Source organism: Hemibagrus wyckioides, linkage group LG21, assembly GCF_019097595.1.
Source record: "Hemibagrus wyckioides isolate EC202008001 linkage group LG21, SWU_Hwy_1.0, whole genome shotgun sequence".
Lineage (NCBI taxonomy): Eukaryota > Metazoa > Chordata > Actinopteri > Siluriformes > Bagridae > Hemibagrus > Hemibagrus wyckioides.
Window position 1 is genome coordinate 11971981 of NC_080730.1, and position 116860 is coordinate 12088840.

Genomic DNA, 116860 nt, shown 5'->3' on the forward strand with positions numbered 1-116860 from the left:
ATCAGCCAGCATGCCTGATGTATCTGATATACCTATGTCTGATCCCATGAATGGTGCACACTCTCCTACATTTACATTTACATTTCTGGCATTTGGCAGACACTCTTATCGACATACAAAAGTGCTTTAAGTCTCTATCATTGAATACATTAACACTGGTTCAATAGGTTACAGACTTAGGATACCATTAGCCTAAAATTGGATGTTTGTTTGTTTTGTTTTTTTTGAAAAAAAAAAAAACATATAACGATACATAAGCTAGTTTAAGTGCTTCAGGAAAAGGTAGGTATTAAGACATCGTTTGAAGACAGTCAGAGACTCTGCTGTCCGGACATCTAGGGGAAGTTCATTCCACCACCTCGGTGCCAGAACAGAGAAGAGTCTAGATCAGGGGTAGGCAAGTTCGGTCCTAGAGAGCTGCAGTCCTGCAGATTTTCAGCTCCAACCCTAATCAAACACACCTGAACAAGCTAATCACAGTCTTCCGGATTACTAAGGCTACAGGCAGGTGAGTTTTTTTCAGGGCTGGAGCTGAAATCTGCAGGACTGCGGCTCTCTAGGACTGAACTTGCCTACCCTTGGTCTAGATGAATACCTACCTTTTGCCCTGAGAGATGGTGGGACCAGTCGGGCAGTGCTAGTGGATTGGAGAGAGCGAGGTGCAGTGTGAGGAGTAATAAGATCTTTGAGGTAAGATGGTGCTGGTCCATTCTTGGCTTTGTAGGCAAGCATCAGTGCTTTGAATCTGATGCGTGCAGCTACCAGAAGCCAGTGGAGGGAACGCAGCAGTGGGGTGGTGTGGGAGAACTTAGGCAGGTTGAAAACAAGCTGTGCAGCTGCATTTTGGATCATTTGCAGTGGGTGAATTGCATTCAGAGAAAGACCTTTCAGTAAAGAGTTGCAGTAGTCCAGTCTCGAAATAACCAGAGACTGAACAAGGACTTGAGTAGCCTGTGTGGATAGGAATGGTCAAATCCTTCTAATGTTGTACAGAAGAAACTGACATGAGCATGTCACATTAGCAACACGGGAGGAAAAGGACAGTTGATTGTCCATGGTTACCCCAAGGTTGCAAGCAGTGGCTGAAGGGGAGATCATTGAGTTGTTCAGAGATAATGCAAGATCCTGGGCTGGGGATGAATCACCTGGGATGACCAGCAGTTCAGTTTTGCTGGGATTAAGTTTCAGCTGATGAGCTGTCATCCAAGATGAAATGTCCGCCAGACATGCTGAGATCAGAGCAGAAGCTGTGGTATCTGAGGGAGGGAAGGAGAAGATAAGTTGGGTGTCATCAGCATAGCAGTGGTATGAAAAACCGTGTGACGATATAACTTTGCCAAGTGTGGGTGTAGAGGGAGAAAAGGAGAGGACCAAGTACTGAGCCTTGTGGGACACCAGTAGAGAGTCTGCGTGGGGCAGATATCAATCCTTTCCATGTTACCTGATATGAGCGACCATCCAGGTAGGAAGCAAACCATTCCCATGCTGTTCCACAAATACCAAGACTCCTGAGGGTGGACAAGAGAGTCTTGTGGTTAACTGTGTCAAGTGCTGCAGAAAGGTCGAGGAGGATGAGGACCAATGACAGCTTGGCTGATCTAGCAGCGTATAGTTTCTGAGTGACTGCCAAAAGGGCAGTCTCTGTGGAATGTGCTGCTTTGAAGCCAGACTGGTTGGGATCATGGAGGTTATTCTGCAAGAGATAGTCAGACAGCTGATTATAAACAATTTGTTCGAGAATTTTTGAAAGAAAGGAGAGAAGTGATACTGGTCTGTAATTATTGATGTCAGAGGGATCCAAAGCAGGTTTCTTCAGTATAGGGATAACTCTTGCTTGTTTAAAGGCAGTTGGTACCTGTCCTGATGTTATGGATCCATTGATGACTGTGGTGATGAAGGGCAGGAGGTCAGGTGAGATGGTCTGGAAGGGATTGGATCCAGTGGGCAGGTGGTAGGATTGCAGGAGTGGATGATTTGCAAAACCTCTTCTGCTGCTATGGTTAAGAGATGCTTCAGTGAAGGAGTAGCTGAGTCCTGGCTGTGTAATGTAGATGAAGTTGGGGCAGACATGAAGGTCCGGCAGATCTTCTCAATCTTCTCTGTGTAAAAAGTGGCAAAATCTTCAGCGGTCAGGGAGGATGGAGCAGTTGGAGTCGGGGGGTTGAGTAGTGCAAAGAAGGGGATCTTGTGCAGAAGCTTCAAGCTTTTCCTTGTAGAAGGAAGTCTTGGCAGAAGTCACGTCTGAAGAGAATCTGGACAGGAGCGTACTATAAGAGGTGAGATCAGCGTCCAGTCGAGATTTCTTCAACTTCCTCTCTGCTGTTCGTAGTTGTCTCTGATTGTTGCGAAGCACATCTGACAGCCAAGGAGCAGGACAAGAAGTCTTTCTGCGTTTAGTGGATAAAGGGCAGAGAAGGTCCATGGCTGATGAGAGAGAGGAGAGAATAGTGTCTGTAGCTGAGTCTACGGGTAGGGAGGAAAAGGAGTCATAGTCAGGAAGAGATGAAAGAGTGAGATGAAAATGAAAGGCAGCTGTTGAATGACAAGAGAATGAATTCAGAAGAGTCAGAAGACTGAAGCTTGTCGGATGGAAGGTTGAAATCTCCAAAGACCATCAGAGGGGTGCTGTCAGAAGGGAAGACACTGAGGAGTGTGTCCATTTCTTCCATGAAGTCTCCAAGGGGACCAGGAGGGCGGTAGATGACAATGATGGAGAGTTTGATTGGAGATGTAACTGAAACTGCATGGAATTCAAAAGAAGAGATGGTTAGCTGAGACAAGGGGAGAGGTGTGAAACACCATCTCCGGGACAACAGCACATGTAACAACAGTTCATTGTAAAAGGTGCTATACATAATAAATTGAATTCTATTGGACAAGAAAAGAATGATAGTAGACACTTACTATAAACCGGTCTTGACCGGGCTAGATGCAAACCGCTACAGACACTCGAGAGCCTTCAATATAAACTAGTAAGCCCTGCCCACAATTCACATCTTAAGGGAGACTGAAACTACTCTTGATTAATCACCTGAGACAACTAAGAAGCATAGACCAACACTAAAGGATCAACAAGCTATACAATATAACACAGTTCAAATAACTCTAGAACCAATCAAGTTAAACAAATAGTACACAAAAGTCAGAATCCTACCTTACCAGATGGAATAGATACAAATGAAGAGCTAAAGAACACCTAGGCTCCTAGGCTCTCAACAGAGGTCAACTTCAATAACTCATGGACTGGGATGGATATGGCCCTACAAAAGAATGGCAAACCAGCATCTGGCTATCCACTGCAGCCAAAGATGTTATCAGTTGTAACACTTGCCATGCCTCTGGACTCCAACTTCAGAGGTCAAGAAGGTGGTGATGATTCAGCTTCTACCCTCTTTAACACTCTTTTGGTTAGATTAAGACAAAAGAAAAAGCTCATCTTTGGAACATGGAATTTGTGCACTCTGATGGATAGAAAGAACATATCCAGGCCACAGAGAAGGACAGCAATTATAGCCAGAGAACTTATAGCTCAGTACAATATTGACCAAAAAAAATGGATTATTGCTGCTGACACCATGTGCAGAGAATGACCTAACAATCACCAACACCCTCTTCAGAATGGCCAACAAATACAAGATATCATGGAAGCACCCCACATCCAAGCAGTGGCACCTTATTGACTATATCTTTGCATGCAGGAGGGATGTGCATGATGTCTGGATCAACAGAGCCATGCAAGGAGCTGAATGCTAGACAGACTACAATTAGATCATGTTCTCATTCCACCTTCACATTACACCATTGCATCAAAAGCAGTCTCCAACCTGACCTGTCTCCAAATCTGGATAAAATGAACAAGTCTAATCAACCAGCTTAGCAGTGGTAAAGCAGCTGGCATGAATGGCATCCCTGCTGAGCTTCTCATTGAGACAAGCCCTAAAGCACTCTATCACATCTATTGACACCTGTGGGAATTAAAATTGAACAAAAAAACAACACTCAAAACAGTATTTGGTTATAAAACAAATAGTTTAATAAATTAATAGGAATTTAGCCCCTATTTGGGGTGACTAGATTGAATCTCAGGCTTAAGGTCAGAGTAAGAAGATGTGACAGGACTGATAGGACATCCATGACACTTGGCACAGGGCTGTAGTCAGATTCAGATGGGGACTCCTTACCTGAACTCAGAACAATAGGATTATCGGGTGAGCCAGAAGGAGTGAGAAGGGTGTAGTCCATCTCAGACTGATTAGAAGTGTGAGCTACGAGAACAAACAACTCGCAAGGAATGAGCAAAACATAACATGTAATGCATGTACATTCATGAGAAAGACACAACACTCACTAACACAGTCTAACTAAAAAAAAGTGGACAACAGCAGACATTAAGTACACAAACATGAATACACAGATATATTATGAACTATGTAGATTATATTATGAATTAAAAGGGTAAAATAGAAGGGGGAAAGAGGAAAAGACTTACATGATAAAAGTTGTCCAAAAAAGGAGATTGTCCAGGGAAAGCCCGATCAGTTCTTTGGGTGGATAGAAAATGTTCAGTGGAGCCCTTGGGGGGTTTTAATATGCTAGAAAAGGCATGGACAATAATAAGGGAAATCCGACAAGCTAAGAATTGAAATTAATGGATATTCAAAAATAATGGGTAATTTTTCACGCTCAAACTTGGGAAATATGGGAAGGACACCGGAGGCTCAACTGCTCTAATGGCAGTGTCTTTTCCATGCTCTTATTGTCCCAGTGTGTGCATCTAAAATGGGACTTGTTAGTCACACTAGTTCCCACTTAAGGAAGACTGCACAAAAAGTGGCATCATCCTAATCGATAAAATCGATCAGTGAATAAAATTGTCAATGCTCAATATTAATTTAATTTTAAACTTTGGCATTTTTATTCTATATTTTATATGTCTGTAGAGCTGCTTTGAGACAATGTCCATTGTTAAAAGTGCAAATAAAAAGGAATTGAAATGAATTTCAACCAATTCAATTCCATTCAAATTTTTTGTCACATACACAACCTTACACATTACGATATGCAGTGAAATGCTTACGTGACTGTCTGTGACCTTGAAAAGGAAAAAGGAAATAAGGAGGCAAAATGCCAATTGGAAGAATAAATATAAAATATAAAATCTACAATTTTGTTAAAGTAAAATAAAATGAAATAAAGTATAAAGTAGAGGTATGTAAAAATATATAAAAAATGTAAAAAAAAAAAAAAAAAAGGAAGAAGAAGAAAAGAAAAAAAGTAAGAACTGTATAAATAAACTGTATAAAGTATGTGAAATGTGCAATGTGCAGACAGCAGCAGTACAGGGTGGTCATGGAGTGTGAAATGAAACGATGAGCAGCAGTGTTATTGTCCATGTTACACCATTACAATAAAACAAATACACAGAATTAAGGACTAAGTATATTAACACAGATCCACATAAAGTACATGTGTGCAAACTTGTGCAAACAGTATAAGACAGAAAACAGTGCAAAACAGACAGTACAATACACTTCTAGTCAGTACAATACAATACAATACAATACACTAAACTAGAATAAAATATTGTACACAGAGGAGCACTGAACTGTTTAAAATTCTATAGATTGCACAAAAAGATGCTTCAGTTTTAAAAAAAATGTGGTTCATCATTAAAAATGCGGTGTGCAAATATTACAGGCTACCTTAATTAAGGTAGAGAGACTCCGATAACCTTCTTAGCTGTCTTCCCTATCCACTGCAGAGACAGTGCAATTCCAAAACCAAGCAGTGATGCAGATACTTGTGATGTCTGCCAGAGAGAGTCTTACCCGGTCGAGGAAAAGACCTTTGGAAAAGAAAAAGGAAAAAAACACTTTATGTTTTTGTCAGTACCACATACATGCAGAGAAGGCACATGCAGAAGAACACATACACCCCTCCGGCAATGCCACAAATACAAAACAAAATGTGACATCCTCTCTATGACTGGAGATTGGGTCTTTGAAACAAGCTGACTTTATCATGCAGGGTGGCTGATGCATGATTTCTGGCTGTATTAATGTCTGGTGGTTGTGTTCACGAACATTCAGAGTTTTCTCTGGTGTCCAGGTACTAGGAGAAAATAGGCTAAAAGGAGAATAGCATCATTTTGGATACAGAGTGGCTGCTGTGTGCTACTGTATTTGCATGGTTTTGAAATGGATTAGAAGCATTATTTGATGTGGTATACTGATGGTTCCTATTTTGAACATGGTCTGCAACATTGCTTAGGTAGGTGGTACGTGTTAAAGTAACATCCACATGGATGGCAGGACCCAAGGTTTCCCAGCAGAACATTGCCCAGAGCATGACACTTCCTCTGCCGGCTTGTCTTCTTCCCCTGGTGCTATGTGTTCCCCAGATAAGCGATGCACATGCACCTGGCCATCCACATGTTTCATCAGACCAGGCCACCTTCTTCCATTGCTCTGTGGTCCAGTTCTGATGCTCACATGCCCATTGTTGCCGCTTTCAGTGGTGCACAGGGGTCAGCATGGGCACCCTGACTGGTCTGCGGCTATGCAGCCCAATACGCAACAAACTGCAATGCACTGTGACACCGTTCTATCAGAACCAGCATTAACTTCTTCAGCAATTTGAGCAACAGTATCTCATCTGTTGGATCGGACGACACTGGCCAGCCTTCCCTCCCCACATGCATCAATGAGCCATGGCCTCTGGTTCAATTTGACCCTTTTCAAACTCGCTCAAATCCTTAAGCTTGCCCATTTTTCCTGCTTCTAACATATCAACTTTGAGGACAAAATGTTCACTTGCTGCCTAATATATCCCACCCACTAACAGGTGCCATGATGAGGAGATAATCAGTCTTCACCTGCCAGTGCGCATAATGTTATGCCTGATCGGAGTATTATATTTATGTCATGCACTGCCACTAATGTACAGTAATGTACAGTAAATAATTCTGCTTAGAGGGGTAGCAGTAATATTAGAAACCAGTATATGAAATCACTTTAGTTTAAAACATTGTTAATTTATGTTTAATTCATTAACAGCAATGTGAAGGACCCTCAGTCTTCCTAGTATGTACATAATAATATATAATAGGTAAGTGTGTCTATATACTGATTATTATATGTACAATTTAAAGTAGACTATTTTATCAACAATATAGACTGTTAGAAATGTTCTGTTCTGTAATTTATTATGCTGGCTTGACAACACAAACATTCTGTTCTGTTTAAGTTTTATTATTATTGTTGTTGTCATTATATCACATTATTATTACTGGCCAAGCTCCGAAGATGCTAGGCACCTATTGTAATAGTTAGAATTTTTCAGTATTTCTAGAGGCCAAGCACTATAGGTGCAAGGCATCTATTGTAATTGTTAGATGTGAGCAACAGAAAGTTGTGAATTTGAATCCCAGGTCCACCAAGCTGCCACTGCTGGCCCTTAACCCTCAGTTGTATAAAATAAAATAAAATGCTCTGGAAAAGGTGTCTGCCATAAGTATACAATTTTTTCTTACTATTTCTCACTATTATAATACTTTTTCCTCTGGAGTCTATGGCAGCCTATATTTGGATTTTTATGAAATTTGGCCAATTAATACAGGGCAGTCAAAAGTATCCAGGTCAATCCATCCATCTCTGTAGCACCAACAGGCCAAAATTCAAGGTACATTTTTGGTTATAACTTTTGAACCATTTGTCCTAGAGTTGTGATCTTCTGCATGGTGAATTGAATAGACTAGACTGCTGTACTGAATTCTTTCATTCTAAAAACTACCGTTGATCATATTTCATCTACATGGGTTCTGACCACAATTTATTCAAATAATTCTGCTAGGCCACATGATACTGCTGCTGTCATCCAATGAAATTCCATGGTAAAGACACCAAAATAAGAAGTCATATCTGAGGACTGAGGAGTGCTTTGTTGGAGTGAACTTGTGAAACCATGTCAAAATTGCTTGACATATACATATGACATAAAAACTCTTGGCCCAGTGAAGAGAATTGCATTATGGGTGTTCTGGTGACATCATGTGGACATTAACCCCCATAACAGGTGGAATCACAAAACGACCACAACATGGACATATAAATTATTAAAACGATTGGCTCAGTGAGGAGAATTTTGTTATCAGTATTCTCATGATGTCACATGCATATATCAAGCAACTTTCATTAATGAAATGATAACCCAGTATTTATCACTATTTCTTTACTGTACTCAGGAGTGAGTATTTTTGAGCTTTGTATTTTGTTAGTGAATATATTTTTTCTGATTGAAATATTTTATACGTGCATCTTACAAGCTATTCAATCCAATTGTGAGTTTCCCTAGACATACAGTAGATATGCCAGGTCTTCGGTGAGAGGGCTATGTTCATGGGAGCATAGAAGTAAGAAGTGAGATGTAAGAAGTGAGCTGTCTTATTTATTAGCTGCTTTATTAGTGAACCATGAGAAACTTCCCCGGAGCTCATTAGAAGAGAAGGCTGGCTAAGATAAATGTTGGAAAAGAAAATGTTTTCTTCTGGTATGAGTTTGATTTGGGTTCTTCAAAAAGTACCCAACACTACATTCTCTACACATATACTGTATACACATGGAACTGTTTACAAACACCTGTTCAAACGTTACATGTTCAGCGTTACAAGCACAACCTATTTAAATCCGACACTGTTTGCACTTTACACTTTACAGTCTTTTTTGCACTACTGTCATACTGCTGCTATCGTACATGCTGTCTTGCATCTAACGTTTACATTTATCTTCATGTTTATGTTCATGTTCATGTTTACATATACCTTCAGCTTATTTGCACCTTAGAATATATTTGTATATTTAATAGAATTCACTGTTTACACTTACTCAGATATATATTCATTCAGATGTTGAGACTGACCAAGGATAATCATTTTTGTGATCTCAATAGTTTGCACCAGCTGACCAAAGATGATCAAAAATGTCAGACAGCAACTGGAGAAGCTGAAGGATGCTGGCATAATTTTTAAGTTGTGGAGTCATTATGCCTCAGCATTAGTTGTAGTGAAAAAAAAGAAGGTACTTACAAGACTATTGCAACATAGAATGCATGTTAGGGTTAGGGTAGTGGCATCATGTACATGCAAACAGAATGCCATCAAACCTATCATATTAAAAACTTTATAATGGGATTATCATCATCATTATCATTATCATTATCATTATCATTATCATTATCATTATCATTATGGCTACTGATATAGCTTAAATCATTTATGTTTCAACAGACACGAACACACATGTTGCTCTCCATAATGACCGGCATGTCCAGGTGCAAATAGGGGTCAAATTCTTGAATCAGTGAGGAGTGGCATCACATGCATGCACACAGAATGTCACTAAACCAATTATATTCAAATCTTGAGTTTAATCTAATTATTTCTGCTACTGATAGGTTAAAAAAATTATGCTTTAAGAGACACATGCACACATGTTAGCTCTACATACTGACCTGCAGGTGCAGGTTCAGAAAGGGGTCAAAATTTGTAGCAGCAAGCACCAATTACATTTTCTTCAGAAAATTTAAATTATAGTTATTACTATTCTTGTTGCAGACACAACATTGGCACGTAACCCTTTTCACACCGTTGTGTCGTGGTCATGCATTAGGGCATCAATTTAACCAGTTTAAGGAGTGCTATAACTTTTATTAGCAATTATTAACAATCAGACTAACAGTGTTGGAACAGTGGACAAAAAAAATCTGGCAAAAAAAACGAAAAGGTTCACAGCCTGGCACAGAATATTTCAGACCTGTAGAAAACAGTGAAATATAATGGTCAGCATTGAAAATTTAAAATACTTGGCATAACTAAAGAAAATACAAAAATTGTGAATTAAATTTGTGAATATTCTTGATATTTTGTACAAATACCTAGTAATAAACAAGTAAAACAAGTTATATATATACTGTATATAAATAACATGGTTTGCATACAAAACAACCACATTCACAAAAATCCTTTAAAGGAAGATTTCACTTGTGAGGTTCTGAGCCTTTCAGAACATCTGCCTACTTTCTATGTCCATGAAAGTCCTCAAAGGTATATTTATGTATTTCAGGATACCCTCAGAAAATAGGTGATGTCAAACATCATGGCACCAGCTGTGTAGATAATGATGCTGATGTCCAAAGGAGTGGTTACACCATTACCCTCATGCACAACAAAAATGGCCATGGTGGTCTGTTTTTTCCCAAGTCTTCTGTTTCATTTTTCTGGACAATCTATAAAAGACATACAGGCACACAGAGGTGGACAGTAAAGAAGTACATTTACTTGAGTACTGTACTTAAGTACACTTTTTGAGTATCTGTACTTTACTTGAGTATTATTTTTTCTGGATACTTTTTACTTTAACTTCACTAAATTTGAAAGACAAATACTCTACTTTTACTCCACTACATTTCTGTCAAGGTCATTGAGTAGAAAGTAGTCACATTTATCAGAGGATGATTTTTATTTCACTCTTGTAGCGTCACGTGTTGTAAAGTTCAGTGGTTTTCCATAATTTTTTGAACTCAGTTGCTGACAAAATGGACGAATATATGCTTTGTATGTTATACACCACCAATGCATTGGTAATGATGTTAGTTAACACACAAAAACGTATGCTGTGTCCAAATTCTCATACGATGTGTCCTAAATGGTATTCAAAAATAGAATTAGTATGCCCAAAATCGTGGTATACTGAAAAGAGTATTCCAAAAATTCCTGGATGGTCTACTACTTCTGGTAGAAATTCAAAGTGCAGAACAATGCACACTCTAATGGATAATATTGCCCACAACACATTGCACACAGGAGGAAGGATCCTGGACATTGGTGTAAATGCATATGAAAACGGTGTAAATGAATTGTGGAAATATATATAACTCTTTGTTAAAGCAGTGTTGCTGTTGGGTGGTTGTACAGCTACAGTTGTGTAGCTGGGTTTTAAAGCAGGTTAGATTTTTTTCTGACCAGTCTTCATTTACAGACCATTTGATTGAAATGTGCATGAGTGGATACACATAGATGTGTACAGGTACATCTCAAAATTTAGAATATAATGAAAAAGGTCAATATTTTTTGTCACTCAGTTCAGAAAGTGAAACCCATATATTATATAGATTCATTACACATAGAGTGAAATATTTCAAGCATTTATTTCTTGAAATTGTGATGATTATGGCTTACAGATAAGGAAAACCCAAAATTCTGTGTCTCAGAGAATTAGAAGTTCAATATTGGAAAGTCATTGTGTCGCACCCTAATCAGCTAATTACCTCAAAACACCTGCAAAGGTTTCCTGAGCTTTTAAATGGTCTCTCAGTCTGGGTCAGTAGGCTACACAATCATGGGGAAGACTGCTGACTTGACAGTTATCCAGAAGACAGTCAATGACACCCTCCACAAGGACGGTAAGCCACAAAAGGTAATTGCTAAAGAAGCTGGTTGTTCACAGAGTGCTGCATCCAAGCATATTCATAGAAAGTTGAGTGGAAGGAAAAAGTGTGGTAGGAGAAGGTGCACCAGCAAAAGGGATAACCGCAGCCTTGAGAGGATTGTCAGGCAAAATCCATTCAAGAATTTGGGGGAGATTAAGACGAATCCTAGACATGGCCTACAAATGTCGCATTCCTCGTGTCAAGCCACTCCTGAACCAGAGACAACGTCAGAAGCATCTTACCTGGGCTGTGGAGAAAAAGAACTGGACTGTTGGTCAGTGGTCCAAAGTCCTCTTTTCAGATGAAAGTAAGTTTTGCATTTCATTTGGAAATCAAGGTCCCAGAGTCTGGAGTAAGAGGGGAGAGGCACAGAATCTATGTTGCTTGAAGTCCAGTGTGAAGTTTCCACAGTCAGTGATGATTTGGGCTGCCATGTTATCTGCTGGTGTTGGTCCACTGTGTTTTCTGAAGTCCACAGTCAACGCAGCCATCTACCAGGAAATCTTAGAGCACTTCATGCTTCCTTCTGCTGACAAGCTTTATGGAGATGCTGAGTTCATTTTCCAGCAGGACTTGGCACCTGCCCACACTGCTAAAGGTACCATAAGCTGGTTCAATGACCATGGTGTTACTGTGCTTGATTGGCCAGCAAATTCGCCTGACCTGAACCCCATAGAGAGTCTATTGGGTATTGTCAAGAGGAAGATGAGAGACACCAGACCCAACAATGCAGATGACCTGAAGGCTGCTATCAAAGCAACCTGGGCTTCCATTACACCTGAGCAGTGCCACAGGCTGATTGCCTCCATGCCATGCTGCATTGATGCAAAAGGAGGCCCAACCAAGTATTGAGTGCATAGAAACAAACATACTTTTCAGAAGTCTGACATTTCTCTTTGAAATATCCTTTTTTATTGATCTTATGTAATATTCTAATTTTCTGAGACACAGAATTTTGGGTTTTCCTTATCTGTAAGCCATAATCATCACAATTTCAAGAAATAAATGCTTGAAATATTTCACTCTATGTGTAATGAATCTATATAATATATGGGTTTCACTTTCTGAACTGAGTGACAAAAAATATTGACCTTTTTCATTATATTCTAAATTTTGAGATGTACCGGTACTTTTTTGTTGGGGGTGGTAGGAGTGTTAAATTAAAAATAAATGATTATACCTGTCTTTTTTTGTCAATTCAGTTGTTTAATTTCTATAGGTTTTGTAACATTGTAAAAGCTCTTAATTCCACAGAAAGTATTGCATAAAACAATGCGTTGACATTTACTTTTGATACTTAAGTACTTTTAAAAACAAGTACTTCTGTACTTTTACTTAAGTAAAAATCTGTCTTTACAACTTTTACTTGTAATGGAGTAATGTTTGACCAGTAGTATTTGTACTTTCACTTAAGTAAGGAAGTTGTGTACTTCGTCCACCTCTGCAGGCACAAGACTGATCCACCTTTGCTCCCAGTAACTTGAATAAACAATATTGCAGTTGTAATATTACAGTTGTTATATTGTGCATTTATGTGTGTGTGAGGTATACAAACAATGGAACATAGAAAATAAACAGGACTCTAAGAAAATAGGTTTCACAAAATAAACAGCACTTCTATAAATAAGGATTTATTTAATTATTTATTACAAAGAATTTCACAAAACAGTGCTGGTCATCACTCTTGCAATTCCTGGAACAACACCCAGTTTATGTTTTTTTTTTTCACAATTTCATGTCTTCACAAAGCAAATGTCTTGATAATTGTTTCTCTTATAGTTAAAAGGGTATCCAATACATACTCTACTATTCAAGGTCTTTCAAGTGTGCACCAAGGTTTTTCATCTTAGGTGCTTAATCTCGATGTAACTATCAAGAAATGAATGCTGAAATTCAGATCTATCATCTCATATTCAACTTTTGATCTCAAATCCAAATGTCTGTAGTCAATGTCAAAAACAAAAGAATTGAGAGAAGACTATATATCACCTACAAAACTTATTTAAAAATTAAAAAAACATTAAAAAACAATGTGATTTTACTTAGTTAGGATTAATTAATGTCATCATATGTCATCAGTCAATGAATGCACACTTTTCACCACAATTTTATATCCTAATTATAGGAGCAAGTAGTCCACAGTGCACTATATAGTATAGCAAATAATATTGCATACTGTTTGAGACATACTAGATCAGTCACATAGTTCTGGCATTAATAAAGTGTTACACAGCAATTAAAACATAATGCTGTTGCTAACAGCACAACATATACAGTGCCTGAGACGACAAAATGCTCTTCTTTTATACAGACTCATTCTTAAGTTAATGACTGTCCTGACTGACAAAACTTATTTGTTTATGGGACCCTTGTGCAAATGTTATCATAAACAATGTATGAATAAATCTGTTGAATCAAACTTGATAAATGACACCCTGTGGATCTGGGCCTTCTACAGACTGTTGCTACAAACTACACACTTACTTAATCGTCTTTGCTAGCATAAAGGGTTGACAAATCTTCTCCAGACATTTCGATTCTGGGTGAGTGTTGCCCTGGATTTGATTGCTTTCTGAAGATGTAGTCAGCGTTTCTGTTGCAAGAGTATTTTATGCAGTGGGTTGCTAGCCCAAACCTCCTCCTTTCACATCCTAGGCTTGAGACAAGGCAATGGTGGAGTTACAAACTATGCACAACAGACTACAACCTCACTGAACATCTCTGGAATGAAATGAAACACTAGCTGTGCCCCAGACCTTCTCACCTGATATTAGTGTCTGACCTCACTAATGTTTTTGTGGCTGAATGGACAAAAATTCGAACAGCCTTCACAGAAGTTTGGAGGGAAAAAAACCTTTGGCATGATGCTTTGATAATTATATATTAATTTAAAAGAGCATCATCACTGTCATGTAGCATCTCACTTTTCTTTAAAACCATGGTTATACATATTTTAAGGTGCTATATATAGAATTCCTGTCTGTTCAGGCAATTCTAGTTTGTCGCCTATGATCTCTCTCATCAACAGGGTGTCTCAGCGTGTAGAACCTCTGCACACAGGATCGTTTTGTGGTTTTGCACCATTCTGATGTTGCTAATTAGTATGCCAGAAAAACCCTTAAAATATATGTTAACAAGACTGGCATAATAACAGGACAGAACACAGGAGATGGGTGGACATAAAATTATAAAAGCAGAAAGAAAAGCAACTTAAGTGAACAATTTAGCTTAACTGCATTTGTTTTTGTTTAAAAGTCATTTTTAATTTATTTTTCAATAGATATTGAACTGTGGACAATCCCTTTAATTAAAAAATACCTGCATAGAAGTGAACTAATTAGGTTAGATTAATTAAAGGTTAGTTAATCCTTCTGCAACCAGTACTTCCACAATAAAATAAAATGGACCAAGCTGTTATACAAAAATAACCATGGGAGGATGGTGTGATTGTGGGCTAATATATGTTAAATCATTTATATCTCAGTGATTGGTCAAAAATCACATTTTTTATTTAATAATGAATGAAATATTTGGGCTTTTTAATCATTTAAAGTTACATTTAATGTTAGTGAACATTGGTGTAACAAGTTCATTCCTGTTTTCCTTTACATCATAGCTGTTATACAGGTGTTTCCACGCCAGCCTTGCTTCTTTTTAAGGTAATGAAGGAAAAAATCACAGCTTGTCACTAAAAAGCCATAAAGCATAAACCCTGTTCTGTGAATATTTTGAAGTTCCTCTGACTGTTAACCTACACACTGCTGACATAAAATCAGATCCATACAGAAAATGTATATAGTTTTATATATACTATATAAAATATATATATACTTTATATATAAGCTAGAACTACCAAAAGCCGTAATATTTTAAAAATGAGCAAAAAACCCAGGTATGCGCCTTTTTTTTTTTTTTTGCACGCGCTCGGACGTTGTTGGCTACTGGAAGATGTGACGTCATGCAGCGTCTTGGTACACCCAATCACGAGGCGAGTCTCAACCGGAGCGCTGTTTTTTTATTATTATCATTACGGGGCGAGTCTATTTTAATTACAAACCAACGTTTGCTGTAGTCCGGGCGCTGAGCTGTAATAACACGTGTATGTTTGGAACATACACAGAAACTTTTACGATGATAATACTGCACAAATGTTCCAAAAGTGACGTTTAGGAACATTTTGCAGGAAGTCATCTCAGTGAATGGCTTGAGGAAGCTCCAGACGACGACGCTGTGTACCTGAATATGACCAGCCTTCCCTGTCGTGCACATTGATCAATAAACAGTAAGTCTACAGTTTACACGGTTAGGGTCAGTAACGGTCGGTAAACGGTTGGGTTATTTCAGTGACAGATGCTCGGGTAGCGCCGCAGATCTGCATTTAACAAACGGCCGCAGCACCGCTGCCTTTTCTCATTAGTTCACGAGACAGATACAGGCAAGGCGGTTTGTTCTTTATAGTTTCACTCAGTGATATTATACAGACACGAATAACAAAGAGCAGTCGAGAATTGCATGATTGTTTTTTCTATTTCTCTTCCGGATTAATAAATGCTGCAGTGACAAAAACTGAGGCATTTTGTTATCAATGTAAACTATCGGAGGCCAGATTGTGCCTCTGTGCCGATAAAATGGCTAACTCATCACGGGCTTGCTTTAGTATTAGTATTTAGCCGCTCTGCAACCAAACTACGTCACCTGGTAGGAAGGAATCACACAGCTCTGCTTTACAATTGGCCAAAAACAGGCACGTGCTTCCTGTGTGTCATTCTGATAGGTTTGTCTGCAGTGAAGCCTATTTCCATTATTACAGTCCGTTCAGACTAATGCCCCAAACAAATACAGTCTGTAGGGCTGGCAATCACGATTCATCCCTTTGACTCTAATCTTTAGATTTCGTTTACCAAAAAGATCCTTTTAGGTTTGTTCAAAGATGAATTCAGTGACCCTTTCCCCAAGTGACAAGTACGCCAATAGGTGGCGCAAGCGAGAGTAGTTTTAGATATTATATGTATTGTTTCAGCGCAATACATTCATTAAAAAATCACACGTTTTCAAGAAACACGATTTAAGAAAAAAAGATTTATGACAATTTCCAGATCCGATCCACAAAGATATCTGAATTTATTTTCAAGAAGAATATTTCAGTCAGTGCAGGCACGTTTTCTTCTGACCCAGATAAATATTACAAATTTACTGAATTTTGTTTCATTTGAACACATTTATAAACACATTAATGAGAATCATGTAAGCAAATGCATTGTAGAAATCAAAGCAACTACTTTATAATTCCTTTACACTATATATATATATATATATATATATATTTTTTTTTTTTACCAAGCCTGCTAACCTTTGTATATCTTGCGTGGGATCTCTCGATTTTAACATAGGAGTATGTTGTCACTAACTAGTAGTTACAATGATGAGATCTGTTTTATAAATATTCTGTTATATGAATATGAGTATTTCTGTATGCCTGTGTAGACAGTGAAAGCAGCGTAGAAGTATAAGCAGCAGTAGAGGCAATGTTATAATTGTAAAGCAGTGATCAGGTATATGTAGTGTGAGAGTCTGTATATTGCAGGCAGGTAGTTATGGATGGATATTAGAGGACTGGTTTATGACCCTGACGATATGACTCTGAGAAAGACGCTGTTCCTCAGCTCTATAGGCATGGATAACTTGACATATCATATAACGTTTGCCAGATGGAACAAGCTTAAAAGGGGCAGATGTTGGTTGCTTTCCAGAGACAGCAGGAGTACATTTCTTCCAGGGCTGGTAGTTGTGTGTGATTTTCTGGGCACTGGAGACAACCTGCTGCAGAGCTTTCCTGTCAGCAGCTGTGCAGCTGGGGAACCACACTGGGATGCAGTATGTAAGTAAGCAGCTGTTTGGGTAGTCCAGCCTTCTTAAATGCCCTCAGGAAATACCAATACCTACTACCTTCTATGCTATTGGACTCAAGAACCTGAAGCTGGGCATGTTTTCCACTTTGTCTTCTTTGATAAGGACTGGGGCATATTCATTCTAATTATGTGACCTCCAAAATTTTATGTTAACCTACTTGGCCTTTGCTTTGTTAAGGGACAGGTTGTTGTCAGAGCACCAGCTAACTAGGTGTGGGATCACTGCTTTATGTTTTTTTGCTGTACGTGATCAGCCCAATGTCAGTCTAGTCATCTGTAAACTACTGATGTTACTTCATGTATACACATGCACACATCTCTGTGTATTAGTGTTCAAGGTTAGCATGGAGGAAAGGTGGGTGCCGACTCTACCTGTCTACAGGTGATCTGACAAAAGTTCAGGATTTACTTGCAGAGACATTCTAATTTATGTGCTCAGTTTTTCAACATGGGACAGGATGTAAAGGGTGATAGCGAGGCGAGGGCCTTGTTTTGCCTTATATGCAAAATAATCTGGGTCTAGGGATATGTTCCTACATTGTGAGTGCTGAACCTGAAGACTTGGTCATCCTATGTTCTTAGGATTTTGTTGCCATGAACACAGCAGCTAGCTGAGTTTTTGTGATTGCCATTGGCTGTGCCTGCTGCACAGCTGTATTATTACACCTTCTTATAATATACTTAAACATGAAATGCTCAATTTCCTCTTATATCATTCTATTGATTCTGGGTGAGTAAATGTTTTTATTGCAGTTTTTTTTTTTTTTTTTTAAAAAAAAAAGGTAAATACTGAATAGGGGAAAATCTATATTGCGCTTCTGTTAAGTTTACAGTCCATGCCAACACTCACTTATTTATGCATTTTAAAGGTAAAAACTATCTAAAAATGAAGAAGCTAAGAAGACGAAGTTGTCAGATTGCATTCAGCAGAGGCAGAGGACGGAGAAGTTCCTCCAACCACACAGACCAGCATATTCTTCTCCGCTCTCCCTCCCCATGTAGACTCAATTTCTCCATGTCTAGAGACACACTCACATATGCTCAGTCTCAAAAACTGGTGGAGGTAGAGCTCCAGGGCAGAGTTCATCGGATCAACATTTCTGACCCACTCAGAGTCATCACAGAGGATGAGATGCTGGCACAGGACATAGCAGAGTGCAACAGCAACAAAGAGAACAGTGAGCAGATTGCAAGCTATACTCAGCAGGACCACACAGTCTCCTCACCAAAGGACAGGAGAAAAGACAGTAAGCATAGCAGCAGGGGCAGACGCTCTGGTGGCCAACACTACACCCACAACCATTTTAGCTCAGCTCATCACACTCAGTTAGTGAGCCCTCTACCTAAGCCCAACTTCCACAGGGTGGACACCTACTCGCCATCTGAGGCTTGTCCTCTTCCTGTGGCCTACTACCGCTACATTGAGAAGTCCAGTGAAGAGCTGGAGATGAAGGCAGAGTATGACATGGATGAGGAAGACATGGCTTGGCTGGAGATCGTCAATAAAAAACGTGTGTCTGATGGGCATGCCTCAGTCCCTCCTGACACATTTGAGTTATTGATTGACAGGTTGGAGAGAGAATCCATTCTGGAGTCCCGGAGCCAAGCCTTGTCCCAGAGCCCCATTGACGAGGATGCATTCTGCTGTGTGTGTCTGGATGACGAGTGCCTTAACAGTAATGTCATCCTGTTTTGCGACATTTGCAACTTGGCTGTGCACCAGGAATGTTACGGAGTGCCCTATATACCTGAAGGCCAGTGGTTATGTCGCCGCTGCTTACAGTCCCCCTCCCAGCCTGTGGACTGTGTTCTTTGCCCAAACAGGGGAGGTGCCTTTAAGCAGGCCAGCGATGGCCGCTGGGCCCATGTAGTTTGCGCTATCTGGATACCCGAAGTTTGCTTTGCTAACACAGTATTCCTAGAACCTGTAGAAGGTGTTAATAACATTCCCCCTGCAAGATGGAAACTCACTTGCTACCTGTGCAAGCAGAGAGGGAGGGGGGCATCTATTCAGTGCCACAAGGCCAACTGCTACCGAGCATTTCATGTTACCTGTGCTCAACAGGCTGGGCTCTTCATGAAGATTGACCCAGTGCGTGAGACTGGCACCAACAACACCACATTCACTGTGAAGAAGACTGCCTTCTGTGGAAACCATTCTCCTCTTGGAGCACAAGTGGGGTACAGTGAAGAGGGTGGAGGATTTGTAGGAGGTAGGGGTCAAAGGTCATATACTTTAGTTAAGCAAAATCAGCATGGGAGCAAAAAGGGTTTGGTTACAAAGCAAGAAAAGAAGACAAGAAAAAGCTCAGATGGGGTGTCACGGAAGTCGACAGTGCCTCTACTCCTTGTGCCCCAAATCCCATCCTACAGGTAAGACTACCTGCATTTGCTCTCATAGACTACCAACCTATTTAAATGTTTATGCCATTCTGTATACCAATACAGAAAACAATCTTAACTAGATGTATAGGGAATGAAGGCTTGATTTACACTTTATCTTACAGGCTTAATAAGATTTGCACAGGTGTGCCAGTACAGAGGAAGAACCAGTTCATGCAGAGGCTTCATAATTATTGGTTGCTAAAACGTCATTCTCGTAATGGAGTTCCACTCATCCGTCAGCTGCACTCACACCTCCAGGTTCAGCTGAATACAGAGGTCTGGGAGCCTTTAAGATTTTAAATCTTCAGTTTTTGAATATGCCCAAAATTTCTCTTGTAATATTTATAGCAATTAAAATATCTTAAGAAATTAAGTTACCAATATGGAGCCTATTATGAATATATTTGAATATTCATGTTATGATGATTATTAAACATCAGCATATAGTTTTTATTACCCAATTAACATGTAATACACTGGGTGATGATTTGTTTGCAGAGTGAGCCAGATGCCAAGGTCCAGGCTTTGCGGGTGGAGCTGAAATACTGGCAGAAGCAGCGGCAGGACCTAGAGAAAGCTCGACTTTTAATCGAACTCATCCGTAAGAGAGAGAGGCTCAAACGTGAACAGGTGTACATGCATGCTTTTTACTGCAAGTTAATTAACAGGGAAAAGAAACTGTAGTCCCACAGCGCACACACTGTTTACACAACCTGGACACAATCAACTATATCCTTATCAGATATAATAGGGACATCCACTGGGCCAACTGTTGTTAACATATTGTTTTGGATTATTCTGCTCTAAAAAAGAAATAATCATAGCCTTCTTGATTTTTAATTATGAGAAGTACTTGATGTATGGAGTACATTTTGTATGGAGTATACTGTATGTACTGAATAGGAAACCACTGGTGATTGTGCATCATTGTTTATGGTAAAATAATGGTTCTTGTCCTGATTTTTCTTGTTTAAGAAAATGTATCCTAATATTTCTGTGCATGTGGAAGCTAAAACTGCAGCAGGTGACACTGGAGCTCCAGCTCACTCCAGCCTTAGTACTACTGCGCTCCACTCTAGAGCAACTGCAAGAGAAAGACAGTGCTTGCATCTTCATTTCTCCTGTCAATTTGTCTGAGGTAAATACATGGTGAAAGAAGGCCATTTAACCAATATATCTCTGGAGTACAACAGCATGTAGTTGCATCAATTGAACTTCAGCCCTACATACATTAATGTAACTGAAGATGGTCCTATATTAATGCCTTAAAGATTCCATGTCACAAAAGCAGTTTGTGCCCATGTCCTTTGACCCAAAGGTCCAACTTTTGTTCAAATGGTGCAACTGGCTGCTAGGAAACAGGCTTTTAAAAAAATAAAGTCAACAATTATGCTGCCTTCTTCTTTCTGATACACAGGTTCCAGATTATCTGGAGTTTGTTTCTGAGCCCATGGACTTCTCCACCATGCGTAAGAAGCTGGAGGCACACAAGTACTGCTCTGTGGCAGATCTGGAAGCTGACTTCAACTTAATGGTGTCAAACTGCCTACGGTACAATTCCAGTGATACAGTGTTCCACAAAGCTGCTATGCAACTCAAGGAGGTGGGTGGAGCCATCTTGCGGCATGCCCAGCGCAAGGCTGTCAGCATAGGCTTCGACCTTTCCACAGGGATGCATCTTCCCGATGACAACAAAGTGAACTCCAGCTGGAGCAAGGGTATATACATACAATATATGTATAGACATATATATGTCTAGTTGTGCTCAAAAGTTTGCATACCTTGTGAGAATTTGCAAGATGTGTACCATTTTTAAAGAAAACATGAGTGGGAAGGCAAAACAAATTTATTTTATTTCTTATAGGACTTAAGTTCATATGTAAGGCATAACAGAAAGGCACAATTATCAAACAAAACATGACAAAAGAAAATGAGGAAATAATCCCTGTTCAAAAGTTCACATACTTTTAGATCTTAATATGCATGTAGTCTTTTGTAATAATTGTGCAAGTGGCCCTTAATTCCCTCAGGTGGTATAGCTGCCCATTCCTCTTGCCAAAATGCCCACAGTTCCTGTACATTTTTTGGTTGTCTTGCACAAACTGCACATTTGAGATCTCCCCAAAATGGCTCAATGATATTGAGGTCAGGAGACTGTGATGGACACTCTAGGGCTTTCACCTTTTTTTGCTGTAGCCATTAGAGGGTCTTGGCCTTGTGTTTTGGATCACTGTCATGTTGGAACATCCCATGCAGAGTCCCGAGCAGCTTTCTTGCAGTAGAATGAAAATTGTCTGCCAGTTGTAGCGCACTGAGCGGGGACAGAGAACAACACACAGAGCCCGGGAGCACGTCAACACCAGCTTTTAATTACTCCGAACTGAAAGTAGGGAAGACAGGAACTCAGGTTAGCAGGAGAGCAGAGGGAAAAAAAAGACAAAAAAAAAGGATAGCCAACTAAGGAGATTCTTCCCTGAAAGGGCGCCTAGGCCAGGAAGGGCTAACGGCAGCAGCAGCGTCCTGGAGAAGGCTGAAAATGGCTGGGGACAGCAGGTGCAGATCCAGGAGGGGCTGAGCTTCAGTGGTTCCACGAAGGCCTTGCTTTAGTCCGAGCTGCCTGCGAAACAAAACACACCATCCCTATTAGTCCAGCAGGGGGCTTCCCCCTACCTTCTGGGGCTGGCGAGGCCAGCCTCTCTGTTGTGTTGCTCAGCTGGAGGGTGAATAGTTTAGCGGCGCTTCTGATTGGCCCAGAGCGTTTTGGCGTTTTTTTGTTTTTTTGTTTTTCTTTCTCCTGCTCCGCCCTGCACTCCAATTTAGTGGCGCTAGCCATGGTGCTGATCCGCTTCCGTCTATGCGGGCGCCACTGTCCAGGGTGCTGCACCACTGCAGCTTGTGTTTTCCAGGGAGAGGGAGGGGGCGAGGAGTGACTCTTTTCTGCATGCGTGCGGCGGTGTGCGCAGCGCTGTCACAGGGCCCCCCCCTTAGCCCCCGAGCCCCCACCTGGTGGTCTTTGGGCCCAGAGTGGGCGCGAGAGAGACCATCTGCATTCCCATGTTGGCTCCCAGCTCTGTGCTGGACCTGGAACAAGAAGTCCTGCAAAGGGAGGAACCACCTAGTTACCCATGCGTTAGTGTCCTTGGCTTTGGCCATCCATTGCAGAGGCGCGTGGTCCGTGACCAACGTGAAGTGCCGCCCTGCCAGGTAGTAGCGTAGTTCCTCCACGGCCCATTTGATTGCCAGGGCTTCTCGCTCCACTGCAGCGTAGTTTCTCTCAGCGGGGGTTAGCTTCCTTGAAGTGTAGAGGACCGGATGCTCTTCCCCTTCAAATACCTGGGACAGAACCGCCCCGAGACCTGTCTCGGAGGCGTCAGTATAAAGGGTGAAGGGGACGCTGAAGTCAGGATTTCGGAGCACTGGGTGGCTGGTGAGCGCTGTTTTCAGCTGTTGGAAGGCTCGCTCGGTTTCCTCCGTCCAGCGCACTCGGTCCGGTTGGCCCTTTTTTGTGAGATCTGAGAGAGGGGAGGCTACAGAGGAGATGTTAGGGACGAATCGTCTATAATACCCCGCCAACCCCAGAAAGGCTCGTGCCTGTTTTACTTCCTGATGGCCTCGACCTTCTTTTCTTGGGGTCGTAGCAGCCCCCGTCCAATGCAGTAGCCGAGGTACTGTGCCTCGGTCAGCCCCAGGTGGCACTTACGGGGGTTGGCTGTCAGTCCTGCCTTCCGGAGGCCGCTCAATACCTCCTTCAGGTGGAAGAGGTGGTCTGACCAGGTGGAGGAGTGGATAAGGACATCGTCTAGGTAGGCGGCAGCGAAGGCTTTATAGGGCCGGAGAACGACATCCATAAGACGTTGGACGGTAGCTGGGGCCCCGTGAAGACCGAAGGGCAGGACTCTATACTGCCAATGGCCTCCAGAGGTGGTGAAGGCGGTTTTGGGTTTAGCGTCTGGGGTTAGGGCCACCTGCCAGTAGCCTTTGGTGACGTCCAGGGTGGAATCGAATTCTGAGATTTGGTTGAGCCTCCGGAAATCATTACAAAGGCGGAGGGACCCATCCGGCTTGGGCACCACTACAATGGGGCTGGACCATGGGCTGGTGGACTCTTCAATGACCCCATCTCTTAGCATTTGCTCCACTTCGGGCTTCAGGGACCCTGTATGGCCGTTGATGGACCACCGCTCCGGGAGGGGTTTTTATCTCATGTTGCACCAACTGCGTGAGCCCTGGAGTGGCCGAGAACACATCTGAGAACTGGTCGATGAGCTCGGTGAGATCTTGCTGTTGGGCTGGCGAGAGCTCCTCTCCCCTCTTGACTAAGGTGCGCTCTTGGGGATCTGTGGTGGCAGAAGCAAATGCAGACACAGCCGGCTGGGCCAGCAACCATCTTTTTAGGATATTGATGTGGTATAACTGTGTGTCTGCGCACTTACCTGGCTGTTGGAGGTGGTAGTTTACAGGTCCCACCCGTTCGAGGACTGTGTAGGGCCCCTGCCACTTGGCTAGGAACTTGCAGGCGGTATTAGGGACTAGGAGCATTACTTGGTCCCCGGGCTGAAACTCCCGGGGTTGGGCTGGCCAGTTATAGGCTCGCTGCTGGTCTCTTTGGGCTGCCTCCATATGCTCTCGTCTATTCTCGCCTGCATGTCTTGGTCATAGTCGATCATAGAGCGGAACGGTGAGTGCTGTCCTTCCCAGGCTTCCCGGGCCACATCTAACAGTCCTCGCGGTCGCCGACCAAACAGGAGTTCGAAGGGGGTGAAGCCTGTTGAGGCCTGGGGCGTTTCTCGAACAGCAAAGAGGATGTAGGGGAGGAGGAGGTCCCAGTTCCTCCCCTCCTCATCTACCACCCGGCGCAGCATCCTCTTGAGGGTCTGATTGAACCGTTCCACCAGCCCATCAGTCTGTGGGTGGTACACGGACGTCCTCAGGTGTTTGACCTGTAAGAGCCGACACAGATCTGCCATTAGTCATGAGGTGAAAGGCGTACCTTTATCAGTGAGGATGTCCTTGGGGATTCCCACCCGACTAAAGAGCGCGAGGAGCTCTCTGGCGATGTTGCGGGAGGTGGCTTTTCGAAGTGGCACTGCCTCTGGGTATCTCGTGGCATAATCCATCATCACGAGGATGTATTCGTGACCTCGGGCGGACTTCGGCAAAGGCCCGACGAGGTCCATGCCAAGCCGCTCAAAGGGGACGCTGATAATGGGGAGCGGAATGAGAGGGGCCGGTGCTGGCTTCTGGGGGGCTGTCTGTTGGCACTTGGGACAGGCCCGGCAGAAGGCTTGGACTTCTGCCTGCATTCCAGGCCAGGTAAACCGGTCCTTGAGTTTCTCTAGGGTGTTACGCGGGCCCAGATGGCCCCCCAGCAGATGCGTGTGGGCCAAATGCAGGAGGAGGGCGGTCCGTGAGTGAGGGACTACTAATAAGTCACATGGCTCCCCACGGCGTTCGGTGTGGTAGTACAGCAATCCCCCCTTGACGAGGAAATACGCCGCGGGAAGCTGGTCCACTGAGTGGGTGTTTACACCCTCTAACTGCAGAACTTGGACCCAGCAGTGCTTCAGCCGGTCATCCTCTTTCTGCTCCCGTCCGAAACTCCCTTCCCTGGTGACCTGCTGAGATAGGGAAGACAGGGGATTAGCTTCTTTCTCAGACTCACCTGGGGAGGAAGGCTCTGGGTCCGGGGCTCCGCGGGCCATGCACTCCGGCTTTGTCCGGGCTCTGGGTCTCTGCGGCCGCCTCACCTGGTTGGGGCCCTTCATGGTGGCGGAGAACCCTGGCCAGTCACACCCGAGTAGCACAGGGACTGGGAGATTTTGGATTACTCCCACGACGACAGGCCACTCCCCGGCTGGGCCCCAGATGAGGACCTGAGCGGATGGGACGGACCGGACATCCCCGTGGATACAGGAGACGGGTATGATCCCCGCCGGTTTTGCTGTCTTGGGGAGAACGCCGGGTCGGACCAGGGTGATGGTACTCCCCGAGTCCAGCAGGGCAGGCACGGAGCGGCCATTGAGCTCCACGGTGACCCTTGGGGATTCCGGGATGGTGGTCGCATGCAGGACACATCCAGCGAGCCAAGGTTTGGGAGCCCAACCTGGCACAGTATTTACACAGTATTTTCTGATAACATGCTGCATTATTCTTACCATGAACTTTGACTAACTTCCCTGTGCCACTGGAGCTCACACAGCCCCAAAACATAAGAGATCCACCACCATGCTTTACAGTGGGGATGGTGTACTTTTCACTATCAGCCTTGTTGACTCCTCTCCAAAGTTTATGATTGTGACTATAAAGTTCAATTTTGGTCTCATCACTCCAAATGAGGCATGTCTCTGTGCTGTCTGGCATACTGAAAGCGGGCCTTTTTGTGGCATGGTCACAGTAATGGCTTTCTCCTGGCAACTCGACCATGCAGGTCATTTGTGTTCAAGTATCTCCTCATTGTGCTCCTTGAAACAACACCACCACTTTTTTCCAGAGCAGCCTGTATTTCTCTCAAAGTTGGTTGTGGGTTTTTCTTTGCATCCCGAACAATTCTTCTGGCAGTAGTGGGTGAAATCTTTCTTGGTCTACCTGACTGTGGCTTAGTACAGAACCTCTTATTTTCCACCTCTTTATCAGAGTTTGAACAGTACTGACTGGCATTTTCAAGAGATATCGTTTTATAATTTTTCTGCTTTATAGAGTTGAATTTCATTATTATGCAGGTTTTTTACTATTTGATTTGAAGTGATCAACAATCACAATCATGATTGATCACGATTTTTTTCCCAACCACATTTCTTCCTCAAAGATGATGGTTCACCATGTCCTTACAATGTTTTGGACAGTTTTTATTAGTAGAGCTGCACGTTGCTGGATAAAATGAGAATCACAATTTTTTATTCAGAATAGAGACCAGGATTCTGGAATCAGGATTTTTATTGATTTACAGAGTGAATGTCTGTTGAATATCCAACCTAAAACTAACTGGGTTAGGGGTTGCACTGGATGACGTCTTTTCTGTTGACATTTGTGTTGTCTGGCCGCTGGGACTTTGTGAACAAACAATTTTGTTTTTAGCGACTGTTGCATATTGTATTATTTGATTTTGTTACAGGTGATTAAACAGATTGGTGATGTTACTCTTTGGTGCAGAAATGATGGCAAAACATTGCTTGCAGTGTATAGTTTGCTGAGCAGCATCATCTAGTTTAAAACACTTCAGAAACAGCTCCTTTTTTGGTACTAAAACAACATCAGGATTGTGATACAAATAGCATACATGGTTTTTGCAATCCTGATGTGACTGGAAGCATTGGGTCATGATGAGTTACACCTCAGAGGAATGTTACACCAAAGAAAGCCAATGAGGCCCAACATTGGTGCCTAATCTCAGTAATATTCTGTGACTAAATAGGAAATTCCCATAGCCATATTCCAAAATCTAGTGGAAAGCCTTTTTAGTAGAGTGATGGCTGTTATAGCAGCAAAGGGACAACCAACTTTGGAATGTGATGTGCAATGTAGTGTGTCTAAGCAAGGAACTGTCATTAAAATGTCTTTCAGTGAATTGTTGTTGATAGTTAGATTTACTTCAGTTTGTTTGTTACATTCCAGAAAGATCAGAAAAGTTTGCTGGACAAGCTACAAAGATCTTCTATTAAAATAGAAACAGTGCTGCTGCTAGTCACAATGAGGTCCTTTATATTGCAATTCCTGTATAATTATCTTCTCGATTTTCTTTTGGTAATGATAAAAACAATACAATAGAATATTTACAATTATATATTTTAAAATGAATTATTTTTGGAAACACAGCAGAGACTTGCTTACCTGTGCACAGCTAAGGGTCTGCTTGGGCTATATGGCGTAGTGGCTCTTCAGATAAAAGCAGATTTCTTTTATTAATTTCCATTTTGGACTATTTGTATAGAAATACGGTTTTCAAGCTCAGTAAGTCCACTGATGATGGACAAAAAAACCCCTTTCTGCCAGGGTTTCTAACTGAAACTGAAGAAAACCAGCACTTCACCCAGCACTGTTGTGAAAAACAAATAGAAAAATATGAAAAATACCTCTCATAATTTATCTTTCATTTATTACTTCACAAAAAACTGCTGTATTAACAGGGATGTGCAGACATTTTATCTGCACTCTATTTGTCTTTAAATTTGGGAGAGCCTGTAAAAAGCATTGTTGGTAAGAGTAATGAGTAAAACTATAAGCTATTAAAATGTTTCTCTTTAACAATAAAAACCCACTCAGCACTAGCAAACATTTGTGACCAATAGTTGTTTTTGTTTTTTTTCTTTAATTTCACTTTATAGTTGATGTTCTTCTGGATCCTGGAAATAGATTCCACATGTCTCCAAAGGACCAGCTGAAACAGCTGCTTGAAAAGCTGGACATGGTGACATCCATGTGTGCCAGCGGAGGACGCACGAAACGGCTGCGAATGCTGCGCAGGGAAATCAACAGTATTCGGCACAAGCTCAACCACCAGAGGCGCACTTCACGACTGCTCAGTGGCAACATTAAAAAGGAAGACAAGCATGAGGAGGAAGATCAGAATGAAAAAATTAATTATGGAACAGCCATTCCAGGTGCTTCATACCAGTAAAACCTTCCAGTTTTCCATCCATTTTCTATTTATATTAAGCTCCCAAAATAAGCATGAACCAATAAATGGTTACTTGATTTACATATGGGGATAAAAATCTCCTCTCTTGTTTATAATCTCCTCTTTTGTTTTATTCTTGTATTTTACAAAAAATATTGCTTTAACTATGAAGAAAGATTTTGAAGTCAATTAAGTCACACTTAAAAGAAAGAGTGTAACATGCTATTTTTCACTATACTGACACTGCACTTGCACAGAATTTCCTTGCCAGACTTTTAAAATCAGCTCTTTCAAATGAACTAATAGCAGCAATGCATTTGTCCCTAAACCAGAGTTTTTTTGTTTGTTTGGTACAGAATCCAAAAAATCTACAAATCAAAAAACTCAGGAGTCCACGTGTCTCGACTCCTCTCCTTTACCAGGGGATGCCCCACCAAATGCTTCAGTCTTCCGCCTGGAAACAGGAGGGATGACCACCCATGGCCAGTTTTATAAACAGCAAGGAAGCAGAGGCAAGGGGAGAGGTAGAGGTAAGGCAAAAACTCCCACTAAGGCTCCTGCCCATACAGAAACAGATAATAAACTCCATCTAAAGGAACGACACACACTATCCGTGTCCTCTCTGGATGGTTCGCCTTTTTTGCCCAAGTTGGGTGTAGGCCGTCGTACATCCGTACTATTCAAGAAAGCTAAAAATGGAGCCAAACTGACCAAAAGCAAGCTGTTTTCACTCCAGAACAGAGTCAGCGCTGACCAACCAAATGAAAAACTGCAAGATCAAAGATCTCAGACGAGCCAGCTTTGCACACCACCAACCTCAAAATCTCCATCCAAAAAGAATGGTATGGAAATACTTTTCATTTTATTTAACAAATGGTATTTTTCATCACCAGTTTATATCACCAGTAATGTTATTTTTATTTTTATTTTTATATTTTTTTTCCGCACCTCTTTTTATTTCAGGATTGACCAAGGCTCTTTGTCAGAACAATAGTGTCCCAGAGTCAGAGAGCTGCTCTACTTCTTATCAAAACAACATCAGGTAAGGGTCACATACGCTTAATAATATGCAGGAAAGATATAGTGAATTTATTTACCCTTTTTTATTACCTTTTCTAGAAATAGTTCTTCACCTTCCAGACTTAGTCAGTGCAAACCATCTTTAAACAAGGTCCCAGCAGGTGTGGGTGGGAACACAAAGGCTGATTCAGGTAGGTACAGATATGAAATAAATCTGTTTCCACAAATAATTTAATAATAATAATTTCATATAGTGTCTAATGATTCCCAAAAAGTGACAAACCTGGAGCCTCTCAGCTTGGTTTGGGCTAAATGCAGGGGCTATCCGTCATATCCTGCAATGGTAAGTTTTTCTGTAACAGTAATTTTTTTTATTGAGTTAGTTGAATCACCCAATTATTTTAATCATGCTGCTTTTCTGCAGATGATAGATCCTGGCATGCCCAAAGAAGGAATCCTTCCTAATGGCATTGTAATCCCAGTACCACCTCAAGATGTGCTGAAACTGGGTGAGCGCATACAGATGGAGACTGAAGACAAGCTATTCCTTGTGCTGTTTTTCGACACAAAAAGAACTTGGTAAGCAAACAAAGCAAGGCCTAAGCTATAACATTTTGTATGATCAGATTAAAAGTGACATACATGCATCAAGATTTATAAAACCTGAAGTGGATGTGAAAATGTTCCCGTATGCATACTTATAAGTGTGTGCTCATGTTTTGTTAAATTAGTTCATGGTAACTTTTCCTGTTATATGTGCAAGAGTGACTGAAGCAATTATTGAAATTCTAAAGAAACATAATTAAATAAGTGTTGTTGAGGTCTTCTAACAAACACCTGTCACATTTCCAGATTTCCGGCCTTTATTTTATTTCTTTTCACTCTGGTGTAACTTTTACGTACTTTGTGATTAATAAACAAGCCTCTAATCCTCTAATAAGGAATTAAGAACATTTTTTCATTCATGTATAGATTTTATAAGTCATTACAGTATAATAGGATTTTATAGCATTTTAGGTCAGTAGTCATTATATTGTAGGATTTGAAACATTTTATAAGTCTTTAGTCATTATATTGTAGCCTTCAATTTTTACGTTTCACACAGACAGACAAATAAACACATACTCGCACAGAGTTTAGCTCCACTCAGCTTGCTTAGATCAGCTTTCATGCCACTCCCAAGTTTCCACACTAAAGATGACAGAATAAATGCAACAGACGACCGCTGTTAGTGTAACCGGACTGTGTGAAGTCTCTTCATACTGATCCATGTGGTTAGTCAGTTATTTTATTTAACATTTTAAACTGCTAACCTGTAAATTTTTGGTTTTATTTAATTTGCATAGAAGTGGCTTCAGGTCCTCAGAATAGGTATTTTGTATTGAACCTAAATGGTTTTCCCTTTATTTCCCAATAGGCAGTGGCTACCAATAGGCAAACTCCATCCAATGGGAATTGATGACACTGTGGATAAACTTCATCTGATGGAAGGCAAAAAGCCAAATGTGCGGAAGTCTGTACTCATGGCATATGAACGAGCAATGAGGCACCTCAGCCATGTGCATGAAAACGTGAACTTCAGGCCCTCCTCTTTCATTCAAAGCACTTCACTGTGACATACAACTCAAAAAGACTGTTGTGTAGTGGTACTGGAAAATGAATCTTTAGAAATGTCAATAGATATCTTATATTATGTGTCAGCATGATAATATACATGCTGTGAAAAGAAGTCAGGTATCTTTTTCTCATGCAGTGGTCCAGGGTCTTTCTGATCCTTACATAGGCCCTTTTTGTTTGACTGATATCAAGCAATTTAAAATGTGCTGACCAACTATAAAAAGGTAAAACTAAAATATAGATATCTGCACTGACTGTTACTGGTTACAATTAGGCCTAAATGCAGCCTTTTTGTTGAGATGGAATTAATAAAAAAAAAAACAGACAAACATTAAAAACAAATAGTGTGATTAAAAAGTTTAACTGACTAGCATGCTGTATTGTACAAATGCAAACAAATTGGATTGATTTATGTGGATAGAGGCAATGTGCAGATAAATGAAGACTGCCTACATAGATTACTAGTTTGATTGTGTGTGTGTGTGTGTGTGTGTGAGAGAGAGCTATAAGCCATAACATTAAAACCATTAATCTTATATAGTGTAGGTCCACCTTGTGCTTTAAAAAAAGTTCTGACACACTGAGGCACTGAGTCTCCATAACACATCTGAAGGTGTTCTGTGCTATCTTGTGGTATTAGCAGTAGATCCTTAAGTCCTGTAAGTTGTGAGGTGGGACCTTCATGAAGCAGACTTGTTTGTCCAGCACATCCCACATACGCTTGAATTGATTGAGATCTGGGGAATCTGGAAGCCAAGTCAACACCCTGAACCCTTTGTCATGTTCCTTAAACCATATCTGAACAATATTTGCAGTGTGGCAGCACATTATCCTGCTGAAAAAAAGCCCACTACCATTAGGGAATAGCCTTGCCATGAAGGGGTGTACTTTGTATGCAACCATGTTTGGGTAGATGGTACATGCATTTTTCATTTAGCACATCCCAGCTGTCCACATGATGAAAATGTGATTCATCAGATATTTGTGTGGGATTAGACCAAACCCATGTGCACCAGTGAGCCTTGGACCTCATGAATCTCTCACTGATTTATTAGTTGTCTTTCCATGACCACTTTTTGTAGGTATCTGGGAGATGCTTTGATGCAGTTTGGACACAGTTTGGCCCTTTTGTCAAAAATATATATAAATATATATATTCCACTCCTTTACAGGTGCCCTTGTAATGAGATCAGCAGAATTATTCATGTAACCTGTCAGTGTTTTAATGTTATGGCTGATTGGCTTGTGTGTGTGTGTGTGTGTGTGTGTGTGTGTGTGTGTGTATACACTACCAGTCAAAAGTTTGGACACACCTTTTAATTCAGTGTTTTTTTGTTTAGGGATTTATTTTCTACATTCTAGAACAATACTGGAGATTTCAAAACTATGAAATAACACACATGGACTTAAGTAATCCGTATGTAATACCAACAAAAAACAGTCAGTTGTTATTTTAAGACAGGAAGGTCAGGTGTTCTGGAATAGTTCTTGCAAGAACAGTATTGTCAAGTGCATTTGCAAAACCCATCAAGCACCATAATGAAACTGGCTCACATGAAGACCATCCCAGGAAAGCAAGACCAAAATTTACCTCTGCTGCAGAGGGGAAGTTTATTTAGAGTTACCAGCCTCAGAAATCACCAGTTAACAGCACCTCAGATTAGAGCCGTTATAAAGGCTTTACAGAGCATAAGTAGCAGACATCTCAATATCAACTGTTCAAAGGAATTTCAGTATTTGTGTATTTCGGCCTACCTTCAGCATTGTTTTACAGTGTAGAAAGAAATAAACATCAGGAAAGACCATGGAATTAGAAGATGTGTCCAAACTTCTAGTAGTGTGTATAATTATATATATATATATATATATATATATATATATATATATATATATATATATATATATATATATATATATATATATATATATATATATATATATATATATATATATATATATATGAGAGAGAGAAAGCTCTGGGAAAACAAATGAGACCACTGCCAAATCTCCAGATTGGAATGTCATCAAGAGGAAGATGGATGGTCACAAACCATCAAGCAAAGCTGAGCTGTTTGCTTTTTTGCAAAAAGAGTGGTATAAAAGTTTCCCAACAGCAATGTGAGAAACTGATGGAGTGCATGGAGCCAAAACACATGCAAATCAGGGTTATTCCACCAAATACTGATTTCTTAATGTTATTTAGCCAAAGCATTAACACAATTTGTTTACAAATTATTTGCATTTTGTTTTATTTGAGTTATTAAAGCTCTGCAAATACTGCATGATCTTGGGTTATTTTGATGTGTTGTCATTTCTTTTAAATATACACTCTAAATAACAATAGTTATAGATAGTTATTTTGAATTTAGGAGAAATATTGTCAGCAGTTCACAAAAAATTAAACAAAACTGTTCATCTCACCAATACATGAACCTGGAAGAAAAAAACATAAATGGATTATTTTGCAGTGGTCTCTTATTTTTTTCCAGAGCTGTCATATATATATATATATATATATATATATATATATATATATATATATATATATATATATATATATATATATATATATATATATATATATATATATATATATATATATATATATATATATATAAATAAATAAAATATATACACACACACACACACACACACACACACACACACACTATATTGCCAAAAGTATTTGCTCACCTGCCTTGACTCGCATATGAACTTAAGTGACATCCCATTCCTAATCCATAGGGTTCAATATGACGTCAGTCCACCCTTTGCAGCTATAACAGCTTCAACTCTTCTGGGAAGGCTGTCCACAAGGTTTAGGAGTGTGTTTATGGGAATTTCTGACCATTCTTCCAGAAGCGCATTTGTGAGGTCACGCCCTGATGTTGGACGAGAAGGCCTGGCTCTCAGTCTCCGCTCTAATTCATCCCAAAGGTGTTCTATCAGGTTGAGGTCAGGACTCTGTGCAGGCCAGTCAAGTTCATCCACACCAGACTCAGTCATCCATGTCTTTATGGACCTTGCTTTGTGCACTGGTGCACAGTCATGTTGGAAGAGGAAGGGGCCAGCTCCAAACTGTTCCCACAAAGTTGGGAGCATGGAATTGTCCAAAATGTCTTGGTATGCTGAAGCATTCAGAGATCCTTTCACTGGAACTAAGGGGCCAAGCCCAGCTCCTGAAAAACAACCCCACACCATAATCCCCCCTCCACCAAACTTTACATTTGGCACAATGCAGTCAGACAAGTACCGTTCTCCTGGCAACCGCCAAACCCAGACTCGTCCATCAGATTGCCAGATGGAGAAGCGCGATTCGTCACTCCAGAGAACGCGTCTCCACTGCTCTAGAGTCCAGTGGCGGTGTGCTTTACACCACTGCATCCGACGCTTTGCATTGCACTTGGTGATGTATGGCTTGGATGCAGCTGCTCGGCCATGGAAACCCATTCCATGAAGCTCTCTGCACACTGTTCTTGAGCTAATCTGAAGGCCACATGAAGTTTGGAGGTCCATAGCGATTGACTCTGCAGAAAGTTGGCGACCTCTTCGCACTATGTGCCTCAGCATCCGCTGACCCCGCTCCGTCAGTTTACGTGGCCTACCACTTCGTGGCTGAGTTGCTGTTGTTCCCAAACACTTCCACGTTCTTATAATACAGCTGACAGTTGACTGTGGAATATTTAGGAGCGAGGAAATTTCACGACTGGATTTGTTGCACAGGTGGCATCCTATCACAGTTCCACGCTGGAATTCACTGAGCTCCTGAGAGCGACCCATTCTTTCACAAATGTTTGTAAAAACAGTCTGCATGCCTAGGTGCTTGATTTTATACACCTGTGGCCATGGAAGTGATTGGAACACCTGATTCTGATTATTTGGATGGGTGAGCGAATACTTTTGGCAATATAGTGTATATATATATATATAGAGAGAGAGAGAGAGAGAGAGAGAGAGAGGAAGGAGGTGAATCAAATCTTAGTGAATTAATTTGGATTGCTGAAAAATAGACACTGGTGTTAAAATCAGGCAGCTAGGACATTGGTGTCTAACAGCCTTAACATGCTTTAAATGTGTCACTTTTCACCTCCTATACTTGATATTGACAAATGAATTTACATTCATGGATTTGTTGTTTTTATGGCTTTATTATTTAAGAGAAATTTTTAATCTTAAAATGTAAATTTACAAAGCATGGATAAGACAGATTTTGGGACAGACTGTGCTTTAGTATATATTAAAGCATGTATGTAGAAGATGTTCATGTGTTTTTAAAATCTAAAATGTAAATTAAGTACCGTGAAATATTGTACATTTCATTTTAATTTATATTGTGTGGTTACAATGGTTTAATAGTAATTAAGGATATTTAATTTGTAACAAATCTCTGCAAGGCATATTAATATTTAGATAACATCTGCATATACAATTCAGAAAAGTAAGTCCATAGATCATGTATATAAAGTAAAATTGAAAGTGTTTTTAAACTTGTAAAATCAACTCGACATGCCAGACCTGCCTGAAAGTGAGAAGGGAAATAAATACATTGTTGTTTGATATTTTGCTCTTAAGTATTTTTAAGGAGAATGCCACAACTCATTTGACCAATGTTATGTTACACAATGTCTTCAGTACATGGTTTTGAGCAAATATATTAAGTTGCAAATTTGAAATTGAAATGTTTTATTCATTTATCTATTTTTAACAGTCAAGTCACTTTGTTTGGTGGCAAACCCTGTGAAGAAACAATGGAAAAAAGCATGTCAGTTTCATTGAATCTGAACGTTTACTTTTGAGTGCCACTGTCGTCTGATTTTCTCCGGCACAGACATTGTAGTTAAAAAAAAAGACATGAACACAAACATCACTGTTTTTAAATGCCAATAAAATGAGATCACACTGGAAAATGATACAATGACTTTTTACCAGTAATACACACCTGTAAATTCAAAGACTAGATATTGTAATAAAAAATGAAATCACTGAAAACCCAGATACCTTTATTTTACAGTACAAAATAATTTAGGAAGGAAATTAAATTTGTTTGCAAGGAAATCTTCAATGAGTGCACTTACAAAAGTGCAGGTACAAAATAATCTAAAATACATTTAAGTACTTTGATAATGATAAAACAACAGATGTGCAGTCATTTAACAGTCAGGTATGACATGCATGCATTGGTACTTTTGAAATCAGGTAGCTTGGAAGTATTTTAACTATTTTATTAGCTTATCAGTGTTTGTAAACACTACATTTTTTTTTATAAAAGACAATGTATATTTAATCTAGCATGTTTCTTGTTTGATTGGAAGAACAAAGTTACTGCTCATAAATTACTCAAGTCACTTTATTAATAGTTTTATTCTGTGCACCTTCATATTATTTTTGTATAATATGCAGTGTTCATGCACTGATCAAACTCAAATTTCTTGAAATCTGGTATTGGTTATAATCTGATTTTCATATTTTACTGACCAATCTAATATCAGTTTCTTGCATGTCCAAAATAAATATAATGATCACATTATTTTGTATGTAAACTCACTCCTTCAAATTATGCCCATTTTAATTGCAGTTAGACAAAAATACATGAAAAGCTTACACTGAGGAAATAATGCCTTTTACTTGTATGCAAAAGGTACAACATGTACAGAAGTTAAATTTGGTTTTAAGAGGTTGGGTTTTAAGTGATTCTGCAGTCATGCACAGTAATCAGTTTAAAAAAACAAAAAAACACCATTCTAATGCAATGTAATCCAATCCGATTGTCTAATGTTCAGATGACCTACATTTTCTGTTAATACAAGCAAAGGTTGTTCATACAATGCAAAAGAGCAGCAGTCAAAAAGAAAAAAAAAGAAACATGCATTTAATCACTTTGTAATTATCATTTGTAAATTGTTTGATGAGACACTTGGTTAAGGCCTATTTCATTTCTTTTTATTCCTACACAAATCAGTTGACAGGTGTATATAACTAATATAATCTGTGATAAACATCATTGGATATTGTCTCACTGTAACACAGGGACAATAATACAGCAGGGACAATAATATTGTTATTTGTTGATGTTGATATTGCACAAGCCTAGTGGCCCCTCTCAATTAAATTTATTTCATTATTCTTGACCTGGCCAAGTGTCAAACAGCTCGATTTTATAGAACATTCTGACATTGGAAAAAAGAAAGAAAGGTTTGAGAATATAAACATAGTTTGGGCAATCTTTGAATCACATGCTACCACTATTTAATTCTTCAAATTAAGTTTATGTTAATCTGGAGACAGAACACTATTTCCAGCCGCTGTTCTAACAAAGGTAACATGGTGACTAATGCCTCAATTGTTTGATGCATGATCATTTATGTACGAAAAAAAAAATTTCATTATCCAAAGACATTAAGTTAGGACTGTAAATATTCTAAACATTACTATTAATGAGAAAAATAATAAAGTAAAACTTCTTCAGTGCTGCTGAGGTATTGAGCAGAATTTAGTGCTCAGCGTAATCCATATCCATCTGAAAAGTTCTGAGTGTCAGTTCCAACACAGGATGTTGTTATTGACAGAGTTCATCTGAGCACCACTCTTAGCTTTTGCTTGCATTGGGTGTGGTTGAGTACTTCGGGGGATATCGTATAAAGAGACGGTCCTCCTCCTTCTTCACCCACCGCAGAAGTTTTGTTATAGCATTGATGGCACAGGACTTTGTTACAAGAGGGCTGAAGCAAGTATACAGCTCAAACTTGGTTGTGACCTGCAGTGAAAAAATTAAACCACTCGCTTAATCGCTTTACATTTACCAACAAAATCTAGGTATTATGCTGATACCATGAATGACTGACAGCAATTAACAGAATCATAAGTAAAGAATAACTCAAAATAGACTGTGAAGTATAGTTACTTACCACTCTGTGGATTATTTTTCTATAACGGCTCATTCCAATGCATATTATTACTTTTATATGACAAGGATTTGCCAACATTTTTTATTTTTGTTTATTGATCAATTTTGTCCATTTATAGGTACATTTAATGTTTTGGAACAGTCCCAAAAAGTTTCTGTTAGTTCCCCACAATCATGTTATAGCAGTTGTTCCCTTAGCAGCAAGTCTTTTTCCTCTCTCTTAAGACATGTTACTAAGAAACCACCAGGTAGGAAGGTCCTGAAGAGCTTCCTATGTCACTGACTCTAAAGATTCTTTGCATAAATGTTAAACAGCTAACAGCTCTATGTCAATGATTAAGATATATATATTTTTTGACATAATATATATTTTTATGTTAAAGTAAAATGCTGTTAATGTCTCGTTTGAATGCTGTCTAAACTCGTTTAAGAACATTATACAGATGCTTAATCATATTGAAATCTGAGGAAATTGGAGGCCAATTCAACACTTATGTTCCTCAAACCATTCCTGAACAATTTCTGCAGTGTCCAATAGAAAGCATGATTCAACAGACCAGGCTTTCTTCAATTGCCCATATGCTGCAAGCTGAGTGTTCTGACACCTTTCTCATAGCCAACATTAATGTTTATAGCAGTTTTTGCTAAAGTAGCACTTCTGTGGGATCAGACAAGATGGGCTAGCCTTCCTCACCTGCATCAAATAGCCTTGGGCACCCATGACCCTGTCAGTGATTTGTCATTACTTCTGTGGACCACTTTTAGTAGGCACTAACCACTGCATATTGCGAACACTCCATAAGACCTGCCATTTTGGATATGCTCTGACCCAGTCATCACTTGCCTGTTTTCTAGCTGGTAACATAACTTCAAGAACTGTCTGTTCACTTGCTGCCTAGCATATCCTACACTTTTACAGGTCCCCTTGTTATGAGATGGTCAATGTTGTTCATGGCAGCTGTTAGTTGTTTTAATGTTATGGCTGGCTGGTGTATAATATTCTTTTGTTTTTGCTATACGCTGAAGACAGATCAGAATTATAGCACGTTTTGTTGAACCCAACCATTTTTTAATTGATAAAAAACACAAACATGTTTTGAAATGGTTTTGCCCAGGTTTGCACTGATAGATTGATTAAATTAATAGATCTAAATGGCTATTCTTGGTTTGAGTCCTGGGTTTTACTAGTGAAGACAAAGGCTTTGCCTTACTGTTTTAAAGGATAAACCAGCATAAACACCAGAGTCTGTGGGAGAAAAGTGTTTTGAAGCAGAGACAATAGGGAAAATCGATCACAGCCATTGCATGAGGGCTGTAAATAGCCAAAACAATAATCTGGAATGTTCTTAAAAAGAAATAAATTACTGCTGTACTAAAAAACAGACATTGAACAGCTTGATCAATGAAAAGGGGAGCAGTTGATGACAAACATTGTGAGAAAATAAAAGTCCAAAAAATCAAAAAACAACCTCCACAGAACTGTTATTACAATCCACCAATCAAAGAAGACTTAACAGAGCAAGATGCAAACCACTCATCAAGCAGTAAGAAAACGAAGGCTAGACTGGAATTTGTGAAGAAATATAAAAATGAGTCAAATTTTAATTGACAATGTAACTCATGATGGTAGCATTCAGAAGTCTATAGAAACATCCTTTTTGCCAATTTACAGAGAAATGTAATTGGGATGAACAGCATCATGCAGAGAAACAATGATCCAAAACACACTGCCCACACAAGGATTTCAAGAGAAAAAGTGAAAGGTTTTACACTATCCAAGTCCATCAGCAAACTCAACTGACAAAATTGAGCATGCATTACACCTCCTGAAGAGGAGACTGAACTCCCCAAAACTGATAGAAGCTGAAGTACAAGCCGAGAAAATCATCACAAATGAATAATGCAGTAAAATAGTTTGGTGATGTCAGTGGGTCGCTTGCTTGATGCAGTTATTGCAAGCAATTTAGTTTACTTTGGTTCGCCTAGAAATCAGGTGGGCTGACAACAAATGTGCCATGTTTTAAGTAACGATATAATTGGCCTTGCAGTTTTACTACTTTTGAAGGCAAATCTATATAATGGCAGGGATGACATCCCACCACCCCACCCCTGGTTGTTTATAATTCATCTATCAAAGCTGCTGTTATAGAAAAGTAATCCAGTTTCTGATTCATGAATTTACCAGAGATGTGGACTAAAAGCCAAAAAAGCAAAACAACTGGACTATGAACATGAGACTTGATAAAAGTAACTAGACCAATATATTCATCATACCCAGGCCAGCAGGGTTTCTCGCAACCCCACATGGTAGATGAGTTTAAGAGGGCGTGAAGTGTTGTGTATCCGGCCATGCATATCTCTGTAAAGGTCAAGCAGCCTCATCTTCTCTTCCTCACTGTCGTAAGGAGCTTCCATCTCTGGGCTAAGAGCCAAAAGCAAACAGAAATGTAACCAAGTGCACAGGACATGCTTGGCAAACCATGGTTCACCCATTTCCATTTTATATACAACTACTGATGTTAGCATTACAAAATAGATGCAATTTTCAGGTCAACCACCAAAAGGTATAGTACAGCCAGGTCAAATGTAATCTTGTGTCAAGGAGACATCTTTCAATAAAGTCAATAATGGCAGAAATGTACAAATTAAGATGTACCTTTAAGAAGTACCTGTGCCTTTGAACAGTTTTTTTGCACAGTTTAACTGTAAAATGTACTTGATTATGGCTAGAAACAATCAAAGACTGCTTAAATGTCAGATACACGTTTTTTTTTTCTTTTTAACGAATTTTTAGAAAATATAATCACAAGAACAAGAAAGCAGTACAGGAGGACATAAGCTATAATTTTTAGCTAATTGTATGTAGTAATAATAATAATAATAATAATAATAATAATAAAAAATACACTTGACCAACACACCTAGTTTGTGGGCCATCCCAAAACTGTTGCCACAATTGTAATCTTTGTATGATGTAGCATTACAATTTCCCTGCACTGTAACTAAGAGATCTAAAAAAGTTACAGCATGAAAATGCTTTGTGCAAAAATAGTGGATTTTGAAGACAGGATTTGCCAAGGTTGGTGTGTAAGAATTGGTGTGACTCACACTGAGCCCTGACCTCAACTCATATGGGTGGGTTGAGTAACTTTTTTTTTATGCTATATAATTGCTATATACTGAATTTTTACATGGCTGCATCAGTAAGTATACACTTCTAATGCCAATAATAACACTAGAAATAGTTTACAAAGATGAGAGAAGGCTGGTCAGCACAAATTACTGAAAATAGGTTCTAATCAATTCTGATACAATTCAAATAAGTTATTCATTCACAAGAACAAATCAGACTGTGATGATTTAAGTATATCTACAAAAGTAACTGCAAAAGAATAATTAGCGGTCTTTATATAATTTTTCTTGAGTTTACCTGGTGAACTGCGTCAGCTGATGGTGGTTGTCTGGAACATCAAAAGGCTTGTACATAAAGTGCCGGAGATCAGACACTCCCACCTGACTAACGCTGTACGACTGAGCTTTGGCAATGGAGGTCAGAGCATTTTGGGCCTGCATGGCTTCCTCAATCTTCCTCTTGCACTCTGCCACTGCGTAAAACGCCTCATTGTCTGTGGAGAGCAGCAGCAGGCACACAGTGCACTCAGGTGGGTCCAGGTAGGATATGTAGGCATAGAAATAACAGTCAGGATTAAAGCTGGGGAGGCAGATCGGGGTCCAGATCTCACCGGCCTGGAATGCAGACGAGGCACCAATAAGGTTGAGCAGCAGGTGAAGGTCAGAAGGATCCAGCTTAGCATCCTCAATCACCATCTTCTCCTGCGCAATGGTCAGCAGCTGGTTCTTGGCAATGAGGATAGAGAATACTAGGTTGGGAGTGATGGCTTTCTGAAGTATCTGGCTAAGGGAGTCCCTGAATGAAGAGGCAATAGGTAGACAGTGCACAGCTGAGAGCAAGAAACTAGGGTCAAAGTCAACCAGGTTTAGTAAACCATCTAGGATCTTCTCTGAGCCAGCTAGCAAGCGTCGCAAGTCATAGTTCTTCTTGTGCTCAAAGATGCGGGTGATGCTGGCTTGGGTGAGCATGCTCACAATCTGGTTATAGACATAAAGCAGTTCATTGCGTAGCTGCTGCTCAGACTGACGGGTGCTAGAGACAGAGACAAGCACCAGAGGCCCCTGCTGCATGAAGACCACTGTATGCTCATCTATAGCACAAGAGCATCACATAGAAGGGTTAAATCAAAAATGAAGAGTCATTTAAAATCAATTCACCTGCTGTCCCACATGATATGAATGGAAGGTAAACATTTGATATCTGAAACCATTAAATCTGCTATGATAAAATATGACATGATTTGATTATAAGCCTGACCAACTTTGTTCAGAATCTAGGGAAGGCTGTCATTAATTTGGACTACCGTAAGTGTTATATGCAAATCACCTTGCAAGCCTATAAAATGTCTTACACAATAAGGTGTAAATATTGAATACTTATCAGTTTTCTTTAAAATAAACAACTTATGATTGTTGCATTTATTAATTTCACTCAATGTAGAAGGTCAATACCTGAGTAAACAGAACGAATGACATTGTCCCCACTCTGAATGAAAGACACTAGAGCCATCATAACACCCATGGTGGAGGAGAGGGCTTCTTCACTGCCATAGCGGGAGTAGATGGGCTTCCCAGCCTCACTCAGTACAAACACATGCTTCCGGTGCTGTCTCCAGGTCTCTGCAGTCACATCCTCGTCCCAGTGAGTAGAAGCCTCTAGGGAAGTTTCTAAGATTGGGGGCGAAATTCTCTTGCACACATCCTGCTCTTCCAGTTTTCCTCGAGCTAACATGGCCACAACAAATTCACCTGAGTCTTCATGGCCGCCGTCCTCCGGAGCTTTAACAGTTTCTGATACATCAAACACAACAGCCTCTTCTTTTTGAATGTCCACAGGAAGATATCTGGGGTTTGAATTGTTTTCTGTGAGAGTGTCTAGCAGCTTTGTCTCTTTACTTCTTTCTATTCTTGGGAGAGTCATGTGATCTTCCACCTCTGTGATACTGTCTATATTATTTTCAGATTGCATTTCATTTTTATCACTCTGATGTAAAGATGTGACAACAGGTGAGTCCGTGGTTTCCATCTCATTAATGTTCACTCAGATTCCCCTTAATTATGTCAACATAATATAAACTGAGAAAACGAAGGAGAAATATTACTTAAATATGACTAGAAATATTACTTAAACAAACGCTTCTGAATTAAGAATATAGTGAAACTGAATCAGAAACAGAATCAGTACTGACAGGTAGAGGAAACTGAAAAACGAGCTCTTCAGCAGATGTAGAATACTGAAATACAGAAATCATCTCTTCCAGTGTACACACCGCGGATCAGCTCTGTATTCATGACAACTGAACTGAAGCATAGACTTTCCTTACAGGCTAACTAGTTAGCTATCTCGCTAGCGTACCTGATAATTAAACATAAGGTAAACATAGGTCAATTATTTTAGTCAACGTATTGTGTAAGGAAGGCAGTTTTAGGGCAGAATGTATCACGATAGTATTCCAAACAAAATAATCTTTCATTAATTAGCCGTACCGGTGATGTTTGATGTTTTCGTTAAGGCGTAGCTCCTGTCCTCTTCCGCTGCGATTTCCGCCGCGCATGCGCACGCGCACAACATTATCTTTCTTCATCTGCAGCGCATGATGGTTGTTTCATTTCTTAACATAATAGATAATAGACATTTTTGTTTTTTTTATCTCATTTTAATGTTACATTTTCATAATTAAACTTTGTCCCAGTGTCAAAAGTTGTGAAAACCAAAAAGTTCTTAATGTTATTTAGCCAAAACATTAACACAATTTATTTACAAATGATTTGTATTTTGTTTTATTTGAGTTATTAAAGCTCTGCAAATACTGCATGATCTTCGGTTATTTTGATGTGTTGTCATTTCCGTTAAATATACACTCTAAATAACAATAGTTATATTTTGAATTTAAAAGATTTAGGGGATTAATATTTTTCCATTAAAACTTGGATTATTTCAGGAACGTGTGACGGGATTTGAGTTAATAATCTGATTGTTCTGTAGGTGGCAGTAATACTCCATGAGGTTACAATATTTTTCAGTTCAAACAAGAAGAAGAAGAAGGAGGAGGAGGATTGTTGAACTGCTGGGTATGTGGTTTTATTGTTTTGTTTTGTTTTGTTTTGTTTTTTATTAACTCATACTCTTACTCTTTGCTATATAGAATAGCTGAACAGGTTTTAAGTGTACAACCAAATAGAGGTTGCTAGAAGACGACCGGTCACTGAAGAGTATTTTAATTGAATACTCCGCCTTGTGTAAATTTTTAGCTAATTAGCGCCGTTGGTGAGTGTACGACCCCCAGCTAGCAGAAATAAAAATAAATAAATAGCATTAGTTAATAGTTTTGAGTCGTTGTCTTGTTGTATAGTAAGAAGTAACTTTGTCCTGTGTTTATAACTGACTAGAAGAATCCATGTCGTGACAGGGATTGTTGGCTAGCTTACCTAGTCTTGCTCGAACATTTTAGCTAATCTAACCAGTACTGATAATGATCAGGGATGTAAATAAAACAGATGAATTATTATGCAGCTGTAATTATTAGACAGAAACATTAAAGCTCAGCTTCAGTTGCAATTCGCTCGTTATGCGTTTTTCTCACGTGGAGCTCTCCATGACTGATTCCACTGTTATGGTGTCCACTATTGCGTCTCACTCATTATACATTGAAAAAAATCTGTGTATAAAGAAATAATTTTTAAAAAGTGTAAACACAACGTCCTTAACAAAAATCTACTGGGCTGTTTTATTGGCCAGTGAGTGAAAAAGCTGACCTTGTTTCTGTTTTTCGGGTTGCTTTGTGTTTAAATGCCTTTGAACGAGAGAGAGTTTAATTACCAAATTTTGTGCATTTTATAATGGAATAGTTCACTAATAACCCTTTAGACGTTTGTGTTAGGTTTATCTTTCCTAAGGATTGTCAAGTGTCAGATATGGACCAACTGCCAGCAATGGACAACGAGAAACCACCTCTATACTGCATCTGTCGGAAACCAGACATCAACTGTTTCATGATGTAAGATCAGTGTGCTGTTACCTTAGTGCAGTTTGCAGCCTGTGTACAAGTGTATTTTGTCTCTTCCGCTAGTTTACTCAGTCTTGTGTCCACAGTGGCTGTGATAAGTGTAACGAGTGGTTCCATGGACATTGCATAAACGTGACTGAGAAAATGGCCAAGGGTATCAGAGAGTGGTATTGCCAGCAGTGTCAGGGTAAGTAGCCCATCCTCTTTTGTTTAGTCAAAAGGATCACAACATAGTCACTTGTTTGCCAGATGATTGCTGCCATTTAGAAAGGCTGGAAACACTCTTAGAGTGTTTTGAGCTCTATTCTATCTCTTCTAATTATCAGAGGCACTAACAATAATTTTGCTGTGGATGCATGACCGAGACATTGCAAAAATGATTCGGATGTGTTTAATGCAAATATTTTGTTCTGTCATACAGCCATATCTCCCTCGAACCTTCTCACCTTGTGTGCATGTGTGCAGCTGCTATTTTTGCTCTGAAGTATCAGCTGGCAGGCTTTTGACTAGTATTGCTATCATGGTCTGATTGGGTGGGTCCCCTATTACATGTCCCTAGGGCTTCACAGTCCTTCTACTAAAGACTGGGAAAGGTTAATTGTACCCCTCCCACTGCAATGAATGTGGCAGAAATATACCCACTAGGGTCCCTTGTCAAACACAACCAGCTATGTAAGGTGGTCCTAGGGAATGATGGATATATGATGGTTTATCACAAATTTTTATATTTATCACAAATCCTGTCTCATGTGAAACTGCACATAGGCTCCAGGGTTAATGGAACTACATTCAAAGTTAGTATTTCTGTATCTGACAGAAATGGATCCCTCTCTTGAATTAAAATACCGGTCAAAAAAATCACGTGAAAAAGAGATGGAACCAGAGAGAGTTGAGAAACGGTCCAGTGCTCCAGATTTCAAACTGGATAAGCGCCGTGGATCTAAAGTGAGTGTTCACAGTTTTTACCTGAGTTTTTTTTCCCAATCTTTGTTTTTTTGATCTGTCTGTTAGTAAAGTTGCATACGTCTTTGAAATGCCTGTTAAATATCCATGTTAGATACCATATTTATTTACAATTATATACAATTGTATATAACAAAGGCAAGTATTTTGTTGCAGGTGAAACGTTCTGCACGCATGTGTGGTGAGTGTGAACCCTGCAGACGTACTGAGGACTGTGCGCAGTGTGACTTCTGCAAGGACATGAAAAAATTTGGGGGTCCAAACAAAATCCGGCAAAAATGTCGACTACGGCAGTGTGTAGTTCGTGCAAGGGTAATTGCATTACTTGCTATGAGTAAGTTGATTATTTGTGGTGTTGTAATTTGTGAAGCACATCAAGTATCTGGCAAGTGGCCAGTCTTGGCCACATTTGCTCTCTTGGCTCGGACACAGACTGTGACACCGTCAGGATTCCAACTTAGACTTTCCCTATGTTAGGATGAATATTTTCTGCTGTGACATTCAGGAGCCACCTAACTTTTCAGAGAAAACTAGGGTATTTTCCTTTTGATATTAAAAATAAATGTCAACTGGTTGTGCTCAACATTTTCATACACACCACTCAGCATGGTAGGAGGATAATAGCTTAATTGTGTAATGTAGTAGACCTGTGTAAAAGCATCTGCACTTATGATAGTTCATTCATTTATTCAAGAATTGTCTTTCATTTGTCACCCGGCTGTTGGTAATATGAGCTCCATGACCACAGACAAAGCCAAAGGAGCATTCTGTAAAAAAGGTTCTTCACATCAGTTACTGTGTTTGTACTTATATGTGTTAAATGCTGTGTATCTTTAATTGTGATCTCTTAAGAAAATGCTGCGTGTTCGAGATGAAGAGTTTTTCATGCATGAGAGGACAGAAAATAGGATGCACCGAGACAGACGATATTCAGATGATTATAATGATGGTGAGATGGAGCTGTACTCACGATACAAGGACCAGAATATGGTAATACATTGGCAAGAACCTTCAAACCATTTTTTAAATCAAAGCATCTTTTTAAATAACACAGTGATGCATTATGCAACTTGCTTTTGTACTTCTGGTGTAGCCGTGGGGCAGTGAGGATGAAGAAGGTCCAGTGTACAGCCCTGCCCAATGCAAGAAAGCTATAAAAGTCAAGCATGTTAAGCGGCGTGAAAAGAAATTTGACAAAAAGGTACAACAATCGTTGTGATACCAAACATGCATGTGTTACAACTTGATTCTTGGTCATGGTTTTCAGTTCATTGCTTTGGTGGTCCTTTCCAGAAGGAATCTCGCAGGCACAAGCAAAAACAGAAGCATAAAGACCGTACAAGGCACAGTGACAGAAGTGATGGCCGTTACACCGGAGACTTGCATCAGTGCTTGGGACCTAGCTGTATTGAAATGGCACGTCCCAACTCAAAATACTGCTCAGAGGACTGTGGCATGAAGCTAGCAGCCAAGTAGGTTATATACACATTTTTATTTATGTGTGTTTACATTTTACCTTTATCTCTAAATGTACCTTTCTACTACAAAATGTGCTGGTTTGTGTGCTTGCTGGTTTGGCAGTCGGATCTACGAGATTCTTCCACAGCGTATCCAACAGTGGCAGCAGAGTCCATGCATTGCTGAGGAGCTGGGCAGAAAGCAACTGGAGCAGATTCGTAAGGAACAACAGGCTGCTCGCATGCGCCTTGCTGAAATGGAGCGACGCTTTCATGAGCTGGAGGGAATCATCGCTAAAGCCAAGCAGCAAGTGGTTCAGCAGGATGAGGAGGTGGGAACTTTGTGTCCATGGACAAGCATTTCTTTGCTTTAGTAAGCTTTAGCAATGGTGTTTGCATTCTGTGTCCCTCTGCAGGTGAACGAAACGGAGAGTGAGGACACAGATCTCCAAATATTTTGTGTGTCTTGCAGTCACCCCATTAACCCTAAGGTGGCAATGAGACACATGGAGAGGTGCTATGCTAAAGTGAGTTTTTAAATCTGTGCTCATGAGTTACTCAAATGTTAAAAGTACACTAGATGTTTTACCACATTTTTTGTTTTACATGGGCAGTATGAAAGCCAGACATCCTTTGGTTCTATTTTCCCAACACGTATAGAAGGGTAGGAAAGATTTTTTTAAGCATTATCATTTTATTTAAAGATGTAAATTCAACTGATACAAGTACTTACACATATTCTGTGCATTGTGTTACCAGGGCAACAAGACTCTTTTGTGATGTGTATAACCCTCAGAGTAAAACCTACTGCAAGAGGCTTCAAGTTTTATGTCCAGAACATTCCAGAGACCCCAAGGTAAAATCCTAGTCTCATAATCTAAGAGTAGCTGTCTGCGTGTGTATCTGTGTGTGACCGGAGGAAGGGATTCTAACTATTAGCAATAACACTGTGCTTTTATCCATTACTCTGCATTATTCCTAAAACACCTCACTTGCAAAAAGAAGGACCCCAAGATTGATTTTGTGCCAATAGTGGCAGCTTGGCGGTACTGGGGCTTGAACCCCGATCTTCCACCCAGAGCCTTAACCAACTGAGCTACCACCACCATAGTATGGATATTTATGAGCATATTGAACATGTTGTCTAGTAAACACCATCTTCTCTCCCCATTTCCCTCCCACCCAAATATCCACATAACCATAGTATTCTTTTCAATTTTTTTTGTCAACCTCCAAGATATGTAATTAGAATATTGAATTTTATATATGTAATTTAATTTTTCTGGTGTGTCCCTTTAAAATAAGTGTATGAAACTGCCAAACCTTGCATCAGTTTGTGTCTTTCTTGCAGGTGCCAGTGGATGAAGTGTGTGGATGTCCTCTAGTATGCAATGTCTTTGAGCCAACAGGAGAGTACTGCAGAATGTCTAAGCGCAAATGCAACAGACACTACTGCTGGGAGAAACTCAGACGAGCAGAAGTAGACCTTGAGCGTGTTCGAGTGGTGGGTCAACATTAAGCCTACCTGATTATACTCTGCCTGTGCATGTGTTAAAGTACCTGCATATTGCTTTCATAATAGTACTGTTTCTCTTCATTTTATTGTTTCTCTCTTTTTTTTTTTTAACAGTGGTACAAGTTAGATGAGCTGTTTGAACAGGAACGTAACGTAAGAACAGCAATGACTAACAGAGCAGGGCTGCTGGCCCTCATGTTGCACCAAACCATTCAGCATGATCCACTGACCACCGATTTACGCAGCAACAAAGACAGATAGTGATGTGCTGAGTAACTCCTCCTCCCCACCCTTGTGTAATTAATGGTGTTAATTTTTATTTTATTTTTTTATGTCTTCATGTGGTGGATGTGACCTTTCTAAAACATTTTCTACAAGTTCTTCTCCTATCATCTGCACCTGGTGCTTAATTTTTATTTATGATACAAAGTGTGGCTATATTATGGTAAAGTCAGCCCAAAAATAAATTGTCACTTTGAGAAATGAAGGTGTGCTTCAAATGGTGTTATTTTGAGGTTGCTGCTTCTGAATAGTTGTTCAGTTTGTGCTTGTAAAGACTGCCTCAAGGACCAGCTTCACTGCATTCAATTAATGAATAATGTCTTAGTAAATTTAAATGTAGTTTGGATGCAAAATGTCAAAAAAAATGTGACAATGTGAAAATGTCAATTACATTTTCATACATTGTATTTCAAAAAGTTAGCAATTTAAGCAAAAATGCGATCTGAAGGCTTAACATTCAAGATAGTTCTTAATGACTTTCTTAATTGGCTGTATGTTTGGTTCGATGTCCTGCTACAGAATAAATGTGTCAATCAGATGCTTCCCTGATGGTATTGCATAATAGATAAATATCTGCCTGTATTTCTCAGCATTGAGGACACCATTAATCCTGACCAAATCTATAACTCAGTTTACAGAAATGCAGCCCCAAACTTGCAAGGAACCTCCACCATGCTTCACCGTTGCCTGCAGACACTCAATATTATACCGCTCTCCAGCCCTTCGGCAAACAACCAGCCTCCTGCTACAGCCGAATATTTTACATTTTTACTCAGCCTTTCAGAGCACCTGCCATCTTACTGTACCCCAGTTCCTATGTATTCATACAAAGTTGTCACTCAGCTTTGTTTCTACGTAAGAGGTATGGCTTTTTGGCTGCAATTCTGACCACTTCTGGCCACATCTCTCCAGACAGTAGATTGCTGTACTTGAGTCCCACTGGTGGCACTTCTGGATATCTTCCGATGTTGAAATGAAATAAGCATGATGTGTCCCATCTGCTGCATTAAATTTCCACTGAGTTTGTGGTCCTCAATTGCCTGTCTTTGTGCTTCTTCAAAATAGCTTGAACAGCACATCTTGTCTGCTTTGAAATCTTTGTCTGGGAGAGACAAAAAAATACAACTTGTTTAATGAAAATTTCTTGAACTTTAGTATGTACCCTTTTCAGAAAAAAAGGTTTCTTTTAACATAAAAAAACATGCCTGTTGTGATTAGACACATCAGTTTAAAATGTCAAACTCTGTGTGTGTGATAACACGCATACACGTAAAGGCCACTGCCATTGGGGAACACCATGAAGGCGTTTAAGCAGTGATAGATGCAACAATGCCATCGCAGTTTGGCCCTTGTCAAAGTCACTCAGAAGTATTATATTAGTATGTTTTTATTTTGTATTGATGCGTGTTCTAATTTTCGAGCTGAAAAATGTACACAGTTCACGAGAGCGGATTAAAAAAACCGGGCACAGTTAAAAAACATTTCCGTTTCCGGTCTTTTTGAATTATTACCGGATGTGTTGGTGAAACGCGTGAACTGTAATATAATGTAATCTGCTTTTTAAATGCAGTTGCATTGTTTATTGTGATTTATTGTAAGACTGTAATTTTAACACCTTATCGTGTCCGAGAACTTTTCACTTTGTCTCCATGCTCACATTCGGACCATTGGTTAGCTAATGCTCATGCTAAAACGAGGCTCCGGTCAATAATCTATTACCCTGAGCATGGCACGGTGAACATCGCCTTTAGTAAGCTGTCCCAGGTAAACTGTGAGGTAAGACTCATTACTCGGCTGTTCTGAATAGTGGTACTGAAAAAGATAAGTGTTTGCTACGTTGTTTAACACGAAACGGCCCAGCTATCTGCATACAATTACCTGGGTAGTTAGCCAGCTACTTACTTAAGCGTTTACCTAACGTTCAAGTCATAAAATGTTCACAGCATGAGCAGAGGAATACACTGCAGTCCAGTCGAGCAGTCAAACTCTGTTATAGCTTCACCTAACTTGCTTAAGTTCGTATTACTAAACCTGTAGCGGTTGTTAACATTATTAAAGCGACTTTTTGGGCATCTGGCAAGAGAACCGTGATATGAAGATTTAATTGTTCTTGTGGAATAGACCAGTTTTTAAGACTACTTTTCAGTGATGGAGAAGCTAGGAGAGGAAGACACCAGTGCTGGACAAGCAGGAAGTGAATGTGAGCCTCTAAAAAGTCTGGATGATCCTCCCGTGGACTGGTTTGAGCCTCTGGAGGAGGACTGGGAGGACGACGACGATGCTCAGAGCTGGGATATAGATGGGGCCAGAGATGCTGAGATGGAAAGTCTGGCTGGAGAGAGTGAGAGAAGCGGCAGTGTAGCTGGAAGCGAGAGAAACTACAGAAGAAGAGGTGGAGGTGGTGCTGTGGGGTATGTTCATATTGGTTTAAGATAAATTAGCAGTATAATACAGAAAAATTCAGGATTTAAAATGGAATTGTTGTGCTAGCTGTTCAGCTCATGGAGAATAAATAAATAGACTCATATTTTTAAGGAAAAGGAAAAGGAAGTGGCGATTTGGCTCTGATGATGGCTGGGAAGATTGTGCTGTTCTGGGAGAGGGCTGGAAACGCAAAGTTGTTCTTCGCCGTTCTGGTCTGAGTGTGGGACAGAGAGATGTCTACTACTTAAGGTATATTTGACAAAAATATTTTTTTGCCTGTAAATGTACTGTTTCCTTCACTGTGTACCTTTATAAATCTATGTTACTGTTGACCAGTAATGTCCCTTTAAGCCCCAAAGGTGAAAGAGTGAGAAGTAAGATCGAACTGCTCAAATATATTGGGAATATTGTGGACCTTACCAACTTTGACTTCAAAACAGGGAGGTTTCTTGATGAACCTTCAAAAAAAGGAATGAAGGTGAGGAAACAGTTTGAAAATATGTTTCAATATAAAGCAGGCCAAAAAATATGGAAGCAAACAATTAACAAAAATCTTACAGCCATTTAGCCATTCAACATGCTAAAAATAAATGACTCTTTTTTTCTTCAAAATATTTAATTGATATGCAGTAATGTACACTTACTCTAATGTATTATAAAAACAACCTTAATTCACATTAATTAATGATGGGTCTCAAATGAAACTAGATATTGAATGGCTTTCTTTGTAATCCATTAGTATGCTCTGCACATTTATATACAGAACATGCTGTTTATAATATTTAGCAGACCAGAGCAACTTACAGAAGTGCTTTGGCATCTTAGGGACTAAGAATACCATTGTCAACTGATTTAATGCATAGCAATCTTGAACATTATTGTTGTGATACAGTATCTCACAAAAATGAGTACACCTCTCACATTTTTGTAAATGTTTTATTATATCTTTCCATGTGATAACACTGAATAAATGACACTCTGCTACAATGTAAAGTAGTGAGTGTACAGCCTGTATAACAGTGTAAATTTGCTGTCCCCTCAAAATAACTCAACAGACAGCCATTAATGTCTAAACCGTTGGCAACAAAAGTGAGTACACCCCTAAGTGGAAATGTCCAAATTGGGCCCAATATTTTGTGTGGCCACCATTATTTTCCAGCACTGCCTTAACCCTCTTGGGCATGGAGTTCACCAGAGCTTCACAGGTTGCCACTGGAGTCCTCTTCCACTCCTCCATGATGACATCACAGAGCTGGTGGATGTTAGAGACCTTGCGCTCCCCCACCTTCCGTTTGAGGATGCCCCACAGATGCTCAATAGGGTTTATGTCTGGAGACATGCTTGGCCAGTCCATCACTTTTACCCTCAGCTTCTTTAGCAAGGCAGTGGTCGTCTTGGAGGTGTGTTTGGGGTCGTTATCATGTTGGAATACTGCCCTACAGCCCAGTCTCCAAAGGGAGAGGATCATGCTCTGCTTCAGTATGTCACAGTACATGTTGCCATTCATGGTTCCCTCAATGAACTGTAGCTCCCCAGTGCCGGCAGCACTCATGCAGGCCCAGACCATGACACTCCCACCACCATGCTTGACTGTAGGCAAGACACACTTGTCTTTGTACTCCTCACCTGGTTGCCGCCACACATGCTTGACACCATCTGAACCATATAAGTTTATCTTGGTCTCATCGGACCACAGGACATGATTCCAGTAATCCATGTCCTTAGTCTGCTTGTCTTCAGCAAACTGTATGCAGGCTTTCTTGTGCATCATCTTTAGTAGAGGCTTCCTTCTGGGACAACAGCCATGCAGACCAATTTGATGCAGTGTGCGGCGTATGGTCTGAGCACTGACAGGCTGACCCCCCACCCCTTCAACTTCTGCAGCAATGCTGGCAGCACTCATACGTCTATTTCCCAAAGACAACCTCCGGATATGACGCTGAGCACGTGCACTCAACTTCTTTGGTTGACCATGGCGAGGCCTGTTCTGAGTGGAACCTGTCCTGTAAAACCACTGTATGGTCTTCCCCACGATGCTGCAGCTCAGTTTCAGGGTCTTGGCAATCTTCTTATAGTCTAGGCCATCTTTATGTAGAGCAACAATTCTTTTTTTCAGATCCTCAGAGAGTTCTTTGCCATGAGGTGCCATGTTGAACTTCCAGTGACCAGTATGAGAGAGTGTGAGAGCGAAACACCAAACACAAGTGCTCCCTATTCACACCTGAGACCTTGTAACACTAACGAGTCACATGACACCAGGGAGGGTAAATGGCTAATTGGACTTTTCCACTTAGGGGTGTACTCACCTTTGTTGCCAACGGTTTAGACACTAATGGCTGTGTTGAGTTATTTTGAGGAGACAGCAAATGTACACTGTTATACAGGCTGTACACTCACTACTTTACATTGGAGCAGTGTCATTTCTTTAGTGTTGTCCCATGAAAAGATATAATAAAATATTTACAAAAATGTGAGGGGTGTACTCAGTTTTGTGAGATACTGTATATATATGTGTATATGTATGTATATATATGTGTATATGTATGTATATATATATATATATATATATATATATATATATATATATATATATATATATATATATATATATTATATTAAGTAGTATAAATGTTTTGACACTTTTGATTTTAATTTGAAAATAATACTACTTGTTGATCTTTTCATATTGTCCATGTAGAAGAGGAAGATGGACCACTCTTCCCCAGCTGACTGTGGATTCTCCTCGGAATCCAGCTTTCACAATGAGGCAGCAGAGGCTTATGACAGGACCTATAGCCCAGGCCCTACATATAGCCTCAGTCACTTTGCTCAGCAGAGCCTAAGTCCTTCCTCTAGTCAGAATGATGTTTCCAGTGTTCCTAGTCTTGGCACAGCTAATGAGAACCCCAATCAGCCTCTCTCAATCCAACCAGCAGCCTCTACAAGGCAGAATGTGCCTTCTAAAGCAGGATTTTTTTCACAGACTTTAAAAGTGCCTGCTAACTTGGAGGATGGACCTGCCTATATTCCATCTAACTCCTGTCTTGGGTATGCTTCCTACAGATCATATTTATGTATTTTTTTCTCATGTTGATTGGTGAAATTTAGGGGAGTAACAATCTGGCTACTTAAGTCAATGATTAAAATGAATTTAACCCTTTATAACCCATGGTGACAAAGGTGTCACAAGTCCTTTAAATGTCCTGGGAAGTTCCTTTTATAGCTTTATAGCCTTGATTTTAACTCCTGAAATCTCAGTTACACCTACTGAACATCCTGGTGGGTCATGTGATAGATCATGTGATTTTGTGTTCCCTCAACAACATTTCCAAGATGTCTGCATGTGATGGATATAGCTAATTTTAAAAAGGTTGTTTCTTCTAGCAAAAAGGTAAGATTTGACCATTTAAGAATTCTAATGCTTACATACCATGTCCTTTATTACATTTAACCTGTTGTGAACACATTTCTTGAACAAATTCATATAAAACTAATCAGATAAATATCGGCCATTTAACCTTTAAATTGTCACAGAAAAACCAATGTGACATATATGCCACATTAGTTTTTTTGAACTTTTAAGATTATAAACTGCTCAGTTAAATTTAGCTGATTCAGTGATATTTAGTTAATATATTTCATTATTGTTAAATTCAAAGCATGTTTAAATTCAGTATTCAAATATACTTTTGATATGTCATTTTATAGTATGGATAACAAGAAGCGATACATGGTTCAGGATGTACTGGCAGTCATCCTGGGAGATGACAGTGAATTTGAGGGCTGTGAAGGTAGCTCAGATGAAGATGCTGAAGACCCTGATTTCACTCCCAGTAACAAAGACATGGAGGATGATGAGTCTGTTGATACAGACTGTAGTGAATCCTGTGATTTAGATGAAGTCCCTCAGGCAGATATGAACCAAGGGCAGCAAAATACAACTGCCCAACAAAACAAAATGTTTTCTTGGAGAAAGAAACCTTTTGAAGCCCCTGAGTGCACATTCAAAGGGCCGAGTGTCACCCCCCCAGACAATCTTCATACTCCCCTGGGGTATTTCAGGAAGTTCATCACAGCAGAAATGCTTGAGTTACTAAAGGAGCAAACAAATTTGTATAGTGTACAAAAATCTGCACATCACAGCAATGTTGACACCACTGTTAAGGAGCTAGAAATATTAATTGGCCTCTACCTGCGCATGGGTCTTTGCCAACTGCCAGGAAATCGTGCTTACTGGGAAACTGACACAAGGTGTGCCATGGTGGCTGATAACATGTCACGTAACCGTTTTCAGACCCTGCTGGCATCTCTACACTTCACTGATAACACTGATTTGTCAAACAGGCAAGTAGAGGATAAGTGCTGGAAGATCCGTCCATGGCTTGATATGTTTCGCAAACAATGCCTAGAGATTACCCCAGAGGAGTACAACTCTGTTGATGAGCAAATGGTGTCTTTCACAGGGACTCACAGCCCAATTAGGCAGTATGTCAAGGGCAAGCCCCACCCATGGGGATTGAAAATTTGGGGCCGCTGCACTTCCTCTGGAATCCTCTGTGATTTTGCAGTCTGTGAAGTTGGCACTGGGAAAAAAACCTTGCTTGGCATAGGAGGTGACATTGTGGTCAAGCTGTGTGAAACTCTCCCACCAAACCAAAACTACAAAGTATTTGCAGACAACTTTTTTTCTTCAGCACCACTGGTGCTTGAGCTTCTTCAGCGACAGATCTACTTTGTAGGAACACTCCGCAGCAATCGCTTGGCTGGTTGTCAGCTTGAAGATGAGAAAAGTCTTGCCAAGAGAGGTAGAGGATCTGTTGATGCCAGGGTGGAGAAAGAGGAACGCATGACCATTGTCAAGTGGTACGACAACAGATCTGTTACCCTGATCTCATCCTACTGTGCAGTTGAACCTCAAGACAAAGCTCGACGCTGGAGCAAATCAAACAAAGCATTTGTGGAAGTTAACAGGCCACACATTGTGAAGGAGTACAACACGTTCATGGGGGGGGTTGACCTCCAAGATGCACGCGTTGCAAGGTACAAGTACCACATGAGGTCACGGAGGTGGTACCTCTACCTGTTCTGGCAAACCATAATGCTCGCCATTGTCAATGCATGGCTGATCTACTGCCGTGACTGTAAACTACTTGGTGTCCACAAGCCACTGAAACAAAGGAGCTTCCAGGCTGAGGTTGCAACTAGCCTTATTCTCCTGCATTCACAAAGGGGCCGCCCATCACTCAACACCACAACTCCACGATCACCTCCCAAGAGAGTTTGTGTTGGAGTTCCAGATGATGTTCGTACGGACCAGGTTGCACACTGGCCTGTGAAATATGACAAGCGTGGTCGTTGCAAATTCTGCAAAATCAATGCAACTTCCACCCTCTGTGAGAAATGCAATGTGCGTCTTTGTTTCACAGAGGAAAGAAATTGCTTCAAATTTTTCCATTTGGCCTAGGTTATTGCCACATAAACAAGTTTTGTTCCTACACTCTTCTGAGATATGTGTTCTATCAAGTTTGCTACATAACTCTGTTGGTCAGGTTTGTACAGCTACAGTAACTTGTTGAAAATCCCTCCAATATGAGGCAGTTTTATTTATTTTTATTCAGTTAGCACATTTTTTGTTTTGTAAAACAAATCTGAGAAAATTATTTTGTTGTTAACCCTCAGAGGTAAACTTAGTAATGATATTGTGGAAATGCAAATAAAAAGGCAAAAAACACTGTCAGGCTGATTTATTTTCAGATAAGGAATAAATTTACCATTAACACCCAAAGTGACAGATGTCAAATTACAGATTTTTGACAGTAGGGGGCAGTATTTTTGAAAAAAAAATTCAAACGTCTTCTATTTACTCTGTTTTGTCTGCCAATTTTTTTCTTGAAGGAGAAATGGTTCCAGCTGCTTAACGCCCATTGTGACATATATGTAACATTACAGATCTCTGTCAGCAGGGGGTGGTAAAAAAAAATTCAGAAATGTGTTATTTGGCATCTATTTAGTCTACCTATTTGTGTTATGTCCCCCATAATTTTGCTTGAAGGAGAAAGGGGTCTGGGTTCTTATGGGTTAAGCATCAGTCATAAATTATTGACAATGTGTGTGCATGTGTAAAAATAGTACAGGTTTAAAGCAATTGGAATTACCCCTAGCTCTTTTATAATAGTCAAGTGATCATTATTTGCAAGTAGAACTACCCTAGTTTCTGAATTAAGTTTTCCCTTATAGATTCAAGGCTACTAAATCAAATTGTATGATGTGTGATTCAGAGGTATAGTCAAATTCCAAATTGTTACTGTATCATAATCATTCATATTGTATTGTGTGGAAGCCTAAAGTGTACACTTCTTGCGTATTACATGTGATTTGTGTTTTTAAATTGGAAATATTGAGAAAAAAATAAACATTTACTGTATGCATTCTTTTCTGTCAGCGTCTGTGTAAGATGTAGGAACTCATTTACAAGTGTAGAGGGACAGACTATGTGTGAAAAATGCAGCAAAGCATGCAATGCCTGTAAGTAACAAAATTTTTGTTTGTATTTGTAAGTGCAACAAATAGTTGTAAAATAACTTGTAAAATACATCCATTTACTAGTACACAAAAAGTTATAGTTACTATATAAAGTAGCCTTTGTCATTGTTGAGGATGCATTTTTAACATTTAGGATGCATTTTGTTTGTCTCCCTCTCCCTTTGTGTAGCAAAAGATAACCGCAACATTACATTTAGAAAAGTAAGTAATGCTAAGTCTTTAGTTTAATAATTGTCAGCAGTATTTTTTCAGGTGCAGATGTAAACTTTGACTCTGTTCTCAGTGGCTTCCCTGTGGATTTTGTCGAGCATGTCAGCTCACAGAGGACTGTGGGGTTTGTGCAAGCTGCAGGAATGGAAAAATAAACCCTCAGTACCGAAGACCTATTAGGTGCCGTAAGCGGAAGTGCTTGTGTCCATCCCTCAAGGTAAAGAGGAAATTCCTGAAAGAATGCAGGAAATGAAGATGTGATTAATTTATTTCATGTATTTTTGTTGGTCTTCTCTTTCACCTTCAACTCCTTTTTTCCAGAGGAGAGCAGATGATGTGCTTCCTCTAGCCCAGAGTGGTTCAGTAGTCCACGTATGTATGACCTTTCTGATAGTACTATTAAAACATTGACTTTGTGTTTTTGTTAAAAAGAAAGATGTTTTTCAGTAATAAATTAAAATATTAAAATAACTTTTTATATAACTGTAACTGATTTTGAATATTTAAAAAGTTAAATTATATTGTTTTCTGTAGAGATCAGAAAGATTAGAAACTATTAACATGGCTTCCAAGGTAAGCAAATCTTTCTTGCACCTATCAATGATATATATATACACACACATATATACACTGATCAGGCATAACTTTATAACCAGCTGCCTAACGTGTTGATCAGTCCTGTAAGTTGCAAGGTGGGACTTGTTTGTCCAGCACATTTCTTGATGCTTGATTGGATTGAGATTTGGAGAATTTGGAGGCCAACGACACCTCAAACTTGTTGTGCTCATCAAACTATTTCTGAACCATTTTTGCTTAGTGGCATGATGCACTATCCTGCTGAAAGAGGCCACACCCATAAGGGAATACTGTTTCCATGAAAGGGTGTACATGGTCTGCAACATCGATTGTTTATAGGTGGTACATGTCAAAGTCACATGGAAGGCAGGACCCAAAGTTTCCCCGCAGAACATTGCCCAGCACAACATTGGCATGACACTGCTTCTGCCAGCTTGCCTTCTTCCCATAGTGCATCCTAGTGCCATGTGTTCCCCAGACAAGTGATGCACACGCACCCGGCCATCCATGTGATGTAAAAGCAAATGTGATTCATCAGACCACGCCACCTTCTTCCATTGCTCTATGGTCCAGTTCTGATGCTCACGTGCCCACTAGCAGTGCACAGGGGTCAGCATGGGCACACTGACTGGTCTGCGGCTATGCAGCCCCATTCTTAACAAACTGTGATGCACCGTGTATTCTGACACCTTGCTATCAGAACCAGCATTAGCTTTTTTAGCAATTTCAGCCCAGTAGCTCGTCTGTTAGAGCGGACCATAGCCGTCTATGACCCTGTTGCAGGTTCACCACTGTTCATTCCTTGGACCACTTTTGATAGATACTGACCACTGCAGACTGGGAACACCCCACAAGAGCTTTCAGTTTTGGAGATGCTCTGATCCAGTCTTCTAGCCACAATTTGGTCCTTGTCAAACTCACTCAAATCCTTATGCTTGCCCATTTTTCCTGCTTCTAACACATCAACTTTGAGGACAAAATGTTCACTTGCTGCCTAATATATCCCACCCACTAACAGGTGCCATGATGAGGAGATCATCAGTGTTATTCACTTTCTGTCACTGCTCATAATGTTATGCCTGATCGTGTGTGTATATGTATATAATATATATATATATATGTATATAATATATATATATATATATATATATATATATATATATATATATATATATATATATATATATATATATATATATATATTTTCTCTTTACTGTCTCTGTAATTGATTGTTACTCATATAGTGTAAACAATACCATTCTGCCATGTTGGGTAAACTATAGCTATAGCCTCATATCATCTACCTAGGTGATAGGACTGGAAGAATGGAGTTTGCTAAATGGTAAACTTTCAAATTCTAAAATTTGTAAAATCTCTGATAAAAAAAAACAAATTTCCTGAGCTGATGAAGATTGATAAAACAAACAATGCTACACTTAGAAATTTGAAACTGGTTTCTTTTCAACAATATTTTTATTGATTTTTAAACAGAGACATGACATACAAGGTAAATGTGTGCTTTTCAAGGCATACTTGCATTATCTTATTTATAAACCCCTAACACACACCTCTGTGACCCCCAACTCCAAGCCAGCCTTACATGTCAAAAAGAGGCTAAACACCAAGCATAATTGAAGAAAGAAAAAATAAATAAATAAATAAATAAATAAATACATTGAAAAACAGAAAAAAATAACTGGAGCTGGAAGTCTAGGTTATGTTTGCAAAGAGAGCGAGGAAGAGGAGAAAAGATAAATAAATAAAATAAAAAGCCATACTCCTGAAAAAACCAACCAATCAAATAAATAAAAGGGGGGATTAAACTATAAATTTATTTGAAAAAAGTGAAGGAAGGACCCCCAAACCTGAATTATGGACTGAATAATGAATCTTCTCCAGGGACAAACAGGACATAATGAAACTGGTTTCTACTTCAGATTTAGACATTTTCTACATTATAGTATGACCAATTCTGCAGTTGTCTTTTACAATTATTTTTCAGCCATCACTGCCAGACTTTAAGGAATCACAGGTGATATTGCCATTGTCACATTTTTTTTTACTTATACTTCTATAAACAAATAAAATATGTGCATATTTGTTCTATAATCAAATTTCTTCCACAGTACAGTGACTCAGATGATCAGTCACCATTTTATGAAGAAAATGACAGTGAGGTAAGATTTATGCATTAGGCTATTAGGCTCTACAGTTACAACTATAGGCTGTACAGGCTGTACAATGTATACTCTTCTTAAAGCTTATTTGGGTCGACTAGTTATCTATGTTACTCAAGATGAGGATAATGTTTACAGATGATGGAGAAAGACACACCATGATCAATGTTATAAAATGGCATTTCATGACTACTGGTTGGTTGTTGCAATACCAAGATGTGGTATTTCAATTCTTGATACCAAAATGACACTATAGAAATGAATAAAAACATCAGTTCTTAAGTCTTGCATACATTCTTCGATTTTCCTTAGCTGAATATTGGCTTCTGAATGAAAAGCTTTGTCCTATCACTAGTTCTTATTCATCTGTGGCTTGAAGTTCAAGAGCAAATATTTTCTTTACCCTTTGTCGATCAGAATGCTGCTGAAGAGTGCAGAGTGCTTCCATTTAGTGTCTTACATGCCCTGTGACAAAAGGAAGCTAAAACAGAACCTTGTGTTCTATTGTATTGTACATTTTAACCCTTGAAAACCTATTAATCCTGTTACTGATCCTGAACCTGTTTTTATTGCTTTTTTAAGTTGTTGAGAAACAGGCCCGATTGTATTTATTGATATTTTATTCCAAAGAATCAGGTTAGTTGTCCTCCAACTTCCCTCACATTATTTTGACGATTTGTTTAAAGACATGCAGTTATTCACTGTGCAAGGAACAATTATTCAAATTATTCTTTCTGCCACAGGAACTCCTACACTGTTGTCTAGTTTATAAACTCCATGCATCCCATCAGTGTAAAGTAGCTTGAGGAGGCTATGCTATGTATACACTCTTACGCAAAACACCTTTTTCGAACTCAATTACACATTTTTAATTTGGGGGACATATTAGACAACTGAACCTTCAAGAATGCAAATAGTATTTGAGAACAAAAGGAATTCTTAGCATGTCAGTAAAGAAATATAATTCACCTTCTTTTACCTTAATTAATTTAACCATGTTCATGCATCATGACTGGTCAAGAGAATTTCACTGTGTAGTATAAAATAACTAGAGGTACATTGTTAAACAATTGAAAATTGTTCTGAATTATTCAGATTTTTTTTTTTTTTCTTTTTTTTCTTTTTTAAACACACATTGTAGTTGGTGGGCTTATCTTATATTATCCTGACTAATCTAATCTAATTAATCTAATATTATCCTCAAATGCAGCTATGTACATGAATGGTCAATTTGTTTAGCATTGAATTGTCAATTTATCAGATTCAGTGGCTACCAGTCTATATTTTATTCAAAGCAAACTTTGTCTTTTGTACATTGCTGTGCCAGTTTGCATTCAGGTAAGTTTTATTTGTATGAACATTGGCTATATCCTTAAGTGAATAGCCCAGACATTGCAAATGAAATCAATTTGGGTTTCTTTCATTGATTAAATAGAAAATGCCACATAACAATGTGTGTAATCATTTGTTCATTGGACATTGCATCTGTGTATGTGTCTTCTATAGGGATTGCTGAGGAAATTTCGGCGCTCCTGTGGACGATGTAAAGGCTGTGCGGCCAAAGCAGACTGTGGAACCTGTGATTACTGTATAGACAAGCCCAAATTTGGTGGAAGCAATAAAAAAAGACAGAAGTGCCGTCAGCGTCAGTGTCAACGAGAAGCTAAGGTTGTTTTGTTTTTTGTTTTTTGTTTGTTTGTTTGTTTTTCCTCCAAATATTGCAAATTTTGCTGTAAGCTTTAAGTTTGACTTTTTTTCAGTGATGCTCTTATTTTTTGCTGATTCTACAATCCATTCCTCAGGGCTGGACTACACCTGGCAGACTAAGACCGCATTATGCTTACAGCCATAAAGTCCTGCATCGGAACAGAGAAAAGTGGGACTTTGAGTTCTCCGACAATGAGTGTGAGAAGGAAAGAATAGCAAAAGGTTCTGTTGTTGGTGTGCGCTATGTGGAGAGAGACAAGCATTGCATCTCAGATTACAATGGACAGGTATGTCAGGAGTCCACTGAGCAGAGTGGATTTCTTGTAATTTGCTACATGTTTTTTTTTTTTTTGCATCATAGTATTTGTCTCAGCTATGTACTAATGGTCCCAATGAGCAATGACCAAACAACATTTTCTTCAGTCTCCAAAGGTTTACACCTGGCATTTTCATGCATACTTCTTTTGCTTAATAAAAGCTACAGAAATATTATGCTTATAATTAAATGGCTGTGTATGACCATTCATGTGCCCTCACTCATGCAATGTCGTAGCTGTTTAACAGAAAAAGGGGAAAGTCCTCTGTTAACAAAAAATACAATGACCAACTGAGTGGGTGCTACTAGAGCATTGCAAGTACAGACTTGATACATAGCTAAGAATTCAGCTCATTGTCTGTGCTCATGTTACAACAGGTGTTTCCTTTGCTGTCCTTATAAGGGAAACTTGCACCTGCTCAGTTTTACTTGCATTACATGCAAGGTTTTATATATACAGGTTTTAGGTGAAGTAGAGAAGATGAAGATATCAGATTTTGTAAAACCCTTAGCAAAAGTGAGTGTCTGATTTAAAAATAATAGTGTATATTAGTTACACAAAAAATGTTTGCAGAATATTGCTATGGGTTCAAGAGCAAAGCACTGAAACACTATTGTTTTTGTAAGGATTATCATTATTTGTATTTTTATTATTATTATTATTAATATTATTGTTGTTGTTGTTCAACTGTGTTCCTTGCCCTAAAACTGATATATCTACCAAGACTCACCCAGGCTGTATTGACACCAGAGTTGGAGGGCCTTATAACCACCATGACCTGAGGGTACAGGATCAGTTTTTGCCTACTGGTCACAATATAAAAAGTTTATTTTTGCTTATAACCTCTTTTGAATTTATCCTAAGATCATGGAACTGCATCTGTAGAACCTACCTCAAACAGTCTTTCTATATTAACAACAGTACCATAAACTACCCCATGACACTGGAAAAGATTAAAATAAAATTAAAATCATGGGGGAGGGGGATTACACCTCATATTACACACACACACACACACGCGTGTATATGTTTATAAAATTTGTGTTCTGGATGTAGTGCTCCATCTTGTGAGACCACCACTGATGCAATAAAGGCATAAATGGCATGCACGTGCCAGCTAATATTCAAAATAACTAGGATGCATGCCATGTGGCTCAGGCACATGCCTTGGCATTGGGCACCGTTCAACTCTGTTCATGTCCTTCTTAATATCTCTCAATTAAATCCTTGCCTCACGAATTGTGTCTTCATCTGATGTAGAGGGTTAAACAGCATTTTCTCTCCCCAGTTGGTCAGTTCCCACCCACCAGCTGATCATATAAACTCAACTATCTTGGGGAGAGTTAAGGCTAATGTGGTAATAGTATGTCACAGAGATGCATAACACAAGAGTAAAGCTCTATTTGCACATTATTTGAATAGATGAACTCACAGCTAGCCATGATTAGCTAGTGTCTCTGTGATTGACAGAGGTGAGCCGTCCCTCCCACCCAAAGAGCATAGACAATTTGCTTCCTTGGCTTCCAGCCACAAATGTCACTGCCATCCTCAGGATTGGAACTTGCAGCCTCCCAATGTGTCTTTTAATTTAGACACAAATTGATGTAAAGATGTAAAGATCTTGCTGAATCCACAGTTGAACATGCCAATTCAACTATCACTGATGTCCTCCCCTGGAAGTGAAATTCCTGTGGAATTCCAGGGAGCATGCCATCCTAACATGAATTCTAGGAGGCATGAGCCTCCACGTAGCGCGTCTCAGCTTCTGAATCATTCATTTCAGCAAAAGCGTCTCTACTACAAGGTAGCTAAATTTGAATTGCTTTCTGTGACCCTCCTGTTTATCACTGGACATGGGAGTTTGTAACTAGGGAGCTGTGCAGGTTTGGATAATAGTGGTTATCTCTTTTGCAGTGTTACTGGCCTATTGCTTTAGAATAAACAATTTCATCATGTTTATTTCTATAGGATGCAGATATTGAGGCAAGCCAGGCACTTTCTGAGGATCATCTTTTGCATCTGTTCTGTGATGAGTGGACTAGAGTCAGTGACAGGAAGAGGCAGTGCCACCCAGCAACTAGACAAAATGCAGAGGAGACAGATGAGGATGAAATGGAGCCAACGGTGAGCACAAAACACACAAGGCATATTTAGTGTACACATGTGGATGCTGTCTGTCACTGGATGGCCTTTCTCTAATAAATTAGAATCGATGTTTGGGGATATTATGTCAAGAACGATTCCACTGGCAATGCTTAACTAATTGGAAGAGACAACCAGATTTTACCTCAAACATCCTAATACTTGGAGCAATTTATGCAGCCATCATTATTCCCAAGAACTCCTGAACCAGTAGCCACAAAACAGCCCCAAAGAGTTAGTCTTTTTTTTCCTATATGCAATCTCATCTTCATCAATGTGTTGATAATGATATCAATGATACCAAATTGCCATTGATATTAAAACTTAAAAAACAAATTTTAAAAATGCATGTGGAAGGATGTCATTTTTTAGTTTTTGTTTCACCTCCTTTAAGCAAACAAACAATGGACCTGGAAATCAAACTGGTACACTGTGCAGCAAATATATGTTATTTGTAATTGTAGACAGGGGGCTGTCTCAGAAGAAGGACACTTGTTATGAATTCTGGGCTGTGTTCTCAAAAGGACTAAAAGTTAGCTTCTAATGGACTTACAAATTTGCAAATTACAAAGCCATGAACACATGGATACACACATGTGGGCTGTGTAATTTAATCTAATCAAATGTATAGTTTGTTTTACTTATTTACTTTATTTATTTGTTCATTTAGATCACACAAATCCTTAGCCTGGGTGGTGACAGTGCTGCTGACGATGGTCTGGACCTGGAGCTGCTGGAGCTCTTGGCATCTCTGCGTGACGCTCCACTGCCTGTGCTATGGTGTGCTGTGCTGGCTGAGGGCCCGCGCCTGCAGCTACTTCAGTGCTCCAAGCTGTCAGCCATGGCAGACACAACGGTGCAGATTGAACCAAGCTTTCGTTACCACATCAGTGTTCAGGGACAGCCTCTGTTGCCTACACACTGGCTGTATCATGCTCACCCAGTCCGACTCACCTCAGTGGCACAGGTTACCACCCTGCTGGAAGACCTAGAGCGTTACTCTGTGTGCAGAGGCTTTAAGAGTGAGCCTCCCTTTGGCTCTGAGCCTATTGTCCAGGTCCGGGCAGCCACCTGTGAGTTCCTTGTGGTACCTGAGAACCAGAGCTGTGCCAGGTGTAAGAGTGCACAACAGAAATACTGAACATGCATTTCTGGTTGACTACACCTCATTTCTGCCAACACAGATCAGTGTCTAAGAAGCAAAAGGAGGTAAAGCTGAAGAAATGGACGTTTCAAAATTCGTTGAATGACTGAATCCATGTTGAATGTCTTGATGCTGTTTCTTAAAGAGTTGTCAGTTTGCCTAGTGATAAGTTTTTCCCAAGACTGTTACATTCAAAATAATATGTATAGATTAATCATTTAAAATTTCTAATGAGGTACATATGATTTAAATTGGGACTATTTCTTTACCCTTTCTGGTCGATACTATCTAATACTACAGAAGATGTGCATGAATTGTCTGGCACAGTATTGCTTGGATGATCCAAAGAGACCAGGCAAATAAGACTTTGTGTTTTGTTAAATGTTGTGCATTTGGGCTCAATAATTTGATGAAGTGCTAAGAAAACGTCCATGGAAACCATGTGGAGCTAGAGTCATTTCAAGAAAATGTGCTGTGTCAGATGGACTATTTTTTCGACTTTCACCATGAAAACATTATGCTGTATCTTGCCTAATAATGTGCTAATGGTTTAGGTCTGTTTAAAGAAAACAAAAGTCTTCTGACCTTTATTCAGCAATGTTGCAGTGTTCATTTTACAAATTACACTACTGTATATTGAAACACAGATTATACCTGTTACACCTCAGTTGATGTTTTTGATTCCTGTTGTTCAATTTTGTTATTTTAATGTTCCTACTCTTCTCAGGGTGGAAATTTGCAGAATGTAAAGAGCATGAACTACAGACAGCAACACAGCAATGTTTTTTATGATGCAGACAAAAGCTACTTTTCTTTGGCCAAATGATTTTGTTACAGATAAATTATACAATATGAGACACAGCAAAGTACATTCATTATATATATCTTTTCAGCTTCATCCAGACATACAGCACAGACACTGATATTTAAAGATTAAACATAAATCAGTGTGTAGGCTTAATCACTCTTCTGTACAGATTACTTTTGATATAGTAGAGCTGTAAATAAATGCAAGATTGAAGGTTGTTGCCAGAAGTGTACAAAAGATCAGATGTGCAATTGATGTAAAAATTGCAAAAGACATTTTTATTACATCTCACTAGTTCAAATGACATGGGACAAACAGTAGAGCAAATAATGGCATGGTTTAAGCGATGCCACAAGTGAATAATGTGGCTGAGAAAACCAAAAAAAATATTCTGGAAAATGTTACAGGCCAGAGTGCTTGCTTGTGCTTGGAGGGGCTTTGTGTTAGTTATTTCATGGCCATGCACCTATTGCCCCTTTACTCCACATCTCAGTCTGAAACCAGTAAGTTCCCAGCTCAGCAAGATGGTACTATATATTTTCTGAAAATTCTCAAAATACAAAATAACTACTGTCTTTAGAAGAACGAAAAGAACCTTTGACTGTTGAATGGTGGATTGTTTATTTTCACAACAGACACAGAAAGCAGCAGTTTTATGAAGAGAAAGGCTTTATTAGAGGAGGTCAGGGGGAATGGCTAAACTGTTTTGAGGTGACAGCAAGGTTTATAGAAACCAAAATAACTGCCCTTTAAAACTGTGGTGAGCTGAAATCATCTCAAAATACACAGCATGTTGAAACTTGATGTTCATTACCTACAACAGCAGGAGATCTAATTGGACTTTTCAGCAAAGAACAAAAATCTCAGGTTTAAATAGGCACGACTGACCAAAACTGGGCAGTTGAAAACAGTTAAAAAAAAAAAAAAAAAAAACCTTTCTGCTGTCCCCTTTTCTGTGAGGAGTCCCATCCCTTCTGATAGACTGGCCACGCCTCTGTATTAGGATTTTAACTCTGTCGCCGGCAGTGCTGTTTCCAACCGGATTCTACTCCAGATTTTTGTTTACAACGTGACGCTTTTTTAAATAAAATAAGAATTTCGCTAAGGAGACCGGAAGCGTCAATCTGCCTCAGTTGGTCGTGTTAGTCGGCCTAATGAGAAGGTGAATTGCACTTTTGGGACACGTTAACGGCGTGAATCAGAGGAAGAAGATGGTGGTTTTATCGCAATGGTGGTGCAGACGGACACATTTTGGAAGCTTTCTTGATTTTCACCGCCATTGATGTCAATGTCATAACGCGTTTCCTTCGTTAACTGCGGATACCGTTTTAAAATAGACAGGGATATGTGATAAAGGCTTGCCTTTTTTTTCCCCAAAACCACAACAGTATAAGCACCTGCTCCATGTCCTGCTGTGTTATGGGACCCTTGTGTTCCTCTTGGAGGATTAGAGGATTTTACCTCACTGCTGAAGCATAATTACCTGCTCGGATATGGCACGTGAGCTCGATTCAGATTTCCCCCATGTCTCTTTCCAGCTTTCTTCCCATTTCTGTGTGACGAGATTGCAGGCTAGTCTAATTAAGTCGTTTTTCGGTGGATGTGCTGTATTTTTTATTTATTTATTTTTTTAGTGTAAACGTAGCTCTTGGTGTGTTTTGGATGAAGATCCGTGCATTTTTAACTTCGGTCTCTAGATTTAACTTTTGCTCCAATTTAATGTTTTCCAATGAGGTTGTCTTCCCCTTTCCAGGCTTTATTAGCTAGCGTGATGATGTCTCATTTATTACAGAGAGCACACAAGGTACACATTTCTGGTTCAGATCTCTCAGATCTGACAATTTGAGACTTTCAATAACCCAAATTATGAATCAGTCTATAATAATAAAAACATTATTAAATACTTTGGCACATACTGCTGTGTCAGTAACACAATGTGCAGAATCTCTCCTTATCTGAAAGAAAAATGATTCCATTGTGATTGTTGCCTTTATTAGTGGATTGTACTATGTTGTTTGTTACAAACTTTCTTAACAGAGTAATATTTTAAAAATTGCACATTTATTATTGAAATTTAGTCAAAACATTTATTCAAAGCAGCAACTGAAACTGTTTTGTTATGTTGTCTGCTTTGTTTTGTTTGGGGGCTAGTAGATATACTCAAACCAAACTGGACTGGTGATGTGTGATAAATTCTTTTCCAAAGCATGTACATTATTGTCCTCAAAAGATCCTTGTCTTTTAGTTGTAGTTACAGCTGTGTTCTGACCTGAGGAGGCTTTTGAAATCCAACTTTAGCATGCATTAATGCTAAGCAAGTTTGTGCGTGTTAAGCATTCCATTATTCTAACTATTAAAATAATCCTCTCTTTGTGTTTAGCTGGCTCAAGTTTCAAGGTAAATCTAAATACTTGTAGTATTTATTTGGAATTATTATTGTAAACAGAACATGAACTGTTTACATTTAGATAATGGATCTAAACAGAGCCAAGGTCACAGTCAAATGTCTGATATAGTTTTTCCTTCAATAGCATCTTTCCTGTATGATATTTGTTGTATAGATATTTTGGACATACAAATCAGTGACAAAATGAAATAGACTTGACAGTGGATGCATCACTGTTTATGCTGTTGGTTTTGTACATGCAAGTAAAAAGAAAAATGTGCTATCTCTACAGCAAAGATAGAGAGATTAGACCAGCTGGCCTCTCGAATGCCTCCTAGTCAAATTCCTAGTCAAAATTACTTACTAAATTCTTTAATAACTCAAACACTTAAAAAGGTCATTGAAATGCATGTTGTTTCTGTGTTTTGCACATATATAATTTTTTTTTAATCTACTAAATCACTCCAATCCTCCCCCAAACTGCATGATGTTCTAAAAATATTTGGAATGCAATAATATATGGTGGTGACCATTAGTAGTAATTTTTTTTTTTTTTTGCTTCTTTACAGGGTTTATTTTCCAAATGAACAGAAGAGAGAAACCTGTCAGTCTGGCAGCATTACTTTTAGCAGTGTATAACTATGAAACTATCATGTGAGTGAAATGAATTACAGTACCAAGTTTACAGTACAGAAATTGCAAGGTAATGTATGGATGTTGTGTACAATTTTAATTTTTGAGAATGCAAATTTAACATCTAACAGTTTTGATCTTTCAGGATGTAAGGATTAAGAGTGCAATATCATTGGTGAGTAACTGTCCACATCCTCATGGAGATTAAAGAACACTGGGTCACTACCATGGGTTTAGGTATGCCCGGTGAGTAAATATAGTATGGAAAATTCTCCCATATTGCTTGAATATGTGTCTTTGATATCTATATTCAGTTTATTAAAGCAGTCATTGCGTTAGCCATTCAGATTGAATCTGCATGTAAAGAGAGGTGTGTGTGCATGTGTGTGTGTGCGCGTCTGTGTGTGTGTCACTTTGTGGATTTGTTTAATGCTACCAATTGACACTGAAGGGTTATGTCACTGACAATCATTGTCTTAGCTTTGTGGGAAGTCACATTTCTCCCATACACCAGAACTTAAAGGCTGAGAGAATTGTTCCAGTTCCATTTTGCTGACATTTCTGTTTTTCTTTACCTAATCAAGAGCTTAATAATGAGTAAAACTGTACGGTGTGCCATATCCTTGCAGCCATGTTAGTTATTCCTGAGAGATTTGTGCTCTTATAATTGAGTATTGGTTTTACTTTGGACAAAAAGCTTTATGTATATATTGTTTGCATAGTTGCTTATGTTTGTACTGTTGTTGATGTTTATACTGTTCATACTGTTTTTGTGTTACTTTTTGTGCTTTGTCCTCTAAGTGCTCTGTGTTCCTGTGCAGAATTTGAGGACTGTCAGAACAGCAAATTGCAAGCTAAGAGGATCTATGACCTGCAGGAAAAGAAGCAAAGTCTGCAAACACTTTTAAGCAGTAGACAAAAGGAACTGCGACAAGTGTGTCTACTGGAGGCAGTATGTCAGTTTACATTCATAACACTGGAAATATACACTGATCAGTCATAACATTAAATGCACCTGCCTAATATCATGACCGGCCTGTTATTTTAGGTCTAACTATTGGTAGATTCACTGGAGGTTGTTAGTCCAATCTTTGAGTATTGGGGAGTGTAATGGTTTGGAAGAAACTGCTACACAGCCGAGTGCTTTGGTACATTTTTCCAGGTGGCAGGAGGGTGAAGAGTTGTGTGATGAATGCATGGGGCCATCCACAAAGCTGACAGCTTTGCAGATGTGCAACAAGTGGTGTAAGTGTAAATGTTCTCTGTAGAATGTAATAAGGATGGGGAGATCGGTTTTCCTCACACTTCCCAGAATGTGAGAGATGCTGCTGTGCTTTCCTGTTGATGACTAATGACTCACATGATTAATATGTGGAAGGAGTCTGATTTGACTTATTGTAGGTGTTGTTAGAGGTAGATTGATAGTGTTAGTAGAAAGAAAAAGTGAGAGAATTACACAAATAGATTGATAGAAGAAATAAATATGGAGAGAATGTGTGTGTACTGCTAGTAAATTGACAGATGCTAGGTAGATGGATGGATGGATGGATAGAATGATTGATGGATGGATGGATAGATAGATAGATAGATAGATAGATAGATAGATAGATAGATAGATAGATAGATAGATAGATAGATGGATAGATAGATAGATAGATGGATTGATGGGAAGGCAAATGGTTGGGTAAGCAGATAGATAGATTTTTGTACAAGCCAATATAATAATAATCATCATCATTGTGTTTGTAGGAACTGACAGGGAAACTTCCATGTGACTTTCCTCTGGAAGTGGGTGAACATCCTCCAATTCTGCAGCACAGAGCTGGAAAGGCATTAAATGGCACTTCAAATGTAGAGGTAAGTGAAAAACCTGGTGCTGGTCAAACAGTGTGGTAGTGTGGTGTCTCTCATCATTTATGTCAGCCTTAGAAATAGTCCTAGATTAAATATAATCTATACTACAATCATGTACAATTATCTCACTTTTGTGAAAGATTGATGTTACATCTGGTGTAAAAATCAATTCTTAAGGCCTATTTTTGTAATTCACTTAAGTCTTGCTTGTCAAAACAGCGACTTTGTTTTTTGTTAATATTGTAGTTTTATGTGGTCAAACCTGATCGTAAACAAAGCATACTTAAATTCTTCCAGTAGTTTTCTTGTTTGCTTGTACAAAGCCAACATTCTGTTCTGCTAATTAAGATTAATATTATTATTTATTATTATTTTTTAATTAATTAATTCATTTATTTTATTGGCGGTGGTGGTGTTGTAGCAGAGCTCTGTTAACCTGGCAGTTAACAGTTAACTTGGTAGTTAATAGTTTAAATTAAACTTTTTCATTATTTTATGTTAGTTATTTCATGCTGAAATGTTTAAAATTGTTGCTTGAAATAAGAAAGTGATTTGAGATCAATTATAACTATTGGCCTATGGAGGATTAAGTGTTTAATCAGTTAAAGGTCAAGGGGCTGTTTTGTTGTTTTGTTTTGTTTCATTTCGTTTTGGAAAAGGTAAGCAATGTGATGAGCGGAAGAGAAGATTTTTCCCCTCAGAATTTTTGACATGGATGCACACAACTATAATGAAGAAAGAGGATCCTCATTCTTTATTGATAGACATTGTGTTGTGACAAAAATTCTTAAGCTGCTTTTACAGAGTTAAAGGAAAGGCTTACCCAGGTTCCTGTGCTGGCCTTTGCAGATTCCCAGCTACTGTATGTGTTGCATGTTGATGTCTGTTGTGAAGGTCTGGGAGGGGTGCTGTATCAAGACTGGTGTCAAGGGTTATATCCTATAGCATTTTTGCATCCTATAGTATTTATAGGGCATAGGTGAATAGCGGCCTTATCTTCCTAAGATTTCAGCCTGATAAACAAAACATACTTGCTGGAGTGACCTCTAGAGTGAGAGCCCTGTGTAACCTTACAAGTTACACAGTAGCAGAGTTGTTACTTTTTAGGTGCTCCCCTCCCTTGGTATTATACTTCTTATATCAAATAAATCTAAATGTTCTTTCTCCTAGAGCTTTCTGGCTATATGCACCAAACTCTGGAACAACATTCACACTATGTTGACTTAGTGTGCTCTGACTTTTCTAACTGATCGGAATTACAGTTTTCCTGTTATGGAAGCTCAAATTGACCAAAAATCCTATTGACTTCCATGAGATCACTCATCAGCCTTTCAAGCTACTTCCACGAAACTTAGCAGAATACTTTAGGCTGTTCAGACTGGCAAAGTTGCACTTCTAACCAATTGGTTTTCTTGTAGTAGACAATAAAATATTATTCCCATTCACTTACATTGACAGAATGTTCAGAGCCTGGCTTAAGTTGCATACACACCTGCATCTGCAGGGCTGATGCCTTGCATGTCTCTGTTAATGTAGCCGTAACAAAGATTTATTCATCTATCTCTCTATCAATGCCACCCACTTAAATTCCATCTTTCTATCAGTCTATTAGTAGCACACTCTGTCTGTCTGTCTGTCTGTTAATTTTGACAGCCATTTTCTTGCTAATTTATAAGGTAGGATCATACATTAAGGGTAAATACGTAAAAGTGGTCTATAGTTCAAGTATCGAGTAAAAACCAAAAATGTTTTCTTTAGCTGTTATGGAAAAACAGCATTTATTTTCTGAAACTTCAAATAAATGTGCAATAAACAGACAGATGTTCAAAAGCAGCTGAACATATATTACTAACATATAACAAACTAGAGCATAAACATGTGCCGTGTTGCTAGGAGACACATGACAAATGAAAACATTTCATATCCTCCGACAGGCTGAAATCAATAGTCTGTTACCATCATACACTACTCGATTTTTTATGAAATCTGTCAACTCAAACAGCGTCAACTTCTCCAGAATGTAAATAGGGAAAAAAATCGGGGCAAAAATCATGTAGTGTATTCCAGCCTTAAGCATACATACATGTTCAATAACTTATGCAACTTCCAAATCCATCTGTCATTTTAGAAATAGCTTGCTATCTGCATGCTATTAAGTTACTAAAACAAATAGGCTATGGCCTAAATAATCTTGCTACACCACGTGATACAGATTTCATTAGATACAGAACTGAATGCCGCAGAAAAGCCGAACTGTTGTACAATATATAATTAAGCATTTTACATTTATGAAAGGCTGGCTCAGAACTATGCAGCAAGGTTAGCTAACTGACGTTAGTTAACAGAAAGCTAAAATGTAAAAACGTAAAACTTAAACGTAAAACCCAGCAAATTTACCTGTTGACACACCCAGTAACACTGACCTAAGGTTAAGAAAAAGTACTTAAATAAGACTAAACAGTTGACTTACCGTGACAGAAGCTGCATAAATAGCAGGGTGATAGCCTTCAGATGCCTATTAAGATTCAGTGCACAATGTTTTTTTTTCTTTCTTTCAGAGGAATTATAACAGAAATGCTTCCATATATCAGTTGTTTGTTTTCTTCCTAAAGCTTTATGTGCTGAAGCCATTGCAGCTCGCCAGGCCAGTTCGAGTTTATTTAGCCTACCCACCAATTGTCTGAGATGCAAATGCCCCTTATCCAATCCAACGATAGGGAAGCACTTTTTGAAAGACGGTTAGCCTATACAAACCGATCATTTATGTTGAATGTCTGATACTCCTAAAAAAAAAAAAAAAAAAAGCATTTTAGTCTAGTCCTGTCTCATTAACAATGAAACGTCTTAAATTTCGTCATAGTTTTTATCATCAGATAATAGTTTCATCTCGTCTCGTCTCATCTTAGTTACACTTAGTCATATGGTCATTAACGAATATTTTTCACCATCGTCTTCCTTAAAGAAATTAACACTGCTATCTATCTATCTATCTATCTATCTGTCTGTCTGTCTGTCTGTCTGTCTGTCTGTCTGTCTGTCTATCATGACATTCACTAGCAGTAAGGGGAACACAGAGAGAAGCACAGAGCCAGGAATCCAGGGAAAATAGTATTCTTTTTCAGAAAACAGGTGAAACAATGGGAAAAGACAAGGTGTCACTCTGTGAAAGGTACAGGTGAGGTGGAGATGGGTCTTCAGTGGAGCGTGGGTGAAGCGGCTGGGCAGAGAGGCAGCAAGGCAGACCCCAGGAGTGTGGCTGACGCTTGGCATGTTGAGGTCACCCTCTTCATGGCATAGTCTCTGAAATACAAACAGGCATCACCCTGGACTCAACTCTTATCTCCCCCAACTGCTGAGCCTAGTTCCCTTGAAGAGCCTTCTTTCGGAAGGTTCTGCCAGTTTTTAACACACTTTTAGCTGCCCTGCCTGTCAGCCACACTCAGCACCGCTGGCCATGGTGCTGAAATGCTACTGTCACTGTTTTAAAGGGGTGAGGAGTGGTTTTGTGTGGCGTGTGTGCGCTGCCATCTATCTATCTATCTATCTATCTATCTATCTATCTATCTATCTATCTCTCGCTCTCTTTTTTATAAAATATTTTCACTTTACGAGTGATCAACATACACACATGCAATTTTAAGTCTTTTAAGGCTTTTATTATCATTTTGACCATTTGTAGGTGATTCAGTACACAGTGAAAGGAAACTTGGTGCTACATAAAGACACTAGATAAGAGCTTGATAAGACAACAAAAAGATAACTAATGACCAAGAGACAGCGCAAGACAAGAGTCAGTGCAAACAGAAAATACAATACACTTCAACAACTATAACAAGACAGCTATATAAAAATTGCACTTGACCAGTATACAGTCTGTTTGGTGTGCAAAAATAGTTGTAGCAGCATTTAAAAATGTAAAGATTTGCAGGTTCAGCTGCTTAGGATGCTTTTGATGGTCCTGTAAAACATGGTCAGGATTGGGGGTGGGAGATGGACTTTCTCTGACTCTGCAAAAAGTAGAAGTGGATCTTTTGAATGACCAGGTGAAATTCTCCACTAGGTGAAAACCTAGGTGGTCAGGTGGTCACTCTGTGCTCTCCTGAAGTCAACAACCATTTCTTTTGTTTTGTTCACATTTAGAGACAGGTTGCTCTACACCAGGCTGTTAGCTATTGCAACTCTTCTCTGTATGCTGACTCATCATTCTTGCTGTTGAGACCCAGCACGGTCATGTCATCAGCATACTTGATGTGGTTTGAGCTGTGCATTTGTGTACAGTTATGAGTCAGCAAAGTAAACAGCATTGGACTGAGCACACAGCCCTGAGGAGCTCAAGTGCTTAGTGTGCTGGTGTCTCCCAGTCAGGAAGTGCAGGATCCAGTTGCAGAGGGAGGTGTTCAGGTTCAGCGGGCTCAGTTTTTCAATCAGGTGCTGAGGGATGATTGTGTTGAATGCTGAGCTGAAGTCTATGAACAGCATTATATACATGTCCTTTATTTCTAGTTGTGTGAGGGCCAGATGGTGGGTGGTGCTAATGGCATTGTCTGTGGGGGAATGTATACTCCAACAATAATCACAGTGGTAAATTCAAATGGTAAATAAAATGATATGCATCTAACAGTCACAAACTTCTAGCGGTGAGCAGTAATTATAAACAAGCACCATTCTTGCACCATTATGTGTTTATGTAAACACACAAACCCCCACTGCGAGCCTTACTGCAGAAAGCTGCATTTTTGTTGGCACAAAGTGACGTGAGCTGTGGCTGAAGGGCAGCATCTTTAACTATGTTGCTGAGTCAAAGACGCAACTGTCTTTAAATGTGCACCATATGGTCCACTTGAGTCAGATGTAGACCAGTTTATTGTCCAGGCAGCAAATGTTGGAAAGTAGGAGGGACGGGAAAGTGTTTGTTTTTGGCCCAGCATGGGCACCTGCCTTTTTGCCATGCTTTTGCTTTCTCGTGCTCATGTGTGGTACAAGTTGGGCAGCCTTAAGTGGGACACACCACACTCCCTGTGGTGGTGTCTTCCTCTGGGTGGGTGCTAGATGGTCACAGTGTTCTCTTTGGAAGTTGGTGATCAGTGAAGAATCAACAGAAAAAAGGGGGAACTGGTTCAGCTTCAGTAATGTGGTGGGATGACAAAGACAGAGAAGGTTTGAGCAGTGATACATGAAAGCAGGGTGCTATTTGTAATGTGTATATATTGTTCTAATCTGTAAAATACTGGATTAACCTGTCTGATTGATTATTTTGAAGGGTCTTATGAAATTATGACTTAACTATCATTATGGCAGTTTGAGGCAGAGGTCTCACTTTGATAACCAGGCCATTTGTCCTGGATGTATGGGTTGATATGGGCAATGATGGCAGTCAGCATGTCTTTTCTATCATTATATGGTGCTTTGTAGCCAGGCATGGACTGATTCCCTTCACTTCTTTCTACCCAGTTGTGAGAGATGTTGCATTTAACCCATCTCCATGGTCTTTTGGGTGCACCAGATGGTAATATAAACTTCAGTATCTTCACAATTGCAAAATTAAATCTACAGTAGAAAGTTAAAGTTGTTGGTGAGCTTGTAGAGAACCATTAAAAGGGGAGTTCTTTTGACCTTGTATTTGTTAATTACATTGAAACTTTCACAGACTTACAGTGGGTCATTAGCAGCAATGTGGCTTCTCAGCTCATTTTATCTTAGCAGCCTCAATCCCTTTTTCCAGCCTGTATTTGGCCTCTTTGTAGAGAATTCTGACCCGACTCTTAAACTCTTTTTCTTTATAAAGCTATGTTAATGCAGCTGAAAACCATGGATATTCATTGCTGTCTCTCACCTTTGCTGCTGTTAAGATCCAGTTGTCTTCACCAAAACTGAAGTATGATGTCATTACAGAAGCCTGCTTTCTTTTTACCCCATCAAGAACAATCACAGTTATTCATTAGGGATTTGTTGTGGTCGAAGAATTAGCATTTTAGTCAATTTGGAGTTTTTGTGACCTTAATATAGCAAGCTGCATAAACTGGTGGTCTCGGAATGCAGAATGGCTTCATCCACTATCTGCAGCCCAAGTACAGAAAGTTGGAGCATAAATGGCTAAAGATTCTCTCTCTGAAATCTTTTGGATTTATTGGACCTAAATTTTAGTGAGTCAAAAAGTTTTGCTCGAAACTTGAGTAGGGTTAATTTAATGTACGTGTAAAGCCTAGGTTAGTGCTCTTCTGGTGAGTAAAGTGAGTACTTGGTGACCAAAATCTTGAGATGACAGACAAATCCAAAACAATCCAAAGAGTAGTGAAAAAAAACAGGTCAGAATCCAAGGCTGTATTAAAACAAGGCAAGGCAAAAGGTAGAGACGAGATGAGAATGGCAAGGTCATGCACAGAATAATACATGGTTCAGAATTATCTAGCAAACTTGAAGGCTTTATGTGGGTTAAATTGGCTATGAGCTTTTTAATATTTGACAAAGAGTAAATGAAGAAGCGAAGCAAAAAATTGATTCAGTGTATGGTGCAGACTGGAGGAGAAATATCTGTGCAAGATCTCATGCTTATTTTCTGCTTTGCTCTGAGTGTTGGGTCATATTAAGCAGGTGACTATTTACAAAATATTAAGTGTGTGGGAGTATGTACATGCAAAAACTTAAATTGTTATTCTATGTATAAAGTATCTTACATTATCTAAACCCACAGCATAAAGTATTTATTAGTCATTGCACTAAATTTCTTGGTCTGAGTAACTGTAATTGTGTGCAGGATAACCTGGGCCAGCGAAGACAAGTGAAGACTGGGTTCAGTGTCACCCTCTGTCAAAACACTGAGTCAGACAAAAATGCTGTATTCAACAAGAGGACTGTTCATCGTGGATGTCACACAGGTGATGCATCTAAATAAAAGAGACAGACTTCATGATCATAATTGAGAAATTACCGTTTTCACATCCATTGTAATAGTATATAATGTTTGGAATCTGTATAACATTTAATAAGAAATACACTTATAGTGTAAGTTATGTAATAATGATAATTAATAGTAATTGGAAAGTAGGTATGTGTATGGACACTGCTCAAAAAAAAATTAAAGGAACACTTTTTTTTTTTTTTTATCAGATTATAGCATCAAGTCAGTTAAACTCCTGGGATATTGATCAGGTCAGTTATGTAGCAGAGGGGGTTGTTAATGAGTTTTAGCTGCTTTGGTGCTGATGAAATTAACCATAGGTGCACTAGATGGGCAACAATGAGACGACCCCAAAACAGGAATGGTTTTACAGGTGGAGGCCACTGACAATTTTTCCCTACTCATCTTTTCTGACTGTTTTTCACTAGTTTTGCATTTGGCTAGGGTCAGTGTCACTACTGGTAGCATGAGGCGATGCCTGGACCCTACTGAGGTTGCACAGGCAGTCCAGTTCCTCCATGATGGCGCATCAATATGCACCGTATAGGCCGTAGAAGGTCCTTAACCCATCAACATGATCGGTATGTCTGCTCCTTTGTGCAAGGAGGAACAGGATGAGCACTGCCAGAGCCCTACAAAATGACCTCCAGCAGGCATCTGGTGTGAATGTCTCTGACCAAACAATATGAAACAGACTTCATGAGGGTGGCCTGAGGCCCCAACATCCTCTAGTGGGCCCTGTGCTCACTGCCCAGCACCGTGGAGCTCAATTGGCATTTCAGAAGATCAAAATCAGAATGTGCTTTATTGCCAAGTATGCTCACACATACAAGGTTTTTTTGGTACTGGAGAGTACACAGCCATAAATTATAATATAGAAAAATATAGAAGTACAGATATAAGTAGGATGGAAATATAAATAGGGTACTTATTGGATGTTCTGGCGTTTACTGCTCTGTAGCACCATCCAGAGGGTAAAAGTTCAAAGAGGGGGTGGGCCGGGTGTGTGGGGTCCTGAGTGATTCTACCTGCATGTTTTCTCATTCTGGATGTTTAAAGGAGGGCACCAATAATCCTCTCAGCAGTCCTGACTATCTGTTGTAGTCTTCTTATATCTGATTTGGTGGCTGAGCTGAACCAAACAGTAATAGACATACATAGGACAGATTCAATGACAGCTGAGTACAACTCTGTTAACAACTCCTGTGGCAGGTTGAACTTCCTGTTGAAAGAACCACCTCTGCTGGGCTTTTTTGGCAATGGAGTCAATGTGTGTTTCCCACTTCAGGTCCCGGGAGAGCCCAGGAATCTGAATGACTCCACAGTAGCCACAGTACTGTCCATGATGGTGGTGGTGGTGGGGTGGGTGGGGGTGGGGGGTAGGGTAATGCTGGAGGGTTCCTCCTGAAGTCCACTACCATCTCTACTGTTTTGAGCGTGTTCAACTCAAGCCAACTGTTCAACCTCCCTTCTATACGCAGACTCGTCACCATCGCTGATGAGGCCGATGACCGTGGTGTCGTCTGCAAACTTAAGGAGCTTAACAGAGTACAGCGAGAAGAGTAGTGGGGATAACACACATCCTTGAGGAGTGCCAGTGCTAATAGTGAGGGAATCAAATGTAAGCTTCCCCAACCTCACTTGTTGGTAATCCACTGACAGATAGGGGTGGGCACAGAAATCTGCATCAGTTTGGTCTGGAGAAGATCATGGTTGATGGTGTTGAAGGCCGAGCTGAAGTCCACAAACAGTATCCTTGCATAATTTCCTGATCTGTCAAGGCATTGCAGAATATAGTGCATTCCCATATTGACTGCATCATCCACAGACCTGTTTGCTCGATAAGCAAACTGATGAGGGTCTAACAGGGGTCCAGGGATGTCCTTCAGGTAGGCCAGAACCTTCCAAATGACTTCATGACCATTGATGTGATATTGCTATTGAACACCAAAATTGGCAGGTCTGCCACTGGCACTGTTTTTTCACAGATGAGAGCAGGTTCACCCTGAGCACATGTGACAGATGTGAAAGGGTCTGGAGAAGCTGTGGAGAATGTTATGCTGCTTGTAACATCGTTCAGCATGACCGGTTTGGTGGTGGGTCAGTGATGGTCTGGGGAGGCATATCCATGGAGGGATGCACAGACCTCTACAGGCTAGACATTGGCACCCTGACTGCCTGCCATTCGTATCTGAATGAAATCCTTTGACCCATTGTCAGACCCTGCACTGGGTCAGTGGGTCCTGGGTTCCTCCTGGTACATGACAATACCTGGCCTCATGTGGCAAGGGTACGCAGGCAGTTCCTGGAGGATGAAGGAATTGATACCAATAAATGGCCCCCGCGCTTGCCTGGCATAAATCCAATAGGATTTAGGACATTATGTTACGGTCCATTCGACTCTGCCAGGTAGCACCTCAGGCTGTCCAGGAGCTCAGTGATTCCCTTGTCCAGATCTGGGAGGAAATACCCCAGGACACCATCCATCGTCTCATTAGGAGCATGCCCTGATGTTGTCAGGCATGCATACGAGCACATGGGGGCCATACAAACTACTGAGTATCATTTTGAGTTGCTGCAATGAAATTTCAGCAAAATGGACTAGCCTGCTGCATCATTTTTTCACTTTGATTTTCAGGGTGTCTTTGAATTCAGCCCTCTGTAGGTTGATCATTTTCATTTCCTTCAAATGATGTGGCAGCCTTTTGTTCCTAACACATTACGGAGTCCATATCAGTAAAGATACCCAGCATGATATTTTCCCCATTGAGATCTGATGTGTTTTCAAAGTGTTCCTTTAATTTTTTTTGAGCAGTATATTTGCTGTTTATCACAGTGTACTACAGTTGAAATTAAATTATGAATACAGTATGAGTGCAAAGTGCTTTCAGCTTCATTTTGAGTGCAAGTACATCTAAATCTGTTCAGTTACAAAAGTTTGTGATTCACCTTTTTAGGGAATTAAAAGTAATTGCACAATTCAATTACAGTGGTAACTCGGTCCTCGACCACCCCTGTGTTCGAATTTTCGGTATTCAATTAGAATTTTTAGTCAATTTGCCCTCATGTGTATGAAAATATTTTCGGGGTGTGACTCGACCGTCAGGAATGCTGGTTCTTGTTTCATACATGATTTAAGTTTTCGAAAATATTTTTCTGTGTTCGACCCGAACTGAAAAGAACTATTGTGGCCGCACACCAGGGGCAATTCTACAATTTCCATTTAAGGGGGGCTAAGCCCCCAATGAGGGTGTAATAGTAAAAAATAAAAAAATAAGTAAAATAAAATAAACGTTTGACTAACAGGGTAGGATGGAATTCTTGCACCATTCCACTGTATTGCATAGATGTGTATAACATTTGAGTATTGAACAAGCCAAATACGATCTCACACACACACACTTGTCCTCTGATACTCGTTCTGCAACGCCGCGGTCTGCGGATTGAAGAACGCGCTGAAAGACGGGGAGGAGCCGAAGTCTGCCGCTGTTTCCATATGAAATTTAAAGCAGGCTGAGGCGATCATGGATTCGTGTACACTTTATGGAGAATCTCAGAAGTCTCTTGACTAAAGCCCCCCTAAAAATGGCCTAGCGACGCACATGCTTTCCATGCGACATAACCTGGCATAGACTATAGAGATGAAGCAGTTTACGCGGGTTATCTGTTCTGAAAGCATCATCTGCGAGTGCTTCTCGCAATCCACACGCTATCTTTTGTGGTATAATTTTAGTAGTCATGTCTCGGAAAAAGGGTAAACTGGCATCAGTGTTGCCAAGAAGAAAGTTGTGAGATCAACCATCTAGTTAAAACAGATTAATTCGTTTTACATTATTTTCTATGGGGAAAAATAATTCGGTTTTCAACCAAATTGGCATTCGCCCAGACTTTTGGAACGAATTAAGGTTGAACACCGAGGTACCACTGTACGCTTTATTTGTATAGTGCTTTTAACAATGGACGTTGTCTCAAAGCAGCCGTACAGAACATAAGAAATATAGTACAAAAAGTTCAATTGGCTGCTCAGCTGTTCCATGATTAGAATTCATGTGGTCCATGTGCTATTCCTTCATTATTTCACTTACAAGTAAACAGATAAGTTCCAGAGTTGATTTGTGGCATCTGAAACACCAAAAGACCAGATCATGGAAAACAACTGCGGTGGATGACAGAAGAATTTTTTTCTTGGTAAAAAAAAAAAAAAAATCCTTTACAAAAGGTGGCCAGATCAAGAACACCCTTTAGAAGGTAGGTGTATCTGTGTCTAAGCCAACAATCAAGAGAAGACCTCAGCAGAGTAACTAGAGAGGGTTTACCATATTAAGCCTCAAAAATTTAAGACCAGATTAGAGTTGGCCAAGAACAATAAATAGCCTGTACAGTTAACTTGTATCAGTTATATGTGATCCCAAAGATATTGAAATAGCCTAGGTTCAGAAATCATGCACATTACTTTTAAGAACAATTTATAAACATTTTGTTTCAGAAATATTGTTAATCTTCATCGCTCAAAATTCAAAGGAATATTAGCTGTAGATATGCCACTGCTCTACTAGCATTATTTTACATAATAACCAAGGCACTTCAACAAAAACTGTGTTGTGGAAAGCACAGTGATCAAAATTGTAGATAAGTAACTGTGGTACAAAGGAAGATTGCAACTAAAATTTTTGAGGATTTCAGATTTCAAATATTAGTAGGAAGTGTAGAGACCCTTGATTTAAATGACTTCAGCACATCTGCGACTGCAGGACACCGCTAGTTTCTCCCACATCCTGGTGTCATCAGGGTCCACTCTTCTTCCAATCGCTTGCAGAGTTTAGTAACTGTGGTAGGTTTATTAGCAATACCTTTCTTGACAAATATTTTACAAATTGGTTTAAATCAGGACTCTGGGCTGCCCAATTCATTATTTCAATGTGCTTAGCTTCAATGAACTGCTTTACAAAATTATGGTGTGAGGGGGGATTGCGTTGCATGAAAATTGCAGGCTAATTGGGAGATGCTCACAGGGAAGGAATCACATGTTGCTGAAGGTGGTTCTGATAAACATTTGCATTCAGCCTGTTATGTAGCAGAAGAGACCCAACATTCATTCAGAAAACATTCTTCAAACCAAGACACTTCCTCCTCCATCGTTCACTCACTTCTTTACACACGTTTACACACCAAATAAACTTGCTCTTTACACTTATCACTACAGTGAACTTTGGACCGGTACACCCCAAGAGCAAGCAGGAACTAAACATGGCTGTAGAAATGGCCTGACAGAACATCACAAGGGGAAAAAATGGCTTTAATCATTGACTGCCTTTGCTATATTATTAAATATACACTATATTGCCAAAAGTATTTGCTCACCCATCCAAATAATCAGAATCAGGTGTTCCAGTCGCTTCCATGGCCACAGGTGTATAAAATCAAGCACCTAGGCATGCAGACTGTTTTTACAAACATTTGTGAAAGAATGGGTCGCTCTCAGGAGCTCAGTGAATTCCAGCGTGGAACTGTGATAGGATGCCACCTGTGCAACAAATCCAGTCGTGAAATTTCCTCGCTCCTAAATATTCCACAGTCAACTGTCAGCTGTATTATAAGAACGTGGAAGTGTTTGGGAACGACAGCAACTCAGCCACGAAGTGGTAGGCCACGTAAACTGACGGAGCGGGGTCAGCGGATGCTGAGGCGCATAGTGCGAAGAGGTCGCCAATTTTCTGCAGAGTCAGTCGCTACAGACCTCCAAACTTCATGTGGCCTTCAGATTAGCTCAAGAACAGTGCGCAGAGAGCTTCATGGAATGGGTTTCCATGGCCGAGCAGCTGCACCTAAGCCATACATCACCAAGTGCAATGCAAAGCGTCGGATGCAGTGGTGTAAAGCACGCCGCCACTGGACTCTAGAGCAGTGGAGACGCGTTCTCTGGAGTGACGATCGCGCTTCTCCATCTGGCATCTGATGGACGAGTCTGGGTTTGGCGGGTGCCAGGAGAACGGTACTTGTCTGACTGCATTTGCCAAGTGTAAAGTTTGGTGGAGGGGGGATTATGGTGTGGGGTTGTTTTTCAGGAGCTGGGCTTGGCCCCTTAGTTCCAGTGAAAGGAACTCTGAATGTTTCAGCATACCAAGACTTTTTGGACAATTCCATGCTCCCAACTTTGTGGGAACAATTTGGAGCTGGCCCCTTCCTCTTCCAACATGACTGTGTACCAGTGCACAAAGCAAGGTCCATAAAGACATGGATGACAGAGTCTGGTGTGGATGAACTTGACTGGCCTGCACAGAGTCCTGACCTCAACCCGATAGAACACCTTTGTGATGAATTAGAGCGGAGACTGAGAGCCAGGCCTTCTCGTCCAACATCAGTGTGTGACCTCACAAATGCGCTTCTGGAAGAATGGTCAAAAATTCCCATAAACACACTCCTAAACCTTGTGGACAGCCTTCCCAGAAGAGTTGAAGCTGTTATAGCTGCAAAGGGTGGACCGACGTCATATTGAACCCTATGGATTAGGAATGGGATGTCACTTAAGTTCATATGCGAGTCAAGGCAGGTGAGCGAATACTTTTGGCAATATAGTGTAACAGTTCATTCATATCCGAAAATGAGAGTTGGAATTCTGATTTATTTTATCATATTCAGCTTTTGGTCTTAAATCTAAATGTCTTTACATTATCGCAATCGCAAAATAAAGAATTGGCCTTGCCAGTATGTTTGGAGGAGATTTTATTAAAAATGATGCATTTCCTATGTTCTGATTTTGATGTAAATGTATTTTTAAATACCGTTAACTTGAAAACCATTTAAGATGAAAGCCTTCACTTTGATCTCTTATTCATGATTTAATTTATTCTTTAATTTATTTATTTATTATCCTGTGATAGACAGCTAAAAAACATCTATGGGCCTGACTGTGTATGTGATTACTTGCCATCAAAGTCTGTCACAGTTTTTGGTGGCATCATGCTCTACCAATAGTCCTAATCTAACCTAATCTATTCAAACCTTTTTTAATTCAAGTTTTATTATTTTTACATTTGCAGAGGAAATGGTTAAATCGGAGAGCTGTTCCATGTCAGATTCGACTCCCTCCCAAGACAACGATGTGTCAGGAATGACAAGTAACTTGATAAGTAACTTTATTTTCAAAAATTTAATCACTCTAATGATTACTGACATCGCTATCCATGCAAACAACTGGAAAACATTTAAAACCCTACATGCAACTCACATTATAGAGATTGTTGTGTATGGAAATTCCAGGAGATAAGCAGTTTTTTTTAAATAATCAAAGCAGCCAATCTGGGACTCACAAACATGCCATTAAAATCACAGAGCTCACCTGTTTTCAACATTTTGATGTTTGACATGGACGTGAAGCTGGCCTGTTCTGCTCAATGACCATCTGCTGCTCAATGATTGGCTGATTGGATAATTATATAAATATGCAGCTATTCCTAATAAAGTGACCACTGAGTGAATATCTGGTATATATGTAAAGCTAATTTGAGACAGTATCCAAATGAATTTGAATTAGAGAACTGAATGGACTTTAATGGAATTCACCTCATGCCAAACACACAAAGGAGCATGGAGAGTTTAGGCTGATTCATGGCTGTCAGTTTTTAAAATCTATAATAATAATAATAATAATAATAATAAATAAAAGCTATAATAATAACACCACCTTATTAATAAGTTAATTTGAAGTACAATGTTCAGAGAAGATTGCTTTATAAACATAATTGATTCCAATTATCTGTATGAAAAGCAGTTTGTCACTGTTTTTATTATTCTGAATGTTTTAAACATTCTTACGTAATTGAAAGTTGTTTTCTCAGGGCACTGGCAGAAGGCAAAGTTAGGCTTTATCATAGCTTTTATTCCGCCCGCTCTGCACGGGCATGATTCAACTGCATTGATTCCCACTATACTGTGTTGAAATGTGCACAGTGGTCAAAGCCAGCATACTGCAAGTATTTGCTGCTCTCCACCCACCTTGGTTTTCATTTGCCTATTGTTACTGTGTTCTGTCCAGTGTTTAACCCGGTGTTGTATTTAAGTTTATTGCCATATCAACTTCATAGGCTATTTCATGGTAGATGCATAATAAACATTTAAACAATCTGGCCTCACACAAATGCAAATATTGTAGATAAAGGATCATAAGATGGAATGTGGGGAATTGTTTTTATCTTAACTGCATATTGGAGGGCTTATTAAAAGCCGTCTGTTTTAAAGAGATGATTAATTTGCTTCTGTGTATAGGCTTTCTACTGACAAGGTCCTAAAAACTCCTAAGGCAAGTCTCATTCCTTGATGGTGGACAGTGTACAGCATTTGCAAGTATGATTTTCTAGCAGATCCATAAATTATACTTGCATAATCCAGCCAGGAGTGAAGCAAAGGTCTATATAGCTGCAGCAGAACTGTGGAGTCTGCACCCTTTTTGTTTTAGTTAGTACTTTATGTTAAGCGTCTGTTCTTTAGAGGCTTTGTATGAGGAATGAAAGTGATTTTATTATCTCAAAATACCATTTTCATTTGACCATTCATTTATCTTGTTCATTCATAATTGCAGTTGTCTTTTAATTATATTCCTCTTTCCCCCCTGTAGTATATACAAACATTATCAACTTAAAGACTACATAATACATTCAGACCAATAACATTTACTATACTATTTATTTTAATCGTAAACAACAGAAAGGATGCTGTTCTGAGGTACGTCTTGTTCTTGTGTATACAAATTTGACAAGGAGTTTCCTATTTAAACTCAAAATCTTTTGTTAGATAGGAACCTGTAGATAAAATAGGCAGATTAGTGCTGAACCCAATTTTATACAGATTTCTTTGAATCCCATATTTCCAGGTGGTATCATATATATTTTCCAGTTCTAAATAAACAGCTACTTTTAATTAAACCATCACAGACATATTGCCCTAGTCTAATAAGGTGATCCAACTTCTAGACAAGCTAATTGCTTACCATTCTCTCCATGGTTTGGCACATGGCAATTTGGTAGTTTCTGCTGAAGTTACTTCCAAACGTTTTTGCTAATATATTTGCATGATATAGTTTCATGATTCTGAATTAGTAGAACGGCTTAATCATTTATATGTTTCACTTGTAAGCTGGCTCCTTTACCTTCCTTTCTCCAAATCACATTCCATACTTTTTTTTTGGTGGTGTATATAGTGTCATGATTGACACAACTGATTCGTAATTGATTTCAGCTTTGTTTCTTCGCCTCATGTATGTATCTCTGTGCTCAGCAGATTTTTACTCTGGCAAGTTTTTCAGCTGGTAGTAGTTCATTAAATGCTTTTTTGTGCCTCAATAAGGTTTTTGCATTTTTCATCAAACCGTGAATTCTGTAATTTTCATTGTTTGGTAGATGTTCTTGGGATAGTCTTATCAGCTACTGTGATCAGTGTATTTGTGAGCCATTTATGGGATCTTCTTGAATCTGAGGTTGCTTGTTGAATCTGTTATTGCAAAAGGTCTTGGAAACCATGGCACTTTGCTTTTTGGAGTTTCAATTTTTGAGGTCTTTTCTGTATTTTTGATGTTCTCGATGTTATAATGTGAGGGAATTGGTCACTTCAATAGTTCAGTGTCACAAATAGTTAAATCCATGGCAGAAAATGTTCCATGGCCTGGTTGAAGATAGGTATGTGAACAATCATTTAGTAAATATAGGTCATTTTCATTAATAGTTTTTTCTGATCTTACCCCCAAGTTACCCATTAGAATATAAGGTGATGGTAGCTTCTAACTTTTGGAGAGAGGCTATGGCTATGAGAGTGATTTCAACATCTCTTAAGGGATCAGTCTTCTTATCATAACTTTCTTGATTTATTTTTGTTTTTTATGATATTTTTTTATTACTTATTGTTTGATTGTTTTTTGTTAGCTGATGGATTATCATTCTGATTTGCCTGGGTCTGATAGGATATTGTCTGGCTTTGGTTGTTTGTGGTCTTGCTTTTTGCTGAATTTAAATATTTGGTATCTTCAATCATTTGAGATTTATCACTTATCCAAGTCGAGTCTGTCTGGATTTTGACATTTTGTATGTTTTTACAGTGGCTGCAAGTATAGAATCCCTCAACTAATCTTAAGGCCTATGTATAGTTATTTTCTTTGCCCATTTCATCTTTAGGATTTCTTTCTTTAAGCAAAGAAAGGTAGATTTTTGAAGTGGTTCCCCGTACAGGTTTTGCATTTTTACAGTCTTTTACAATTGGCTCCATGCCATTCTTGTCCACAGTCACAGCAGGTGGATTTAGTTTTACAGCCAGCTGATACATGTCCAAACTTATGACAGTTAAAACATCTCAGTGGATTAGATATAAACATGTTAACAGGAACACTTAAGTATCCTAATCTCTGGCTTTTGGGTGTGTTGAAAGTTTGTCTGAATTTACATTTTTTTGAAGAAAATGTGAGTGGTGCTTGCCTGTGCACATGCACATGCCGGTTGGTATGGGGAGCTACATGTATTTGTGTGTTCATTGAAGCATAACAAATTTAACTAATATCAGTAGCTGTAATGAGTTTATTGACTTCAGGTGTTTAAGTGTAATGATATTCTGTTCACAACTGAAGTAATGTAGTTGTCCTTATTTAGCTGAGAGTTTTGTTATGTAACATGTCTATGTTGTGGTAGTTTTGCAATTACACATATTTTGACGGTTTAGATGCACATGCCATCACTAGAATGCCCATAACCAGTATCTCCATTGATAAGTTTCTCTAATTTCCTGTCTGTCTGTCTGTCTGTCTGTCTGTCTATCTATCTATCTATCTATCTATCTATCTATCTATCTATCTATCTATCTATCTATCTATCTATCTATCTATCTATCTATCTATCTATCTATCTATCTATCTATCTATCTATCTATCTATCTATCTATCTATCTAGTATTACAAGCATCAGCACCCTATCTATCTATTTGATTTATATTATTATTTTTAATGAAAAATGCTCGTTACATCCACATTTCAAACTTCGAACTTTTAAGATTTGTTTAATGGGTATTCTAGTGACATCATGTTTGTGGTAACTCCATCTACCTATCCTTATAGGTAGGACAGTTTATGCAATTTGTTTCAGCAGAGAATTGGAATAAAAAGAAGTAGAAGAAGAAAACCATAACAAACCACTAGGTGCTTGGACCCCTAAAAATCCTATAATTGAAAAACCCCCCAACCTTCTGGATACTTTGAAATCCCCTGAACACCTGTTCATTCTTGTGGTCCACAGAGGATTTGTCTTCCAGTGTGGTTTCTGAGAATCGCTCACTTTCTCACCCTCGCCTGGCCTCAGGCAGTCCTGACAGCCGTCTGTGTAAGACACTGTCTCCAGTGGAGATTTACTATGAGATGAGGACTTGCCATAACTCTGCCTGTAACTCTGTCAGGTAAACACAATACTATTTTGCTGAAAGCATCTTGCCTGGCATCTTTGTGCCATATGTAATAATTCATGCATGATTGTTTACCTAGCCCAAGTCATTCCCTGCCTAGAAGTGCATCCAATATGGATGCCATGAGTGTACCAGCTACACCTATTCTACCTCAAAATATGCCAGTCTGCATTCAGTGCAGGTACAGTGTTTGATATCCTATTATGCCCAAACTCTCCACTTCTGCTATGCAAACTAATGATTACATGCATGTAGTATTGAGCATGTGTACAAGTTATTGAGAATGAACAAGTAATGGTACTAAAGATACATTTTAAGATAATCCTATTTTCAACACCTTCATTCACATCAGCTTCACTTTTATCACTATTAGGTCTGATATATCTGGTGATGTAGCACTAAAACAGTGGGACAGAAGTCCGGATGTTGCTCAAATTGTTCCACTGGCATCTCCAGAGAGTTCCTCCTCACAGCATACAAGTTACATATACAACTCTCTTGCCCGCCGTAGCAACAGCTCTGAGGCATTGCTTGACCATTCCAAACATCGTCAGCTAGTGGCGCCCCAAAACTGCATGTCTCCAAGAACTGGACCCTATAAGAGCTCAGAGTCTTTGACTGACAGCAAGCTAAGGCACATGTACCGTGGGAGCCCAGAAAGGCAACTGGGTGGATCTAAAGAACAAGGCCATATGCATTCATCAGTTAAACAAGGAAGCGGGGATGGCTATAGTGAGCCACTGATGGACTGTATGATCAAACCACAGAAGAGATCAGTTCAGTCTCAGCAACACTTTTCTTTAGAGCACATATGGCCTGACCTTTCTGCTGTTCCCAAATCTGGTCCCTCGACTCACTGCAATGTTTTTTCTCATTCCCAGATGCACCTAGCATCTGCAACACCGTCATACAGCCCCATATTTGTGCAGAGTTATCAGCCTAAACCACGTCAAGTGAAATTCACACGGACTAAGTCCTGTGGTCCCTTTACTCCTCTCCAACAGCACAGCCTGGACCATTTACTGGTATATGCTTTTGAACCTACCAACCTTTTATCTGGCTCCACTGCTTCATCCTTTCCAAACCTACTACCCCACCAATCAGAGAAGCCCAATTCTAATGTCTCTTTTAGTAGCAAACCTGGGCCCTTCTCCCTGCCTGCCCTGGATGACTCTACCCGCAGCCTACACAAGGCCCTGGCACTGGAGGGCCTCCGAGACTGGTATCTGAGGAATGCACTAGGTTACCCCACTACAGCCAGGGGCCAAGATGGACTTCACTTACGCCCCCCGACCCACCTGGTCCACCTTCCGTGGTCTGTCCCACTCGGCCCACTCTACTCACATCCACAAATTTCTCAGTCAACCTCTTTTCATGGACACCCACTACGTGGCAGGTAAATCACACATCTTGCTTATTTATTCTGTTTCTTTTTGAGAGTGTGTATGGTACCCAGACTATTTCTGAATCTAATCACTCTTTGTGTCAGGTCTGAGGAGCTCTTTCACTACCCAGAGCCATTTACCTCCAAGGAAAGTGCTCAGAAGGAGTCTAGCTCAGATCACCTTGCCCCTGGAACTCTGGTATGACTGCCAGATCACACTACAGTAAAAAACCTACATTATAACAAGTTAAAAACAAGTTATACAGTTGATGAAGGGATTAATGGTTTTATAAATAGAGATTAGTCTAAACATGAGATTGTGTTTGCCCTAATTTATAAATGCATACTATTGAAATACAGTATAATTATGTTGCTATTACATTTGTATATAATCTGGGCAGCTGTATTAAGCTTATCTTTCCATGTGCTTTAGATATATTTTCATGTATAAATAGATATAGATGTATTCATTTAAAAATTTCTATTTTGAAGCCAATATAAATACACATTTATGAACATGAGTTCAATAAATAATGATCTCATGTATTTTCAATGTGTTGTAAAACTTTGAATGTATAAACCTTTGGTTTAATACCTGTATGTAGCTATGAAAAGTGCAATGTACCAGTCAACTAAACCTGGGGAAAATTGTTAATAGATAAAATGCTTTTATGAAAATCTAGGCCTTCAAACTGTTTTGGCTTCCATCTTGTGCTGCAACTTGTGATTTTGTATCTGCATATTTGTATATTAGTAATTATTAAAATATTAAAATAATAAAATAATTAAAATAAACAGGCATACTAATATAATTTTAGTTTGCCTGTTTAAAATATTTGTTAGCATTTTCATGGTGGGATGCTTTACACCAAAATCACACACTTAAATAATTATGTTTGGAAACAAAACATAGTTACAGTAGCAAGTACAAATCACCAACCTGTAGCCATTTTGAAACATCTTGTCTTATTATGACTGAGCAACATGCAGCTTTGAGATTAACTTACTATGCTGAGCACATACACTGTAGAAACAAACCTATAGAATATACTCAATAAATGTGAGGTAAAAATTTACACTCTATTTATTTGGGTAGATTTTCTCTCATGTATTTTTTTTATGTTGCAATTATTATTGTTACAAAGGTTGTATGGGTATAATTTACACAAATCTTACTTGCTGACTAATAATAAAATTTACCACCCTCCGAAATACACTTACGGCCAAAGGTTTCTAATCATCAGACACATATGTGGGCTTTCCCTAAGCAGTTCAAACAAAACTCCAAAACACACCTATATTGGTTGTCTTTGCATTCTGTAGCTTATGTGGCCTAGTCCAACCATGTTTTAGCATTACAATGTCTCTGTGCTAAAACAAGACCACATGGTTTGCCAAGTTTGGATTCAAAGAATCTGAGTGGCCTACATAGAACATTGCCCATATCCCCAATGAACTGGAACAGCAGCTTGCATGACATCAAAAATCCCCACTGCCATGCTAACAAAAAAATTTAGGGGAAAACCTTCCCAAAGAGGTTATTATTAAGAGCAAATGGGTGACTAAATCTGAAATAGGCAAAAACCATATATGTTTAAGATGGACCAGTGTCTACAAACCTTTGGTCATATCATTGAAATACTAGAAATCCCAAGGCTAACAATGGGAAATAACAATGTATAAGCAGTTTTATTAGGAGACAATTATAAGAATTCAGCATTTTACATTTTCAAAGTAGACAAAATTGAAAATAAATTTAGTGTGTATGTCTTGTGTCTTATTGTGTCTTCTTGTTAATAAGTAAAGAGCAACATCATCTGTTAATGGTCATGTTTACGACTGATGTACCAATTGGAAACCAGCCTTTAATGCAGAATGTTCTTTGTAAATGCAAACTTCTGGTCCTACTATATTTTGAGCTGAGTTATGTACGTAGTGAATTTAATACTGAATTTGCGCATGTCTGTATTCAGACCTCAGACAGAACCAGGGACCTGCATGTTACTTGGACAGTTGTGCTGGAGACGTGAATGCAGTTATCTAAAATCTGAGGATGAACATATGTTAATTATTTTTGTGATAACCCTGAATACTATGAGACTGTGTAGCCTACTCTACTATTGAGATCAATAGATCTCGATACAATCATACAATCAAAATAAAAAATACAATAAAAAAAAATGGCAAATTATATTTGTGAGCAGATGATTTCTTATCTTCATTTTTCCTATATTAAAAAAAATCTCCAATCTTATCTGCAAAATACCAGTGTTTAATAGCTTGCATTTGTTAAGCAAATTTTAGCTTTGCATTATATCTTTACTTTTGCCAGCATTAGGTATGTTCCAGAGAGATCTAAGAATTTGACAAGAATAGGCTATGACAGAATACAGACTTGCAGCTTCTGATTGCTACTGACCACAATCTACACTACATTGTGCTTAGCCCAACCCTGGGCTTACGATTTAATCAGTGCATTTTCCCTGAGGTAAGAATTGTGTTCTCTAACCCTAAATTACACGAACGTGGCTGCTTCAGGTTGCACCTTTCAGTTGCTAGGTTGGCTTTAAAGACTAGTCTAGTGGAGAATTCCAAATGCATTATTTCATTCTTTATCAATACTGACAACTAATGTGTTCTCTTATTTGGCCCATAATTTAAAATGTGATTTCTGCTCTATTTGCCCTTTATTTATTTATTTATTTATTTATTTTCGTTTTGTATTTCTTTCTCTTAACCAGCTCCCTTTAACTTAAATGTGTGACATCATTAATATCATTAAGAACTGACTATTGCTCTTGTGATTAAATGGGCAAATCCCCTCAGCCATGTTCCAAAATCCAGGGGGAAAACCTTCCCAGAAGTGTTAAAAGTGCAAAGGGGGACTAAGTCTGGCAGGTTCATCAAGTACATGGGAAAATAAAAGTACACCCTCCTTCACTTCTATGATTTTCTTTATCAGGACCTAAATACCAACTGGGTGGTTGTCATTTCTATAAAAAACAAACAAACCAAAGAACCTTAGGTGACACCCCAAAAAAATATTTCATATTTTCATATTTAGAGGACGCTGGGCCCTCAGGCTACCCTTATGAAGTCTATTTCTCATTGTTTGGTCAGAGACATTCACACCAGTGGCCTGCTGGGAGACACAGCAAACCTTGGATTTTGTTTTGGAGTTGGACTGGAGGAGTTGGACTGCCTGTGCAACCTCTGTATGCTCCAGGTATCACCTCATGCTACCAGTAGTGACACCAACCCTAGCCAAATGCAAAATTAGTGAAAAACTGTCAGAAAAGATATGTAGGGAAAAATGTCAGTGTCCTCCACCTGTAAAACCATTCCTGTTTTGGTGGTCGTCTCATTGTTGCCCATCTAGTGCACCTGTTGTTAATTTCATCAGCACCAAAGCAGCTGAAACCGATTAACAACCCCCTCTGCTACTTAACTGACCTGATCAATATCCCAGTTAAACTAAACTGACTTTATGCTTATTTGCCCTGCCTGGATGCAGGATTTTTCTTAGAACATTTAATCAGAGTATAGCATCGTGTTCTAGAAATGTTCAGATGTGCAGACCTGTGCACACCCATATTCACTCCAATTGAAACTGTGTTCAGACAGGACTCAAAATGAGCATTAATGTTTCATCCCATTAAAACAGTAAATACACAAAAACCTAACAAACACTAATAGAAGCATGTGCTTCAGTAATACTGTATTAGCACTGTGTCAGAGACTGCAAAGATTTTCACAAAGGTTGCGCTGTTTGCGCTGAAGAGTCTAAGTTTAATTAATGAATAGCACAGTATTGTAGTGAGATGTCTAATACAGTAATTTGATTTGCCAAAATTTCATTAAAAATTGTCCGATAATGTAAACATAAAGTATAATATTAAACATAACATAATGCATGAAAATCAGATGATGGCTCCCAATTTCAGCATTTATTCCCTGATATTTACATCTAGAAGTGTGAAACAGCTTTGAGTATGACATCTTTGGTGGCTGACCACCATTTTTGATTAGCAAAAGAATAGGAACAGATAATCTTACAGTAAATAACGCTTAGTATTTAATTACACTTTGCTTGCAATAACAGCTTCAAGTCAGAAACACACCAATAAATTTCTGTATTCATAATTTGTGACGCTTTTTCAGGCTTTTACCACAGCATCTGTAGGTTGTTGTTGTTAGGAGGTGAAATGCATGCTCATTTGGTTTAAGGTCTGGTGATTGATTTGGCCATTCTAAAACCTTCCACTTTGTCCCCCTGATAAAATCTTTTGTTGTGTTGGCAGTGTGTTTTTGATCATTGTTTTGTTGCATGATTCCTCCCAATTTGATTGAATGTATTTCTCTGTAAACTGGAAGGAAGAATGTTTAACCACCATGATTTTAAATAATCAACAAAGAATATTAAGCCTTTTCCAGACACAGCATGCAAACCCAAGCCATAACATTACCTCCACCATGCTTGATGTTTTGAATCATGAGGCCTTACCACACATTAACTGAGGTTAATCTTTTTTGAGGAAAGAGATTAAGAACTTTTGTGGCTTATCTATTATTTATTTGTGAATTCCAAAGAATTGTTTGCAACTTATGGTTTGGTTTCTATATTTCTGCTCTCAAAGTCTCCTGCAAATAGTGCATTGTGTTCAACCTTTAGATCTGGCTTTAAAGATACTTGGAACAGTTTTATGGACCAGGCTAGCCTGTAAGTGCAGGACAGTGTCAATCCCACTCAACTAATTGGTGACCATCTGGATCCAAGGCTAAGGAGCTGAGAAGCAGGTTAAACGTCTGCTAACTGCAATGAGTCATCATCCAGGTCTCACAATGCTGTGTCTATATCCCTGAGCTAAACAAAAATGTAGAAACACTCAGAAATTGTTTTAGCAACCTGATCAGTCAAATTTTGCATTGATTATAAAATACTATTACTAACCTATACAGCATTAAAATGGTCTCGCACCACAGTACCTGAGCGATCTTTTGGTTATTTATAATCCGCCACGCCTACTCCGATCAAAGGGTGCAGGTTATTTGGTAGTACCTCAAGTAGCAAAGGCTACAGCAGGGGGCAGAGCTTTTTCTTACAAAGCCCCAGAGTTATGGAACAGCCTTCCAATTAGTGTTTGGGATTCAGACACAGTCTCAATGTTTAAGTCTAGGCTGAAGACACATTTGTTTAGTCAAGCTTACAATGTACAGTTTTTCTTAGGTAAAGGAGCAGATCTGGAAGTTTCATGGGCATAGAGTGTTTGGTGTACTGGGATGTTTAGATGCTGTCACCTTACCACCCTCACAAGTGGCTCAATGTGAAGTGGTTGGACGCTTTATGTCCCGGAAAGCCTTCATGTCTGTCACCTTCTGGCTCTCCCTTTTAGCTGTCATAGCTAGTCTTGCCAGAGTCCCTGCCTGGACTTTACACATAATATATATTGTCTTTAAACATCACATGATCACAAGCATACTGTCTCTCTCTCTCTGTCTTTCTCTGTCGAGCTATACGTCCCACTCCCAAGCTCCCAGTGTTCTGAGTTTCCAGTGTGACCACTGGCTCTACCCCTGGTTTGAGTCTCGTTGCTTGGTGGTGCTTACTGATGCTGTGGATGGATCTATGTGGACAGCCTATGACCAGGAGACAGCCATGGACAGAGCCACTTGGAGACTATCTCACTGTCACGGATCTGCCGTTATGGCTGTCAGCTTGTGACAGCAAGGAATTAGTGTCTATATTGCAACTACACTGACCTAATAGTTTCTCATGGGCCCTTGGTTGCTGTTGTAGAAAGGACAATCATTATTTAGTTACATGTACATTATTTACTGTCCAGTGTCACCCAAATGAGGATGGGTCCCTTCTGAGCCTGGTTCCTCTCAAGGTTTCTTCCTCATTTTAATATTAGGGATAAAATAGTAACTTTAATTTAAACTTGAAATTGAATTGATTAGCATAAAATTTGATCATATTGGATGCACAACACAACAAAACATAAAACAACAAATTGTTATTGATGCCCAGGGCCATACTGAATGAATTCCTTTGTAGAATTTCCAAATTTACTGTAATTTCAAACCCAGTTTGTTTCATTAATTGTTGGACACTTTAATATTCATTTTGATCATTCAAAAGACCATAAGAAAACAGCAGTTGTGACCATCCTAGATTCAGTAAGTGTTAATCAGAACATAATAGGACCCACTCATAATGAAGGTCATACTCTCGATTTATTTTAAACATTCAGAGTAAATATAGTAAATACAGTCACATTTCCACAGTCTGAAGACCAATCTCCGCCTATTATCTTGTCTCACATATCATATTTACATACATTTACATTTGCTACTACAGAGAAATTAATCAATAGATGAACTAGAATAGATGATCCAGGAGCTAATTCCACTGTGTTCATAAACTGTTTTATCCGGATTTTGCTTTGTAGTCTCTTATGATCCACCAGTTACACTCGAGACTCTAGGATCAGTGGCAGAGCTTACACTGGCTAATGGACCTTGGTGTAGATGGTCTGGAACATGAGGGTTCTCCAGGCCTGAGGTTGGGTCTAGAGAAGAGCAGGGATTGGAAGAGCTGTGATACCAGCAACTGCTGTTTCTGCCCCAGCAACCACTGGAGGAAGATTGTGCAGCATGCGAGGGTTCAGTACAGCAACAGCTCCAGCATCCTGTAACATTCTCTTAAATAACATTAGTAACTTCTTAATTTCAGCACTTCTCTCTACTTCTATCTCACACTTTCTAAAGTCATCCCAAATAATTTTCTTTCCCAACTTACTGTTTACCTTCTGTTCCTGTTACATTCAGCCAATGCCTTTAAATTTAACGTACCACCTGTAGGAAAAATACTACATGTCGATTTATAGTTGCTGCAGATTTGATTTCCACAACCCTGTACACATTTCACTCATTGGACATAAGTCAGGTGAAGAGTTAATTTAATACTATAGTAAAAACACACAGAGTAAGGGTCTTTATCAAACACTCAACTTTCTTTAGCTTCAGATTTGATCTGCGAATAGCCTGCCTTATTACTTCTTATTTCTCTTCATTCATACCACTGGTTTGTTCTTATCAGTCAACTGTTACTGCTTCCATTACCATTTTTGCTAAGCTCTAACCTAAAAAGATCCTGATCATAGCTTTACCTTAGCGATTTACTTAGAACTGCATGTGTCCACTCAGGGATGCCCCAGACTAGAGTACCTCAGAGTACTGTGAAAGCTGATGTGTGTAATAGCTAAAGTAATTAAAGACTAGTCACACCAAACTACCTCTGCTTCATACAGCCACTCTAAACACATGTGCACTTTACCCTAAAAATCAAACATATTACTTAGTAGTAGAACAGCATTCACCTGGAAATTCTAGCAGTTTATTACCCAAATGATGTTTCATGGGACCCGGGTGAGTGGAGCACCTAACTTGATCTAATCACGTCTACCAAACATTGTAGGCCCCAAGAATGTAGGACCAGGCATGCCAAAACAAAGTGTGAAATACTGCAAGCACAATTTGTAATGCCAAAAATGAGGTGGAAAACATTACCTTCTAGAGACAATTAAAAGTTTGACTTACAGAGACACAGTTGTCACCAGAGTAATATGTTTATTCTTCTCATGGCTGGGGAGTAGAACTCCAATGCCCAAAGCATTTCAGCAATTATTTAGTGCACTGCACAGGGCTAGTGTGATTGGTTACAGCTAAAAAAGAGCTTCATGCTTATTGGTCAAATAAATTAACATGAATTATCATAAATTATTACATGATTAACAGGAAAATTAAATATATATATTGTGGAAAAAAAGTACAATTTCAATTCATTTTTCAATTCAGTTTATTCGTATAGTGCTTTTAACAATGGACATTGTCTCAAAGTAGCTTTACAGAAGTATAGAAACAGAGAAGGAAAAAAATATAAAGTTTAAATTGAAATTACTATTTTATCTCTATTTAATGAGCAAGCCTACGGCAAAGGTAGCAAGGAAAAACTCCCTGTGATGATATGAGGAAGAAACCTTGAAAGGAACCAGGCTCAGTAGGGAACCCATCCTCATTTGGGTGACACTGGACAGTAAATAATGTAACTGTAACTACATAATGTCCTTTCTACAACAGCAACCAAGGGCTCATGAGAAACTATTAGGTCAGTGTAGTTTCTAAGTTAATTCAGTACTAGCATTGTAAGAACTACTTACATCCTTCCACAAAACAGCTTTCCAGTTTGCACTTAGAACCCAGATATAGTATAAATCAGTCTTGGCTGAAGTCTTTTGTTAATAGCTTTTCTGTAAGATTAAAGACACAGATCTGGAAAGTTCATGGGCATAGTGTGTTGGTAAACATTTTATATATGTAAGTAAACAAGCTGCAAACCCAAGTAAGGGTTTATTGATGGTTGAGTAGCTATTGATTAATGTCTCACAGTGCCCTCACAACTGTGTCAAGACTAGCTATGAAAATATAACTATAAATGAGAGCCGGAAGTGACAGAGTTCTCGTTTGTACTCTGCATAATGTGCTTTCTCTAAACCACTAGAGTACAAAACCATAATTAATAGCTTATGATCTCACTCTTTGTTGAGCTACACTTTACTCCTGCTTCCTGATGACGTACGAATAATCCTGACTGTCTGCTCGCTAGTCCTGTCTGATTCATCCTGATTCTCTAGTTCTGTTTGGAGTCTTCTTCACCAATCACTTACTGCTTCTGACCCTACAGACAGCTTGAAGAATGGCATGACCTTGCTGTGGATGGTCTCATATGGATATCCTAAGAAGGCATTGAATGATCTCAATTTGATAACCTAAAGAAAACAGCACGTAAACAGTTATATGGGTCGTGCTATAGATATGGATGAATATTGAAATTAATTGAGTGTTTGAGTTCAGAACAGATCAATTCACACAGTTGTGTGTGTGTGTGCGTGTGTGCGTGTGTGTGTGTACAGTTCTATTTCTGGGTGTTGCGTAGCCGGATGGCTTGAGGGAAGAAACTGTTACGCAGTCTGGTTGTGAGGGCCTGAATTTTCAACAGGATTTTAACAATTCCACAGGTGGAGGATGGCCAGTGATAAAAATTACTGTGCTTTGGAACTGTTGGCATCAAAAAAACTTTTACAGCTTTTAAGGGAATAACATTACAAAGTTTTAATTTTATTTTCCCTTGACATAAACAGAGATCACTGATGGTTAGCACATTTGCCACACACCTGGGGTATGGGTTGATTCCTGTCTTTGTCCTTTGTGTGTGCAGAGATTTCATGTGCTCCATAAGCTCTGGGGCTTCCTCAGTCCAAACATTCTAAATTGTCCATGTGTGAGTAGGTGTATGTGCAATTGTGCCCTGCAATTGGTTGGCACCCCCGACACCTTGGCACCTTGTGCTTCCCTGGAACAGGCTCCAGGTTCCCTGGGAACCTATGTAGGATGAGCAATATAGGAAATGGATGGATGACTGTACTGATGTCAGAATTTTACTTAATTTGAGACTGAATCTGTTTTTATATTTTAATTTTGACTTTGTACTTGATTGTCTGCACACATTTAACTCAAATTAGACTTTATTTTTTGAGGTTGCTGTGGCCCATATGTAACATGAGGTTTTTCATTATCACATACTCAAGGTTTTAGTCAGTTACTTAATTCCCTATAAGAAACCAGTCTGAGGTGGGTTTATCATGCATTTATAGACCAGTAACCACAGGTAATCCTGTCTTTACTAAAAGCACAGCCCCCATACTCACTTGACATGTATATGTCCTAGAAAGCCCTTGTGCCTGTGTCCACGTTCTGGCTCTTTCTTTTAGTTATGCCATCATATCTAGTCTAGCCAGAGTCCCTGCTTGAACCCTGCACACAAATTTACATTGTCCTTAACCATTACATGATCACAAGCATGCCTAATACTCTATCTACACTTGCTACTCCTGAAATACAAGAGATCTTGACCACTTCTGCTCAGTGGGCCTCCCTGATTCATCCTGATGCCCTACTTTTGGCTGGAGTCGTATCACTTGGATACTTGGAGATGCCTGGGACTGTTGTGCATAGCACTTGGAGATGGGTGCAGTAGCGTTGATGTGGTTAGTTTTGTGCTTGTCTCTCCCTCAATGAAACTAAACTAAACTAAACCAGCCCAAAACATGTAGCAAAATGTTATGGCATTATTATACATTTTGGAATTGGTCTCTTGAGACCACAATAACAGAAGGTATGTTTGTGAAAAAAAGAAGCACATCACCAAAAGCACACCATACCCATTATAGTACAGCATGGTGTTGGCAGCATCGTGCTACAGGGCTGCTTTTATTCAGCAAGAACTGACTTTTATTAAGGGTGAATGAATTATGGACCACCATCTTTGAAATTATAGCAGGCTGTGTATGTGATTCCCATAAAATATCTGAAACATTTTACAAAAAAGAATTGGGAAATATTACTTAAACAAGTAGTTTATTGCAAGTTTCTCTCTTTTGTCTACCCTTAATAATTTCACCCTAAAATATTTCTTTATTTATTTAAATCTTTTGACTTTACAAAAAGCTCCAATTTTAACAGGAGTATATAGACTTTTTATAACAGTTGCACATCACTGAATTATAGAATACATACTTAAAGTACATATCTTTCTACAGCAATTATTTCACCCTACAGTGTATTGGCTAGGCTTTTGCCACATAGTGCAATTAAAAAAAAAATAAGTGGGGGGAAAAAACTAAATAAAATAATAAAAAATGTTCTTGGGTCTGTCCATGCATCCCTGTGTATGTCCAAATCAAGAAAGAGTGGTTTACAACATGTAGGATATATGAATATAAATTTATTATTAAAGTAAACTGGTTAAATTTTGGAATTGAGCCAAACAGGGTCACTATCACAGCAAGGCCAAATGTCTGAAAGTTTTCAATAGCTTTTTCCTGCTTGAAGTATGTTAATGGAATATGAGGCATGCAAATAAAGAAGGACTAGACTTGTTGGCAACAGAGGCATTCCTGTTTATTCTGTTGGCATCGAGTTCTTTGTTTATAAATTTCAGCTTTCCAGAAAGGCAAAATTCATGGCTGACGTGAGAGAATCTGAGAGTTTAGTGGCAAGTTTATCTATGGAAAAATCAGAGAAAAAAAATACACATCAAGTGCTTACAATAACAATGTTTTGATTCAGTGCTAATTGACATGACAAAATCATTAATTCATACTATACACCAATTTTCTGCCAGATGCATGACAAATGAGTTTTTGTACATGGCTTATAACTGGCTGAAAGAAGAAATACCTGCTCTTTTTTGTTGCCTCTTTCTTTTCTTGTTAGCAGCAAGAAGTGCCTGGCCTTGGTGAAGTGGGTCAATAGCCAGGATATCCAAATCCACAGGGTTGGGAGTTGAATCAACCACTGCACCAGATTTAATTCTTCCTGCTTTCAGATCTACAGTCATAGGTCCAAACTTAAAAATAGAGGAAAAATAAATAAGACATTTTCAAATATGAAAAAAGTCCAGAAAAATAGAAGTAAATTACTTTAAACAAAAATTTAAAATAAAAAAACTTAAAATAAATTTTTACTAATTTGTCAGGGATCAATTACTACTATAAACTGCATGGTGCATAAGCCAGAGTTGGTTCAAATACGCTTATTTTAATCAGTAGTTCATAGTAAGAGATATTAATAAGCACTGAAATGATTCTAGACAGGCTACATCATTTATACATTTAATCTATTTGAAATATGGCAGCTGTTTTGTTTAAAAATAATGCACCTCTGGGTCATCTGCATCCACACATTTAGAAGCGTGTTGGGTATCCATGTCTAAGGATTCTACTTCTGGTGCCACTTCATGGCTGATTTCAGTCATTCCTGACGTGGTCATGCACAAGGCCATCTCAGCATTTCCTGAGTTACATTCTAAAACACATTCAAGTAAATGTTTATTAGAGGGCTAAACCAAGAATGGCAGAATTCCTGTGATATAATTTGCTGCTTTGTGCTACTTATCGATTCTTTACCAGCTAAAGTCTCCTGGTTGCCCTTCTCCAGCTCATCCCAGTCAAACTCCTTGCTCATTTCAGTTAAAATCTGAGCGCTGACATGCATCGGTAGTGTGTGTGTTTCTGGAGGATGTGTGAAGTAGTTGATCCGTCCTCTGTACACAAATGTACATGATTAAATAAATTGCTAATAAACTATTTTTTTTTTTTTTTACAACAGAGTTTAATTAAATGACCTAACACGTACAACAATATTCAGTCCTCTAGCAACAAATCTGGTCACATGAATTCAGTTTCACAATTGTTGCTAGCCTCTGAGGCACAGTTTATGCTAGTAGGTGTCTAACTTTTTAAATTAGTTTGTTAAAGAACTTATACAAGTTACCCCACTTGAAACTATTAAATAGCTTATTAATTCAAAACTTACCCTGTCCAATCCATGAGAACACTCTTGGCGGCTTGGTCACTGTCAGGCATTCCGCCTTTTTTCAGCTTGCCCTGACGATGGGCAAGCAGTGCCAGAAAGTCGAGAGTTGTGTGAAAGTCCGGAACACCAAAGTGCTCCATGATCTAGAAAGCAGACACCAACAATTTCTAAAATAATCTCCCTATCACACAAGACCAGCATTTTGGGTTTAACTGCACTTATATCTGTGTTTAAAACTATGGCACTGTAGCTTGAGAAAGGAGCAGGCAAACTGGCTGCAGGGACAGATGCAGAAACCTTAGGCTTGATATTAAAGCCTCCAGGAGGAAGACTGGTCATCTTATATGACTGAGGCCAACAAACTAACATGTAAACTCAATGTTTACAGCCTGGATGTAGAACAGTTAGGCCATAGACCGCAGCAAGGATGGTAGAAAAGTCCGGGTTTACTGCAGGAAATATATTTTTTGTTGAACAAGCCTCGAGTCACCCTTTTCAACTCACTTTTGAATCACTGAGATGTTAGAATTCCCTAGCTTGACCGATTAGTTTATCCAATTTAAGTTTCTTATTTGGAGTTTAAAACTGTACGTTTTTGCTTTGTCATGGTCACAGCATGACAAACATAGCATATCTAGGTGTTGATATTGTGGTATCAATACATCTTATATCTTTGATATAGATTGTCATTGACCAAACCAAAATGTCCAGTAATGGTACTGTAATGACCAAAAGATCCATCCTCAATTTGATCCACCACCTCTCAAAGGCATGTGCACATCAGAGTAGAACGCTGACCCAGGAGTTGTGACTGTGAGGCCAGCTGTGGATGGGCACAAACAAGGAAGTGTACTCCACATGAACATACATTTTACTGTTGATCTCTGCAGTGCAGTTTATGTCCTGATGAGCAGATAGACATAGCACTACTTTGCTTTTTATTTTTAGGCAACGGTGTACACCTGGAGAGGACTTACTCATAGGTACATCGATTCCCCTGCTGCATTTTCCTCAGTGGTGTATCTGTCCTCTTTCCAACTGCCAGTCTGGTATGGATATTTTGCTACCCAGAACAGTCCCTACTCCAGCACTAGTTCTCCCAGATTACAGTTAGTCTTTATAATTCACTGAGGCAGTAGGGGTCTTTGTCTAAGACCACAATTTTGGTTATTGTCCAGTGGGATATTTGTACAAATTGCTTTGGCCAAGACCTTGTGGTACAATGTATGCCCCATTTTTACAGGCTGTAGACACCTCTTGTCTGCTCGTCTCAGATGCTGAGAAGGTAGTGCAGTCACATCCACTTTTTCATCTGATGGTATAATTCCATTTCTGTTGGGGTCGTATCACCCTCTTACATGGTCCGTTTTACCATTTCTGTATGCTCAATTTTTACAGGGTGCCTAAGGTCGCAGAGGGAGGCCATTCACAGTATCAGAACTGGTATGCTGGTAATTGTTGACAAATTCCCAAAACATGACCATGAGGGCTGTAACTAACAGGGATTTTCATAATCGAGTAATCTGGCAATTATTTTTTCGATTAACCGATGAATCGGATAAAAAACAGCACATTTTTAAATACCTTTTTATTTTAAATTAAATTTACACATTGGGTGTTACAAATATGAATGAAAAACTAAATCTTTACAGTACCACAATGTTTTTTCCAGCTTTTAAGCAGAAAACTTGACCTTTTAAAACTTTAAACTGTGTTTCTTAAAGCAGCAAAACTACTAGACTACCAAGTTATGATTCATTGATATATTGATTAAATATTAAAAACAAATATTGTTTGTTTATTTTGATCAAAATCTTTTAATTGGACAGTACTTAACGATCTTGCACTACAACTATTACCACTGTATCATCTTTGTGAATGATGAGTAACGCAGTGCTTTTTACATAATAAACACCGGACACTAAGCCTGCAGGTAAAGCATTTACACAGCATTTACACAGAAGGTATGTTTGTGTTTACAACTACAAGACTCGGCGTTTAGGAATGGTTTTAAAAAGCGAAGTACAGAACGCCAAGGTCTCAGGATGTGCCATGAAGTTGCCATGACAACCTGATACTGTATACGAAGCTTGCAACACTTGCCTGGGGCGTTCTAATTGGTCCAGTGTTCTGAGAGTGACTGAGCTGCGCTGCTTGGAAAAGTTGAAATCATTTGAACATGAGACGCACGAGGGGCTGCAAAAGATGTGCGAGCAACGGTCACATCAGTATATCGCATTCATTGAAAAATAATTGTAAAAGGAATTAGAAATAAAACACGTTCTGTGTGAATGACCAACGCATAAAGCACACAAATATGGCACGACAAATCTGCATTAAACTTATCGTCCTGAAGTTTCACCTTCATCTGGGATTCCTGCATGCTTCTGGTTTGTGCGCTTGTTCATCATTGTCGTGTTTCTGTGACACTGAAGCTCCACTTTGCAAAGTTTGCAAGTTACATTTGGCCAGGAATTTAATATGAAATGCTCCCATGCCTTAGAGGACTTGGGTCGCACACTTATCTGAAGTGTCATTCGTTGACAACGATTTTCATTATCGATTATCATCGATTTAATCAATTCGTTGTTTCAGTCTTAATGACCATAGTTGTCAAAATCCTTGCTATAGGGAAATTATCCCAAGGTATGGCATCCCACAGACAACTGATATTGATAATGGTGACAAATTTTTTTTCCCCCCTGGACTTTTGTGGGCGATGAACATGAAAGTTCCTATTGACATTGAGACACCTAAAACTGATATGAATGCCTATGTACTGAAAAGTGTCCTGTTGATCATTAGTGGTTGGTAGTTCCTCTTCTGCTTTGTGCTTAAGTCCACTCTCAACTCTTGTGTTGATGTTCAGGAGATTGTTATCCAGGCACCATAACTCCAGGTTTTTAATATCCTTTAGGTAGGCCAACCACAAGATCACAGCAGTGTTATCAGCAAACTTGAGAACGGTGGTGTAGTTGGAAGCAGCCACAGTCGTAGGTATACAGTGATTACAGCTGGGGTGAAGGATTTTGTATCTAGTTCTTACATGTTTAATCAAGGTCTGACATTACATTGTGCCTGTGCCCCACCTGTAATTAGCATATGTATATGTAAAAGGTGTGAACCAAATGGCTCAAGCAAGCAACTGGTGGCCCTTCCATCTTGTCCTTTGTAATGCCTCCAGTAGGAGGTCCTAATGGTATCTGTCTACTGTTTGAAGACCTTTTGTTACCAAGTATAAGTTTGATCACACAGACAGTACCTTTGGGTTAAGATACTCTGGAGACCGACCAGCTAACATCACTGTCGAAGACCCGCTACACTGCTACCTTCAATAAATTCTTCTCCCGACAAGAACTCTGGCCAAGCTTACTTATTTTATGTATTAGAGAAATCTAATACAAATGGCGAGCCACCCAAACCACTGCTCAGCCAAATACAGCAAAATCTAACAGGGGGCTCAGAACACTGGTCCACTTTTAGCTTTAACGACTGTATGCACTTGAGACAGGGACTCCACAAGTTTGTGTTAAAAATAATCCATTCATTCATTTTCTACACCTGCTTTATTCCTAATTAGGGTCACAGGGATCTGCTGGAGCCTATCCTAGCACACATTGGGCAAAAGGAAGGGGCACACCCTAGCCAGGTCGCCAGTCCATCACAGGGCCACATATAGACAGACAACCACACTCCTATGGGCAATTTAGAATTACCAATCAACCTAATGTACATCTTTTTTGGACTGTGGGAGGAACCTGGAATGCCCGGAGTAAACCCACACAAGCACAGGGAAAACATGCAAACTCCACACATAAAGGCCCCTTATCTGTTTGAGCCTGGGATTCGAACCCAGGACCTTCTTGCTGTGAGGCAACAATGCTAACCACTAAGCCACCATGCTGCCCCTAAAAAAAAGGGGGGGGGGGGGATACAAAAACTTATCCATTTTAAAGCAAATCATTTGGAGTGGCATTGGAACACAAGGGTCAGCAGACGGGATTAGGAATCGTGAAATAGTCAGAAATAGTGTAGAATCTCATTTTTAATTTTACTTGAAACAAATCCCAGAACTTCAATGTAGTCTCAGAATCTTATGCCAGTTTAAGTTCCAAAATGAAAGTTTAATAGCAATCTAAAATTTGAGTCAGAACAAAATCAATCTAGCATGAAAATTACTCACCTGTTTTTTACTGCAGCGTCGTAAAATTATTTCAACTGCTGGGACTGGGTCAACTAACTGTTCAATTTTCACACAGTTCCGAAGAATAACACCAGCATCATTGGTTGAGGTCATGACAATGCCAGGACAGTCCAAAATCTTGATGTGTTTGTCTATATGCACCTCTTGTAAGCACCTGGAAAAGTTATGCTAAGACAAAATCAAGGAAGAAACCACCACATTTAAAAGAGCACAATAAGTCAAGAAATGTACTTACTTTGTTACACCAGGGGTAGCTCCTACAGTGCAAGCCCGTGCCCTCTTCAAACTGTTAATCAAACTACTCTTTCCAACATTTGGAAATCCTAGAACAATTTATAAAAAACAAACAAACAAAAAAAAAAAAAGTCACTAATATAATTTTACCCAGTATTATACCCAGTCTTACTCAGGTAATATAAGGCACTCACCAACCACTCCTACAGTTATTGTTGTCTTAATGTCTTGGATGCGACAATAGTTGCTGAGCAGCTTCATAAGACAGTCAGCCCCCACACATGCACTGCTGCCCAGGAGTTCCTGAGTGGCCTGGCTTACAGGTACATGGCTACGTTTCTATACACAAAGCAAATAATCTTTAGTTGGTCTGTAACCTCAAATCAGTTCAAGCAACAAGAAATTTTTTTAGCCAATGACCGTATACATGGGTGGAGGTTGTAACAGGTTCAACCATTTATGGGTTCAACCATAACAGATGAGACTTATAACATGCACCTGGAGCTCTTGAAGGCTCTGGTCAAAGCCATATATTGTTCTACTATTATATCAGACTCAATTCTTTGCTGTTTTTCCTGGCATGGTTCTCATTTTGATGCATCAATGTACTAATATTATGCATAGTAAATGAACATTAATAAATGTAATGGCCCAGTACAAAGTAGATAAGCAGCTACATAAATGTCCAATTAATGTCCATCAGAAAAACAGATTCTTCTATATTATATTTTATATATTATATCTTCTATAATTATTATATCTATAACATTTAGCCAGTCATGCATTTTTAAACAAACTTTACTAACAAAAATAACTGTATATAAGAGTACATACCTTGCTGCAGGGGTCAGAGCAAAATGAAAGTCAATAGTCATTTTCCCCTAGTTTGTGTTGAGTATAAATGCCAAGTGCATCTTTGCTTGGTACCTTAGAGAATAAAATGGTGCAATAGTGTGTATATTTTGTAAAGGTCCAAGTAAGGATGAGAGTGGAAAATATTGTGGCAGGTGTAGCTCCTGGGGGCTGATGGCAGTTTTGCATATCCACTTCTGTACCTACCTAGTGGATACATGCCTTTTCCAGGGTTTTGCGGGCCCCAGATAGGTGCCTAGCAGGTGTAAGGCAGCTAGATGCAGGTTGACTTTGGAACAGAGGACCACCAGGAGGTTTTATGCTCTCCTGGGGGACGTCAAAGTCAGCTGAATCCCCTAGTAGGAGGGTGTAGTATGCCAACTGGGGCTCCCCCATGAGGAAAGAGCAATGATCTGGGACCAGTTCCCCCACCATCTTGTCATGCTCAATTGGCAGAGGATTAGCAGTTCCTGTGGTGTTGAAGAGCCCTAGCACCAGATCCTTGGTAAACTCCTCATGGCTGTAGGTTAGGCTCAAATAAGGAGTCAATGGTGTAGGTGGGGTCTGGTTTATCCTGATTTTCTCAACCAGTGTAGCAACTCACAGCAACAGGAACATAGGTAAAGACTTGACTAGAGCTGTGCAGCTATCTGCACCCAGGTTGATGTCATGTGAGTTACAAGTGGTTTGTTCACTTGGTTAGCAGGCCTGCCATTATAATATTTATATTACATTGATTAAAGTTATGGATGCTTGACTGAGCTACCATGTACTTTCCAACTATGACTTAGTGCTAAAAGTTTTTCTGCATCAATTTTTTTCCAAAAAAAAAAAAAAAAAAAAAAAAAATCAATATGCCTGCAACTTCTATGTATAAAACATTTAGCACTTTACAGCACTCAGAACTTTGAGTTAGCCAATGTGTCATTTAAAATTGCACTTTAGGCAAAGAATCTTAGATGTGCACAAAGCATCCATCTTCTAAGATGGGCATGTGAAAGACTGACCTTGCTACCTACCCGATCTTCTGTGGATGCAAGCTTCAAAAATGCACAAAGGGACTAAATAGCACCATGTTGTCCACTCATACATACAGTCATTGTTTTTAACAAAAAATTACAAAAGGGATCTCACCAAATTCTTGTTCTGCTGCTGGGTGGAAGATTTGAAGGCCACTGTTGGAAACTCATTGCGAAGATACTTAATCCACTTTTCCACAATGTCCTTGGGGACTAGATCTTATAGATGACAAAAACTTTTGTTGGAATATACAGACCCCACTGAAAGTATTGGAACAGCAAGGCCAATTCAACATTCGAGTTATAAGATTAGATATCAGATCGTGATATCAGCTTTTATTTCCTGTGATTTACATTGAAATGTGTTAAACTTGAAACCTGGTACCTTGTTTGAACCCATCTATTTAACTGTGGTTTTGTTGCCCAGGTGTGTCCTGTTAGATTGCTTAAATAGTTCAGTGTCTACACACTGGGCCCTTGTTTCTGCCTGTGAAGACTGCAACTGTTAAAAAGGAAAACCCAACAACCAGAGAGCTGTCTATAGAAGGAAAAGCAATCTATTTTGAAGCTGGGAAGAGGGAAAATCTGAGCCATTGAACAATTTTTTTTTTAATTACATATTTAGATTTTGAGCTCAAACCCAAATTACCCTTGAAAAAACCCTTGCTGTTCCAGTATTTTTGAAGGTGACTATGCAACAGCTTAATACAACATGCTTCAGCTTTGATTCATCCTTGTGGTTTGACACAAACTTGTATCAACTGGACATTCAGTAACTTTGCTTTTCTTGTTTCCACTTACCAATTTTATTCAGAACAAGAATAATTTTCTTATTGGTTCCACTCTGGACAACAGCTTGCTCAACCTGAGGACAGCGACATCCTAATGGATCTCTAGCATCCAAAACCTCCAAAATAACATCAGAGACTTGAATCACCTGGTTGAACATGGACAAGTGCATTACTGAACACACAAACAAAAAAACCAAAAACAGATTGTAATTATACATCTAAAGAAAAAGTATAAGAACTTACTTTTTTAAATTCTCTGTAATACATCTTTCTTGAATTTTCATTTTCAAAACTGACATGTTTCTCCAGATTTTTCATTTCTATTTCCTGCACACAAACAATATATTAAATAATTAATTTTTAAAAGACTAGATGTGGCTTCTTATTGCTTCTTATTACCACCACCATGTGTGTCTTTTGTGCTCTTAGTATCCACTGGGAAACAGCTGGTGGAGCTAACACACCTCTCAAACACAGTGTGAGCTTGGGCCCCATATGAACTTTACTTTGAACTTCAGGTGAAAGTTGTGAGTGAATGATATTTGGACTGCATTTCTTTTTCTTAAGATTCTGGAAAGCACACTGAAAAGCACCAGTGAAAATAAGTGTACCTCATGAGGCTTCCTAGTCATACATGTGCTGCATTCTATTAGTGGTGCCAAAACCTCTGGAGGAGACAGGACTCTGTCATGGAAACCTTTCTGCAAAATCATTGTCCTCCTCAGCCTCCACAAACCCAATACCACCAAGAGCAGGCTAAAAACTGACTGCAGCAATACACCACATACACAGGTGTACACTTCCACAATGCAGCCTAAGGCGCTAGCCAAGATGACCTCTTGACATATCTTGTGCCTACCAGAATTGGGGCAAAGCTCAGGCAGGTTGGCACGTGTGCCTCGTCCAATCCAACAGGAAAATACCACATACCAGTGAGTATCCAAGGGAATACTCACACTGGAGGAATCTGCTTGTAACCAAACCTCATATCCAACAAAGCCTTATCCAAGGTGAGGCACTGGGAAATGCATTACTGGAGAAGATTAGGCACGTCCATGAGTATATTTAGGAATATTACCATCATACTAATACAATTCCAGGGTCAAAAACATGTGATATCAATTAGTCCAAAAAGCCAAAGGGAAATATGAGGAAATATTCCCATATGGCTTATTATAATCCTAGGACATAATAAAATTCAAATATTATTATGGGACATATTTGTCTAGAACGTAATAAAACTCAAATACTTCATTGACAGTGCCTTCTAAGGTGTACTAGGAGATGATGGATCAGAACTTCAGCTTTTAGATCTAGGTGTATTAACTTGGCACCAAGATACCTTGTTAGAACCCACTTATTTCTTCTATGTGACCAAAATTATTGAAACATGTTACATTATATCAATACAGGTGTGTCCTCTTAGACAATGAATAGCTCTGAATATCTACTCTTTGAGTCCCTTTGGTTTTTGACTAAAGATTGCATTTCTTGTTAAAAAGAATAAACCCAAACATACCAGTGCACTGTTTATGGGAAGAAAAGTAATACATTTTGAGAAAAGCATTTTGAAGACTGAGGCTGAAAAGGAAAATCAGAGCCTCAGCACTATTGCCAGAACAACAACTTGGAATGTCCAAGGCATGGAAGAACCACTGGTGTATAACCAGACAATTCCAGAAACGGAACTCATGAAGAAAGAGGTAAAAGGTCATAAAAGGTTCAGAATTAAGATTAATCTCAACCAAAGTGATGGAAAGGACAAAGTAGAGAGAAAGAAAAGATCTGTTGTTGAGCCAAAACATAAACATAATGACGCATAGTGTGTTTGCTTTTGCTTTGCATGGCTGCTTCAGGGTTCACCAATCTTTATTGGTTTCAACTAATCTTAATGATGTAAATCCTGAGGGTTGCAATAAAATGAATTCTCAAATTTACAAAACATTGTCTGCCAAATGTGTCTTTTTTGTGTGTACACACAGTCAACAGTGTCTTAATTCGACACATACCCAATGCCCCACATTGATTGCTCAGTTAGACATGGCTCACATTTATTCTTCAATACTGGACTTAACCAAGTAGTATTAGGAGATCTCCTGAACACTTGGGGGAAAAAAATGCCTTTTCTCACACCTCTTGGGTCAAACCTACTGGGGACTAGCAATTACATTATCTGAAAGCTTTCCTGAGATCCTTCAGACAAGTGGGACTCACAGTAAAGCCAAGCTTTTTCTCAATTCCAGTCAGTGAAGTAGTGAAAGGGCTGAGGAAGAGGCAGCATCAGCAGGTACCAGTGTGGGACAGATGGCCAACCAGCATGGTTCTAAGCATCCCCATTCAGACAGAGACCTTGCAAATGCCATGTCAGTGCCACCTTTGTGTACAATAGAGTCTCCTCTTTATTAAGAACTAAATAAACAATCAATTTATAACCACTAAATAAAATTTACAATAAGGCCACAAGGTAAAAATGTCATGAGTATAGCTCTTTTACTGTACATCTGGATAGCCACCAACCCTTTGTTCAAACGCTTGCTGTCGCTCCTGAATGTCTTTTTGGAATACATCAAGATTCCTCCTCTTCATCAGCTCACCATCCCTCAACAGCTGCTGCCTCTGGCGCTGCTCCTCCAGCTGATACACCAGAACACAATCATTATAGACTCTGCTGTGGTTTTACATTTCTCACCAAATTTTAAATACACCTGTAATTCAAGCTTGGATACTGTGCTTGTGCAATTTTATTGTCCCTACACACACACACACTGCTTCAATATATAGTGATATTTACGCTGATTACATTTTCAGACCTGCTAACCTTTAGCATTATGTGCTGGAGTACCAGAATCTAACATCCAAGTTTGCAGGTACAACATGATACTCGAAACATATGCCAAAGAGCAGTCTTTTGAAAATTTTTAAATTGTCATTTTCCATATTTCTTTTTCATATTTTCCATATTAAAAACTATGTTGATTTCTTTTTTTACTTTTTAAAAAAAACAAACAAAAAAACCCAAAGGTAAACCCTGAGTTTCTGAAATAGATAAAACTATATATAAAAACCTCACCCTCTTTTTTCGAAGTTCAGCTTGTTTCTGATTGTGTTCTTTGAAGTTGAGAACATTAGGCAATTCAGTACATTTTCTTCCTCCTCTTGGGTTTGTCTGGTGTTCAAAGGCTTTGGTCTGTACAGAGAAAAACAATTACACGTGTAATTGTTCCTATTTTCAATGTCAGGAACCGATTGCACCTGATTATGCTTACACACACAGCAATAAACATATTACTTGCATTCTTCCAACTGCTCTATGGCACATAACACAATTTGGGTTTTACTAAGAACCAGAGCACATTACCCTGTTCCGCTTTCATGTACTACACCTTTTCAACCAGCAAAGCATTACAGGCAACATAAAACGTAATTTGGCTTCACCTGCAATACAGCATGTTAAACACTGTTTACTCTATCAAAAGTTGAAAACATTAAATTTAAAAAAAAAAAAGATTTGCAGGGGTTTTTTCCCCCCACCTTTTTTTTTTTACCTCCTGTACAGCCATGGGCTTTACACACATTTTTGCCATGCAGTCTTCACATAAATAAATATTATTTGGATGACCTACTAGTTAACTAGGTAGTTAATGCAATGAAATTAAACTAGAATTAAATACAAATGTTCTCTGTATTTTCCTTTAGATAATAGTGGATATTAAATATTGTTATTATATAAATATTTTGTACCTGGGTGTTTGTGTTGCCTTTTCCTGATGCGAGTCCACATTATAAATGCATGAAATATTTTGATTCATTGTGTGTTTGGATTTTTCAAGCACAGCAACGTACAATGGCAGCCAAAATTAATATACATATGCAACCATTTGATAACTCCAATCTTTTAATGCATCTTCATCTAGATGCCACAACTTTGCAAATGAATAAAATGGCAAAACTGTAAACACAATAAATGACAAACACCTGATTTCAGCAGCATCTTACGGCATGGGAGCAAAAACCATTCAAACCAAGTACTGCCACAAAGACAAACAAGATCAGCTATTATTGAAAAATGAGAAAATGTAATTAAGAATAGTAATTCAAAAGTCAATACACACCTTCAACACCTACTAAGTGAGTATAATTAGCATTAGCTAGGTGCACGACACTCTGCAGGGCTTTGCAGTACTGGATAGTGCAGCTACCATACCACACCAAGATGAACAGTCAGAAGATCTTTTATAATACCAGAATAGAAAGTTCTCAGGATCACTGGGGAGATCTAAAATTTCCTCAGGAATCTTATGGTACAATTATTCAATGTCTGGATCTCTTCACCCAAGTTTGGAGATGTGTACTCCAAGGTACCTGAAGTTACTCTCACACTCCACAGAGTTGCTGCCAATCATGAGTGGAGTGTAGTTTCACTCCTGTCTCTTCCTGAAGTCCACAATCATTTCATTTCAATCATTGAAATTCAGGGAGAGATTGTTGGCCTGGCACCAAGCTGAATTTCTCCACCTTGTGAAGGTATGCAGCCTCACCTTTGTTTGAGATGAGGCCCATAATCACTGTATTGCCAGCAAACTCAACAGAAGTGAAGCGGTCGTGGTAGATAGGGTAGCACAGGGGACTCAAAACACAAACTTTGTGGTGCTGCAGTGTTCAGGGTGATTGTACTGGGCACGAACTGACCCAGTCCCACTACCTGGGGTCTGCCTGTGAGGAAGTCCAAGACTGCAGAGTGAGGCATTAATTCTAAAAGGCCCTGAGCTTGCGGTCAGTGAGGGTGCTGTGAAGTCCCTTAGAGAACTTCCGTAAAATTATTTGAACTCTAGGCAACTGTAGACTTACTTTAAAGCCAGACAATTTGATTGTTAATCCTGTACATAATTACTATACATTCATGAAATATATTAGTCAGGATTTAGGCATAATCATAAAAATGTAAATAATGGTAAATGACCTACTACTGGCCTCTGGTCTTACTTGACCTTTTTACAGCTTTTACCACCAAGATGATTATGATCAATTACAAGAAAGAAAATGTTGGAATTAAAGGAACAGCCCTCACCTGGCTCAGGTCTTATTTGACTGATGATCATCAGTTGTAGAACATGACTTACCTACGCATACCAAGGTAAAGGGGTGTGTATAATTTTATATATATATATATATATATATATATATATATATATATATTAATATATATTATATATAATATATATTTATACACACACACACACACACACACACTATTGCCAAAAGTATTCGCTCGCCCATCCAAATAATCAGAATCAGGTGTTCCAATCGCTTCCATGGCCACAAGTGTATAGAATCAAGCACCTAGGCATGCAGACTGTTTTTACAAACATTTGTGAAAGAATGGGTCGCTCTCAGGA

The 116860-nt window shown here is 39.2% G+C and overlaps 6 protein-coding genes across 19 annotated transcripts in view; 4 read left to right on the top strand and 2 right to left on the bottom strand.

Moving 5' to 3' along the window:
- Nucleotides 1-15476: 15476 nt before the first annotated feature.
- brpf3a (bromodomain and PHD finger containing, 3a) lies at nt 15477-33309 on the top strand. The gene is made up of 13 exons (XM_058373824.1): nt 15477-15766; nt 18263-19766; nt 19901-20054; nt 20277-20408; nt 20788-20916; nt 21196-21496; nt 28100-28375; nt 28749-29234; nt 29356-29434; nt 29512-29603; nt 29688-29755; nt 29837-29991; nt 30830-33309. Exons 2-13 carry the CDS (start codon nt 18280-18282, stop codon nt 31026-31028), a joined length of 3558 nt encoding a protein of 1185 aa, XP_058229807.1. The 5' UTR covers nt 15477-15766; nt 18263-18279; the 3' UTR covers nt 31029-33309.
- Nucleotides 33310-36445: 3136 nt separating this feature from the next.
- On the bottom strand, nt 36446-43627 carry mon1bb (MON1 secretory trafficking family member Bb). Of its 2 annotated transcripts, XM_058373750.1 has the most exons (5): nt 43553-43627; nt 42518-43141; nt 41364-42156; nt 40208-40355; nt 36446-37783 (listed from the first exon to the last, which is right to left on the bottom strand). In XM_058373750.1, the coding sequence occupies exons 2-5, from the start codon at nt 43089-43091 to the stop codon at nt 37616-37618; spliced, it is 1683 nt and encodes a 560-aa protein (XP_058229733.1). In that variant the 5' UTR covers nt 43092-43141; nt 43553-43627; the 3' UTR covers nt 36446-37615. The 2 variants fall into 2 exon arrangements, with proteins under 2 accessions (XP_058229733.1, XP_058229732.1); XM_058373749.1 differs by having other exon boundaries at nt 42518-43611.
- A 374-nt stretch (nt 43628-44001) lies between these two features.
- Nucleotides 44002-50195, top strand: cxxc1b (CXXC finger protein 1b). 3 transcript variants are annotated; one of them, XM_058374247.1, is made up of 14 exons: nt 44002-44137; nt 44947-45063; nt 45159-45259; nt 45890-46017; nt 46192-46347; nt 46888-47025; nt 47129-47236; nt 47332-47507; nt 47617-47824; nt 47909-48019; nt 48107-48156; nt 48252-48348; nt 48844-48996; nt 49123-50195. In XM_058374247.1, exons 2-14 carry the CDS (start codon nt 44981-44983, stop codon nt 49267-49269), a joined length of 1656 nt encoding a protein of 551 aa, XP_058230230.1. In that variant the 5' UTR covers nt 44002-44137; nt 44947-44980; the 3' UTR covers nt 49270-50195. The 3 variants fall into 3 exon arrangements, with proteins under 3 accessions (XP_058230230.1, XP_058230228.1, XP_058230229.1); XM_058374245.1 differs by having other exon boundaries at nt 44003-44137; nt 47329-47507; nt 49123-50188; XM_058374246.1 differs by lacking the exon at nt 44002-44137 and having other exon boundaries at nt 44162-45063; nt 47329-47507; nt 49123-50189.
- Nucleotides 50196-50762: 567 nt separating this feature from the next.
- On the top strand, nt 50763-67120 carry mbd1b (methyl-CpG binding domain protein 1b). 3 transcript variants are annotated; one of them, XM_058373395.1, is made up of 15 exons: nt 50772-51701; nt 51826-51963; nt 52066-52192; nt 54413-54762; nt 58157-58239; nt 58427-58458; nt 58541-58684; nt 58789-58839; nt 59002-59040; nt 61046-61075; nt 61170-61220; nt 62727-62888; nt 63023-63214; nt 65213-65368; nt 66057-67120. In XM_058373395.1, exons 1-15 carry the CDS (start codon nt 51439-51441, stop codon nt 66525-66527), a joined length of 2289 nt encoding a protein of 762 aa, XP_058229378.1. In that variant the 5' UTR covers nt 50772-51438; the 3' UTR covers nt 66528-67120. The 3 variants fall into 3 exon arrangements, with proteins under 3 accessions (XP_058229377.1, XP_058229378.1, XP_058229379.1); XM_058373396.1 differs by lacking the exon at nt 61046-61075; XM_058373394.1 differs by lacking the exons at nt 58427-58458; nt 58541-58684; nt 58789-58839; ... (5 more) ...; nt 65213-65368; nt 66057-67120 and having other exon boundaries at nt 50763-51701; nt 55423-58210.
- A 1201-nt stretch (nt 67121-68321) lies between these two features.
- ccdc120b (coiled-coil domain containing 120b) lies at nt 68322-93692 on the top strand. Of its 8 annotated transcripts, none has more exons than XM_058373900.1 (11): nt 68322-68838; nt 70294-70427; nt 70503-70603; nt 71179-71309; nt 72107-72214; nt 78966-79086; nt 86150-86239; nt 90380-90536; nt 90622-90723; nt 90916-91938; nt 92032-93692. In XM_058373900.1, the coding sequence occupies exons 3-11, from the start codon at nt 70555-70557 to the stop codon at nt 92129-92131; spliced, it is 1881 nt and encodes a 626-aa protein (XP_058229883.1). In that variant the 5' UTR covers nt 68322-68838; nt 70294-70427; nt 70503-70554; the 3' UTR covers nt 92132-93692. The 8 variants fall into 8 exon arrangements, with proteins under 8 accessions (XP_058229883.1, XP_058229885.1, XP_058229882.1 ...); XM_058373902.1 differs by having other exon boundaries at nt 70294-70378; nt 70489-70603; XM_058373899.1 differs by having other exon boundaries at nt 70294-70378.
- Nucleotides 93693-102752: 9060 nt separating this feature from the next.
- The window catches only part of gnl3l (G protein nucleolar 3 like), a 20962-nt gene continuing 6854 nt past the window's right edge, over nt 102753-116860 (bottom strand). For both annotated transcript variants that reach the window (XM_058373268.1, XM_058373267.1), the window contains exons 3-15: nt 114535-114651; nt 113982-114098; nt 111708-111791; nt 111475-111610; nt 110789-110892; nt 108997-109141; nt 108804-108891; nt 108548-108722; nt 104365-104507; nt 103956-104092; nt 103709-103854; nt 103228-103396; nt 102753-103052 (exon numbers count right to left, since the gene is read on the bottom strand). In XM_058373268.1, the coding sequence (XP_058229251.1) occupies nt 102985-103052; nt 103228-103396; nt 103709-103854; nt 103956-104092; nt 104365-104507; nt 108548-108722; nt 108804-108891; nt 108997-109141; nt 110789-110892; nt 111475-111610; nt 111708-111791; nt 113982-114098; nt 114535-114651 (1629 nt within the window). In that variant the 3' untranslated portion in view covers nt 102753-102984. The remainder of the gene's footprint in view (nt 103053-103227; nt 103397-103708; nt 103855-103955; nt 104093-104364; nt 104508-108547; nt 108723-108803; nt 108892-108996; nt 109142-110788; nt 110893-111474; nt 111611-111707; nt 111792-113981; nt 114099-114534; nt 114652-116860) is intronic.

Bases quoted from the DNA above. Each gene is read 5' to 3' on its own strand.
- brpf3a (XM_058373824.1), top strand. From the start codon at position 18,280: ATGAAGAAGCTAAGAAGACGAAGTTGTCAGATTGCATTCAGCAGAGGC. The intron at 28,376-28,748 runs GTGCTTCATACC...TGTTTGGTACAG, and splicing joins TTATGGAACAGCCATTCCAG to AATCCAAAAAATCTACAAAT. The intron at 29,756-29,836 runs GTAAGTTTTTCT...GCTTTTCTGCAG, and splicing joins ATCCGTCATATCCTGCAATG to ATGATAGATCCTGGCATGCC.
- mon1bb (XM_058373750.1), bottom strand. From the start codon at position 43,091: ATGGAAACCACGGACTCACCTGTTGTCACATCTTTACATCAGAGTGAT. The intron at 42,157-42,517 runs GTATTGACCTTC...CTTGTGCTATAG, and splicing joins CATTCGTTCTGTTTACTCAG to ATGAGCATACAGTGGTCTTC. The intron at 37,784-40,207 runs GTATGATGAATA...TTTTCACTGCAG, and splicing joins GAGAAACCCTGCTGGCCTGG to GTCACAACCAAGTTTGAGCT.
- cxxc1b (XM_058374245.1), top strand. From the start codon at position 44,981: ATGGACCAACTGCCAGCAATGGACAACGAGAAACCACCTCTATACTGC. The intron at 46,018-46,191 runs GTGAGTGTTCAC...ATTTTGTTGCAG, and splicing joins ATAAGCGCCGTGGATCTAAA to GTGAAACGTTCTGCACGCAT. The intron at 47,026-47,128 runs GTAATACATTGG...CTTCTGGTGTAG, and splicing joins GATACAAGGACCAGAATATG to CCGTGGGGCAGTGAGGATGA.
- mbd1b (XM_058373394.1), top strand. From the start codon at position 51,439: ATGGAGAAGCTAGGAGAGGAAGACACCAGTGCTGGACAAGCAGGAAGT. The intron at 51,964-52,065 runs GTATATTTGACA...TGTCCCTTTAAG, and splicing joins AGAGATGTCTACTACTTAAG to CCCCAAAGGTGAAAGAGTGA. The intron at 52,193-54,412 runs GTGAGGAAACAG...TTGTCCATGTAG, and splicing joins CTTCAAAAAAAGGAATGAAG to AAGAGGAAGATGGACCACTC.
- ccdc120b (XM_058373900.1), top strand. From the start codon at position 70,555: ATGGAGATTAAAGAACACTGGGTCACTACCATGGGTTTAGGTATGCCC. The intron at 72,215-78,965 runs GTAAGTGAAAAA...AATTGTGTGCAG, and splicing joins ATGGCACTTCAAATGTAGAG to GATAACCTGGGCCAGCGAAG. The intron at 91,939-92,031 runs GTAAATCACACA...TCTTTGTGTCAG, and splicing joins GGACACCCACTACGTGGCAG to GTCTGAGGAGCTCTTTCACT.